At 42.4% G+C, this 123,697-nt stretch overlaps 10 protein-coding genes, 3 non-coding genes and 3 pseudogenes across 15 annotated transcripts; 7 read left to right on the top strand and 9 right to left on the bottom strand.

Moving 5' to 3' along the window:
• Positions 1 to 22,559: 22,559 nt before the first annotated feature.
• Positions 22,560 to 26,702, bottom strand: LOC127783950 (uncharacterized). 2 transcript variants are annotated; one of them, XM_052311104.1, is made up of 11 exons: positions 25,501 to 26,702; positions 24,954 to 25,157; positions 24,044 to 24,151; positions 23,911 to 23,946; positions 23,733 to 23,828; positions 23,562 to 23,654; positions 23,347 to 23,457; positions 23,206 to 23,238; positions 23,063 to 23,113; positions 22,901 to 22,978; positions 22,560 to 22,783 (listed from the first exon to the last, which is right to left on the bottom strand). In XM_052311104.1, the coding sequence occupies exons 1-11, from the start codon at positions 26,503 to 26,505 to the stop codon at positions 22,754 to 22,756; spliced, it is 1,845 nt and encodes a 614-aa protein (XP_052167064.1). In that variant the 5' UTR covers positions 26,506 to 26,702; the 3' UTR covers positions 22,560 to 22,753. The 2 variants fall into 2 exon arrangements, with proteins under 2 accessions (XP_052167064.1, XP_052167065.1); XM_052311105.1 differs by having other exon boundaries at positions 23,347 to 23,454.
• Positions 26,703 to 43,305: 16,603 nt separating this feature from the next.
• LOC127784663 (uncharacterized) lies at positions 43,306 to 46,965 on the top strand. Its single transcript, XM_052312004.1, has 4 exons — positions 43,306 to 43,446; positions 44,714 to 45,335; positions 46,320 to 46,385; positions 46,771 to 46,965. Exons 1-4 carry the CDS (start codon positions 43,306 to 43,308, stop codon positions 46,797 to 46,799), a joined length of 858 nt encoding a protein of 285 aa, XP_052167964.1. The 3' UTR covers positions 46,800 to 46,965.
• An 839-nt stretch (positions 46,966 to 47,804) lies between these two features.
• Positions 47,805 to 51,776, bottom strand: LOC127784752 (uncharacterized). The gene is made up of 2 exons (XM_052312104.1): positions 50,571 to 51,776; positions 47,805 to 49,499 (listed from the first exon to the last, which is right to left on the bottom strand). The coding sequence occupies exon 1, from the start codon at positions 51,690 to 51,692 to the stop codon at positions 50,580 to 50,582; it is 1,113 nt and encodes a 370-aa protein (XP_052168064.1). The 5' UTR covers positions 51,693 to 51,776; the 3' UTR covers positions 47,805 to 49,499; positions 50,571 to 50,579.
• Positions 51,777 to 54,642: 2,866 nt separating this feature from the next.
• Positions 54,643 to 58,009, bottom strand: LOC127785172 (uncharacterized; annotated as a pseudogene).
• A 380-nt stretch (positions 58,010 to 58,389) lies between these two features.
• LOC127784242 (uncharacterized) lies at positions 58,390 to 62,159 on the bottom strand. Its single transcript, XM_052311436.1, has 2 exons — positions 60,886 to 62,159; positions 58,390 to 59,682 (listed from the first exon to the last, which is right to left on the bottom strand). The coding sequence occupies exons 1-2, from the start codon at positions 62,125 to 62,127 to the stop codon at positions 59,668 to 59,670; spliced, it is 1,257 nt and encodes a 418-aa protein (XP_052167396.1). The 5' UTR covers positions 62,128 to 62,159; the 3' UTR covers positions 58,390 to 59,667.
• A 6,911-nt stretch (positions 62,160 to 69,070) lies between these two features.
• On the bottom strand, positions 69,071 to 72,430 carry LOC127784662 (uncharacterized; annotated as a pseudogene).
• Positions 72,431 to 76,721: 4,291 nt separating this feature from the next.
• Positions 76,722 to 79,193, top strand: LOC127784092 (uncharacterized). Of its 2 annotated transcripts, none has more exons than XM_052311282.1 (2): positions 76,722 to 77,922; positions 78,851 to 79,193. In XM_052311282.1, exon 1 carries the CDS (start codon positions 76,788 to 76,790, stop codon positions 77,913 to 77,915), a length of 1,128 nt encoding a protein of 375 aa, XP_052167242.1. In that variant the 5' UTR covers positions 76,722 to 76,787; the 3' UTR covers positions 77,916 to 77,922; positions 78,851 to 79,193. The 2 variants fall into 2 exon arrangements, with proteins under 2 accessions (XP_052167242.1, XP_052167240.1); XM_052311280.1 differs by having other exon boundaries at positions 78,712 to 79,193.
• A 4,595-nt stretch (positions 79,194 to 83,788) lies between these two features.
• LOC127783979 (bidirectional sugar transporter SWEET7b-like) lies at positions 83,789 to 88,812 on the bottom strand. Its single transcript, XM_052311146.1, has one exon. The coding sequence runs from the start codon at positions 87,408 to 87,410 to the stop codon at positions 86,613 to 86,615; it is 798 nt and encodes a 265-aa protein (XP_052167106.1). The 5' UTR covers positions 87,411 to 88,812; the 3' UTR covers positions 83,789 to 86,612.
• A 2,810-nt stretch (positions 88,813 to 91,622) lies between these two features.
• Positions 91,623 to 92,554, bottom strand: LOC127784661 (ATP synthase subunit alpha, chloroplastic-like; annotated as a pseudogene).
• A 2,887-nt stretch (positions 92,555 to 95,441) lies between these two features.
• On the bottom strand, positions 95,442 to 96,239 carry LOC127784660 (bidirectional sugar transporter SWEET7b). Its single transcript, XM_052312003.1, has one exon. The coding sequence runs from the start codon at positions 96,237 to 96,239 to the stop codon at positions 95,442 to 95,444; it is 798 nt and encodes a 265-aa protein (XP_052167963.1).
• Positions 96,240 to 103,370: 7,131 nt separating this feature from the next.
• Positions 103,371 to 105,194, bottom strand: LOC127784206 (uncharacterized). The gene is made up of 3 exons (XM_052311396.1): positions 104,494 to 105,194; positions 104,349 to 104,405; positions 103,371 to 104,271 (listed from the first exon to the last, which is right to left on the bottom strand). Exons 1-3 carry the CDS (start codon positions 105,171 to 105,173, stop codon positions 104,184 to 104,186), a joined length of 825 nt encoding a protein of 274 aa, XP_052167356.1. The 5' UTR covers positions 105,174 to 105,194; the 3' UTR covers positions 103,371 to 104,183.
• A 400-nt stretch (positions 105,195 to 105,594) lies between these two features.
• Positions 105,595 to 108,465, top strand: LOC127785023 (60S ribosomal protein L17). The gene is made up of 7 exons (XM_052312446.1): positions 105,595 to 105,683; positions 105,814 to 105,850; positions 105,940 to 105,980; positions 107,547 to 107,777; positions 107,859 to 107,961; positions 108,042 to 108,109; positions 108,209 to 108,465. Exons 1-7 carry the CDS (start codon positions 105,681 to 105,683, stop codon positions 108,239 to 108,241), a joined length of 516 nt encoding a protein of 171 aa, XP_052168406.1. The 5' UTR covers positions 105,595 to 105,680; the 3' UTR covers positions 108,242 to 108,465.
• LOC127785528 (small nucleolar RNA snoR74) lies at positions 106,329 to 106,458 on the top strand. The gene has a single exon (XR_008019778.1). It is a non-coding gene; the product is annotated as a small nucleolar RNA snoR74 (small nucleolar RNA).
• Positions 106,856 to 106,989, top strand: LOC127785529 (small nucleolar RNA snoR74). Its single transcript, XR_008019779.1, has one exon. It is a non-coding gene; the product is annotated as a small nucleolar RNA snoR74 (small nucleolar RNA).
• LOC127785530 (small nucleolar RNA snoR74) lies at positions 107,274 to 107,399 on the top strand. The gene has a single exon (XR_008019780.1). It is a non-coding gene; the product is annotated as a small nucleolar RNA snoR74 (small nucleolar RNA).
• A 4,423-nt stretch (positions 108,466 to 112,888) lies between the features above and the next one.
• On the top strand, positions 112,889 to 116,364 carry LOC127784899 (serine/threonine-protein kinase D6PK-like). Its single transcript, XM_052312313.1, has 3 exons — positions 112,889 to 113,194; positions 113,399 to 114,346; positions 115,388 to 116,364. Exons 2-3 carry the CDS (start codon positions 113,502 to 113,504, stop codon positions 116,244 to 116,246), a joined length of 1,704 nt encoding a protein of 567 aa, XP_052168273.1. The 5' UTR covers positions 112,889 to 113,194; positions 113,399 to 113,501; the 3' UTR covers positions 116,247 to 116,364.
• The last annotated feature ends 7,333 nt before the right edge of the window (positions 116,365 to 123,697 follow it).

Genomic DNA, 123,697 nt, shown 5'->3' with positions numbered 1-123,697 from the left:
GCTTCTTGCCCAGGGGTCGTGTGCTCTTGCGGGCAGTGCTGAGGGTGCGAGGGCCTCCGATAAAGGTGATGCGGTGGATAGGAGTCTCGTCCTCTGAAGGATCAGTGATGTCCGGCTCTATCTCTGGCTCAGTGTCGGTCCCATCTGTCTCGGAGTCAACCTGGATCGGAGTCTCCAAACTGGAACCCAGCTGCGGTGACGGAGTAGGGATCAGTGGAGTGTGCACAATCTCCGGGGTAGGTGGCTGTGTCACTGTCGGGTCCACCAGGTAAAGTGCTGACTCAGTAGCTAGCATACCAACCTCTCCCAAAAGAGCGTGGAACGCTGGTGGGTACGGCGGAGTAAGGAAGAAGTAGCGGTCACGCCCTACTGTTGAGGAAGTAGAAGCTCCTGTGGTGCTAACTGTAGCTGCTCGAAGCTGCTCCTTAAGCTGGCTGACGTGCTCCTGACTCTCTCTCAGCTGCTCCTCGAGTGTATCCATCATCCCGCGGCGATCATTGTACTGATCAGATTGCTGCTGGAACTGGTCGCCGTGGACCTGGAGCTGTGCCTTCAGTGAGTCTATCTCACTGCGCCAAGCCTGATGCTCCTCCTCTAGCTGAAGCTGCTGCACTGTGAGGTCAGTCACCTCGGTCTCCAACTCTCCCAAACGCCTCTGCTGGTCGTCGATCTCTAACAGAGCCTCCTTGTAGAAGTCGTCTACTGCCTCAGCCCATCGGGACAGTCGAGTCACCATCGGGTTGTAGCAGCAAGGTGTGTCCTGGACTGTGCAGACGGAGTTGCTCTCCTCCCGAAACGGATGGTGAGCAAACTCGGTACTCGCCAACTCATCTCGGTGAATAGAGCTAAGTCGGAGGAAGGCCTCCCGGGCCGCGTCCTGCATCGCGGTCTCCGGTAAGTCGCGACAGTGGCGTGTCAGAAAGCTGTAGTCTGACTCTGAAGGAACTCGTGGATGAACCTCAATCCGGGCCTCCCAAACGGGTCCACACTGTCTCACTCGGTAGATCGGAAATCTGGGGTACCTTAGGCGCCTCATCAACCGATGTAGCTCCATGACGTATCCCTCTGAGCGGAGTACGCCCATCTCCCAGGTAGTGTGCGAATCCTGATCTGCCATCTAATTTTAAAAAAACCCAAAGTCAGCTAAGAGTAAAACTCATTTTGTAAAGAAAATAGTTAAGAGTAAGATGAAAATCGTATAGAGTTTTGTAAGCATAGCGTTTTTATTTTTGAAAGTATTACTAAGTGGGAATTTCTCCCTTGGCCAACTAGAAAAGGGGTGGGGCGCCTTTTGGTCTTTTCCTACAGTCGTATGGCTCTGATACCAGCTCTGTGGACCCCCGTTTTTATAACAGGAATCAATCGTGTAAACAGTACCATTTCCTTGGATCAACTAGTCTGGTACACACGAGTTCATAGCTGAAATACCAAATGCACATACACGAGAGTCTAGTGCGAATTATTACATCATAAGCCCGCAGGCATAGTCTTAGATCATCGGACCGAGCGGTCCGGAATACATTCCAAAAGCAGAAGTAGATAAGGCAGCGGAGTTAAGGCAGCGGCACGCCATTGCCACAGGCAACGACCGTAACTAAGACCTACTGAGCGCCATCGTCTCCATCACCCTCCTGGTAGTAAGCGTAGGGATCCTCCGAAGCTTCATCTCCGGCCTCTGATTAAGTTTGTATATTGCAAGGGTGAGTACCAACCGTACTCAGCAAGCCACCACAGCAACAATGCACATGATAGGGGTATTCAAAGGATGGCTATGGTTCTTTTGCGCAAAGCAAGTTTTGTAATTCTTTTCACAAGTAGGATGTTCATCATTGCATGCAATTTTATTTGTAAACAAAATAATTTTGCAATTGGGATCAACATGTTCAAAGAATAGTGATGACTTGACTTGCTCGTAGTCCTGCGGGTCTTGATCCTTGTTCGGATCCGCAACTTCCTCGGGCTCTAAAATTACGTGCGAAGAACGATTTGAATTCAATTAGAATTCAATAAAATCCAAACAAACTCCAATAAAAGTCGAACGCGAATCGATCTTTCTATATCGACTACAAAGTTTGCGAAACCACGTTATTCCAATTTTAGGGTCATTCAACCTAAGTCATTTTGTGATTTAGAAGTACATTCCTAAAAATTCAACATAATTATTTAGTTCTTAAATAAATCTAAATTCCTACCGCGAATTGATTACTTATAGAGATTACCAAAATAATCTATAATTATATTAAATCTTGCAATTCTATGACTATAATTAATCTATAATTAAATTCTAATTATTTTAAATTTTCTAAACCTCCTCAATTTCTCTCAAATTTTCTATTTATTTTTCCTTTCCTTTTTCTCTCTTCTTTCTTTCTTTTTCTCTCTTTTCTTTCTGTCATGTCCCAAAACGACTCTAAAATACATCCTCTAAATTATGCCTAGAATAATTAAAATCCGTGTGAAAGCCTCCAACAATTAAAATGTGCAATGTTAAAAGTCAAATAAGGCTTACAGGATTTTTGTATATTTCCTAAAAGCCTAAAATGTGTAAATAAATTTTAGTGGAATTTTCAGAGCACAAATAATAATTGTTAAGAAATAAACAAAGTTAAAAAGGTTTTATAAAAAGAAAAACCCTAAAAGTCCCCCTTCCCTCCCTTGGGCCGGCTCAGCCCATCTCTCCTCCCCCCCTCTCTCTCTCCTCTCCCCGCGGCCCACTCGGCCTCTCCCCGCGCGCGTGCCGCTGACGGGCGGGCCCGCCCACCACCCTCGCTGACGGGTGGGGCCCACCCGTCATCCTCGACCTCCCGCCGCTCCCGCCGCCTCGCCCGCGCCCTAGCGCCGCCGCCGCCGCGAATCCCACCGTCCCCGCGTGCAATAAAGTGGGGGGAAATACTCCCCGTGATCCCCTCTCCCTTTCCCCCCATTTTTCCCTCCCTCCCTCCCTTGGATTCATTTGGAAACCCGCCCCTAATCCCGCCGGCGCCATTGATGGAGCCCGAGAACGCCGCGCCGGTTTCCTTCCCCTCCGGTCGCCCTCTCCCCCTTCCAACCCTATTTAAACCCTCCCCACACTTCCTCCGACCGTTTCCGCCTCTCGCCGCCCTTCCTCCTCGCCGGATTCGAGCTCGCGCCGTCGCCCTCTCTCTCCTCCGTCGCCGACGACCTCCGGCCAGCCTTCTCCGCTCGCCGGGACCGTCTCCCGCCCCGGCGTCGCCTCCTCCGGCTTCGCCGCACCGCCGTCGACCCCGTCCACCCCCTCGCCAAGTCCGCCGACCGCCGGAACGCCGTCGACCCCGTCGACCCAAGCCTCGCTGCCGCCTTCGTCCGCTCTGGCCGCCTTTTTCGTCGTCGCCGTCAACCTAGGGTGAGCCGTGGACCGCCGCCTCTTTTCCCCCTTCCCTTCCCCTCTCTCGGCCGCCGCTTCGCCGTGCCTATGGCCGCCGCCGGCGACCATAGGGGCGCGGGCGCCGCCTCCCGCCGGCCGCGCCGAGTGGCTGCCTTCGGGCGTGCCGAGTGGCCGCCGCGTGGGACCCGGCCGTCAGCCGCCCGCGCCCTCGGGTGCGGCTGACGCGTGGGGCCCACGGCGCCGGCCGGTGCGAGCCCGGGTGCGCCCGGTCCACCGTGGACCGTGAGGCTGCCGCGTGGGCCCCACTCCTGTGGACCCGGTCCGCGCGCCCTCTCTCCTCGGCTGACGCAATAAATCCTTTTTAAATTAAAATTTAAATGAAGAAATTCGTAAATATTCATTTAAAGAGCATATAAACTTCAAATGGTCATAACTTGGCCATTTGAACTCGGAATTGGACCGTTCAAGTCTCTAATTTTTCCTTAAGAAGTCAAGAACCCATTTTTGTGCTTTGTTCCTACTTGTTATATGGAGTTTATTAGAGTAAAAGCCGTTTTATTTTCCATTGGTCGTGTAGACGCTGCAGCTTCGGAAGATCCGCTCTTCGTGGAGGTTGAAGCCGACGTTTGGGAAAGCGAGCAAGGCAAGTCACATCATCCTTGAACATATTGAATCCCAGTTTATAAAATTATTTTGATTTAAATTATTGCATTATCGCTTTATTTAAATTCCCGCGTTATCACTGTTTTATTTAGCCATGCCTATTTACCTTTGTTATGACCTTATTATTGTTATTGTTATTATTACCTTGTTCACCCTAGAATAAACAAAACCCCAACTAGTGGACACTCTACTCATGGTACCACTAGTATGATTTTAGGTAGATGCTTCGCTGGTTAATTAGGCAACATTAGGTGGTTTTACAACTCTAGACTTTGGGAATATTCATATCACCTGGACACTATGGAATGGTTGGATTATTGTGGAATTGGATTCACACCTCCCCCTCTATTCAAAACCCTCAAAATGGTTTTAGGCTGGGCTCGGGGTGCATGGTTTTGATAGTAGCACCTCGGCCATATAAGGACCGGTCTTCGGGCCTCTGTTGCAAAGCACTACCGTACTTCCACATGTCTAGTGGGTAAGGCTTAGTTTGTGGCTCAGTCTGGTTATAAACAAAAGTACACGGATGGAGATGGACGAAGTCGGGGGTCGATGGACATCTCTAGGGCAAATGAAGGCTACACGAGCTGCGGCCCGGTAGTCAAGATGTCATGGCACAGGGTCGGTGTCCTGCTGCTAGGGGCTCAGTCCTGCCTACCTATCTCGGGGGTTCCGGCCGTAGGTGGGGTTGGGTCGGTACTCTTGTCTATGGCTAGGATGGGTTGGAAACTATGTCACGTCTTCCGTCCGTATACCGTGGTGGTATGTGGCACGTGGTTACACGTGAGGAAGATGTGTCTTGTGGGTAAAGATGTACACCTCTGATCAGAGTATAACCTATTCGAATAGCCGCGCCCTCGGTTATGGGCAAGCCGAGCAATGTACCCAAGTTAGTGTTTTAATTCTTAAAACCTGCTTAACAACTAAAATGTGGAATGGTTGGCTTGGGTTGGCTTGGGACGAGCTGGGACCCAGGGTCGGGTTGCCAGTTCGGTTTGAATCATCGTAGGCCTTGGGTTAAGGCAGGTTCGTGTGGGTTCACGGCCTTGGTTAATAATGTTGTATAGCTCTAGGATCGTATTTACAAAATAGCTTTGAGCAACTAAGTGTCTTTTAATGCTGTTTACTGCAAACCCTAACCCTTATATTATAACCCCCTTGTACTCCCTTGCATTTATTCTGCACTTGTGGGTGTGTCTTGTTCGGTACGGTGGTTGTACTCAGTCTTGCTCAATTTTTCCCAAACCCAGAAGAGGAGTTCCTGGAAGATGAAGGCTTTGGTGTCTAGCTCGTGCCTGCCATCAAGCGCCTGTGGTCGTCGCCCTAGTCTTCCGCTGTTTCCCGTTTGTCTTTATGTGTGCTGGGCCTTTGCCGCCCATGTAATAAAGTAACAATTTACGCTTCCGCTTGATAAACTCTGGAATGTATCAACTTTTGGTGTACCTTGCCTCCTGGGACAAGGAATAATACACGCATGTAAGGAACGCCCGTTGGGTTATTTCCGGTCGTGACACTTTCTTTCTCTATTTCTCTCCCTCTTTCTTTCTTTTTCTCTCCCTCTTCTTTCTTTTTCTCTTCCTCCCGGCTTCTCCCTTCCTTCTCGGCTCTCTGCCTACCCGGGCGGCAACGGCGACCAACAGGGGTGGGGGCTTACCGATGACGGCGGCGGCGACGGCGGCGCAAGGTGAGGCGACGCACGGCGCGGCACACGGCGCGGCGCGGCGGCACGAAGGCGGCGGCGTGGTGGAGAGAAAAGAGGGGAATGGAGGGGGATTGGTGTGGGGAGGATGGGAGAAGGATGGGGGTTTTTATAGGGCACGAGGGAAGGATGGCCAGCCCTAATGGCGATGGGATGGCGCTGCTCGCGGGGCTCGAGGCGGCAACGGCGACGGGCGAGCGGCGCGGTAGGCGGCAGCGGCGACGCGACGCGCGCAGCGGCACGGGGCTCGAAGCGATGGGACGGGCGGCGCGACATGGGGCTCGGCGCGGCTTGGTACGGGGCTCGGCGCGATGGCGACAGGCGACGCGACGGTGAAGCGGCTCAGCAGCGGGGCGGGGCGCGAGACGGCGAGCGCGTGGCGCGAGGCGACGGGACGGCGGCGCGGCGCGGCAGCGGCGATGGGACAGCGGCGCGGCGCGGCAGCGGCGATGGCGACGGTGCGCGGCGACGCGACGGCGACAGGCGGCGACGGCGACGGCGCGCGGCGGTCTCGGGGCACGAGGCGCGCGCGGCAGGGGAGGGGGCAGGGCTAGGGAACGCACTCGAACACCTGGCGGGCAATGAATAGTGCCTTTTTCTATTTTTTCCTATTTGGTTGTTTTTCCTATTCAAATCTTGTCCCATAAATTCTAATTTTCACACAAATGAGGTTTCCCCAATATTTGTGTTATTCTAATCAGAGGGTTCACCCGAGATTAATATTACCCATATTTTATTTTTATATAATTTACTTGAATTTAATTAGAGTTAATTCTTATTCCATCGCACTTAAATTTAATTGTTACCAATATGGTCGCGATAATATTTTATTTATTTCCAACTTCACCTAATCTTTATTTTAAATTATATTTTAATTATTTATCTTGCCAATTCAATTTTTTGGTTTTATTCCTAATTAGTTATCCTTTATTCGCGATCAACAAACTCCGAAATCAAAATCCAATGAAATAGGCGAATAAAATCGGCATGATGCAATTTATTTAAAAAGTTTTTGAAGGCCCATAATTTTAGAGTTTTGATTTTTGTTGGTCGAATTTTCAGGGTGTTACATAGATGGCTCATCTTGAGTGGAGGTGGATGGCTTGTCTTCCACTTCAATAGGCTTGACATCTCCAATAGACATGTTCTTCATATCTCTCATCAAGCCTTCATCACCTACATCATCCAGATTCTCGTGCCCCTCTTGGGAGCCATTAGTCTCATCAAATTGAACATCGGCGGTTTCTTCCACAATACCTTTGTTCTTGTTGTAGACCCGGTATGCCTTACTATTTGAGGCATAACCTAGAAAAAACCCTTCATCACGCTGACTTTCAAATTTGCTTAGTCTAACACCCTTTCGGTAAATATAACACTTGCAACCAAAAACTTGAAAATAGGCAACATTTGGCTTCCTCCTAACAATTAGCTTATAGGAAGCCTTTTTTAAGAGACGATGCAAATAAAGCCTATTGGTTGCATGGCAAGCGGTGTTTATGGCTTCCGCCCAAAAGGAATCGGAAACACCATATTCATCAAGCATAGTCCTTGCCATCTCAATCAATGTACGATTTTTCCTCTCCACTATACCATTTTGTTGAGGTGAGTAGGTAGCGGAAAGTTCATGTTTAATACCAAGATCATCACAATAGTCCTTGATATTGGTATTTTTAAACTCGGAACCATTGTCATTTCTAATTTTCACAAGAGTGCAATTAAATTCATTTTGGGCCCTTTTTGCAAACTTTTTGAAAAGCTCGGCAACAATAGACTTGTCATGCAAAAAGAACACCCAAGTATAGCGAGAATAATCATCAACAATCACAAGACAATGACTATTACCTCCAATGCTCTTATAGGTTGTTGGGCCAAATAAATCCATATGCAAGAGCTCCAATGGTCTAGATGTGGACATGATACTCTTAGTGGGATGAGAACATGCAACTTGCTTGCCGGCTTGACAAGCACTACAAAGCTTATCTTTCTCAAACTTCACATCTTTCAAGCCCACAACTAGATCACGTTTTGAAAGTTTGCTCAATTGATTCATGCCAACATGAGCTAGCCTCCTATGCCAAAGCCAACCCAATAAAGTTTTTGCAACTAAACAAGTTTTCAAATTTGCTTCACTAGAATTGAAATCAACCAAATAAAGATTTCCATATCTAAAACCTTTGAACACACAAGACTTGTCAAGAAGACTAGAAACAATCACCTCTTGAGGGAAGAAAGCACATGACAAGCCAAGATCACAAATTTGAGCAACCAAAAGCAAATTGAAATTTAGAGATTTAACAAGAGAGACATTGTCAATTGATAAATCATTGGAGATAGCAATTTTACCTAACCCAATTACCTTTCTTTTGCTATTGTCTCCAAATGTCACTTTCTGTTGTTCTTTCCCTCCTACTTTAAATGTGGTGAACATAGCCCTATCACTGGTCATGTGTTGAGTGCATCCACTATCAAGCACCCAATGGCTCCCACCGGTGCGGTAGTTCACCTACAAAAGAAGATCAAGCTCTTTTAGGTACTCAAACTTGTTTGGGTCCTTAGAGGTTAGAGACCTAAGCTTTGGGCACCCAAATGGCATTCTCTTTACCACCAAGTATAGCGGAACCCACATATCTAGAACAATGCTACCATCATGAGCCTTCCTAAGCATATAATGAGAATCAAACATGCATGTCTTAGAAGGCTTACCACCGGGGCAATCACTCACCAAATGTGCAACCTCACGACATTTGGAGCAATACTTACCATTGCTTTTGACAAAACGAGTGGCACGGTGAGAAGGTTTCTTACCCTTCTTTGGAATGAATCCAAGTCCCTCCTTGTTAAGGATGCACCGTTGCTCACTCAAAATCTTGTCAAGAGTGTTCTTACCCTTGAAGCACCTCTCCAAACTGTTGTTGAGCTTGGCCACTTGCTCCTTAAGCTCATTGTTCTCAACAACAAGTAAGGCATCACAAATAGAAACACAAGAGCTACAGCTAGAGCTAGGCATATCCACGAGATCATTACAAGAGGTAGAAATGCTAGATGATGCAACATGAGCAATATGGCAAGTAGCACTATCATCAAGCAAATCACAAGATATGCCAACATCAATGTGAGCTCCATGTTAAGTAGTGGAAAGGAGGTTGTCATGAGCTTCCTTAAGCTTCTCATGAGAAATGGTCAGTCTCTCATGAGAGGTCTTTAACTCCTCATACAAGACCTACAAAGAAGCATGATCCTTCTTTAGAGCCTTGAACTTGACAATCTCCTTCTCACTATAAGCATGGAGCTCCTCAAACATACTCACAAGCTCATCATAGGAAACATCATCACAATCATCATCACTCTCACTATCACTAGGAGATGTTACCTTAGAGGAGCCCTTTGCCATGAGACAAAGTGGAGCGAAGAGTGATGGAGCCTCCTTGATGGCAACAACAGCCATCTTCTTCTTGTAGCTTGCATCATCACCACCTTCTTCCTCGGACCCGGATGAGGCGGAGCTCTCCTCATTTGAGTCCCATTCCCCGATGAAGTCCTCAATCATCTTGCCTTCCTTCTTGAGCTTCTTCATGAGCTTGTAGCCTCCACTCTTCTTCTTGGAAGACTTGTCTCCATCATCATCCTTGGAAGGGCACTTAGAAGCAAAGTGTCCCTTCTCACCACACTCAAAGCACCTCAAGTTGGAGAGAGTCTTGTTGGGTCTTCTATTTCTTTCTCCTATTTGAGTTAGAGCCCCTTCCTCTCTCCTTTCTCCTTACTAAGAGATCATTGAACCTTCTAGCAAGAAGGGCAATCTCTTCCTCCAAGTCCTCATTGGCTTCATTCACCTTGACCTTGCCCTTGTCTTCAACTTCGGCTTGGAGAGCAATGCACTTCTTGGAAGGTGAGGCTTCCTCCATCTCCTTCTTCAACTTGTACATGTCATTGGTGTTGATCTTCCCCAAGAGGCTTGCGGGTGTCATCCTTGACATGTCGGAGTTGATGAGCATAGTGACAAGGATCTCATACTTCTCCGGTAGAGCCCTAAGCATCTTTTGGGCAACCTCAAGATCGGTGTAGTTTCTCCCAAGCCCCTTGAGATCATTCACAATGACATTGAGCCTTCCATACATGTCATTCAAACTCTCATGAGGCAACATAGAGAATGTCTCATATTGGATCTTGAGGAAATGAAGCTTGGCATCCTTGTACTCACTTGTACCCTCATGGATCTCCGCCAACTTGTTCCAAATCTCATATGCGGTCTCAAGGTAGCTCACTCTATCGAACTCCTCTTGGCTCAAGGAGTTGAACAAAGCATTCATGGCTTGAGCATTAAGTTGGAGGTTGCGGTGATCAATCTCTGTCAAGGGTGTGCCGGTGATAGCAAAGCCTACATCCACAATACTCCAAATATGGAAGCTCATAGTTTTGAGGTGAGTAGACATTTTAACTTTCCAAGTGGAGTAGTTTGTGCCATTAAACATGGGAGCCTTCCCTACATGGTTCACCTCGTTCGACATCTTCTCTCTAGGCGGTGAAGCCCAATCAAGAGAGACCAAGCACTGATACCACTTGTAGGATCAAGATGTCGACTAGAGGGGGGTGAATAGGCAATTTAAAAATAAATAACACCTAATCAAAACTAAGCTAAGTTGCTAGGCTCGGTGAGGGACAAGACTAACTAAGCAACTAAGTTATGTTTTGCAATCCTAGGGTGAAAGTGGCTCAAGTATATCACTAGGAAAGTAAATCACACTTCCTAAGTCTAGTTTAGCAATCCTAGGGTTAAATGATCTCTAGTATGTCTCTAGAAATGTAAATTGCACAAATGTAAATGCAACAAGTAAATGAGACAAGGAGACAAGAGATATTTCACCGAGGTTCGCAAACTCGCCTGTTTCCTACTCCCCGTTGAGGCGAGCCCAACTCCACTGCTCAACCATGAAGCCACCGCACACCCCCTTCGTCAAGGGGTGGGCAAGGCGGGAGCCGGCCCACGGAGAGGACTACCCAAGCCTCGATCACTCGGGGTAGTTCTTCCTTCACTTCGAAGGTGGTGAACTCCAAACCACTCACAAACCGGCACCAGACCTCCTTCACAATCTTCTCGGAGAGGTCACCGGGCGACTCCTCCACAAGCCGTCTAGGAGACGGCAACCTCTAAGAGAAACAAGCAATGACCCGGCGTGAAGATGATCAATCAAGTGCCACACTAGCTCTACAATGGAAGCAAATGCACTTGACTCTTGGCTAGAACAACCTCAACACTACAATGGATGAACACTAAGCTCAAATGTGTGTGAGAGAGGTGTAAGGGGTGTATGCAATTGAATTGGGTGCCAAGAGAGTCCCCTTGCTGCTGGTGGGGGAGTATTTATACTCCCACCCACCAAAACTAGCCGTTGGGGGCAAAATCCCCCAACTCAGTGCTCTGCCGGTCTGACCGGAGGTATGTGGCCGGTCAGACCGTGCTACTCTGCAACGGCTAGAAACTAGCCGTTGTAGCCCTGTCAGAGGGCCCCATCGGCCCGGCCGGTCAGACCGACGTTTTGTGGCCGGTTAGACCAGCCTCGGCTTGGTCAGACCGCCATCAGCTCGGTCTGACCGAATACGGCTCCGTCGGCTCTGTATCGGCCACCCCGAGCAGCACCATCCCAGCCTCCAGGGGGCCGGTCTGACCGCGCAAGTGCCGCCGGTCAGATTGGCCTTATGCACCGGTCAGACCGCCCTCTTGGGGCCGGTCAGACCGGCCAGGGCTCACCGGTCAGACCGCCACTATGTAGCCGGTCTGACCGTCCCTTGTTAGGCTGAACCTAGTGAATTGTGTGTGTGTGATGAGTGAGCACAAATCTAAAAGCAATGACCTAATGTGGCAATTAAAATCATCTCTTTGCTAGGTCATTACCCCTCTTAATAGTACGGCGAAGCTAAAAATAAACTAGCAAATTTGATCGACCTACACCTCGATCAATTTTAAAACTAAAGCACTAGTTTTACCATCTTCTTTCCCTTTGCTTTGCGCCGTAAATTTTAATCCATCGATAATCATCCATGCGCACATATGACGTGGACCTAACTCAAAATATATAGCTCAAAAACAACGGTTAGTCCACAAATAGTGCTCGTCATTAATTACCAAAATTAACAACGAGGGCCCAGATGCTTCAATCTCCCCCTTTTTGGTAATTGATGACATACACCACAAATATATATAATTGAACATGAAACACATGGACATTTTGCAATGAATTGAAAATGCTCCCCCTAAACATGTGCATATCAAACACAAATAGCAACTATGCAACATATGCACTCTCATTCACAATTCAACATAACACAAGCACATATGCAAAATTTCAATGTGAACTTCAAGAAATATTCATCCATGAGCATAAGATGGTCACATATATATCAATATCACATACACCATCCATCATCGCACAAGTTCACATCACTTAACCATTCAAACCACATAAGTCACAAATCATCCTAAAAGGGCTCACAAATAAACATAGGCTATTACAAGACCACGAAGGGTCCAAATGACAGAGTTCAACAAAACAATAAAGAACACACAATATAGAGACTAATAGCCCATTCCCATACATAGTATAGCCCAAACCACCTTAACCTATTAGATAGGAGGTGTAACCTCACTACTCTTAGTCCCATCCCACAAAATAAAATGCAAGCCTAGAAATCTTCTCCCCCTTTTGGCATCAAGGACCAAAAAGGCTTCACTCTTGTGGAGGAGAAGGAGGACGAGGAATGGGATAGTAAGATGTAGAGGAAGGGTCACGGCGATGAGAGTAGACATATGCATGAGAGTTTTCCAAAGTTGTCATGCGCCGATCCAAAGAAGAGACTTGAGTTGAAATCCTTCCAACCTCAGACCGAATGCCCCTCACATCCTCATACATCGCTTCGTAAGTTTTTTTTTTATGATGGGAGTCGGACTTTTTTTTTGACAGAAGTCTTTTTCTCACTTTTTTTTCACACCTTTTTTTAGTCATACGGACGACGGAAACAAGTTTTAGTTTTTAAGTAGTAGTAGATAGATAGTAGAGTAGAAGTAGATATTTAATGCTTCATAGATGTATGTAAAGAATAGATGTGATGTTTTGGAAAAAACTTTTTGGGAACCAAACAGGCCCTAAAGATGGCGGAAATCCTGTTTGGCGATCGATCGCCGTGGGGATGGATCAGCGATCAATCCCCTCCCCCCTCCCTCCCTCCCTCCCTCTACCCCTTCACCTGGTTTCCTTTTTTGGCACCGCATTACTTTCTTATTTTAGTAAATTTATACACTTAAAGTTTATACACCTCAAGTTTACACATCTAAAGTTTAGAGACCAAAAGTTTATATATCCGATTCAAATTTGAATTTGAATTCAAATATTTTTTTATATATAGTATTTCTATACATCTAAAGTTTATACACCTAAAGTTTATAGACCTAAAGTTTATAGATCTAAAGTTTATAAGTCAAAAGTTTATATACCCATTTCAAACTTGAATTTGAATTATATCTGAATCAAATTTGAATTTGAATTCAAATATTTTCTATATATAGTGTTTCTATACATCTAAATTTTATACACCTAAAGTATATAGATTCAAACATACCTGATTCAAATTTGAATTTGAATTATATCCGATTCAAATTTGAATTTGAATTCAAATATTGTCTATATATAGTATTTCTATACATCTAAAGTTTATACACCTAAAGTTTATAGACCCAAAGTTTATAAGTCAAAAGTTTATATATCCGATTCAAATTTGAATTTAAATTCAAATTTTTTTTATATATAGTATTTCTATACATAAATTTTTATAACTTTTGTTTTTTTAAAAAAATTGTGTGGTCACACCATGTACTGTAGTAGAAAAAGAAGAAAGGGAGGAGAAAGGGGGAGAAGAGGGCGGATGCAAAAAAGAAAGCGCGTGGAGGCAAGTGGGTCCTTCTCCTGATCGCTGGCCTCATCGGTATCTTCTTCCACTATTGTTTCCCACAGGCGCATCCTTTTTACTACAGACCAGCCGGTTCTCAGATCTTAGTGATTAATTCAAGTAAAAATGATCTTGTACTTATAGCAAACGGAAAAAAAATAAATACATGCAGGGGTGCGATCGAAGGATCGGATTACTGGAAGGCACCAATTCGAAGCGCTAGCAGGTGATGCCGCCCAACGCCAACCACTGCAGCCGCGGGTGCAAACATCTGCGTGCTCGGCACACGCGCCGTCGTCGACCAGCTCCCGCGCCCGGGCACTTCAAACGTTCGGCAGCTTGTTTATACTCGAATTGTTTATACTCGAATTTGGTACCTAGAATTGGAATAGAAAAATTTGCCAAAATTTGGAACTCTGTCGGTTTCCTCCAGAAGGGCTGGTCTGACCGTTATGTATGGGCCGATCAGACCGCCGCCAGAGGGCCGGTCAGACCGGTGGTATGTGGTCGGTCAGACTGGCAGAGCCCGAGCCCGAGTCTATTTTTGTCGGATCTCGGGTTTCCTTGCTCGGGAAGGTATGTTTCGGGTTTCCATTAGTTTCTACTCCGAGTTGAACGTGGAAGAGGTTCTGTAGAGGGCAAGACCAACCCCTATATAAGGGACAAGGCCAGTTCAAAAAAATGTATCACACTACGATCAATCAATAGAATCGCTTTTTCAATATTGCTTTTTACTTTTCAATTAGTTCTACTTTAGTTCGTCCATCTTTGTCGATTTACGTCTGCCTTTGCTGCGAGAGTGCAAAATCCTTTGTAAGTTTGTCCTGAAAATCTTCCGTTTTGCCCACGAGACGGGTACTTATCCATCGTTCTATCTAAATCGGCTCCGCTAGCCAGTTTAATCCATCAAAACCCATCTTAGTCTAGCTTTTGCTGGATTAGAGTGCTTGGCGACTCTACATATCACCGCAAGGCGTTTAGGTGTTGCGATCGTGCTTCTCTACTTGTCAAAAAGTTGCCAACACGATTTTTGGTGACTCCGCTGGGGACGTCTTCATCATGAGCAAGTCGGAGCTTGATCCTACCAATGTTCTTCCAATCTCATTGGAGGATTTGGATGAGGAGCAACATCGGGAGATTGATCAACATCTTTTGACGACGCAAAAGGCGCTTTTGGAGGGGTGCTTCATCAAGACTCGTCAAGGGGTTATTCGCAAGCCAAGCTTTACTCCAAAAATCACCATCAACAAGGTAAGTGGTGATGAGGTATCTCGCCCGCTTCGAAAACTCGTATCTAGTTCTATAGATGAAGGTATTAATGCCACTTTTAATACTCCAAACGTCCCAAAATATAACAACTTTTAGCCTTTATTATTTGTCCCAAAATATAACAACTTATCCACCAACATTCTCTTCTCAACCAATCACAACCCTCCACCATTCACTTTTTCCAACTAAGGCGAGCGGTTTGGTCTTGCACACACCTCAGGTGCAAGAACCTTATGCCTTGAAGGCGTGTTCCATTGGCACAATGCTATAGAGACATGTGATGCATCTCTTTTTGGGAAAATATGCAAGTGCCAACTAGAGTGGAGTAGCAAACACCTAGAAAAGAAGAGGGCATTTACTCTTGCTTGTATGTGTGTAGGTGCCGCGGGAGCGAGATGTTGTCACGGCTAGAAGTGGATGAAGGCTAAACCAAGGCGGCACATGAGCTCAAGAGAGGGGCTAGGTGTAGCCAAGCAGCATGATTGCTATTGGCGAGGTGTATAGCCATATTTTAAAGGCTAGCACATAATGTGCCCTAGATGTAGATGTAGCCCGTCAGCCCTCTTGCTATCTTCCTCTTCTCCCATCTTTTTCTTTTTTTTTCTTCCGTCTCTCTTTTCTTTCTTTTTTATCTTCCTCATGTTTTTTTCTTTTTATTTCAGCAAGGTAAGACTAACACCAACTTCAAACCGAGATGGCCTTGGTTGACGGAACTCGCCATGCAAGCTCGTTGACCTGCCTTCCTCACACTTGGACTTTTGTGTCATGAGACATCAAAAACCAAGTGTGTGAGACTGGGATCTTCATAAACTGTGTTCCAACACCAAGGATCACCAAAATGAACAGTTGATGTAGCTCCCATGTTCTTAGGCATCGTACGTCCCTCGTTCTTAATCTTAACTTGAAATGGTTACTGACCAAGAATACCCGAAGGTGCATACTATCCTAAAAACTAGTTCTAACTTTTATTGGAAAGAAAACTTACCAAGATAATTTGGGGTATCTCCTGGCTATGCTTTGTTTGTGATCTCAAGCTCGACCATGGAGACATCTCGCTGCAAGATTAGTGCCACTAACACATATGAGATTTGTAGTATTTACGATAAACAAAAACATCCACAACCATACTTCTAATTATGATAGAAATGAAGCGGTACTAATCGGATAGGACTCTAGGGATTCCTTAAGCTAGTGAGCATGAGTCCTGAGGAACTTTGAAAGAGAAGCTTTTATGCTCATTTGTGGACTTTCGATCCTCCAGAGTTGATGTCTCAAACTTATCCCTGGCCTGAAAGTTCCCCTTCTCAAAAGAGACATTGATCAAGAACGAGGATGATCCTTGATGATTATCAAGAACAACGTTCTGAAGGTCAGAGAGACAAGGTTTAGGCTCGATAGGAGGTTGTGATGGTGGTTCTATGGAGAGCAATTCAAGGGTCTCGCCAAAATCTTCTTTTTGAATGAACTGATGAGCAACCAGTTCTAGAGGAGGTTCAGGGGACTTGTGAGGCAGGACCGCCATTACTTCCTCTATTGGCGTATTATCAGGGAGGATGCCTGTCAAGGTTTTCTTATAATTGCTATGAGGATCATCTCTAAATTTAGGAGCACAACCCGGAGCTTGAATTTCTTTGGAATTTGGCGATGGCTCTAAGGAGGACTCTTTAGTTAGACCCGAAGATGTTGAAGGCACAGGTTCAGGCTCGGCAAAAGAAGGTTCCCCCCTTCCTGACACAAAAGCCTTTGGACGGGGTTCATCACACTGCCCGACAAAGGAGGTATTTTCCGATATGCGATCGAGAATTTCCTTGCCTTCGGCAAGAGTTTTGTGCATGAATGACCCTCCAGCAGTTATGTCAAGGTGGAATGTAGGCTCCCTGTCTAAACTCACTTGAAAATGCTGCAATAGCACGTAATCAGGTATAGACAGGGTTGGGCCAGACTGAACTAAATTAGTGAATCTAAACCAGGCTACACCAATCGATTCTTTATTCATCTATTGGAAATTTAGAATTTCTACACAAAAAGTAGTAATACGGGTTACAGGGAAAAATGCGAGGCAGAACTTGTCTCGCAATTTATCCCAGTCACCGTTTACACACCCGACGGTAGATGTGTACCATTGTTTCCGCTCTCTGATGAAGAGAGAACAGAAACAATTTCCACCAAACAGTCTCTTGGACCATGCCTCTCGAATCTTAAGGCACGAGCAAAGCTGCTCGAATTCCCGCAGATGATGGTAGGGGTTTTCCTAGCCTAAACCAGAGAAAGATTTCTCTCTAACCATACTAATGAATTCGGGATGAATTTCATAGCCAGGTGTTAAAATAGGCTCCAATGAAGGAGGTGGCTTGTAAAATTCACCCCGCGGAGCAGATAGTTGAAAAATAGATTGTGGCTCCATCGATTGAGAAGGTTTTACTGGAATGCTTATCGGGGATAATAGGGGTAAAGGTAGAAGAAAGAAAAATAAAAAGGATACGAGGATGAATAAGGTTCGGAGATGGACAACAACTGTTTCTCGGCAACGGTGCCAGAAATGCTTGTTGGTATTTCTTACAATCATAGATAAATCTGCAAGCGCACGGAAGATACCGATGTAGCACTTCACCCAAGACTATTCTCAGGTATCGATTTCCACAGGGAACTTGTGTGCTAACTCCGGTTCAGATTCATCCAAGGACACGAAGCTCTAGATAGGGAAAGGATATAGAGGTTTCATTGGTGGAGAACAGTGTCTACGGAAAGCTTAACTTTAATCCTAATGAGGTACTTAGGGAACTGGCCAGCTCGCTGCTCCCAGATATCGCTCTACTCCGCACCCGGACAGGGAGGACTTTAGTGTCTTGAGGGCTGTCACCACCTCTACACCCACCTCACACCTACTATGGAATGTGGAGCAAACACCGGAAATCAACTACCTAGACACCGCGTCTACGCAGTTAATAACTACTCTAGTGTTTATAACTCACTAAAGCAATCACTATATTTTAGTTGATTATGGTGAGCGATGATCATGTACTCTGAATAGGAATTAACCAAGAAAGAATTCTCACCGAGTAAAGCTAAATTACTCAAAATATATTTCAATTATAATCAGAGTAATAAACAGAGCAGAATGAAATAGGAAGAGGATTACCGGTAACTCCGGAATTCCTCCAACTTCTTCTACTCTACTCTCTCACTATTCTAATATACAACAAAGTACACTATAGCCTCTTGTAGTTCAGCTCATGCTTCAAGTGTGTGTGAGATTGAGAGAGGAGAGGGGTATTTATAGTGTAAGCTTGTTTGGGAATGTGGAGATCCTCCATGGAATCCAAAGGGCATCTTCACTCCTCTCATGCCAAGTGTCCTTTCTAATGACAGTTTCTACTGGTTTTAACGCCATAACCGTCATTGGGAGGTCGGTAGTAACTGCCCTACCAAAGTTGGGATGGATTTGACCAATAACAAGAGCTCTTGTTAAGTAGTTATTGGTACTTGAATGACCGATGGAGGATTTTTGTGTGTATCTGAAGGAGTGATGTCCTCATCAAACCTTAATTAAAAACTAGTCTTGATTTTCTAATGATGTGTTACATTCTATACAACATATTCATAGGAAGATTACTGTAAGTAGATGGTAAATAGTGAGAACTTAAGAGGACATGATGACAATTGAATTTATTAGAGGTGAGCTCGTTCCTATGTTCTTCTTTATATGATTTTGAGAATAGATTGCTATCTAATGATTATGTTGTGATTAGGAACAATGGAGAGGACAAGGAGACACTTAGAGAGGGACTTAGAGGCATAGGGTATCATCAAGGACGTCCAAGTCAAGGTGGAGGCCCAAACCAAGTTGACTTCGAGTACGATCTGGAGTCCAGGACCAGTCTGCACTAAAACGGGCGACCAGGTTGCATAAGTGCTCGGATTGGAGCGTTCTTTATATGTATGGAAAGCTAAGAAGATAACTGTTCCAATGGTCCTGATCCCAAGTCCAAATTTTTTCGAGTCAACAGGAATCGACCAAACAAGTTGACGTCCAGAATCTGTTCCAGTGTTGCGTCACCGTATTTGGGCCTTTGGGCCGTGTAACATGTTGGAACCCATTAGAATTGCGTCAAGGGTTGTTTGCACGACCCTAAACTCTATATATTAGTACCTGCTGTCACCTAGGGTTTAGGGTTTTGCTTAGATTATTCTGTCAAGAACAGTTCCGCCGCTAGATCGGGTTGTAAGACCCCAACTTATGAGCTTAATCATTCATCTGCAATTTTGGTTGTATTCTTCCTTGTTCTTGTTTGTGTTCCTCGATTCGCAAACAGGGATTAGCCTTCTCGACGAGGTCATCCGCGTTTCGATAGGGGTGATAACCAGAGGAGACGTGGTGCTGCGATTGCGGGGCTCAAGAGCGTGTTTGTTTAGAAGCCGGGTTGAGTTGTGTGCGACTCTGCCCAAATCAACTGCCTACCAGAACCTTTCGGAAGATCGGGAACCCTTGTCCACATCAAGGTTTCTGTAGGTGCTTCATGACGGAGGCGAATTCTGCCAGGTCTTCCATGTATGATCTGACGCTCACCACCCATGACCACGTGCTCGCTGCCGCTCCATTCATGTGGCGCACATCATGTGCTGCCAATCCGATGCCGCCATGCCGGTGAGGCGCTCAGCCACACACACACCTCCTATTGTTGCGACGACCAAATTAAGTTTCTGGTTCACTCGCATGGGATACAATCTTCTGATGATGCACGGGATAGACGGATGAAAGCAGAATCGCTCAAAGGACGGTGTATCGCACCGCTCGGACTCGGAGTCAGATGCACACGTATAGGATATTCCGAGGGACGACATACCAAGATTTATGGCAAAAACATCTTAAATTTTTATAATAGTTGGGATTGGTAAAGATAAAGATAAAGATAAAGATGTGGCGTATTCTCGTGTAAGAAAGCTGATGCTTTTTCTATATAAGATATCGCATAAAAATAAAACTAATGAGTTTTCTGTAAAAAAATGTAATAATGTTTTAGAGGTTAAAGTACTGCATCGCTATTTCTAGAGTATCAAGTGTCTTTAAAAATAGGCAAATTTTGCTACAGGATACTCGTTATGTGTGGTTTTAGCCCAGGGACACCGCAAAATCGTGGCTTTGGGGAAAAACACTCCATAACCATGGATATTTGCTGATGGATACCACGCCGTCTAACTGAAGCTTGTCCTGCTGACGTGGCGGTCGGGAGCCCGGTTTTTTACTGGGTTGGACCTAAATGCCCCTGCGCCTTATGCAAACCTAAATGCCTCGGTCGGACCTAAATGTCGTGCGAATATGTAGAAAGGCCCTTGAGTTTTCTAGGAACCAACCCGCAGTTCTATGACTGTTTCATGTGTGAGTCATGGCCGAGCTCGTTCTCGAGCTCGCCGGCGGTGAACGGTGGAAGATCTCGGCATGCAACCTAAAGAGAAAATGTAGAGGGGTTCAAGGCAAGGTTATAGGTGTTTATCTTGCAAGCTATGGTGGCCGGAATCAATGACGATGGCGATGGAAGCGGCGGTGGTTCTCGGGGTGGTGTTGCATGTGGTTTTGGAGGCCGTTTCTAAGTGGATGAAGTGCATGCATGTGGTCCTCTAGGCTCCAGGGTGCTCACCAAACTGTCGGGAAGAGATGTCGAAGCTTGGTCATCAGCGACGGCTGGCGGAACATCTCGGTCACTCGGTGGCGGTGCTCTTCTTCGGGAAGACGGCGACAGCGTGTTTTGCTCCAAGAACTGCCATGAATGTATGTCCTTCGTGTTAGAGAGGTTCTAGGGATGGTTCATGCACAAAGAATCGATAAATGGCTCACCAGAGGAGGCGGAATCAACGATGGTGCTAGGCGGCGAGTTCAGATTGGCGCCGAGGAAGAAAGGGGCGTGCTCTCCCTCTACGGTGCACCATTCTTCAGGGTACTTGAGGGGGAATGGAGGGGAGGATGAGGCAAAGATGCTTGCGCGACAGCTTGGCCTAGCTTGGTCCAGATCGACGGCGTCGGTGGCGATGCTGTCACGGCAGCGCCCAGTGCGCGCTCTAGAGCTCTTCTGGGCACGACGGTGTTCCCGTCGATCCACTACATGAAAAAGGGAAAATTAGAGGGAATGGATCGGCATCTTGAGAAGGTAACAGAACATGAGAGGAGAAGAGACGACCATAGCTCATCGACGAATGCAGCCATCATCTTCTTTGTGGCCAGTGATGAAGATGAGGAAGAAAGGAGCAGCTAGAGTTCGTTCTCTCGATGTGGTCGACAGTGGAATGGAAAGTGAGATGGGGCGATTGAGTTGGGACTTAATTGGGAAAAGAAAAGGAGGTGTTTGGCGTTGGACACGCCTCTGGCCACGCGTCGACGCCGTCCAGAGAGCTGTCTCCCTCGGTCTCTCATTCTCTCTCGTGTTCTCTCGTCTAATATGAGGATAAGGCCCAGGGGCATTTAGGTCTGACCAGGTAAAAAACCGGGCTCCCGACCGCCACGTCAGCACGGCAAACTTTAGTTAGACAGCGTGGTGTCCATCTGCAAATATCCAAGGTTATGGAGTGTCTTTTTCCAAATCCACGTTTTTGTGGTGTCTCTGGACTAAAACCACACATAATGAGTGTCATATAGTAAAATTTGCCTTAAAAATACAGAGCCTATTTTCTAGAGTGCATCACCATTTTTAGAGCATCAAGTGCCTTTTTTTAAAGTATTATCTGAAGTGTCAAGCGCATTTAGAAAAATACGTAAGACTAGGACTATTAAGTTACAGTACATGTGTGACATCTCATGTAGATCTTTATAAATCTACGACATATCGGTCCAGTGACGAATTGTAAAAGTGACCGACAGTTAAATATGTCAAATAGGGAGGGACATGCGTGGCCTCCATGTACACCCAAAGCAGCCACGTTCGCTCAGTTCGTTTCTTCGTGGCAAGCCATTAGCAGTTTGTTTATTTTTTAAAAAAAATATATAAAAAAGTTCATTTTGAAAAGATAAGTCGTTTAACCACTTGAAAAACGTGCTAATGAAGAATGAGCAAGATGCTTCCACTAAAATAAGTATTATTTATGTTCCAGAATTAGTATGTATCATATCCAATCAAAATCCATTATATTTCCGTTTAAAAAAATCCATTATATTTTTTGTTACAAAAGATAATTCAGACTTGTGAACCCTCAATGCATTTAGATTTACACTAAGGGGTACAAATTCATCAAAGCGCAGCACGAAGATTTCGAACCTGCAATGTGCGAATCGAGCGCGTGATGCTAGCCAATCAAGCGACACAAGACTTTAGTTTGTTTTTCATGACTTGTATAAGTTACATATACTTAAACTCGAATTATACTTTGAAAGTTTGCCATACGATTTCAGTGTTTTATATGAGGCACATATAATAAGTACATGTAATTAGTCTTAAATTATACTTGAAAGTTTTTCATCAAAAGAACTGTTGAATGTTGTACTTAAAAAAAATCAAAAACCGAGAAAAAGGGTAGCGTTTCAGCTGTTAATAACTGCTGATAACCCATACAGCCATACATGATAAAACTAGCTTCATGAAGCGTAATCTCATGCCAGATAAAACTAGTAATAAATTGCTTCAAAATATTTTGCTGGCAACTTGTAAAACTAATGAATAGCTTCAAAATAATTTGCTGGCAACTTGCATAAAGCAGCAAAATATTGATACTAAACTTGAGCGTAATGTAGCTACACAGAGTTGTGAACCTATATACAATCACAATTGATCCATGTCGACCACAAAGCACAGAACAGAAAGCTTAGAGGATAGCAAAATGTCTCCCATCTTCCAGATCAACTGATGCCGCAGTCAGCAAATCGAATCACTCCGAGGTTGATCCTGAAAAGGAACACATAATATGCAACAGCTTCAGCCTTATCACACAGCACGCTGCAGGTGTTCTGTATATTCACACGATAAAAAACTGAACAATTATCAATGCAATTAAGAGCATACCTCTGTTATCAGCCCAATTTCTTTTGCAATCTTTATCTTCTTTTTGACGTACTGCTCATAGTACTTTGGTTTTACCCTCTGAAAAATAAAAATGTCTCTCATTTCAGCAAACCATATATTTATTAAAACAGGCATGCAGACAATTGTATACTACTGCAATACCAGCTTTTTCAAGGCCTCTAAAATGAATTCCCGAGCTTCATCCTCAGCAACCTAAAAGCAGATCAACCGAATAATGTAAAGAAAACCATATTGCAACAGAACCAGCTCGCATGTCAAACACAACATATTACAGTATTACTTACTTCCTCAGTGAGGTTAGCGGTGCAGGTATAATACTGAAAGGGGTGCAAAAGGATAACAGCATCAGCATTATGCAACATTAAAACTACAATAGAAGATAAAAGCACATATTTGCAAAGCACCTATGAAGAAAAAACAGTTACCTCCTCTTCAATAAAGGAAGAATCCACCTCCAATGCATATTGCATTCTATGCTGGCGCAAGGGATACTTGTTCAGTTTGTATACTTCATCCAAAGCATCTCTAAAATTCTTCTGAATGCCAGCAAACAAAAAAGAAGCATCAGTAAACATATGCTCCATTCATAAGCACATGGAAGCACCACTAATACTTGTGTAAAGACTAGTGGACTACAGACCTTTTGCTTGGTAATACGTTTCCAAATCTCACAATGCATTTCGTCTACCTCCTTGTACCATGTATTATCAAAGTCCACACCTTTTAAATAGTCCTGAAGCAAAGCAATACAATTTTTAGATGGTAGATATATAACCTAAATTTAGATAAACAAACACACGAGGGATCCTACATAGTAGGCAGTGTAAACTAAACCAACAGGTATCTTAGGAAAGCCAGTTGCGATCTTGAATGCTTGGTAAGCTGCTCTCGAGCTTATTCTTCCCCACTGGAGAACAGAAGAGAGATCAGTAATGCTACAATACATATTAACACCATGTTTTTTTTTTTGTGAGGTTATATGTACTTACCAATGGCATCTCAACTTTCATATAAGCATCAAGCCACTGTATCCAGATATGATGTCAGGACAAACTAATTTTAAAACAATGTAGAAACTTTTATATTTGACTAACTTTATTATATTATTCACAGAATACATACCTTAAGTTGCTTTGCTAACTCGTCACAGTAATCAGCATAGTTTTGTTCAATATCATAGCTATGGAAAGCTCCACGGTAATCTTCCCAGTCGTTGTATTCAAAGCAATACTATGTAAAGTAGAGGAGAGGAAACCAATTAAAGTTCACACACTTTTTTTGGAATGGTACACAACAGAAACTATCTTTGAACAGCTTGATGTGAGCTTTATAATGGAAAAACAATTTAACTAAATTTGTTTCAAAGAACAGGAGGAAGAAAAAACAGAAATGGATGCTGGTACTCAACAAATATATCAGAAAAAAAATTGTTCGGCAAAATCAATTAAAGCGATAGGAGGGAATAAAGTCTCGCGAAAATGCAAAGAATGTTTCATTAAGAAAAATAGCATTGGGCACCAGTAAGAGCAGCAGGGCGAGAGAACAATGACCTAGGTTGACAATGGGGACTATACTTGAATCAGTTGAAACGGCCAGTCTTTCACAAACATCGTATGCACTTCAAAGCATATAAAACTGCAAAATGCTCTGTTGAAGGCAATGAAATATCAATACTTAGGACCCATTCGATCTCTTCAAATGAAGGGATATTTTCAACGCATGCGAAACGAGAAAACTCATTAACACATGATTAATTAAGTATTAACTATTATAAAGTTGAAAATGGATTTATTTAATTTTAAAAAAAAACAACTTCTGCATAGAAACTTTTTGTCAAAAACACACCATTTAACAGTTTAGCATGCTAACGGAAAAGGAGGAAGTTGAAGTTTGGAATTGAGAAAAGAAACTGGGCCTTAGTGGAGTAGCAATCTCATCCACAACACATGCACATGTTTTCAAATGACATAAAACCAGATATTCTCTTTACCTGCAGCATATTATACTGTAACTTGAAATGATAAGTACTTACAGGTTCTATAACGGCATTATGTGGAACTAGTCGTTGGTAGTCGTCCAAAGCAGCAATGGTGCAGTAATCAGGGTAGAAGGACCAATCTAAAGTGCCATCACTTTCAAAGCGCAGAAAATATCTCTCCTCCTTAAGAACGTCTGGAGGATAAGACGCCTTCAATATATCATAATCCAGCTGCTCCTTGGGCACTAGTTGTGATAACTACAGTGGCATCAAACACATCCCACGCATGAGATTAAATTAAACATGAATCAGATGAAAGCAGCATATATATACAGATGGTTAGTAAGTAGAACGAATGGCTCATGGACAATGATAATCAGGGTTAACTAGGAGAAGCATGAGTAAGCAACATACACAACTTTATGGCAAGTAACACAATGTATGGCATGGGATTGTTAGTCAAGCTAAGTAGGAGTAGGAACACATATTCAAGGAGATGGCAAGTGACAGCAGAATGCATGAATGACATGGTATATGGTTATTCGTCAAACTAATTAGTAGGAGTGAGAACATAAGCAAGGAGATCGATTGAAGTGAAAACCTTATAGGCTTTGATGCGAAACAAGGCATGGCGCTGACGTAGTTGACGTAACTCTGAAAGATTGAGTTTAACATGAGTATTAACATAAGGTGGATTAAGTGGCAGCTGCTCCATGTAAGCGAGGAACTCATCGCTTGTGATGTCCTCTCCCATGCCCAATTCGCTCAGCTCCTGCATTGCACGGTCGTCGCTTGTGATTTCCTCTCTCATGCCCAATTCGCTCATCTCCTGCATTGCAAGGTCCATTTCTTCTGTCTTGTTTTCTTGGTCATCCATCTGTGCGGGCGAGGAATTAAGAAATGTCTGATTTTGTTTCACATGACAGCCATTGTGTGGCCCCTGGTCGTTCATGTTCTTGTTCTTCTTTATGGCTGTGCGTCTGTGTGTGCGGTGATTGGCAGCAGAATCACCTCCAGCCAAGGGTACTGCCACCTTCTGCTTTGGTGGTGCTATGCCCGTAAGAAATGGCGGCTTCTCTCGCTTTGCCCGTGTGCTGTGATGATCATCCGAGGAGGAAGCGGCACGACTCGACCTGATCAGCTGTTGACTTTTATGCAGGGGCAAATTCGTGTGAGCAGCAGACGTCGTTCTACTTGTGGTGGTAGAAGGAGCTCCAATCTTTTTTTCGCTGATGGTCCAATCAATAGCGAGTTCGTCGCAAATTACCCACTTATTATTACCATGAAACCAAGAAAGATCATCCCAATCCTCAAAACCTTTAACAGGAACGCGAGGACCTCCTGTCCAAAAATCAACTTCATCGGCACAAGGAAGAGAATATTCAGGAGGAGTGCCTGGGGCGGTCCCGACTGGTAGGAGAGGTGGTCGCGAGGGCGTCTTCGGTCGGAGAGGTGGTCGCGGGGGCGTAGGTCTTCCCGCACGGAGACCAGAGTCCCTGGACCTGGAAGGGCCCTCGATCTTCTTCTTCCCCTCAGTCTTCTTCTTCTTCTTCCCGCCGCCGTCCCCTCCTCCACTGGAGGCCACCGGGACCTGCTTCAGCGGCATCGGAGACCCTTCCTCTCCACTTCCGCTTTGCTTGGTTTGGCCGGTGGGAGGGCGAGATCGAGGTCGAAGATTGAGGGTTTGAGATCGAGGTGGAAGATTGAGGGTTTGTGAATTTGGGAAGGGTATGGTGGTGGTTTGTGTGCGGCGAGGGTTTCCTCCTCTGCCGGGATAGAGACTTCACCTATCCAACCCCACCCCCCCCCCCTTCTCTCTCTCTATATATATATATATATGTATATATATATATATATATATATATATATATATATATATATAATAGGCCGCTTGGCAGGCCGGGCTAAGCCCAATTAAGAGTTCTGGACTTCTGGTCGAACACTCTACCCCCGATGAAATAAGTTCACCTTAACTCTCCCGAACATGATTCGTATCTATGAAGGATAATACTGGATATCTCGATCCCTTCAATTGTTAAAACAAGTGTAATTCGATTCTCTCGACGGTTTTAGAGGACGGTTTCACTGATGTGATACTTACGCGGCGATGTTGACCTGATCTTTGTCCCACACGACATTGACATAGAGCTTATGTAGCATTAGAATTAAAAAATATATATGCCGGACTCATCTGTCATTTAAAAAGAAATATGGTAGAACCCACTGACATGTGAGGCCCACATGTCATTCCCTCTCTCCCTTCTTCCTCCTCCCTTCATTTCGCTTATCTCCCTTTCCACATGTAAGAGCATCTCCAACAGAGTGGCTATCCCACTCTTCAAGCTAAAATTTGGTAATTATGGACCAAAAACGAGCTCTAATAGTCTTGCTAAACGGATGGCCAATTCATCTGGCTAGCCAAACTGGCACCCTCAATGGCCAAACTTGACCAATCCAAATTGGCTTGCTAATCGTGGGCCCTACGCGAGATGCTCTCTTCCTCCTCTCTCCTTCCGCACTCTCTTCCTCCCCCAAGACTAATTGCCCCCTTGGGAGGGACCTCTTTGCCAGCCGAAGACGGTGATGGTGGTAGTTTCTCAGCCATAAGAGAATGTATTGCGATTCTGACTTCTAATCAGTCCCACCGGGCGTGCCAAAAGCATGTTGATGTAAAAACACGAGGCCTGGGAAATCTGCTTAACTCCAGTGCAGGTCCAAAAGCTTGCCTTTAGGTGTATTAGCGTGCCAGTTGATTTGATCGTGCAATCAATAAGAAATAAAGACAAAGACACCGCGGATAAATCCATAAACGATGGTCGATCAGCTAGTTGCCGATGACATATCATTTATCTTTAAGCCGATGTCATATGTGGATCGATCGGCAATCATGAATAAGTAAGAAGGAACAAAATCTACTCGATCGGCTGTAGATATTAACAATATATAATCCTTATGTCGATATATACTTAAATCAAGTGATTGGGATAGATCGGTTGCCATGCCGAGACAGTATAAATCACTTAGATCTAAATATATATTAACAACAAGACTATATATGTTCATAGCATAGCCGATCAGATAGATCTAGCATGTATCGGCTAATACTCCGATACTACTCTATATTAAAATATCAAAGCAAGTAGAATATACTAAACAAAAAGCCTAATATACTTAAATGCAACAAGATCTTAACATAAAGGGCAGATTTAACATATCAATCAAGCATATAGGATAAATATAGTTAAATCAGGTAAGATCGGCTGAAACCCCGAAGCTACCCTAATCGGCAACCAAAGGCAGGCTAGAGATTGAGATTCTAATCACGACTCATAAGATTAAACTCAACTGATGCAGTTATAAGTATGAAAAGAAGGACAATATCTAGACAATCAAGCCGTTGGATTTTTCATAGTGGTAGATATCCTATATAATCTAAGTCAACGTTGGTATTTAACCTGATCGGCTGCCTTCTAGTAATAGACGTTAGCCGATTGGAGGTTAGATAGCGATATTGCCAGAGATTATATAAGATATATGATAACTCGACGAATTACATAAACAATATTAGAGTATCATAAAGATGGAAGCACTAATCTCGAGAACGCAAGCTGCCAAACAAGTTTTACCTCTTGTTGAAGATCGAAACCGATACAGCTCAACCCGAAAGCAAGAACTCGTCGAAACAAAACAAAAGTAAAAGGGTGGTGATGCACCGAGATTGAATTGAATGTGTGTTAGATTGATTACATGGGGCTCAAGGTCTATTTATACCTGAGATTACAAAATATGTCCTTGTCGGACACGACTCGCATCCCTAACAAACTCTAAGATACCATAAGTCTTTGCAGCCGACTTTTGCCCAAACATATCTCTAAAGAAATTATATGAAATATCCTAATTAATAGATACAATTGCCTTCTCATGACTCTATCCATGCGTGGCAATCCTCATGAAGCACATTAACTCAACCCGACAACGTATGCCGTGTCACATTGTCGAATTCGACTCAATCGGCTAACCTCATCCGACACGGACTCTGCCGATCTTGGTCGCAGCCGATTCGGACTTTAGCCGATCCTTTCTCTGATTCGGACTTTAGCGATCTCTCCATCTCGAACTCCGCTTCGTTTCCATCTTCATCTCTGATAATTAGATTACCAAATTTGGTCGTTAACACATACGCACACAGTGCATCCATCGTATGCCATATGGAATCTTCACCAACCACGTGTATTGAACTCTAGCCTAAGTATCCCGCATGATATCTGACCGTCACAGACGTCGCCTTATCCCCAAGTCAATTCCCGGTCACCGCAATACTCTCCCGAAGCATCAAGTCACCTACATATGAATCAAACAAAGAAATCATATTCCGAGACCAAGCTATCTCCAACTTGACTCATTAGTAGCAAACAACAGTATTACATATGCATAGTATCCATCTAGAAGGCATAAACATGTAACAATCACGGATATCCAAACAAACAACCCGAAACCGAAACCAACACAGAGTCGGTCGGTCAAACCGCGGGTTGGCCGGTCTGACCGGCAGCACATACCCAGTTTGATTGGACCACATCACGGCAGTTACCTGTAAAATCCAGTCATCTCCAAATATCAAAACCAATAATCTCATATGTCAATTGTTCATCATAGAATAACAATCAAAAACACTTTGATTTTACAACTCTTGTGCTCAAAACGAAGTACTTAGATCCCCTAATAAACCTCCTGGTATATTGGGCAAACGGACATAGCAATTCCATCGGAAATTTGACCACTCCCACATGATCTGGACAGAAAGCTTCAGGCTTCCTCTTGACGACTTCGCTTGTGTCCTGAAACATGCATGTGCACTGATAGACCGGTGCACGACAGTATCAGCTTCTCCTCCATGGTAGATGTGCCATTGCATCTCCGCTTGACATAACGAGAATATTGTATCTCAATACAGGAGCGGTATATCAAATTTCAAACTCGTCTTGGGAACACAAACCTAAATTTGCTGGTAAGAAATTAGGGTAAACCAAGCAAAAACGGGAAACACTCTGAGTGTAAAAACGATGTATTTTAATCTCTACACAGTACCTTCTAGTAGACTTGGCTTTGTGAATATAGCAATTTTAGACGTGAATTTGTATTCCCGTGAATAGAACCAAAACAATGCAAGGCTTGATTCCAGCAAAAACCAACGTGAAATTCAATTCACGTGCACAGTAACGAGGCTGAGTGCATTTGCTGACTTTTCCTTCCTCGATCAACGTGCGCTGGAGTAGTGCTTTTTCTCCAACACGCTACACGGATGCACCAAATCCTGATCGGAGTCGACGGTTGACTCCGCTTCATACCGGCTAATCCGATCTCGGCGACCAGATCGATCTGACGGCAGCGATAGACGGCAACAACATGACGACACGCGCCTGCTACCGCTGATCAGATGTTGCGATGAGCACGCCGGCGGCTAAAACTTGCAAATGGGATCTCCAAATAGATGAACTCGTCAGCAGCCAGGACAGTAGTAGATCGATACTACTAATATAGGAACACAACGGAGTCATAAATTTTACGTGGAAAACCCTTGCAATAAAAAACCTATGGGGACCGACCAGCAATGATTACTATTGAGAAGTTGATTACAAACGTAAGAAAATAACAATGGGAACGCCATCCCTTTCCATACGGCTTACAAGAGTGTGTAGAGTGTGTGTGTATATATATATAGAGAGAGAGAATGAATTCTCAGCTTTTTTATTAATCAATGCGATACAATATATAGATGGGGAAGGGTAGCAACAGTAGGCGCGATGGTTGGGAGCCATCGTGTCTATTGCCAAGGAGCGCCGAGTGGGAAAAAGTGCATATGTCTTCGGTTGCGATCCCATCCTTTTATGGGAAAAAGTGCATATGTCTTCGGTTGCGATCCCATCCCATCCTTTTATATGGATGAGATCACCCGGTAGCAGTTTCTTAACACTCCCCCTTGATCAAATCCACTTTGCTCACTGCTTATTTTTCAGATATCTGTAAAGATAATCTTAGAAATAATTATAATTAGCATATTAAATACATCATGCAAACTCCTCAAAACCCCATTGGAAAAAATAAGGAAAAGAACCGTGATATATTATTAACCATTTTTAGACTTTTATGAGTAAAGCTCATAGTATGGTCAAAAATAGTATAATGTGTGTAGTTATCATTTAGTAAAAATCTTAGTGGGGAAAAGCAAAATGATAAGACATAATATAACGTATGTTGATATTACCTTATTAAAAAACTTTGAATGAGAAAATCTAAAGGGTAAAACTCATATAAAGGAAAATTAGTATAATATGATGAAAATAGGTTATTTCCCAGCGAGAAGTACTCCCCCTGAATCCTGCAATTTTTTAAGTCGTTTCATACCAATTCCTTTGGCACATTTAAAGAATGTAGACTATGGTAGAAATTTTGCGAATAAATCAGCAAGATTATCATATGACTTAGTTTGCAACCTAAATTCTAGCTCCAATTCAAGCTTAAATAATTCCATGCGAAATCTATGTGTTGGTTTTACATGCACGTCCAGGTTTTCAAGTTCTATATATATAAAGGATAGTGCTTATTAATTCGTTGAAGCAAGGTCGGATTTAATTCCATTATTAAAAATATATATAGAGAGGATAGAGCTTATTAAAATATTTTGATTTTTTGTGAGCAATTTTAGTATTTTCTTTTATTTAGGGTAAAATTTTCAACGGGACATTAAAAAATGTGTAATTAGCCGAGGTACATTGCAAGAACACGTATCTGCTGTGGGAGACCGAAAAAACTGGTAATTAGCTGTTGGAGGCCTGTGACATTATTTTATAATATCCAAAGGAGAGAGAAACAATAAGAAAAGTATGACTTTTCGCCTGCCTACCAAGTCCGGCTCGCATACAACTTTGACGCTACAACCGCACCCGCCGCCGGTGAGGTGGCTCTCTAGAGGGGGGGTTCGAGGAGGGCCCATGCGCCTGGGCATGTGGCTTGCTGTTGTTCCCGCACTCGTCACCACTGCAGCACGAGGACTATGCTGGCGTCGATGCTCTGCCACACACCGCGCACTCAGGGTGAGCACAACATGGACCACCTCCTGATTCATGTCGAGCAGGGTGCCACAAAACGCTGGCTATTGTTGTCAGTCTCGTAGCCGTGCCACAGCATGCTGCCATACCCTCAACTGTCCATGTAGTGACTACCACGGCGTCAGAGCTATATGCGAGCCGCGCATGCCAGGAAGGAGCAAAACTATACTTTCGCAATTGTTTCTCTCTCCTTTTCCTTTGGATATAACAAAATAATGCCATGGGTATCCAACAGCTAATTACCTGTTTTTTGCGGTGTCCCATACCAGATATATGTTATTGCCGGGTCTCTTAGCTAATTATACTATTTTTATGTTCTATAGCAAATTTTACCTTTATTGAGTAGATACTTCAATATGGATGGGGTCCATAATGTAATTTTTTTCTTAGCACTTAAATATAGTCAATATGGGCATTAAGTTATTGTTTTCACTTAAAAAAATAATAGCTGGCTAGACTTAATAGGTCAAGATTCGTTTGTGGTCTTTTCTTTGACCATAAAAATAATTTTAATTTTAATTATCATAGAATTAGAAAAAAACAGAGAAAAGTAACGCAGCACACCGCACGGGAACGGGGATGGAGGGAGGGTTGGGATGTTTCTTTTTTTTTAGAAAAAAAATGATTGATCTGACGACTTAAAATAATGTGTTGATGTTTAAGTAAAAAAAACCGATGGTTGGATGTTATATTTTTTTCTCAGATTTATTAGGATTTTTTCTAATTCAAGTGAGATAAGTAGCAGCTTAGCAAAACACCCATAGGGATGGAGAGTAACGGAAGATGGTTTGGGATGTTTTTTTATTAGAAAAAATAGATACAATATCTATGTAAAGTAACGTGTGAGTCGATTTAAGTGGAAACGATAGATGTTTCTCTAATTTAAGAATATCATAGAACAATTTAAAAATATTTATAAGATGTTTAAAGAACTTTAACACCTATTTTTAGATCATTTTCTATAAAGATAATTTTATTTTTAATCGTGATAGGGATAAAAAATAGAAAGGAACTAGGAGCCTACAAATTGATCAGTACGTGTGTGGTGCATGGTACGGGGATGTTGGAGGTTTTGGTTTCTTTTGTAGATCTAACTATATAGAATAATAGGTCTACCTATTTAAATGATAATCGATGGTTAGATTTCTCAATTTTATAAGGGTGCAACGTGACGACTTGAGAATATTTATAGGGTGCCATGTGACGGTTTGGAAGTGTTCGTAGCATGTTTAATAGACTTTTTAGTATATAATAGATAGATGGATGGATGGTAATACGTACATATAGTTTTTTTTGCTATATAGAAAATTATATTTTATATTTTCTTCCGATTATATACTATGTACGTTTTTTTACTTATCACACAGCCATTTTTGTTCTTCCGATTTTTCTTTTTCTTCCAGCGAGCGGACAGAACGTAAGCTTTATTGTTTTTTTTTCCGAATCATACGTACTGTACATACTTATGATTTTTGTTTGCTGATGGTACGTATTTTCCCTTTTATACTGGGAAGGTATATATATACACCTAATTATTCTAAACTAATGGTCCACCAATTTAAATAAAAATCAATTATAGATACAGATATAATCTAATGGTCTAAAATTACAGGTCTACCAATTAAATGAAAATCGACGGTGAGATTAGATAGCGCCACGTGGTGGCGTATGAGTGTTTATAGAGTGCCACGTGGCATCTTGAAAGCATTTTTTTAGGAAGTTTATTAATGGACTTTTAGTATATAAAAACTAGAAAAGTAGCCCACGCAGAAAAGTAGCCCACGCAGATGCGCGTGCACCTTCTTATATAATGTGAGTAAAATTTATATTATGAATATTTATGTGCAGCCGGTTTTTTATTAAAATATTTTTATTATATTCTAAACAAAAATTAAAGTTATTTTGTATGCTTTGAACGCTGGTTATTTTCTTACAGTTACTCTTGCAACATATAAATTCTACAATAAAATTACTTTAGATTCCTAGGTGCAACCCACCTATTGTCTTCCTAGGTGAATACCTGTTATGATCATTAACTTCATAGATCATATGTGTAATTCGGATGCTATGTTCATCTTTCTTATGAATATTTATTTTATCTCCTAAAAAGATCATCTTAAAAGTACCAAGGTCAATTAGTATAGGTACATAGCCCTCATATGAATGTTAAGAGAAATTAATTAAGTTGGTAGAAAGTCGTTAGATGCCTAATGGGATATAAGTAATAGATACCATTAAGTAATAGATGGAGGTTGTTGACGTTTGATGTCGCGATTCTGTATTTGCATAGTATGGGGATCGTTGGTACTAGGATATATGCGAGACTAAGGTAAAAGAGATAGAGACGAGGATTTTTATACAGGTTCGAGCACCTGAATTGTCAGGTAATAACCCTACATCCTGTTGGCCGAAGCCGGTCGTTGCTCTTATTCATCATAATCACACCAATACAATATTTGAGGTAGCCTATCTAACTGTTGTCGACATGGCGGTATGAAGTTCTGACTCGTAGTCGACAACAAGGTAGTCTTCCTCCTCGAATTCGTATCCGGCGAGATCAAAGACAACGCTTTCGTCTCTCCTGACAGTATCCGTAGACACCATTGGGGACTAGCCATGCTTATCTCTGAAGTCGATGTCCGGCGTCTTCTCTTGGCGTATGTAGGCTTGTATGTTGATCTTGTGTCTTGATCTATTGTTCCGTGTCCCCTATCCTCCTAGGGGGCCTTGTATTTTATACCCATAGGTGTCCCCTTATCCAAGTAGAACTAGGGAAACCAATATGGATACAATCCGAGTAGTCCTCATCGTTTTCATGTAAAACTCTATTTATCCTTCCTTATGTGAAACTCCTCCTATATCCGAAGATTGTATCCGTATAAGACATAGAATATGGTGGGTCCTGCCGAGAATTAGTCAACTAGTATTAGTTAAGTAGTATCCATAACCCTGACAGAGGTCCATTTGTGTTTTTTTTTTGGCCCATATAGATAATTTTAATTTTAGTTTTCAAATAGATAAAAACAATAGATAGAAAAGAATGGGGCACACTGTTATCGGGCAGGGAGGGAGGGAGGTTTGGGATTTTTTTTTTCTAAAAGATGAATCCAACAAACTAAAATAATGTGTCCGATGTTTGAGTCGAAGCCAATGGTCAAATGTTTTGTTTTCTTGTCAGAAATTTTAGGATTTTCTCTTATTTATGAGAATGACGTAAGAATGTTTATAAGATGTGTAATAAACTTTTAACACTGCATACCGCAAAGAAGAATGAGGGAGGGAAGGAGGTTTTGGGTGTTCTTTTTTAAAAGAGAGAATCTACTGTATGACACTGATTTTAGTCTGCCACTGATTTTAGTCTAGTTCAACAATCTGCCACAGACTTTGTTCAATTCCATAATATATCATCGTCTTTTGTTTAACTTCTACGATTTACCATCACCGTCAGTTAAGTCTCTGTTAGCACTGTACTGTACAATTTTGTACTAATGACCAAAATACCCTAGAACAAAAATCCTAAAACCCAATCTATTTTCATGCCCGCTTCAGTTGCGGCCACAAGTACACATGCAATGCAGGCTATCCCCACGGTCCACAAGCCCGTGGCGCGCGGCTGTATACATACGTACTTATTACTAGAATTCTAATACCCTTTTCAAATTGCTAAATGGTATATTTTTTTAAAAAAGTTTCTATACGAAAGTTGCCTAAAAAAATTAAATTAATCTATTTTTAAAAAAAAATAGTTAATACTTAATTAATCATGCAATAATGCGTGCTCTGTTTTGCGTGCAAGGGAGGGAGGAGGGGTTCCCAGCCCCTCCCGAACGCAGCCTTAAGTGTACACAGGTATGCGACGACCAATTAAAAGCCTGACAGGTGCTCACACTCATACATGTATGCATGGGAATCATGGACCTTACGTCCTACTCCCGCCGTCCCAAAATATAAGGGATTTTAAATTTTTGCTTATACTGTTTGATCACTCGTCTTACTCAAAAAATTTGTGTAAATATAAAAAACGAAAAGTTGTGTTTAAAGTACTTTGGATAATAAAGTAAGTAAAATAAATAAATAACAATTTCAAATTTTTTTGAATAAGACGAGTGGTTAAATAGTGCAAACAAAAACTCAAAATCCCTTATATTATGTGACTGAGCGAGTAACTTGCTTTGAACCTACACACAGAGATATATATACTGCTAGTAGCTGGCTAGCTCGTTGAATTTCTGAATATATTAGTCAATACATAATATAAAATAAGCATGTGATTAGATTTATTTTTGTAAGTGCAACATGCCGTCAAACAAGTTGCTAAAACAATCATATGTATGCTTAGATAATCATGTATTATCATAGAAGAATATGAACCGTGCAACCTCTGTATAGTATTTGTGAATTACATGTTACAGTATAGTATTTGTGAATTTTTGGCCAAATTCTGAAAGTTTTCGTCTCAGGGGTATTTTTGTCATTAGAACAAAAAATATACGGTACTAACGGAGGCTAACCGGACGGCGATGGTAAATCATAGAAGTTAAAAAAAGATGATGGCATATTATGAAACTAAACAAAGTCAGTGGTAGATTGTGGATCTACGCCAAAGCTAGTGGTACATGATAGATTTTCTCTTTTTAAAAAATAAATCTAATGACCTAAAATAATGTGTCAATCGATTGACAATAATGTGTCCATCGATTTATGCCCAATATTTCCAATGTTTTTTTTTCCAAAATTTCCAATATTTTATAAGAAGATTAATGGATTTTAATGCTGCTCCGAGGTAGAAAGGGAGGGCAGGAAATTTGGGTTTTCCTTATTAAAAAAGCCTAAAATATCAATAGCCGGATGTTTTGTTCTTTTTAAGATTTTCAAGTATTTTCTCTAATTTAATAGCACCACGTAGCAACTTATAAGCGTTCGTAGGATGTTTAGCGTGATAGAGTGAGCAAGTGGAGGTCTATTTGTGTTTTTTAATGTAAAAATAATTTTGATTTTAATTTCTCATGAAAGATAGCTCGTTCGTCCGTATTTTCTGGGGAGGTTCCGATTGTGTGCTTTAAAAAAATTGATCTAACAATTTAGAATTGTCACATCCTGATTTTTTGTTTTAGGATTTATAAATTATTTAATAAATTAATATTAGAATTTATATTAAATGTTCATTAATTTACAAGTGAAGTTAAATGTGGGAAATTAAATTTCCTAAATATAAATTATGGCTGGATTTAATTTTTATTAAATTCTCCATGATTAATTATACTCTCTGGAATTTTCTCGGATTTTTCAGAGCTCAATTACTAGGTTTAATAATACAAAGAACATTTCAGTAATTATTTAAATAATAAATTAATCAATTAATGATCTAATTATAATTATGTTAAATTCTTTGCTTGTTTAAAAATCCTTAAATTATAAATTTTTGTTTAAAAGGAATTATTAGAAATAATCTTAAAAGCCTAAAAGAGAAGACCTAATTTTAATTTGCTAAATCTCAATATAAAAGTGGACTAGATAAAATTTTGTTAAATAGTTCTCTTGTTTCTATAGTTCCCAGATTTTTCTTGGATTTATTTGAGCAAAGGAAGTATTTTTAATAAATAGAATTTCATTTCATGAATAATTTAAATAGAAAAATGTTTTAAAATCTCCCTTTTGGCTTTGGGCCGAAAGTCGGCCCAAGTCTCTCTCTCTCCCTTCCCTTCGGCCTGCGCGTGCTCGGCCCAGTCGGCCCAGTCCACGCCCCTCCTCCCTCTCTCCCTTTCGCTGACAGGTGGGGTCCACCTGTCAGTCGTCTTCAACCTCCGGCCATTCCTACCCGCGCCGCAAGCCGCCGATCCCCTTCCAGATCCGGCCGCCTCCTTCCTTCTCCGGCTGAATCAATTGAGGGGAAATAATCTCCTCGATCTCCTCTTCCTTTTCTATTTTGGAATACCGAGCTAATTCGTTTGGAAATCGTCGGATTCAATGCCAATTTAGTTAGCTTCTCTTTCCAAAACCCTAGACCTTCCATCTCCTTGTTGCTGGCCATGGGCCTCCATCGTCGCCTCCTAGCCCCTATATAGGGATCCCCGCGACCTCCTCTTTTCGCCACCACCTTCGCCCTAGCCCACCGTTGACGGTAGCGCCGCGTCCTCGCTAGCCCGTGCGTCGCCGTCGCCGAAGGAAGTCCGGCCGTGCGCCGCCGCCTCTCCAGTTGCCGCCATCGCTCGGGGTTGCCTTCGTCGGGTTCGCAAGGTCGTCGCCGTCCTCGTCCCGTCCTCCGTTTCTGCCGCAGATCGCCGGAGCGCCGCCGTCACCGCCGACTCGAAGCTCTCCGCCACCTCAACCTCGCTACGTCATCGATCGTCGCAGTCCGTCATCGTCCGAGCCACTGGTGAGTCCGCCGTGCCACGCTCTACCCGCTGGTGCCCTCCGTTTGTGCCACCGCGCCGTCGTTCGCCGGCGAGCATGGTGTGCCGAGTCGCCGCCGGCGATGACATCATCGCTGATGTCATTGCTCATGCCAGCCATAGACTCGTGGTAGACCGGATCGATCTCGGCTGTCCGATTCGATCAATTTTAAGTCAATTAGATCTTGGCCGTTGGTTCCGTGGACTGCTTATGTGAACCCGGTTTACGGTGGCCCGTCCTTGATGACACAATAAATCCCTTTTTTCTTTGCAAAAATAATTCTTTATTGCGTCATAATTCAATTAAAATCCATATAAATGCTTTAATCCGGTTTAATCTTTAGAAATTCATAACTAATTCATTGTAACTCGGTTTATTGTGGTTCAAGTTGCAAAAGTTGTATAAAATAAAGATCTATATATTAAAATTATCCATAAATTGTGTTAAATTTATTTAATCCTTTTTAAATAGGCTTTAGTTAGATTAAATCTTGTAAAATTCATAATTAAATCATATGAAATCGGAATGAGGCCGTTTAAGTCTCTAAATACATCTAAAATCATGATCTATATGTTTGTTTACTTTATATGTACTGTATATTTGGTTTTTATTAGTCTTTTTCCTCGTTTGCGTGTTAGCTTGTCGTTTTCGTCGTTTGGAAGGTTCGCGAGTGCGTCGGAAGTATTCAAGAAGACCCATTATTGCAAGGCAAGTCACACAGATCCCAAACACAATTCCTTTGAGCATGTTGATCCTATATTTAAATTCTCTATTTATTTCAACTGTGCATTTATTTTCGAATGTCACCGGGTGGTGTGAACCTATTCCTTTGTTATAGCCAATTTGCATTGATTACCCTATTTCTTGATTACCTTGGGTTATAATTTGACTAGTTGGACTTATATAATGGTTCAGTTAGATATTAGTATAATTGCTTAGCCATGCTTAGAAACATTAGCACACTATTGGGATAACTAATATTTCACTATTACTTAATGATGTACATGGTAAAGGTAGCTCATGATGGTCAATCGTGATTGGTTAATTAATTAATGTGCCAACTAAAACTTGATAATGGTGGGTTGTGAGCACATGGTTTTAATGGTCGTGCTCATGACAATTAAGGACCGGTTCGCGAGATTCGGTTGTGAAACATTAATCGTGCCAACCACAAGCCAGAGTGGGCAATGGCTGGACACTTTGTATAGCAAGGCTCATTGTGGTGTGCCAGACTAAGAAGTGGCGGAGATAAGCCCACGGGGGTCGTTGGGAGTCCATGCCTTGTTTTATAAGGGGGTGACTACGATTCAGGAAAGGTGCGCTGCTTTGAGTTGAGCTATATGAGGGGTCTTGTCACAACTACACAAATGGTGACATGTTCAGCATGGGCACATGATGATATGGTGATATATTGTGGAGTTGTGTCTTGTGGGTACAGTGGTACACCTCTAGCCAGAGTAAAACTATTCGAATAGCCGTGCCTGCGGTTATGTAACAATGTCTTTCGTGATTAGTCTCACACCTCTCACCATAATAAATGATGCTATAACTGGTAATAATTTGCTTAGCTCCTGGTTTGGAATGGTACATTCCTGATTTGGAGATAGATCTGTACAACCGGGTATGGTTGTTCAGGATGGTTGGGCCTGAGCAGCATAGGTGTGTTGTTCAGTGTTGATTAATATTGATGATTAATTACTCTATTGTTTTATAATTCACAAATGTTTGCTAAATGCTGCTTTTGCAAATGATCCCTATATTATGCCATCCTTTGATATCCTTGTGCACTTGCATATTTGTCTTGCGGAGTATTCCATGTACTCACCTTGCAATAATCAATCAAACCTCAGTTGAAGACAAGTTGCGAAGGAGAAGACGTTTGGCTTATACCACAGTTCATCTGCCTGTGGGAGTGGAGCCGGAGCTTCGCTAGACTGTAATTCCGCTGCTATTTTCTTTTCTTTTATAAGTATGTAACGTTATTATTATCTTTTCTTTTGTAAGTATGTAATGTTATTATTATGATGGATTTATATATTAAATTGTCAGCTTGTGTACCTCGGCTGATTCCTGGACGAGGATTTTATGCACAAATAAGTTCGGAAATTACTAGTGAATTTTTGGGTGTGACAAGAATAAAATAATATATCCGCCGATTTAAATGAAAATCGATGATTGGATTACCACTTGGCAACCTAGAAGCGTTTGTAAGGTGTCACTTGGCAGCTTATGATCATTTGTAATATATGTTTAATAGACTTCTAGTATATAATAGTCTTTTTTTAATTTCTAAGATTTTCTTTAATTTAAGAATGTCATAGAGCAACTTAGAAGCATTTATAAAATATTTATTGGACTTTAACACTGCACAGGGGTGGGGAGAGAGGGAAAGAGGTTTGGGATTTTTTTATTAAAAAATCTAACAACCTAAATGTATCTATCAATTTAAGTAGAAATCGATAGTCGGTTGCTTTGTATTTTTATGATTTTCTAGTACTTTTCCTAGTTTAATTGTACCACGTAGTGACTTAGAAGCGTTCATATAGGATGTTTAACGTCGTGACGGAGGGAGAGTTGTTAGACCTATTAGTTGGTTTGTTTGTGATTTTCTTTTTATGCCTAGAGAAATAATTTTGATTTTAGTTTCTAATGAAATAGAAAATAACGTAGGAAGGATCAGAAGGAAAGTACCTACGTTTGTAACTTCGTATGATGCCAAAACTATTGATCTTGTTTGTTTGTACGTTAGTTCCGGATGTGATTTATTTCTTTTACAAAATAGTTCAAGCCATCCAAAACAATAGGCCCAACTATTTAAATAAAAATAGATGGTTGGATTTATTTTATTTATTAGAATGCCACTTGATGACTTGAGAGCGTGTATAAGATGGCCCAACTATTTAAATAAAAATAGATGGTTGGATTTATTTTATTTATTAGAATGCCACTTGATGACTTGAGAGCGTGTATAAGATACCACTTAGCAGTTTGGGAGTAGTTGGGTATGACTTAGGAATATAAAAGGATAGATGGAGAGCTAGCTAGACCTAGTAGGTCAAAAACCTTTTGTTGGCTTTTTTTCTCTCTAAAAACAATTTTAATTTTAATCATTTTGGAGATAAAACAAAAGGATCGGTGGTGCATATACGTGCTTTGAACGTCTTACATACGTGCGCATCCCACGCAAAGGTGGGACGGAGGGATTTTTTTTAACGGAGCTCTTTATATTTTAAATAATGGATTTAAATAAAATAATATTGATCTGTTTAAGTGAGCAATATTGATCTTAAATTTTTGGTTTATTATAAATTAAATAATATAATTTCCATTTAATTTTTAGTCAATATTTACATCTAGCTATTTAAATACGAAGATGTGAGAAGGGGAGAGACGGAGGGAAGATGTGTGTATAGTGATGGTAAGTACGTGACTTTGGGGTATGTATGTACGGACGTAGGGGGAGGGAGGTGGAGGTAGATGGGATTTGTTTTTCCTTTTTAAGGATTATTAATCTAATGGCTAAAAATAAAAGATAATGATAGGTCCACCAAATTAAATAAAAATTAACGGTTAGATGTTTTGTTTGCCACGTGGCATCACAAGAGTGTTTATAGGATACTATATGGTGGCTTAGGAGCGTTTGTAGGAAGTTTTATGAACTTTTATAATATAATATAATATAATATAATACAATTGATAATAGATAGATAGATAATAGATATGCATGTTTCTCTTCCACACATGCGGTCATGCTGCACAACTAGAATTGGCCAACTCCAATTCCAATCCCAATTCAAAATCCATCTCTACACGTAGAGACAGCCTGACTGGTCTCACTCATAAGTGAGCCCTGGTGATTATAGTCTCAACCAAGTCACGTCATTGTAGAGTAGTCTTAACAAAGTCACCGTTACGGAATAACTTGGCGGTGTCTCTAGCAAATGTGGAGAATGGCTTGGCAACAATGGATAATGAGAAAAACAGTAATCTGGATATCTTTGATGCCTGTTCTATATATGGTACAGAAAAGGAAGATGCATGTCGCTCAAAGTGGATACATTTGTAGTGAAGAAATCACCATGCATTGATTCTTCTGAATGATCTTTCAGACCAAATTGCTCCTGCAATAAATCCAATATCTCACCTATCCTTTTAAGGACTTCATTTCCATCATGAACACACATCTTCCTGATGCTGGTCCATGACGGCAGCTGGCACTTGCGGCGAAATTCCACAGAGCAGCCAATTAAACAGTGCATCCACTTTAAAAGAACCATCCATGTTTCTTGGAGCGATCTTCTGGCTATCGAGAAATAAAACACTACCGTCTTGAACAAGAGAAATTAAATTGAAACTATCCTCATTCTCTTTTGTTTCAACACAACTTCTAGTTATTCCCACAATTCAGGCATTTCTCTGCAGAGAGGTAGAAGAAGCTCCTCCCACGATGGGCAATCTCTCTCAATCTCCCGGCAATGATCGAAATAGGCGTCCCATTTCTTGAGCCTGTGGCGCCTGCCTTTCTTAAACTTGACCTCGTTGCTCACAGGTTCAACAAAGGAGACCTCAGGTTCATCAAGAGATGAAAATGCCATAGGGTCAATAGAGGGGATTTCAAGTCCATCAAGAATCGACAATGCCACACAACCAACATCGGAGACTTCAGATCCATTAACAATCGAAAATGTCTCCCTTATCCTGGTTATTTCTTCTCTTCCTTGGAGGTTGGTCTCATGGTCGTCGATGGCTGCATCAATGGCAGCAATTGCAGGAGCTGGTGAATGTACTCGCTCTCAACGTGTGATTGGAACAAATTACAATCCAAGAATTACCCCTCTCCGACGACTCTGACCCCTGCATCTTCGTTGTTTACTTAGAGAGCAGTCACGAACAGCTTGGCAACAATGGAGAATAAGAGGAATCTGGAGATCTCTGATGCCTGTTCTATATGTGGTACAGAAAAGGAAGACGTCGCTTATGCTTTATGTAGATGTCCCCAAGCCAAGAACCTGTGGAGTACCAAGAATTATACAGGGATGACAATGGTGGGTGTTGTCGGATACTATACAGGAACTTCATGGATATTTTATCAACTCGAGCACGGGTCGGTGGAGGATCATGGGATGTTTTTGATGATCATGTGGTGTATTGGCATGTTCGCAATGAGATCAATCATAATAAACAGCCGCCCCCAATTGAGGTGTCCAAAAGATAACTGGAGAGCTATGTCACTTTGCTGTTAGAAGTGAAACAACATCCCCAAGTCAATCCATCAACAGGGAAGCATGTCATTCAGTACAAAATCCCTTATATTATGGGACGGAGGGAGTATAAAAGAAGGCTCCTTGCCGCTGGGAGAAACCACGGCAGGGGTGGATGAAACTGAATGTGGATGGATCCTTTGACGGTAACTCTGAAAAGGGTGGTATTGGGGTTATCCTCAGAAACAGTTTGGGAGAAGTAATTCAGCTTGCAGGTTTTTGGATTGGTGCAATGGTCCTTTGGAAGAGGAACTTTTAGCATGTAAAGAGAGTTTAAACATGGCCTTACAGCATACTCTCTTGCCACTAATTGTAGAGACGGATTGTCTGGTAGCGAAGAATCTTATATACTCTGCAAAGGAGGTGAGATCAGAAACAGCTTTCATCGTCACGGAGATTGATGAGCTGTTGTCAGGAAACAGGGAAGTCATAATTCAGAAAGTTCAGAGAACTGAAAATACCATCAGCAATACTTTAGCTAATAGAGGTCGGTGCGAAGCTCTCGCGGAGTTTTGGCCGGAAGATAGCTGTACTTACATCTGACATCTTGTATGTGATGACACTTGAGCTGAGTAATGTAAATCCCTTTTCTCCGCAAAAATATAAAATAAAATAAAAGGTCACCGTTACAAAATTAAATCAAATGAAACATTGGTCTCATACTCACATATATAGCTGGACCCACGTTTTTCTCATTTTCTTGAATTTTTTTTTTTTTTTGGCTATCTCGTTGTTTTACACGTCGCTGCTAATCCTTCTTGCTCCTCCCGTGCGCGCGGGCAACCGCCCAAAAGCGGTGAGCCGGTTAATCAAAATTTTGGAGCTGTGGTGGTGTGCATGCGTCGGTTAGGGTGAAGGGGCTGCTCCCGGTGAGATGGCTGGGAATTTTTGTAAAAAAACTCCTCGTGTTTGCACGGAATATCGCATGCGCCCTTGGTCCTGACATCCCGTTGTATTTCTTTCATATAACCCCTCGTCTTTCAGGAAAATACAATGCGAAGAAGAGAAAATTCCGCTTATAGGGGTAGCGCTGTAAACATAAAAACCATAGGGGGTTTTCTGCAAAACGTCCTACACTAACCCCCCAATCCCGAAACCCTTCCCCCATTCTCTCCCTCCCCTCCCACCTCTCCTCTCTCGGCGCGGGTTCCGGCCGGAGCTGCCGCCGGAGGGCGGTGGCGGCGGCGGCTACCGGCGGTGGCAGAGGTGGCTCAAGGCGGTGGCTGCGTGGAGGGTGGAGCCAGCGGCGGGCTTCCCTCCCTCCTCCCAGATCCGATGGACGCGGAGGTGGAAGGCGGAGGCGGCGCGAAGGGTGGACGCCGCGGCGGTGGATCCGCTGGGAGGGGCGAGGGCGGTGGCGTCGGCGGCCCTCCCCTCCGGATCTGGCGAGGCGGCTACGTCCGCGGCTGGATTCGGCACCGCCGCCGTCGGATCTGGCAACCGGAGAAGGCGGCGCGGAGGGTGGAGGCGGCGGCGGCGGCCCTCTCCTCCACCGTCGTCGCCGTGGTGCGACCTCCCCCGTTCCCGACCCCCTATATTGGATAAGGAGGGGAGGAGGGCGAAGGGGAGGGTGAAGGCAGTTTTGGAGGGCGGCTACGCCGGGAATGGGGATTTCGGTGGCGGCGGTGGCCAGATGCGGACCTCCGACGCGCACGGCGGACGGCGGGCGAACGGTGAGTCACCTTCCCGCCTGTCCCTCCCGCCTCTCCCTCTCCCTAGCCTCTTCATCTCCCTCTTCCTCTCCTCCCCTCCCCTCCCACCTCTCCTCTCTTGGTGGAGTGGTGGCGTGGTGCGGGACTGCCGTTGCCGACGAGGCCAGCTCGGAGTGGCGGACCATGGCGCGAGGGAGTGTCCAACACGCAACCCCTCCCATCTGCTGCCTCCGTGCCTCCTCCTCCTGTGCTGACGGCTCCGGTGGAGGCCCTCTTCGATCGCCACCGCGACCATGCCCGGCTACCCCCTTCCGCTTCCCTTTCTCCACCCGTGTCCCTCTCCTCCGAGCAGCGTTACCGGCCGCAGCCCCTCCTCCTGAGCTGGCTGTTGGTGCCATGCCGCGCCGCTCCTCCGATGAGTCGATGATGCCGCGACACTGAGCCTTCGTCGGAGAGCGTCTGATTTGGCCCTTTGTGCCCAGGTATGCTCAGCCCAAGTGTTGTCGTTGACGCCGGATTGCACGTCTCCTTCCTCTGCTTGTTGACTATCAGCAGGTCGGTTTGGCCACTGCAGGTGGAGCCGTGAAGGCAATGGCCGCCGCCAGCCAGTGGACCACCTTCTTGGTCCCCGTACGACCTGCGCGCGTCGATCTACTACCGGGGAACGCCGGATGCAGGCCGTCATGGCTGGATCTATCAGCGCTGGTGTACGATGGCATGAAGTTTTGCAATAGCGTCGTGCTTGGGACAATAGGAGTTGGTGCGATTTTGCGCCTGTTGCCACAACCAACCTCAACCTGGTGAATTTTGATGCTTTGCTTGCTTGCGCAATTCAGCAGATGTCTTTGATGGTGAGTCCCAACAACCCGTGCATCATCGAGGACAAGGATGATTTGGTTGCTGAGGATACAAACCACGCACTTTAGTTCAGTTTTGTACTCCAATTTGATATTTTTTTTGAAACGAAGGGTTTTATTTTTTTATTTTTTTTTACAATGCTTGCAGCTTGCAGGGTACCTCTGCGTGCACTGTGTATTTATCTCGAAGAAGTTATTGTGAAGGAGGTGACATGTAAGATGCTCTAACATTTTTCACTCTTCACTGATCCTAAATCTTCCAATGTTCTAAGTCACTGAAACAAGAACGACATGGCAGAGAGGATAAGAAGGGGTGTCCTTTTCTCTGAAAAGATAAGAATAGGTTAGTGTAAGTAGTTGAAATGGTGGTGCTACCAATTGCATCGCTTTCATGAATCCCTCATTTACCTTTTTTTACCCTATAAATAAGATGGCATATCCATTCTTTAGTGATGCTTTACCAAGAATTAGTTTTCACCAGTTACTGACATTTCAAACTTCTATAAGTACCAAGTGCACTTTTTTGGATTTGCTATCTATTGCACAATGTCTTACCTCATCAGTTAGTGCTAAAGATAATTCTTTGTTTGTTTTTCTAGCTCTCTTCAAGTATGTTCAAGTAGGCTAGCGTGAAGGTTCTCAAGGAGGTGACCAAGACGAGGAAGGTGCCTGTGCTGGAGGTGCCCTTGGCATTGACCAAGATCAAGAAGGCAAATCTTGAGACATCCTCATTCTTTGAGACTCTCAGAGGGACAGAGTTCCCGGTCAGGACATGGATGCGCATCTTTGTGAAGGTTAGAAATAGATGCATGATTGCTTGCAAGAGCAGTTGATTTGGTTTTTCTAAAAGGACTTTTTTTTGCTTGCTTACTTGCTTAGTTCGTTGGGTAAAAATGTCAGGATCAGCTGGAGAAAGGGTAGTGTACAATGTTTTTATGCTGCATGAGCTCCTTAATTAATCGTGTTCTTCATTATTTGTCATGATAGTGAAATAGTGATGATGCTTTAGCAGCCCAGTTGCCATGGGCATTCCTGACATTGAGAACTAACTGTTACAGTGTATTACCGCACCCTGTTTGCTGAACACTGCAAGAACTCCTGAATTCAAACTGTTTGTGATAGTGTGATGGCCATGCGATATTAACCAAAACAAGGAACTGACATACCTAATTTTAAATTGTTGTGTAAGGCTTTATTGTAGTCGGAATAAACAAATGTTTGGAACCGTGGTCTGCTATATATTATGTGTTTATCATTGCCAACTCCTAAACCTGTATTTGAACTAAATGAATTTGTATTATTGTATTGTTTATCACCACAGAAAGAGGATTGAGAATGGTGTGTATTTGTGTCCTTAACCTTTAAGGGGAGACTCATGAAAGAAGAAAAAGATTCTAGACTTTATGGACTTTCTGTCCCCTCAATTTCTGCCATTGTTTGGAGCCATGGGACCATCACCAGTTCAAAGCTATTGACAGTGCTCTTTGTAGTGGTTCCAGACGTTACCATTGTATATATGTATCTATTTACATGTCTAACTTGATGCTTATAGAGATTATATTTGTTGTTTATGTATTTTTTTGTGAGTTATTCCCATATCAAACTAATTTAGTTGCGACTTTGGAGTTGCTGGTATAGTAGAGAATTGAATGGCTCTGCTTTTTGTAAGTGCAAGCAATTGTGTTCTTTGGGTTTTATACTAATTCTCGAACTTGATGATGTTGGGCCGGTCGTTCATGACTCTATATTTGCTAACTCAATAGAACTCTTTTATGTTATATCATATTTATTTCCAAATTTTTGGGTTTGTAATTTCTTTCTCTATGAGCAATTCTGGTACTACATTTACGAATGTAAGAGACATGGTCCTAATTCGTGTATGTCTAGGGAATGGGCATTGGTTGGAAAAAAAGTTACTCCATGGACCTCCTTTTTATTAGGCTCATGTTTAACTTGCCCAGCTGGTAGTTTCCTAAAACTTTCGTTAATAATGTGAATACACCAAACTTGTTGCCCATTTTTATTGTGAATACACCAAACCTGCTTCCTCTCGGGTAGTGGTTGCCATTTTTATTGGGATTTTCTGATTTTTATCACCATGCTGCTGCTCTTGTTTTTTAACAAAAAGAGGTTGCTATGTATGTATGGGTTTTCAGTTCGTAGTGTGTGTTGATTTCTGAGTTATATCTTCCGTACTTTCTGTTTGCTTTGACCTGTTAGGGTTATTTTTTTTCGCGTGAGTTCCTGATTAGATTGGGTGTTTATTTGTACACTGAATTAATTGTTTGTTGCTTACCCGTTCCTGTATATATGTATTGTGGGCTTGTCCATATCAATTACCATATAATGGATAAATGCGCAGACCTTTATACAAGTATTAACAACTCGCTGTAATTTCATTTGATACATGATCTGCATAGTAAACCTATTGGTTATCATTGCCAAACCCATTTACGACTAAATTCTACTTTTCAAACCAATCTCTGCTGTCCTCGCATGTTACCGCCTACTTTCCCAAACTGTACCATTTTTCATCTACCCTTAGATGGAAAAAAATGTACACAGTTCTTAAAAAAGGGGCCCCATATAATAATCTGATGTTAAATTAAATTAATATGCATATAATATGCCATTCCATGTGGTCAAATTAACCTTAATTACGTGTGTAGTTCTAACAACGTAGGTGTTAGCTTGCGCGGCGTGGCGCCGCGCTCATATTTCTAGTATAGATCAACTGACTAACTGATTATGAGAATATAAACAGACCATATTGTGTATATGGCGCAGCGTCATCTATAGGCAACTTGAGAATCTGCATAGTGCTGATACAGTGCAGCTAGGATCAAATGCATGCTCACAATAAACCCAATTAGTCACTCCAAAAGGTAAGCACCCTGAAGTGTTTCTCAAGAAGATTTATCATAGTTTATGGCATCTCACCGTAATATCTTGCAAAATAAAACAAGCTAGGAGAGAGATGATCAGAATCATCGGAGTACAATGGATAACAAGCACTCCCATCATGCATAACATAGTTGTATATCCTCCAGATAGAACCATAGATTGCTATCAAACTATCCTTGTTAAGGACATGAGTAAATTACCGAATATAGTTTGGTGTATTCGGAGTATCACTTGGTCCAGAGTATGTTTTCCTAACTACTAAGTTGAAACCCCACCTAGACACCTAGACATTGTCATCTTGACACACAAAATTAGAGGTTCCTAGCTTCTGAACCATAGCTATCCACAAATTCAAGTATCTGAGCTGACTGTAGACCCCAAAAAAGGAACAAGTGCTGTTACCTCCTACCACCAATCCACCACCCTGAATCATAAGAAATGCACACAACTATTAGCAGTTTTATGAGAATCAAACAATGGAAAAATGTTATGTAAACAGGTAAGGTGTTTGCATGATGTATATAGAATTCACGGTTATATTGGAATAAAAAAGAATTAATGGTTAAATAGCTTGCTACTGCTTCAAAAATTCTAAATTAGATTGTGGATGGAACGTGTGTGGCTCTATGTAAACCTGAAAAAATAAATTTAAAATCCATCATAGATAAATGAGAAGTGGTACTGTAATGCATTCTGAGCAGTACATGCCTGAATGCTTGTCCTTATTTGTATCTTAACATCTAGGATAAATTTGGAATTGAACTTTTCTATATTTGCATAACACTATGTACTGCATCCATAATAAAAAAATGGATTTGTTATTGAAACATTTCAGCATGGTGGGTTCACTAGGGAGTTGCTAGCTTCTCTAGGCATCAAAATTGCACTCTAAGATGTCCATTATTATTTTTCTTTGCAACTTTTGAGTATGGACTTGTAAGCAGAACATTGTTATTTGTGCGTTTAGTCCGATTTTCATTAGGACTAGATACTATGTTAAGTTTAAACTAACAAGAACATCCACAAGTTGATAATGAAAAAAGTTGATAATATGCAACATATATCTAAAAAGAAAAGGAAAGTCTAGTCCTAATGAAATTCAAGTTACAGTATGATAGAGTGTAACAGTTCAAAAGAAATTTGGATGCAGGGAAAATTGATTAGCCACGTGTAGATTTATTTCTAAGCAGTGATTAGATTTGCAATAAGCCAAAACTACCGAGCAAAGTGTCTATCAAGATTCTGATGCGAAATAAAAAATATTGAGGGGTAAACGCACTTAATATTGAGTTAGTCTAATATAATACAGCTAATTTCAGGCAGATGGATTATGGAATCATATTACTACTTGTAAAGAACTTTCAGCTACTCTCTTATACACCACATAATCACACTATGAGGCAAATTCTTAAACCACACATAATCACACCAGAATCACCATAGTAATCAAACTAACATTTGCATTGACAATTGAAAAGAGATAAACCCAAATTACCTGAAAAATTCAGCCATCGGCTGTAGCCGAGAAGTAGGGGAAGATGGGTTGGCCGTACTCCATGCCATCTTCCGTTGCCAAGCACTCCATCTCGCCGGTGTCCAGATGGTACGAGAAGCGCCCAAATCTAGCGGTGGCGATGAACACCTTGCCGGTGCGGCCGGCGTCGATGTCGCTCAGCCAGAGGACCAAGTGCCGGAGCAGGACGTTTCTTGACAGCCATGGAACCGCGTCGAGCACCTCCAGCATGCGCACGCGCCTCTCCATCACCCACCCGTGGTCGCTGCCTTCGCCGCTCCCCAGCACCCAGAGCTCCAGCAGCCCCGGCGGCTCCAGCGAGGCGACGCACAGCCGCCCGCCCGCCCCCGGCATCTCCCCGACGCGGTACCTGTGGTGGGTGGTCGAGTCCCACATCGCAGCCGGCGCCCTCAGGAAGGAGAACGGCAGCGTGGCGGTGTCCAGCGCGAGCGTCCAGGAGTTGTTGCGGATGTGCCAGTACAGGCTCCCCGCGGCGCGCACGGCGAGGCACTCCAGCAAGTCGGGGTCGAACTCGATGGCGACCTCGCGAGATCGCGGCAGCGAGATCCAAAGGCACTCGCCGTCGCGGTACGTGCCGACCCAGGCGCACGGGCAGCCGAGGTTGACGGCGACGCAGACGGCCCCGAACCGCAGCCCCCCGCCGTCGCCGTCGCCGCCGGGGTCCCCCGCCGCCGCGTCGTCGCGGGAGAGGAGCGCGGCGCTGAATATCCCGCCACTGGAGTACTCGTCCACCGGCGGCGGGTGGAACAGCGCGTGGCGGCGGGAGACGGGGTCGCAGACGAGGAAGGCGTCGTGGCGTTCGCGGTGGCGGAGGAGGAGGATGGTGAAGTGGGAGAGGTCGGGGACGAAGTCGAGGGAGAGGCGGCGCGGGGAGGTGGAGGAGGCAGCGAGGGGTTGGAAGGCGGGGACGGTGAGGGTCGTGTGCGGGCGGGGAGGGCAGCCTCTGGGAGGCACCGGCGCGGGGTGGTGGAAGTAGCCGAGGAGGGGGAGAGGAACCGGAGCGGCGGAGTGGGAAGAGAGGAGGCGGCGGAACGTCAGGGCAGCGCGGCGGCCGGTGGCTGTCGCCGTCGCCGTCGCCGCCATCGCCGGAGTCGGTGGAGGAGGCGAGGGGGTGGGGGCGGTGTATGTATCACTTTTTCGCTGCTGCTTTTTGTGCGCGATTGGTTGGGTTTCTCGTCGCAGAGAAAGGCTGCAGAGAGCAGAGCAGTGTACTGTGTACAGAGCGTGGTAGACTTGTGGCAGTAGGAAAATGGAAAGGTGCACACGACTGCTAGAACCCTTTTTACTCCCCCCCCACACTCATTTTCCGCGCGTACGTTTTTTTAAAGTGTGTTTTTTGCAAAAAGGTTCTAAAGTTGTTTAAAAAATCATATTAATCTATTTTCTAAGTTTTATATAGCTAACTAGCATGGTGGCCCACGCAGATTGCGCGGCTAGTATCATTATATTCTCTGCCATATAATAGCATATATGTTTTCTCAACGTATTATTCAAATATATTAAAATAACAACATAATTAAATTTTGTCCTACCTTCACGAAACTACTATGGTATAATATTCATATTGTATTTTATATATGTGTTAGTTATTAATTATTTTTAATATCAAATTTTAGTTATTTGTAAATTATATTCCTATATGGACTCTATAATCATATTTTTAATATTTCTTTTTTTTTAATTTCGAATTTTCGTTATCTGTAAATTATATTTCTATATATACTCTAGGCTCTTCTTCCGATATTATTTATTTTTAATTTTTAATTTTTATTATTTCTAATTGTATTTCTACGTGGACTCTAAACTCATCTTTCAATATTCTTTAATTTTTAATATTCTTTAATTTTTAATTTCGAATTTCAGTTACTTCTAAATTGTATTCTTATATTGACTTTAGACTATTCTTCCATGTTTTTTTAATTTTGATTTTTAGTTATTTATAAATTGTATTTTTTATACAAACTCTAAACTCTACTTTTAATTTTATTATGTTTATTCTGAATTTTAGTTAGTTTTAAATTTTTATATGGACTCTATACTCTACATCGAATATTCCTTATTTTTAATTCTGAATTTCTATTATTTCTTAATTGTATTTCTATATGGACTCTATACTCTACTTCTAATATTCCTTATTTTTAATTCCGAATTTCTGTTGTTTCTCAATTGTATTTCTATATGGACTCTAGTGTCCTCTTCCAATATTCCTTATTTTTTAATTCCGAATTTCAACTTTTTCTAAATTGTATTTCTATATGGACTCTGTTTTTCTTTTTCTCCGATTAATACGAGAATTTTTAGGCCGTGAGAGCGAAGGTGGAGGCTCCTTTTTCTATTCCTTAATTTAATAGATACTTAATTAATCACGTGTTAATCCATCGCTCGGAAAGTTGCTTAATTAATTTGTTTTTTATAGCAAAAGAACACAGCCTTAGACCATATCACATCGGATGTTTAGACATTAATTTGAAGTATTAAACATAGACTACTTACAAAAGCTAATTCGCGTAACAAATTTTTTAAACCTAATTAATCCATAATTAGCACACGTTTACTGTAGCATCACATAGTCTAATCATGGATTAATTAGACTCAATAGATTCATCTCGCGAATTAGTCTAGGGTTATGAAATGAGTTTTGTCAATAGTCTACGTTTAATACTTCTAATTAGTGTCCAAACATCCGATGTGCCAGGGGGTCCATCCAAACAGCCATTAATCCTTCACCTCAACCTTAATATGTCAAAACAGTATCTCAGACATATTTCCTCCGGCTCCGAAACAAATTATGAATCTGAATATAGGATCATCTTATGATCTTTCGAGCATTCCCTCCATGCACAATGATGTCGAATCCACGCTGTTCAAGTGATCTTTTGAATAACGAGTCTTGCGAAAAAAATGCTTGTAACAGAGGGACAGACGACCGTGTCACGAGGACGGATCAGTTCCCGAATTGGGAATACAAACTTAAGGTGTTTGAAATAGAGTACACCTTAGTCATGCAACCGGTTTAATTTAGAATACATGTATGTAGGTGTGTTTAGTTCACGTCAAAATTGTAAGTTTAATTGAATTTGGAACGATGTAATATAAAAGTTGGAAGTTTGTGTATGTAGGAAAGTTTTGATGTGATAGAAAAGTTAAAAGTTTAAAGAAAAAGTTGGGAACTAAACCAAGCCTGTGTATTATCACAAAAGAAAATTTGTTTGTGCTATAACTGCTATCCCGATGTAGATAGAAAATTTCAAGCCTGTCGATGCGCATAGCATTCAAAGTTTAACCGGAGTAATTGAAATACCATATGAAACGCTACAGTGACAAAGCAAATCCATGGAATGACAGCATCATCAATCAATTACTCCCTCCGTTTCACAATGTAAGTCATTCTAGTATTTCCCACATTCATATTGATGCTAATGAATCTAGACATACATTAGCATCAATATGAATGTGGGTCTAGATTCATTAGCATCAATATGAATGTGGGTCTAGATTCATTAGCATCAATATGAATGTAGGAAATGCTAGAATGACTTACATTGTGAAACGGAGGAAGTAACAGAAATGATTGCATCAAATTTAGCTATATGTCAGCTTAGGTTAAGCAACAATATTAGCCAGTACTCTCTCCGTTTCATATTATAAGACTTTTTAGGATTGTTTATATTAGTATATATGTGAATCTAGATGCTAGAAAGTTTTTAAATATGAATCGGAGAGAGTAGAACGCATCTAGTACGTACGTATGCCAGCCCATTAAGTTCCTTAGATAGTTAGATGAGCTTAGTTCTAAATATTAGTCTGATCCACAATCAGGTAGTGGTCAGGAAATATTTAAGTTATTTAGAGGACCCACAGTTCAAAAAAAAAAATCAATGAACACAAGTTACAAAAAAAAAACAACCCCACAAGTGAACACAAGCACAACCCCACAAATAATAAATATTACTCTGTATATATGGTCAAAGTTTTATCCAGCAGACCTGACAACCAGCATTTTGGTGATACAGAGTATTTTATAGGGGTGATACAGAGCTGATAGAATCAAATGCATGCTCACAATAAACCCCAGCTAGCCAGACAAAAAAAAAAAAAGAAAAAGGAGCAGTATTACGCTAAATTTTTACAAACCTTCTCCCGGTCATGAGAGTTCAAAACTTCAAACTGCTCAGAGCCTCAGATTGTCCAGTTAGCAGATGCATGGTTATATCAAGGCCTTGTTTAGTTTCAAACTTTTTCTTCAAACTTCTAACTTTTTCATCACATTAAAACTTTTCTACACACATAAACTTCCAACTTTTCCATCACATCGTTTCAATTTCAACCAAACTTCCAATTTTGGCGTGAACTAAACACACTCCAAGCATTAGTTCTTCCACCGAAGTGTTTCACATGCTATGCGAGCTCAAGTGGGTATACCTCTTAAGATTCATCATACCAACACTAGGACCTACAACGTAGGAGATGTGAGCACGTCAAATATTGCATAGTAACAAACAAGGTAGGAGAGAGAATTGAGAGTAAAATGGATACTAATTTCTGAATTTTATAGCCTCTAGATAGACTCAGAGATTGCAAAAGACCAATGTATAACTAATGTTAATCTATCATTCCGAAAGCTTGAAAAACATATTTGTGATTTACGGAGTTTCAAGCAGCCCAATATGTGTTTCCCTAACTAAGCAGAGACACCACCAAAGCATCGTTACTTCCTAAAGGGCAAAAACTACAGCTTCCTAATAGCTGGATAGTGGAGAACTGTAGCGATTCAAATATGTGAGATGCCAATATGTTCTCAGAACTCCTCCGGAAAGCCAACACCCTGGATCATAAGAAATGCACAGAGAGTTGTGTTAGCAGTTCCCTCTAAACCGAATGATGAACGAAACAGGTGCTTTGTAAAAAAATAAAATACAGAATTGGTCTTCGCAAGGTACAAAATACAATCCCCCGCAAAAAAAAAGGGTACAAAATACAATCAAACTGATTTGCAACCAAAACACTATGCCAAACTATACAGTTAAGCTTAAACAGCACTGATCACATCCACAAGTTGATAGTGTAAATTCATGACATTAACAACATCCCTACAACTCAACCACATGTAGGTCTTGTCTAAAAAACCAAAATGATTATAATATGCAAATTATCTTGGCATTGCTATGTCTCAACATGAGAGGAGAAAAAAAATGAAAAGATCATTCTTACTGAAATTTAAGGTTCCGATCTAGAATGTGACAATTCAAAAGAACTACCAAATAATGTCATCGTTTCTCTATCCTGATGTAGATTTTTTTTCCCAATATGATTAAATTTTGTTGGTTTGCTAGACTAACTGTGCATCAACCTCCAACAAACCTGCGGTGCAATGTATATCCAGATATCTCTTGCAAATCAGAAATGCATGTATAACTTTTTTTTTCTTGTAAAGGAGAAGCATAGATAATACTGAGGTGCAACGCACACTTCTTTTGTGGAAGTTAATTTCAGGCATATAAAATCACACAAATGCCAATAAACAAAGCACCATCTACTCCCTGGATGTGATGCATTGCAGGTTCACTTGCAAGAAAGCTAAGAAAATCCGAAACACCCAGAGAAGTTCAAAGAAGAAATGAACCTATAGAGAGAACAAAATACTGCAGTTATTCCCCTAGTTTATGTGTAATACAGTAACAGTTACATCGAAAGATGCAAACTACTAATCAACAAACATAAGGTGGTGTTGAACTCAAAAGCTAGCATAGAGTGAATCAATGAAAGGAACTAGAATCATGAGACAACAAAAAGAAAAGAAAAGGAAATATGTAGTGAATCATTCGCAATTGCATAGAAGTGCAAAGCAATATGCAACTTTTTTGTGATGATCAAAGATCAGACAGCCCTCCCATATACCCACCATTTGCCATCAATAGCCGTGTGTCATTAGCAAACTAGAATGTTATTACTGGAAATCATATGACCATACATATCCTACAACTAAAAATCCGCTACTTCTAAACACAATATCAGAGTCAAGCCAACAACATTCAACGATCTGATTAAGCAATTGATCAAGCATTGTCGCACAAGCTAACATCGTACTGAATATGAGAAGGGAATGATCGAAATTACCTGAAATTCAGACAGAACCGTCGACCGACGGAGCCGAGAAGTAGGGGAAGATGGGGTGCCCATACTGCATGCCATCGTCCGTCGACAGGCACTCCAGCTTGCCGGTGTCAATGTGGTAGGAGAAGCGCCCATATCCAAAGGAAGCGATGAACACCTTCCCGGTGCGCCCGGCGTCGATGTCACTGAGCCACATGTGGGCATGCCGGATCAGGATGTCTCTTGGCAGCCATGGAACCGCGTCGAGCACCTCCTGCATGCGCACGTGCCTCTCCAGCACCCACCCGTGGTCGCTGCCTTCGCCGCTCCCACGCACCCAGAGCTGAAACCCATCGCGCTCCAGCGACGCGAGGTAGAGCCGCCCGTCCACCGGCGACTCCCCGACGCGGTACTTGTGGTGGGTGGTTGAGTCCCACATCGCCGCCGGCGCCCGCAGGAAGGAGAATTGCAGCGTGGCGGCGTCCAGCGCGAGCGCGCAGGGGTTGTTGCAGATGTGCCAGTAGAGGCTCCCCGCGGCGCGCACGCGGTGGCTCTCCAGCAGTAGGGGTCGAACTCGATGGCGACGTCGCGCGACCGCGGCAGCGCGCGCCAGCGGCAGTCGCCGTCGCGGCACGTGGCGACCCAGGCGCGCGGGGCGTCGACGTCGACGGCGACGCAGACGGCCTCGAAGCGGAGCCCGCCGGCGCCCGCCTCGCGGGAGAGCAGCGCGGCGCTGAAGACGGTGCCGCCGGAGTACCTGCCCATCGTCGGCGGCGGGTGGAAGAGCGCGTGGCGGCGGAAGACGGGGTCGCAGGCGAGGAAGGCGTCGCCGTGGTCGTCGTGGCGGCGGAGGAGGAGGAGGCCGAGGTGGGAGTCGAGGATGGTGAAGCGGGAGAGGTCGGGGACGAAGTCGAGGGAGAGGCGCGGCGAGGATGGCGTGAGGGGTTGGAAGGCGGGGACGTTGGGCGCCATGTTTAGGTCGCCGGGGCTGCCTCTGGGTGGCACCGGCCTCGGGTGGTGGAAGTGGCCGAGGAGGAGGGGGAGGGAGGCGGAAGCGGAGGAGTGGGAGAAGTGGCGGAGCGAGAGGCGCCGCCGGAATGCCAGCGCGGCGCCGCGGGTTGCTACCGTCGTCGCCATCGCCGGTGGAGGCGAGGCGAGGCGAGGAGGGGGTGGGGGATGGAGTTTTTGTCTTTGCTAGTACTACTAGTAGTTTGCTTCTTCTTCTTCTCCTTTTGCGCGCGATCAGAGGAGGCTTTTGGGTTTCACTTTGCAGAGGAAGGCTGCAATAGCACAGAGCATTGGGGGCATTGGAAAATGGCTAGGCGCACACGGGACACGGCTGCAAGAAAATTCGTGGTAGTACAAGTTTAAAAATCTCTTTTGGATCAAAGTGTTTGACATGGGAATTCAAACATGAGAACGGTGTAATTCTGAAGTTGCTTTTTTGTGTCACTAAGTTTCAAATTAATTGCTGATCTAGTTTTGTCGTAAGACAAACATTTTAATATTTAACCATAAATTTATATAAATTCATATACTCTAATAACATAGTATTTACATTTTGATTCACCATAAGTAATACTTTAATAACATATGATTTATATGTTGCTGTACTAATTTTTTAAAAAATACTAATAGTAAAAGTAGACATGCTGTTGAAGACAAACCTTGCAGCATCAGCCCGCCAGCAGCACAGCACAGCTCCCACTCCCACAGAGTTCGCCTGCTGCAGTCCTGTTCTCTTGCAGCATGGAGACGAGTCAAAACAAAAGAACTCCTGCTGCTCCTCAGCTTTTGTGTGGCAGACTACTAGCAGAGCAGGCCGTTCCAACTTCGTTCCCACTTCCATCGATACTAGGAGTACACAAGTTTTGCCCCAAATCATCAACAGCATTTGGGTTCCAAATTTGGGTTAGCAGAACATGTTTAGTTGATACTAGAGTGATAGCTATAGCTTTCAGCCTTTCGAAACCACGAGATACGGCTTGCCACAAAAATGATTGATTACCTAGAATATTAGCCAGAACATACGCAAAGTTAACAATGAATTTAAGCCTCTAACATGTGGAGCTATACGAGTGAAAAGTGTGGCTAACCATGATTGTAACATAAACCAAACAACTGTAGGTTTGAACTTTAAAACCTACAGTTCGGATACTGCTCTACATACAAGGCCTGTTTAGATAAAAAAAATTTGGCCAAGAACATCACATCAAATATTTGACACATGTATGGGGCATTAAATGTTTAAAAAAAACCAATTGCATAGTTTGCATGTAAATTACGAGACAAATCTTTTTAGCCTAATTACACATGATTTGACAATGTGATGCTCCAGTAAATATTTATTAATGACAGATTAGTTAGGCTTAATAAATTCGTCTCACAGTTTACAGACGGAATCTATAATTTATTTTATTATTAGTCTACGTTTAATACTTTAAATGTGCGTCCTTATATTTCAAAAACTTTACACAAAGAACTAAACACACCCTAAGTGGTTTGCGATTTGCCGGATGCAGACCAACAATTAGCGGCGAAACTAAGGCTGGAAAGATCCAATCAAGACCTGTTGTTTAAATGGAAGCTACAGAGTTTACCCCAGCAAATCCAACGTGCTCGACAAACTCGGTACAAATTTAAGCTATTTCCAGTTTCTACCATGGCACGGCAAACAAATATGAAATAAACCAAAGCATGCAGGAGATAATAATATCATATTCAAACCACGGCTCGCCAAAAACCAGCATAATGTGCAATGCCATCCGACTGTCTTAATCTCTTAATCTAGTTGAAGTATGCTTAAATGACAGCATAGAACTACTGGGAATTAGTTAGTCTCATGCAGAATAAGGTCCTCAAAAATTCCTCGCGTGCTCACTGCTCGGTAAGGACTCATGAGTGAATCAGGAATGGCATTGGTGACCCAGAAAAGGAAGGGAGTGAGTTGGCTGGTAACCTTGTCTCAGTAATCATCACCCTAAATCACAAGAATGACAAAATCATCAGTTCCAGAGCCAATGAATCAAATAAACTGGGGATATTGCAATTGCATAACAAGAGATGGATAAATCAAAAGCATGTTGATCATCAGCACAAGTATAATTATTATGCTTACATATGAAGGTGTAACATGAGCCATTTCTTGATAGAAGTTCACAAGAAGGTAAAAAGTTAAGAGTGAAATGGATTGCATCAAGCAAAGCAAATTGCTAAATTCGATATCCCAGAACTCAAAAAAAAATACGTTTTTATAGTGACAGCCTACATTGTTTTCCACAATGAAGATTGAACATTGAACAATAGGTAAAACAACGATGAACCACTATACGAAAGTTTATGACAGCAATAATATCCTATTCTTCTATATTTATTATCTTCAAATTGACCGATTGAAAAAAAATACTAGACAGTGCTAGCAATAACCAATAAGCCTAATTAGTTTCAAAGACATATCTGATTCCTGTAATAATTGGTGCCACAATAATCAGCAAGTAGTAACATTTTAAGACTTGGTAGACCATTCTCTTTGTGACTTAAAAGACCTGCTAAACTAATTTGTTGTATGGGGCTCCACAAATGGGAGTAAAGCTGGAAAGAAAACAAAAAATATAAATATTCTTCATGGCCAACATACAAATATTGTAACCACATGCTTACTAACAGATTGAGTACAACACTCTGACATATTTCACACCTATGAAATACAGAATCACACATATTACTGCATTATGCAAGATCAAAACTATGGAAACAAAAGTACAGGTTGAACAATGCAATGCAATGCAATACAATAATTTATTACATTACATTTTGAATGCTTGATATATTTAAGCTCTCAGGTTATTTGGTATCAAGAGGAATCAGCTAAAGCAGCCCAGTACCAAACAACAAAGCCTATTTAACTGTACAAAACTCAACAATTTTCAAGAAACATAAGTCTAGTTTCAAAGATTGCTTGAGATATCTTACGACTTTCAACACTGTTACAATATTCGATCAATCGCTATAATGACCTTACAAATTTTAATACAGCTCTACATCTACTAAAGCTAATGCGCGTGCAACAGACTATACTGCAGGCAACAAACCACATGAGCAAGCAATCCACTTAAGCATTGATCAAACAATTTGGCATAAACAAAAATGTTAAGAATGGTGAAGGAAAGGTGTTCCAAATTACCTCCAATTCTGGAGCGAGGAAGGCAGGAGCCCAGGCCACGTAGTAGGCGTAGATGGGGTGGCCATACTCCTTTCCATCTTCAGTAGCCAAGCGCTCCAGCTTGCCGGTGTCCATGTGGAAGGAGTAGCGCCCATACCCCTGTGTTTTGATGAACAGCTTCCCGGTGCGCCCTGCGTCGATGTCGCTGAGCCAGATGGAGATGATACGGCTCATCATGTCCCTGGGCAACCCCGGGATGGTGTCGAGCACCCTGCGCATGTTCATCCTCTTCCTCAGAAACCAACCGTTGTCGCTCCCGCTGGCCTCCCCGCGCACCCAGAACTGCATCTCCTGGTCCTCCACGGTCGCCATGCCCAGCCGCCCGTCCTCCGGCGTCTCCCCGATTCGGAACTTCTTGTTGCTGTCCCCCAGCTCGGACGGCGCTAGCAGGTAGGAGAAGCTGAGCGTGGCAGGGTCGAGCTTGAGCAGGCGGCCGGAGTGGCAGATGTGCCAGTAGATGTCCCCCGCGGCGTGCACGCAGCGGCCCTCGAACCAGTAGGGGTCGAACGCGACCGTGACTCCGGTGTCCCGCGGGAGCGCCCTCCAGCTGCACTCGCCGTCGCGGTAGGACGCGACCCAGGCGCGCGGGTGCTTGTCGTCGACGGTGAGGCAGACGGCGTCGAAGCAGAGCCTGCTCGGGTGCGCGCGCGAGAGCACGGCGGCGCCGACGATGTGCCGACGGCCACGCCAGCGGTCGCCCGGCAGCGCGTCGCGCGGGGGCTGCGGGAGCAGCGCGCGGCGGCGGGAGGCAGGGTCGAGGACGAGGATGCGGGGGAGGGTCCCGGACGGGAGCGAGGTCGGGAGGAGGAGCACGAGGCCGAGGTAGACGTCGTAGATGATGAAGCCCTTGGTCCCGCCGAGGTAGTCGAGGGAGAGGCGCGGGGAGGAGGAGGAGGCGTCGACGGGGGAGAAGGCAGCGGGGTGGAGGCGGCCCCTGGACGCCGAGAAGGGCAAGTGCACCGGCGGGGGCGTGTCGGCCGGGTGGAAGAAGTAGCCGAGGAGTGGGGGAGGCGCGCCCGTGACGCAGCGTGCGGCGGCGCGGCGCCAGCGGTGGCAGGCGAGGGCGGCGCGGAGGAGGTCGGCGGGGGCGAGGCGGTGGAGGATGTTGCGGAGGGTGTCGTCGGTGAGGGCGGCGACCGTCGTCGTCGGCGCTTCCTCGGCCGGCGGCGGAGGAAGGAGGGTTTGGAGGGTTTCCGACGCCATTACTGGTGATGGTGGTGGGTGGGTGAGGAGGGGAAGAGTGGACAGCTGGAGCGGAACACGCTTCTCCTCCTTAAAAAAGGAAAATGTACAGTACTCCAGGAGCAGCAGTCATTTTTTGCTAGGATTTTTATTTCTTTTCTTTTGAAAAAGAAAAGGAAAATGGCTAGATGCACAACTAGACAGCGGCCAGGAGAGTCATCACTGTTTGACGACCAAAAAAAATAGTAAGGCCCTCTGAATCGCAGGGTTGAAAAAAAATAGAGGAATAGAAAAAACATATGATTCTAGAATTAAAGTGTAAAACAGAGGATTGGAAAACATAGGAATGATCGTTTGATTGGACCGCAGGAAAAAACATACGAATCGGATGAGAGATAGACTCAAATGAAATTTTCTAAGAGGTTAGTGCCTTTACTAAGTTTCATCCAAAATTCACGTGCAATATGTCATTCCATAGGAATTTCATAGGATTTGGAAAACTTCAATCCTTTGAGGGCCCCTTTGAATCGCAGGATTGAGATAAACAGAGGAATAGTAAAAACGTAAAAACGTAGGATTCCTATGGGATTTTGAAACACAGGAAAATCTTCACACTGTCATTTGATTAGCACACAGGAAAAACAAAGGAACATTAGACACATGAAGAGGAAAACATGAGGTGAGACCTCATGCTTATTTTCCTCCAAAATTGCTCTAGTAAGGTTCATTCCATAGTAATTTCAAAGAAATTTATAGGAAACAATCCTTTGTTTCAAAGGACTCTATAGGATTATTTCCCATATGATAAAATCCTCTAGAATTCCTATGGTTTTTCCTTTGATTCAAAGGGGGCCTGAATCTAAGGACCAAATAGGAAAATTTCCTATAGGATTTGAATCCTATGAAATTCCTATATAGATCCTTTGATTATTCAACTAGGTTTCATAGAATGATCCATAGGTACCAAGAGGGCTAATGGCCTAATGTACACGTGAGCGGTTTAGGAGCAGGGTGAAGGTGAAGGGTTGGAAGGATGGTTTAGGGAGAGGGTTTGTCCTCTAACGTGGGTCGCTAACATATGGACCCACATGTTTGTAAGTTATATGATCTCTTTCCATAGTTTAAGACTTTGAGGTATGATCGAGAAGATGGTGGACAAGGGCGGACAGGGAGATGCCCCAGAGCATTGGGTCGAGGGAGGGCGGTGAACGAGGTTAGCAGTGGGGGGAAAGTTTGCTAACCAATAGATTGGATAGGGTAGAGGTAGGTGGTGTCACAGGGTGCCAAAGGTGGAGGAAGAGGTGAGAATTAAGGGCGAAGACAGCAAACCAGTAAGGAACTAACCTAATACTCCCTCCGTCCCAAAATATAAATATTTTTGGATTTCGGTACAGTCTTTGAAATGCTACTTTGACTAACAATATCTATAAAAATAAAATGTTTTAAATAAAAAGAGTTGCATATTATGATAGTTTGCTTAATGCTAAATTTAATAACATCAATTTTATATGATTGATCTTTTTTTTGGCTATTAATAGTCAAAGTTAAAAATGGTTGACTTGTCACTATACTAAAAATGCTTATATTTTAGAACGGAGGGAGTAGTTGGCAAATAAGATCGCTGTGGGACTCTCAAGTTTACCAACACTGAAGGAGTTGTCGTGCTACTCTCATGCACGAAGGACAGAGGATTAGAAGATAAAAGCAGAGAAATAAGCGATGCATGGGTTGTGCTTATAGGAATTCAGAGGTTGCGGAAGCTAGATGGAGGAACGCCGGATGGCACGGTGATTGCCTGTTGATTTCTTGCCTTGAATCGGCAGATGAGATTGCAGCACTGGCTCTCCTAATACATCGGTAACAACCTATTCTATCTATAGCCGGCGCATGCTTATCTCTATCCATATAGATTACATTCAATAACAGAATATCTAACACTCCCCCTCAATATGATCTTATTAGATTAAGATTGTTCTTAAACATGTCAAACGGTCTTACCGCAAGAGCCTTGGTGAAACCATCAGCTATTTGATCTTTAGTTGAGATGTACTCAATCTCTAGTAGCTTCCTTGCTACCCTTTCTCTAACAAAATGATAATCAACTTCTATATGCTTTGTGCGTGCATGAAACACTAGATTTGATGACATATACTTTGCTCCAATATTATCGCACCAAATCTTGGCTGCTGCAGGGGCTTGTATCTCTCTGACTCTTTTAACAAAGTCTATATCCACATGATATCGGCTATTGTATTAGCTAAGGCCTTGTATTCAGCTTCTGTACTAGAACGAGACACGGTTGCTTGTTTCCTAGCACTCTAGGACACAAGGTTGGATCCCAAAAATACTGCAAAATCCTCCTGTAGGCCGCCTGTCATCTAGACTGTCAGCCCAATCTGCATATGAAAAACCACTCACAAGAAGAGATGAAGATTTGCATATTTTTAGTCCCAATTTAACAGTATGTTTAAGATATCTCAGAATCCTTTTTACAGTAGCCCAATGTTCTGTTGTTGGAGAATGCAGAAACTGACGCACCTTATTCACTGGGAAAGAAATATCAGGTCTTGTCAGTGTTAAATACTGTAAAGCCCCAACAACACTTCTATGTTGTGTGGCATCATTTGGTCCTAATAGACTTCCCTCATTTACTGACAATTTTTCAGAGGTAGATAATGGAGTAGTAACTGGTTTACAACATTCATTCCTACCTTGCGAAGCACATCTGTTGCATACTTTTCTTGACTTAACAGAATGCCATTAGTCATCTTCTTTACCTCAATACCAAGAAAATAGTGGAGCTCACCTAAATCCTTCAGAGCAAACTCCTTTCCAAGATCCTGTAGCAAGGCTGGAATCGCACTAGGCACATAACTGGCTACAATAATGTCATCAACATGAATAAGCAGAAACATTGTAACTCCTCCTTTACTATAGGAGAATAGAGATGTATCTGCCTTTGAGGCTTTGAAACCTAACTCCTGTAGTTTAGTACTTAACCTTGAGTACCATGCTCTAGGAGCCTGTTTCAACCCATACAAAGCCTTATCTAACTTGCAAACATAATTAGGTAAGGAGGATTTCTCATACCCTGGAGGTTGTCTCATATATAGCTCTTCTTATAAGACTCCATGAAGGAAGGCATTTTGTACATCTAGTTGTCTTAGACTCCATCCTCTAGATACAACAATAGATAGGACTGTTTTGATAGTAACAGCTTTAACAACAGGACTAAAAGTGTCCTCATAATCTATGCCATACCTTTGCTTGAAGCCTTTTGCCACCAATCGACCCTTGTATCTATCCAGTGTTCCATCTGCTTTTCTCTTGATCTTGTAGACCCACTTGCAGTCAATTACATTTCTCCCTTTCTGAGGTGGAATTAAGTGCCATGTTTGTTTTCATCAATGCCATATACTCTGCATCCATTGCTTCTTTCCAGTTCTTGTCACCCAATGCTTCATCTGTACTTTGGGGTTCTCCTGTAGTGGTAAAACAACCATATTTAATCGTACCGTCAGTATATACCATTTCCTTCCGGATACCACTGCTCAGCCGAGTGTGAGGACGAGTCAGTGCAGAGGATGTTGGCGGCTCAATCTCCAGTGTGTACGTGTCTCCCCCTGACTGATCGTCAAAGTGATCTGCTGTTAGCATTGTTTCTTCTGATGCTTTGTGCGCATGGGGTCCATCGTTGTCGATGGAGATGGCATCGCCTGATTGGTCTTGATCCGCTGCTTGAGCGGTAGATTGCTAGCACCGTACACCTGTATCGACCAGAGATTGGCTCGGTGAAGAAGCATCTGTGTGCGCGGGAGATGGCGCACGCGGTGCATGCGTGTCGTCTCTTGGATGGTTGCCGCGTGATGGAGTTTGCGCTTGCTGTGCAGTCTGTTGGCGCTGATCCCGAGAATGATGCGGTGACTCCAGCTCATCTGCTGTGTCCACCCGATCAGTTGTACCTGAGGCATCAATTTCTCATGCGTTTTCTTCATCAGATTCATTAGCGACAGTAGAGATATTAGGCATATGCTTATTCTGTATTTCTCCCCCTTGATCATAGCCGTGTGGGAGGAGAGTGGACGGCAGGAGAGCCACTTCATACCGGAGGCGAGCACCGGCATTAGGATGCAATTGAGCAAAGGGAAAAACATTTTCATCAAAGGTAACATCACGAGAGATGTGGACTCTTCCGGTGGAAGGATCAAGGCACTTGAAACCTTTGTATATGGTGCTATAGCCCAAAAAAACGCATTGTTTTGATCTAAACTGAAGTTTGTGAGTATTATAGGGACGAAGGTTTGGCCAATATGCAATCCAAAAGCCCGAAGAGATGTATAGTTTGGTTTTTGCTTAAACAATCGCTCTATAGGCGTGTCAAAGTTTATAACTTTGCTTGGAATGCGGTTTGTAAGGTATGTGGTGGCAAGGAAAGCTTCATCCCAGGATTTTAGAGGTAAGGAAGCATGTGCAAGTAAAGCTAAACCAACCTCTACAATATGGCAATGTTTTCGCTCTGCTGACCCATTTTGTTGATGGGCATAGGGACAAGAAACGTGATGGGATATACCAATCTTGTCAAAGAAGGAGTTGAGTTTTTGATACTCACCACCCCAGTCAATTTGAACAGCTATAATTTTGCGATCAAAGAGTCTCTCAACCAAATTCTGAAATTCATGGAACTTATCAAAAACTTCAGATTTATTCTTAAGAAGATAAATCCAAACAAACTTGCTGTAATCATCAATGAAACTAACATAGTACTTTTTGCCACTAACAAAACTAGGAGCATTGCCCCAAACATCAGAAAAAATAAGTTCCAAAGGATGATGAGACACACTTGATGACTTTGGATATGGTAGTTGATGGCTTTTAGCCTTTTGACATGCATCACAAACAAACAGACTCTTTATTTGACTCAGAGAGACATGGCAAACTATTTGAACTAAGGACGTGAGTGACAACTGGAGTGGATGGATGGCCCAAGCGACTATGCCACCTTGAGAAAGATGGTGCGGCCAAAAAAGCTTGCTTCACCGGTGAGGATGGGGACGGAAGAACCTATAGTCCTTGATGGCGGCTTCCTTTAAGAATTGTGTTCCTTGTGGCTCGATCTTTAACCAAAAAATATTTAGAGTGAACTTCAAGGAAGACAAAATTATCATCAACAAGACGGTGGGCAGATATGAGGTTTTTCTTAGCTTGAGGTACATGAAGAATATTATTGAGATGTAATCTTCGGCTTGGGCTAGAAATAACAGAATGACCAATATGCTTAATACTCATACCTGCGCCATTTGCCACATGAATTTGATCGTTCCCCTTGTATCTCTCTCGAACCGCCAACTTGTCTAGTTCGCCGGTGATGTGATCTGTTGCGCCCGTGTCAAGATACCAGTTGGTATCCACTCCATAGGCAGCATGGGTAGCAGCAGCAACATGCCTTTCATCAGGCACGTAGGAGTCATCAAAACAATGCCAGCATTCAGAGGCAACGTGACCCCTTTTGTAGCAAACTTGGCACACAGGTCTGTTGTCAATGCGCTGCTGATTGCTGCTGCCCCTGCCGCACATATGGTAAAACCATGGATGAAGAAGATCTAGTAGCTTTTATATTGAATGGATTAGATGATGAATATGAACCTGCTATCTCTAGACTGGTGACAAGAGTAGAACCTATTACCGTCGCAGAATTGTACTCTATTTTGTTGAACTATGAGAACAGGCAAAATCTTTGGCACGATGCATCTGCAAATGCCGCCAACCATGGACGAGGAGCGCCGCCAAATCGTGGTGATGCTGGACGTGGGCGTGGCGCTCCTGCTCCCGCCATTGCCGCGACCACGAGGAGCCGGGGCAGGAGCAGGAGCAGGAGCGCCATGTCCGCGTCCAGCATCACCGCAATTTGGCAGAGCTCCTTGTCCACGGTTGGCGGCATTTGCAGATGCATTGTGCCGGAGATTTTGCCTGTTCTCATAGTTCAACAAAATAGAGTACAATTCTGCGACGGTAACAGGTTCTACTCTTGTCACCAGTCAAGAGATAGCAGGTTCATATTCATCATCTAATCCATTCAATGTAAAAGCTACTAGATTTTCTTTATCCATGGTTTTACCACATGCGACCACCTCGTCTCCTAAGTCCTTCATTTTTGCCGAAATACTCGGAGATGGACATGTTACCTTTCTGCGTTGTGCAGAGAGAAAGCTTGATGTTGAGAGAGCGTGCTCGCGTCTGAGACATGAACATGCTCTCTATGGCGTGCCATGCATCACGCGCCGTCTTGGATGTGGCGACCTGGGTGAGGACGTCACACGACAGAGATGAGAAGAGGAAGCCAAGGACCTGTTGGTCCGTGGCAAACCACTCCTGGTACGCTGGATTTGCGACCACCATCACCTTGTCGCCCTTCTCGCCCTTCTTGCGATCGATCTGCGTCGGAGGAGCCACGGTCGTGCCGTCGATATAGCCGTCGAGTCGGACGCCACATATAGTAGTGAGGACCTGCGCACTCCAAAGCGCATGGTTCTGTTTCCCTAGTTTCTCATAGATTTGGAAGCTGAAGAGTGGATTGGAGACGGCAGAGGAAGAGCTGGACATCGTATAGGCCGAGATATGCTCTGATACCATATAGGAATTCAGAGGTTGCGGAAGCTAGATGGAGGAAGCCGGATGGCACGGCGATTGTGTGTTGATTTCTTGCCTTGAATTGGCAGATTAGTTACAATATATATATATATATATAGATGAGATTGTAGCACCGGCTCTCCTAATACATCGGTAACAACATATTCTATCTATAGCCGGCGCATGCTTATCTCTATCCATATAGATTACATCCAATAACAGAATATCTAACAGTGCTGAGTCCAAGTTCAAATGCCTTGAGGCGTTTGCTGTTTGTGTGCGAACACACGTGGATCGGTCCAAACATTTATTAATTCTTCCATGCAGCCAAAAGTGTTTCACAAGCTATGCTAGCTCAAGTGAGTAGCTTTCAATAATTATCGAATCAATACTAGTAGTAGAAATCAGAAGGTCATAATATATGAGATAGAATTAGCAGAGTAAAATGAATAACTAAAATACTCACATCATACATAAAACTGAGTTTTCCAGCCTCTTGATAGACTCATTGATTACTAAAGTCTAGCATAACTAATGTCAACCTATCATTTTGAGGGTTGGAAAAACATATTAGTACTGATTTACTATGGCCTGATCTTTACGGAGTTTTACGCAGTCAATGTGTTTGTGCTGGGACTCCACCAAAGACATTGCTACTTCCTAAATGGAAAGAAAAATGAAAAGAACTACAGCTTCCTAATAGTTGGAGAGAACTAGCGATTCACAGATTCAGAGTATGTGAGCTGAAGATATTGTGCTCAGAACTCGTCTCCTCCCGAAAGCCACCACCCTGAATCATAAGAAATGCACACAAAATTGTGTTAGCTGTTATGTAATTAAATAACTAAAATGCAGAAAATATGCATATATATTTCGGAGGTTGTTATGGAATAAAAATATATTTTCCAATCTCCTCCATTTCGAGCTTATCAATGCAAAAGAAAGATAATCATAACCGATGTGCAACCAGAACACTAAGGGCAACCATAATGTATGAAAAAAGTGACCTTAAGACAATGATTGCACTTGTAAAGTAAACCATATACATTGTGGAAAGTAGCATTAGCTTAGGGTGCACCTTATGCTTAAGGTCTACCACAAGCAAAAAGAAAATATTTTTTTCTCTCTCATTCACTTCATGAACAAGAGATGAAACAATTATTTTTCCATTCTATGTGGGCCCATCTTGTGGCTAAATTCTAACCATAGCATTGTGGGTATGGCTTTAACAATGACTCACTATTCATAGGGTCCACCTTAAGGTTACACTACATCACAAACATTGAGGATGTCCTAAGGCAAACTATACAGTTATTAAGCTTAAACTGCAATAATCACGTTCACATGTTGAAAGTGTAAATATGTATCACTAACAACATCCCTAAAACTCAACCACATCACCACATGTATGTCTTTGTTATCTAAACGACCAATTGATGATTATAATTTGCATCAGCCTCCAAAAAACTTGTAGTGGAATGTTTATACAGATTTCTCTTGCAAATCAGAAGTGGATGCGTAACTATAATTTCAAAATGAACATGGCTACACAACAAATATTGAGGTGCCAAGCATACTTAATATTTGAGTTGTTTGCCCAACACAATATGGCAAAAAAATTTCAGGCATATCAAATCAAATAAATGCTGTTAAAAAAATATCAGCAATTCTCTATATATGACGCGTTGCAGTATGAAGGCTCACTTGCAAGAAAGCTAACAAAATAACATAATACTAACCAATAGAAGTTTTAAAAGGAAATGAAGGGTCTGTTTGATAGAGCTCCAACTCCTAAATTTAGCTTCAGGAGTTAGGTCTAGAGTGGAGTTGTGGAGCTGTCTAAATCCGGCTCCACATCTCTAGTTCATTTTGTGAGAGAGCTCCATCCAGCTCCGCTCCCTCTGTTTTAATAGAGCTTAAACTGTTTGGCTGAGCTCCAATTCCAGGAGAGGTGGAGCTGGAGATAGCAGAATAACTTCAGTGATTCCCCTTGTTCATACGCAACTGACTAACTGTAATACAAGTAACATTATAGCACTTACTTCCTCCGTTTCACAATGTAAGTTATTCTAGCATTTTCCATATTTATATTGATGTTATATGTCTATATTCATTAACATCAATATGAATGTGCGAAATGCTAGAATGACTTACATTGTGAAACGGAGGGAGTATATCAAAAGGTTCAAACTAATCTCCAAATTTACGGTGGAATTAACCTAAAAAGACAGAAACAATCGATGACAGAAACAATAGATGGAAATATGCAGTGAATCATTCAAAACTAACAGAACGCTAAATTTCTGTATGATACCACCAAATAAACTGTATTTTTGGATGATCAGTCAGCACTCACAGATCCTTCCTAGTACTTGCTGCCAACAGCCTCATATCATTGTAAATTATTATGTTACTTGAAATCTTTACTTCGATAAATTATAGTATGACCATACAGATCGTACCAACTACAAGTCCGATATAAACCCAAGTGACAAGACCAGAGTATTCATGCGGAATCAAATCAACAATGTTCTGATTAAGCATTGTTGCAGGAGCAAACATGGCAGTGAAAATGGAAAGGAAGCTATCATCCAAATTACCAGAAATTCATTCAGAGACGCCGCAAATGACAGGTGCCGAGAAGAAGGGGAAGATGGGGTGCCCGTACTCCATGCCGTCCTCCATCGCTAGGCACTCCAGCTTTCCAGTGTCCAGATGGTACGAGAAGCGCCCAAACCCAAAGGAGGCGATGAACACCTTGCCCGTGCGCCCGGCGTCGATGTCGCTGAGCCAAATGTTGGCATGGCGGAGCAGGATGTTTCTTGGCAGCCATGGAACCGCGTCGAGCACCTCCTGCATGCGCACGTGCCGCTCCAGCACCCACCCGTGGTCGCTCCCCTTGCCGCTCCCACGCACCCAGAGCTGAAGCCCTCGTCCTCCAGCGAGCCGACGCACAGCCGCCCCTCCACCGGCATCTCCCCGACACGGTACTTGTGGTGGGCGCTTGGTTCCCACATCACGGCCGGCGCCCGCAGGAAGGAGAACTGCAGCGCGGCGGCGTCCAGAGCGAGCGCGCAGGCGTTGTTGCAGATGTGCCAGTAGAGGCTCCCGGCGGCGCGCACGGCGAGGTACTAAGGCCAGTGGGGGTCGAACTCGATGGCGACGTCCCGAGACCGCGGCAGCGCGCGCCAGCTGCACACGCCGTCGCGGTGCGTGGCGACCCAGGCGCGCGGGCGGTCGTCGTCGACGGCAACGCGGACGGCCTCGAAGCGCAGCCCGCCGTCGCCGGGATCATCCGCCTCGGCCTCGCGGGAGAGGAGTGCGGCGCCGACAATCCGACCGCAGAGGAGCGGCGGCGGGTGGAACCGGGCGTGGCGGCGGGAGACGGGGTCGCAGACGAGGAAGGGGCGGTTGTGGTGGTGGAGGAGGAGGAGGCCGAGGTGGGAGTCGTAGAGCTCGAAGTCGGCGGCGTCGGGGAGGAAGTCGAGGGAGAGGCGCGGCGAGGAGGCGGTGAGGGGGTGGAAGGTGGCGACGACGGTGGGCGCGCCTGGGCAGGGAGGGTCGCCTTTGGTTGGCACCGGACTACCGGAGTGGGGTGGTGGAAGTGGCCGAGGAGGGGAGTGGAAGAGGAGGAGAGAAGGCGGCGCGACAGGCGGCGGCAGGCCACGGCGGCGCAGCGGCTGGCCAGTGTCGCCATCGCCCAGCGGTGGCGAGCGCCGAGCGAGGAGTGGGGTTTTCCGTTCTCTCGTCTGCTTTTGGGTTTTGCAGAGCACAGGAGAGAGAGAGAGAGAGGGAGAGAGAGAGAGTATGCGAAGAGCGGACAGCCGGAGTGCCGGACACACATGTGCAGTACGAGTGACTGACATTTTGGCCCCACTTGCACCGGGCCCACAGGTCGGTGACAAAAGCAGAAACAGGCAAACAGCTACCCAAATTTATGGAATAGTATGAAGTTGTAGTGAACTTTGGTGAAATTTTGGAAACCAATATCAGAATTCAAAACCTGAACTTCTGTCATCTGATTTATTGAATTTCACTCAAAATTAGCCATCCGGTTCATATTATGATCCAAAACAAAATTGTGAACTCCGCCCGATGCATGTTTGGCCAAAGCTGAAAAAGTTGCCAATGGAGTCTCTTAGTGCTAAATATCTACTATTATAAAAATTAAAGATGTTTTTACCGGTATTTTACTACGTCATCCGTGTTAGAATCAGTTTTAATTTTATGTTTCAGTTTTAATCTCTATCTCTATCTCTACTTAAAAAGAACAAGAATTTCCATAGTCGGTAAAAAAGAAAAAAAAAAGTCCGACTAAAAAAAAGATAAAAAAGAGCTTCTGTCGTCAGTAAAAAAAAAAATCGTCCGACTCCAGCCAAAAAAAGAAAAAAAAATCTCTACAGTTAAAAAAAGTCCGTTGGGTTTTTTTTTTCACTGGCGACTTTTTTCTCACGCGAAAGAGGTTTTTTCGTGCGCACGCGCTATTCGGTTTTTTCGTCCGGTTTTTTATGCCGGGTGTTTTTGATTTTTTTTCCCATCAATTTTTTGTCTCCGGTTTTTTATCCTATGCGATTTTGGTTTTTCTTATTCGGTTTTTTAATCCAATCTATTCGCCGCACGTCTACCGAGTTGAACCCTGGCGCCGCCCTGGCGCCGCGCTGGCGCTATATCGATCGTGTGTTTTCACTCCAATTTGATTGTAAAAAAAATCGATTCCCACTCCTCTCCCTCGTCATTTTCTCCATGATTTTCCGGGCTTTATTTTGCCGAATTTAATCTAACGGTTGCCAATGATGACGACGATCTTCCCCGATTGTTTTTATCCCGAGTTTTACGCTCTGATTTTGGGTAAAACGGAAAGAGACAAGTGGATCAAAAACCCTCAACCAATTTTGGGTGATCGAGAAAAATTCGGCTGGATTTGATGGGTCAAAGGAAGCAGGCCAAACGAAGGGAGGTAGCTTACCGGCCTAGAGCTAAAAACGGCTTCACTCGTGGCTAGGTCGAAGCAAGTAGGCCAAATGGAGGGAGGTAGCGGACTGGCCTAGGGCTGAAAAGTAAGGAAGGCTTTCGGGCCAAAACCCAAGAAAGATTTTCAGTAACTTTTTTAATTATAATCTATAGCGATCCCAATATTAGAATTTTCATTAACTTTTTCAATTATAATGTATAACGATCATAATATTTCAAATTATTGTTTAGTTCTTAATATATCATTGGAAAAACGTTTTTACCCGTTGCAACGCACGGGCATTTTTTCTAGTGTAATTTAAGTATATGAGATAATCCAAGAAATACTATTGACAAGCATCCAAATCCAAGAAATACCATCGATAAGTGTGAGCTCCTGGCATTTCTAAGAACTCACACTTGTGGATGGAATTTCTTTAATTTAGACGCTTGTCAATGATATTTCTTGGATTATCTCTAAGACAAAGGAAATTTATGGAGATTTCTGGCTGCTTTGAAACGTAAAATTTTTAAAACAAAAGAAAAAACACAAAAATACATGCTATGTAATACTACATGATTTCAAGATAAAGGAAAGCTAGAGGTAATGATTTTGGATGGTTCATAGGAATTGAAACACAAATTTTGCACTTGTGGAAGTGAGAGAGAGTAGATACATAAAGAGAGAATGTGCGTTCGACTTAGGAAAGGAAAATAAAACATCAAGTGTGAACTCATATTAAATTTCCTACGAAATGTGATATAGGAATTGCAATCCACAGAAAATTTTCAATCATATTCCCTGGACCCAAAAGGTGCTATGGTAATTTTTTTTCCTAAGAATTGCAACCCTCCAAAAATCCTTTTATTTCAATCAAATAAGCCCTAAAAGTCCCACATTCCAAAAACTAAAATTGCAACTAGGGATTATTTGTAACGCAGGACTGAAAAAAATGAATAGGAAATACATGGGATTTTGATCGCAATGCAAGTGCAAAATGAAGGACTACAAAACATTTGATTCGGTTGTGCGAAAACGCAGGAATAAGATAAGAGAAATAGATTCAAAGAAAATTTTCCAATAAATTGAAGCTCTTGTTAACTTCTCTTTAAAATCTTTTATAGAATTGTCCATTCTATAGAAATTTCATAGGTAAGGATATGATTCAATCCTTTATTTCATATGTCTTTATAGGATTTTTTTTCAATAAGATTAAAATTATCTAAATTTCTTATATTTTTCCATAGAAATCAAGGGGGATAAGATTAGAGACGGCTTATCAGCCAAATATAGGACTATCTTCGAAAAAAGAGAAGCTTTGTAATTAGTATGTGATTAATTAAATATTAACTATTAAAAACTAAAAAACTGAATTCACTTGAAATTTTTAAGAAACTTTCATGTAGAAAGTCTTTGTGAAGAATTACGCTGTTTAGCGGTTTAAAAGGCATGCCCGCGATAATCCAATTGCTACGATCTAAAAAGAAAATGGATGTCCACCCTTTTGGACCGGTTAAATTGGTCCATCGGCATGCACCGTGCATCTTTTTTATTTAACACGGGCGATTATATATACACATGCACACATTTGCCGTCTATCATTTATGAGCATATTTAATAACTGAGCCGATAGATTTGAAAACTGATGAAGTCACTATTGGCCTAACCTTTTTGCATTTTTGTCATGGAAGTTCGTGTTCGAATTTGTTTTTCGTTGGAAACACCCACGCCACAAAAAAAAAAGTCTCCCTTTCTACAAAAATTTTCACAATTTAACCCTTTGCAAAAACTATTTTTATAAATAAACCGTCACCAAAACTTATTTCAAAAATAACCCTTTGCGCCGAACTTAGACACCTCAGCGCCAAATAGCGTGGCGTTGAATATGTGTTGGCACGCTGACTTAGTCTCCCATCCGCGGTGGTACAGCATTCAGCGCCAGTTGACATGGCGCTGAGGTGTCTAAGTTCAGCGCCAAGTGATTTGGCGCTGACCAAAAGAGTTATTTTTGAAATAAGTTTTGGCAGCGGTTTATTTGTAAAAAAAGTTTTTGCAAAGGGTCAAATTGTGAAAATTTCAGCTCTTTCTAGGAGCAGAGCTAAAAAAGATGGAAAATTCCAATGAACCGCCTAGAACACCTATGTTCTACTAAATTAGTAGGAAAGGTGGTAGTCCAATATGGTTGTAATGCTCCTGACCTATTATTTATTATTCTAACTCTTTTGCTTATTATTTTTTCTATTATTTTTTCTCTTGAGAGGGAGAAGGATGATTTATCCTCCCCTTTATCAAGTACTCTCCGTTTTGACATGGCTTTCTGTGCTTTTCGTGTCGGTTTTAGTAGCGAAACCTTTTGAGTAATCACAAACAACTCGATGTGAGCTATGTCCCTTGCACTTAAAAAATAATTAATCGTAAATGGGAAGTTCTAACAATAGGATCTAAACAGATATGCTCGCTCACATTTTTATTCTTTTATTTTTTATACAGTGTAACTGTAGTAACAGTTTGTTTCTTGTAGGAAAAATGAGACATTTTCATGCTCAAAGATTCCACGACAACAAACACGAAAATGCTACTGATTGGTCTACCGATCATACAAAATTTGATCGGACCCTCAGACTGACCAGGTACTAGTGCTCACAGTGATATATAACTTGGTGTTTTACTGTTGGTCAACTGGAACATTTGACTTACTATTTCTTTTTTCTTTTTTTTGGCATTGGGTGCTCGATGACTATTTTTTTTTTTTTTTTTTGGCATTGGGTGCTTGATGGGTAGATTCTTGTCAACAAAACAAGAACTGGAATTGCCATGCCCGAATATAAATTCTAGTTCTGCCTCTTGCAGAAATTGAATTGGAACCTCAGTTGGAGTGCTGGACAAACCAAAAGAAATTGACCCGGAATTAACCCTCAAATAGAAAGTGACAAGTCCTGTGTGCACCTAGCTATTTCCCCACTATCTTCCGTCTTCACTGCTCTGCTCTAACTCTGACAAAACCATCCTCTAATCGCGCGCAAAAGGAGAGAATCAAAGCAAAGCAGCAAAAACCAAAGAGAGCAATACTCCAATCCCCACCCTTCCTCCGCCGCCGCCGGCGATGATGGCGATGGTGGCCAGCCGCGGCGCCGCCCTGGCTTGCCGGCGCCTCTCGCGCCGCCTACTCTCCCACTCCTCCTCCGCGTCCGTCCTCCCTCCCCTCCTCGGCCACTTCCACCAACCAATGGTGGTCCCTCCGGTAGGCCTTGCTACCGCGCCACCGGAGATGGAGAAGCTCACCGTCCCCGTCTTCCATCCCCTCACCGCCTCCTCCTCGCCACGCCTCTCCCTCGACTTCGTCCCCGACCTCTCCCACTTCTCGCTCTACGACTCCCACCACGGCCTCCTCCTCCTCCGCCACTACAACTGCGAATACTTCAACCCCCGCCTCTTCCTCGTCTGCGACCCCGTGTCCCGCCGCCACGCGCTCTTCCCGCCGCCGCCGGCGGACGAGTACGCCGGCGGGAGGATCTTCGGCGCCGCGCTCCTCTCGCGCCAGGCGGACGCCGCCGACGGCGGGCTGCGGTTCGAGGCCGTCTGCGTCGCCGTCGACGTCGACCGCCCGCGCGCCTGGGTCGCCACGTACCGCGACGGCGAGTGCCGCTGGCGCGCGCTGCCGCGGTCGCGGGGCGTCGCCATCGAGTTCGACACCCACTGGCTGGAGTACCTCGCCGTGCGCGCCGCGGGGAGCCTGTACTGGCACATCTGCTACAACCCCTGCGCGCTCGCCCTCGACACGGACACGCTGGAGTTCTCCTTCCTGCGCGTGCCGGCCCTGATGTTCGACGGCACGTCGAACACGCACAAGTGCCGCATCGGCGAGATGCCGGAGGACGGGCGGCTCTGCGTCGGCTCGGTGGAGAGGCAGGAGCTGCTGCTGTGCGTGCGGGGGAGCGGCGACGGCAGCGACAACGGGTGGGTGGTGGAGAGGCGCGTGCGCATACGGGAGGTGCTCGACGGTGTGCCATGGATTCCCAAGAACAGCTTCCTCCGCCACTTCAATCTGTGGCTGCGTGACATCGACGCCGGCCGCACCGGGAAGGTGTTCATTGGCACCTTAGGATATGGCATCTTCTCTTACGACCTCAACACCGGCAAGCTGGAGAACCTGGCAACTGAGGATGGAATGCAGTACGGCCACCCCATCTTGCCCTACTTCTCTGCTCCGGTGGATGCTGGCTCTGACTGAACTTCTGGTAATTTGGATTATATCTCCTTTCCATGTTTTCAGATTCAAAAACGTCTAAATTAGCTTGCGCTATAAATGATTGTTGGCATTTCTCTCATGTTTCGACATTGTAGGTAGTTCCAAGTTATGCGAAATTACACTCTCGTTGCTGAACTGATTCTAGTTATTTCCATTGATGAGTGCTTTTTGGCTAGCTTAGATTATTGATTGCACGTGGTTACATGCTAAGCGCTATATTTGTTTTGTGGATTGATGAAACGAGATAGTAGGAGGTGAAAGGACAGCTTTTAAAATACATGGAACTGGTCATCACAAAATTTTGCAATTTAGGCCAAGTTTAGTTTCAAAATTTTTCTTCAAACTTCTAACTTTTCCATCACATCAAAACTTTCCTACACATACAAACTTCTAACTTTTCCGTGACATCGTTCTAATTTCAACCAAACTTTCAATTTTAGCGTGAACTAAACACACCCTTATAGTATGTATAGGACTTTCGCCGGGCCATTTAATATGGTGGACTACAACAGAAGAAATATATTAAAGCTTCATTCTGATTTTTCTGCTTAATTCCGTTTCTAGTTGTTGTCTAAATCTGGTTTCTGTCATTCATAGTATTAAGGCTTCTTTTGAGTTTAACAAAACCACAGTACGGTTTTTTTAATATATAAATAGTTCGATGCCCTGCGTTACAACAGGATCTAGGCTTAATCTGGCTTTTTAGATGTTTTTTTAGGATCAGTTTTTGAATGGTTGATTTTTTTTCTGTATGTGGGTTACGCGCTGCGCATGGCAGGGGTGGGAGGACTCTGATTCGTGGGAATTGCGAGAATAATTGTAGTAACTCAGCATCTATGTAGGTGTTACACATGAATTGCGGGAATAATTGTAGTAACTCAGTTTCATTCTTCAACTTATTAGTGTATTTTCAATAGGTTGGCTTTCTTGCAAGTGAACAGTGCCGCACAGTAACGAACAAGAGCGCAAGCTATTCAACCTATTGTGCACAACACTGTGAGATTAGACTGACGCTTTGTTGAGACATGATTGTTTTAATAAAACATTGTTAATAGAAGTATGTCGTTTGGTAATGCCTAAAATGTGGCATTCTGTGATGGTCACACTTAAACTTTATCTGCAATGCTCTTCTCAGAAAGGCTTATTCATGTACTTTCCATTCCCCATGAGAAATTTGCAAAGATATTCTACTACAAAAAAAAATTGTGATGCTGATACAGAGCAGTGTGTCATTTCAAATCTTCAATCACGATATTTAGGAAATCTACATGATGCTAATCAAGACATGCTACCATGTTATTGAACCTCTACTGTTTAACTGATTGTACATAAGTTTGATTGGCTAGGAAATGGTCTTTCTTTTTTCATCAGGATAAAACTCATGTCCATTGAAACAGCAGAACTAACATAATTGAAACCTCAAATACACCACATAAAAGATGATGGAAGAAGAAAGAGCAACCTAAGAGTTTTCCTGCATAACCACCTACTTCTAGACCTCTAATACTTGGAGACTTGAACCGCATTTGATTATGTGATATTTCTTCTTAGAGCTGCCATCGACCATCGTGGCAAAGGAACTGTGATATTTTCTGCATAACCACCAACTGTTAGTTATGCAAGCAGTCATGAGGATTGTTCTCGCCCTATATGGATAAGCAATTTCTTTTTCCAGTCTGCTAGTCTTTTCTCATTTTCTTTTTACCTTTTTAAAAATAAATCCTACCAGCTCCAACTGGGACTCATATGCACTTATTAAGATTTTCACGTTTCTTTTGTCTTTTTGTTGGGGGGGGGGGGTGACGTGCAACTAGGGGTGAAAACGGTACAGAAACGGACGGAAATCATCTTTATTGTTTTCGTTTTCATATTTTTTTCGGAATCAGAAACCCCAGACACAAAAACGGAATCGAATATTATCGAAACCGAAAACGGAGCGAAAACGAACCGGCGCGAATACGGCAACAAAAATTGATCGGAATAAAGAAACCCCTCAAACTGGTAAATCCAATTCTCAAGTCTCAACGGTCAATAATTCATCATAAAACACAACCATATAAATCCAATTAAGTATCAATAGTATATTATAAAACAATCTATGGAATAAATTAATAATACTGTTGATAAATCCCAATGCATCAAAAAAAGTTCATATGTAATTTTAGATTTGCATAACAAATATTTTTTAAAAAAATAATAACCAAATACCGTGGTATTCACTATTCAGTGCTTAAAAAAAGAATCCAGGGTATATTTTGTGATTTATGGAAATTCCGAGAAAAATTCCGAAAAAATTTCCGGAAAGTTTCCGAACGATTCCGAGTTCCAACGGAAACTACCCTTAACAATTTCGATTCCATTTCTGAGAAAATATTTCTAAATTCGTTTCCGTTTTCGAAAAATTCCGAAAAAATTCCGACCGATAGATTCCGTTTTTGAAAATAGGTTCGGAATCCAGAAAGTTTCCGTACCGTTTTCACCCCTACGTGCAACTTTCTTTCCTTTGTAACTTTCTTTCTTCTTGATGAAATGACGTGCAACTATGTTGCGTGTTCGAGAAAAAAAATCACATATCTAGCGCCCTCGTCATGATCAAGGGAAATGATAGTACCATCTGCATATAATAGTAAAGCTATGTTCTCGTTCAGATTTGGACCTAATTAAGCCACTTAGCAGCTGCATATTTATAATATGTTAACCCCTTTTCTACCAGATGGAACTAATTAAACCCGTAATTAAACCCGTGAATAGCCTATAGTATTGAGCGGAGTGGACTAATTTTGGCTTGGGAATGAACCACCATATTGAACAGAAAAGGAGAGAGTGGTCCCCTTGTCTGAGCCCTTTATTACTACTTCATCCGTTTCACAATATAAATTATTATAGCATTTCCCACATTCATATTGATTTTAATGAATCTAGACATATATATCTATCTATATTCATTAATATCAATATGAATGTGGGAAATGCTAGAATGACTTATATTATGAAACAGAGGGAGTATTATGGTTCTATGCAAATGTTAAGCTTAACTGGAAAGGAAGCCCGCGCATATGCGCGGGCATCTTATTTATTGTTTGTAGAAATAATGTTAAGATAATTAAGTCATATCTCAACATATACATATAAGAAATTGTAGATTTTGCCTCATAATAACAAAAGTCCATGTTGTGAAATAGTCCGTAGACTTTAATATAAATGATAAGAATATCTCTTAGATTCAAACAAAAATCACTTTTATCCAAATTAGATGTAAACTCTCCTATTATCACCATTTCTTATTATCATTATTCTTATAAAAGATAGATATGTTTTTAATAAATGGAAATAAGCCTAATACATCGATCGCTAATACATAAAACGTTCATTTCAACTATGTACCTAAATGTTTGTGTCAGCACTTATTTCTAAATCTACGAATAAATATTCAAAGACTTTAATTAGTTATTAGGACTGCAAAATCAAAGGTGTTTTGATTATTATTCTGTGATGAACAATTAGCATTGGAGATTATTGGTTTTGATATTTGGAATTTATTTGCGAAGTGGTTTTGGAGATGATTGAAATTTTACAGGTGATCTACAGATACTGTTGTCTGTTGGGTCCGGTCAGACCGGGCACGGGTTGCCGGTCAGACCAGCGTGTATTGCTCGGTCAGACCGGCGCAGCCCGCGGTCTGACCGGCCAACTCTGTGTCAATTTCGGTTTCGGGTTGTTTGTTTGGATATCCGTGATTGTTTCATGCTTATGGCTTCTAGATGGATACTATGCGTATGTAATACTGTTATTTGCTAACAATGAGTCAAGTTGGGGATAGCTTGGTCTCGGAATATGGTTTCTTTGTTTGTTCTATGTGTAGGTGACTCGAGATGCCGAGAGAGTATTTGCGATGATGGACCGGGAGTCGGCTTGGGGATAAGATGACGTCCGTGGTGGTAAGAGATCATGCGGGATACTAAGGCTAGAGTTCAATGCACATGGAAGGTCAAGGTTCCATATGGCATACGATGGAGGTATTGTGTGCGTTTGGGATGCGGAGTCGAATTTAGAAGGAGTCTAAATTTGGTGGAATTGGTTATGTAAAGTTTGTTTCTTGTTCTACAGGGTTTCCTAGGGTGATTAGGACTTCTAGTATGAGTTTGATTCGTGGCTTTAGGCTGCCTACATTGGGTATAAATAGAGAGGGAGCGTGAGGCTTCCCAGTATCGCTTTTGAGAGCAATAGAGTTGATAGTTGAGTTTGGGTTTCGAGTTTAGTCGAAATTTTTGTAAGGAGTGCTATTGGTGCACTTTGTAAATATAGAGAGAATCAATAAAGTCGTCATCCACTTTAAGAGTTCTTTGATTTGTGTTTCACCGGGTTTCGGCGGTCTAACCGGCAGCGCACCGGCGGTCAGACCGGCGGGTGACTTGCGGTCAAACCGGCAGCGGCGACAGGGAGCAGCAGGCGATCTCGGCGGTTTGACTAGAGTTCGATCTCGGTCAGACCGACGTTCATCAGGCGGTCAGACCGGCGCATACACTTCGGTCAGACCGCGATCCGTTGAATTTGAGGGTAACTTTTATTTACGCTAAAAGTTTTGGTTTTTGGGCATACCAACCATTCACCCCCCTCTGGTTGGCTTAGTTCAGTGTTTTGATCCTACAAGGACAACACCGCTAAAAAAATAGACATGAATGCCCCCTCTAATGGGTGGGACTATCAAGATTTTATTTATCTAGTTGCCTTCAAGCATGGGCCGACATAGTTGTGCGTCTCACAGATGAGAAGCACGATTTTAATTAATCCTAGTTCACTATTGGCACTCTCAAAGACGATTGCATCAGTAAGTAGGAAGTTGAGCACTATTATTAATGGTGAACTCCACTAGGCTTGCCTCAACTCAACCATATGTATGCCCCCTTGCTATACTTGTGGTAGCGTAGCAAGCTCTGTTATCCATGCTCGGTGCCCCCCATGGAAACAAAGAGAAGATGGATGTGATGAAAATAGTTATTTGCTTCTTCCCATACAATAAAAATATAGTTTCTTTATGTTTTGTTTAGACACAATTTTGTTTATGGTGTTAATCAAAACTGCTCATTTTTTTACGGTACAAATACAACGTAATCTTTAGAAATGAGTGAAGTTGATCACTAAAAATATATATAGCTAAACAAACATGTGATGGTGACAAGCTTTAGAGTATTATATAATTGTTTTTATTTTGACAAAGATCTATATTTTAGTATCTGATTTGTTTTCATCACCTATTGCCCATAATTGCATGATTATGAGACACCTTTGCTAATACTAAAAATGTATTAATTTCCCAACATCATTTATAATAACTAATTTGTTGGAGTACACTTATAGTTATGTCAGAGGGGTGTATGGCATACATTCATCAATTATCACTTATGACCGTTATATTATAATTTCTCAATTAAAAGTAAATATATCATGAATAGTGTCATACACATGTTATAGGATTGTTCATTTGTTACCAAACCTATTTGGCAAAGAAAAAAAAACGTAAATAATCATAATTCTTGTGATGATTTAAGGGTCGTATTATAGCAAGACCATTGCCCGGGCATACCAATCAAATAGTTATGAAAACCCCAAAAAATTAGATATAATTAAAAAAACATAATGTTGTTTCATTTTTCATACGTGTAGATTTCGGTTAGTGTTATATAATTGTCAAGTGATATTTGACCATAAAATATATGTGAAATTATTTCAAAGATTACCATGACATTAATTATTATGTGCCGCCTAAATTATTTCAAAAGTTATTATGATATTATTTATTATATATCAGCTCCATGTGTTGTAATGTATCTAGTAGTATAATATAACCATGATAAGTTATCAACCTTTGAATACACCAGAATATAAAGTGACTATAAAATTTAAAAATAGTATAAAAATGGGTGTTTAAACACATTTAGTTTTTTTATATTGATATAGTTTAACTTGCATATTTATTGTTGGAGTAATAAATTTTATTTTATAGTAGAGAAAATCCTATTTTGAAAACCGTCTATATTTTTTTGACGCAACTTATATTTGTATTTTTTTTTGGGCTTCATAGCTTTATTATCGTATGCACATATGTTTCTTTGCTTTTTGTTTCAATCGAGCATCCGGTAAACGGTTTCTCTTGTGTGTATATACACAGGAGATTAAGAGGAAGCGGGTTAATCTAATAATATAAAATAGGATAAATTGGAACCATGCCATTATACTTTTGCAAAGTTTAAGATATGCTATCGGTATCTCAATGACATGTAGGACCCATATGAGTCAATGACATGTGGGTCAGGATGGCATATCTCAAATTTTACAAAATTATAATGGCATGGTTCTAATTTTCCCTATAAAATAACGGGTCCATCATTTTGAATGAAAATTGACAATGACATTATAGTGCCACGTGGCATTCTAAGGGCCTATTTGGGGGACTTTTAGCTGCTGCAGCGTCTCCCAAAATCAGAAGCTCCCCCAAATAGATAACTTTTGGTTCAGATTCTGATAAGCTGTAGTTACAGTATCCAGAAAATGAATTAGAAGCCCGAAGCTGGAAAAACCAACTTTTACAAATTCTCAGAAGCTGACTACCAACCGGCTGTTTCTCAGAATGTTAAGCTCCTCCAAACAAGCCTAAGAGTGCTTGCAGAAACGCCGCATGACCATATTTGCAGAGTAATAAATTTTATTTTTATAGTATAGAAAATCCTATTTTAAAAAGACCCTCTATTTTTTCCCACTGTAGTACATATATTTTTTAGGTCTTATAGCTTTTCTTTTTACTCGTGCATCCGTAAGTGTTTTTTTATGGTAATAGTATCTAAAGGTTTATTTTGTTTAATAGGCTTTTTTTTATCGTAGTGCGTTCTCTGGTATATATTTTTTGGGCTTTATAGCTTTATTGTCGTATCTATGTACGTGTATTTGTATTTTTTTTTTCAATCAAACATCGGGGTAAACAGTTTCTCTGGTATACACAGTAAAGAGGAAGCGGAAGGGGGCTAATCTAATAATTTAAAATAATAGGTCCATTATTTTAAATAAAAGTTGATAGCAAAATTGTAGAGTGCCATGTATGTGGCGCTCTAAAAGTACTTGTAAAAAGCCACATAATTTTGTTTTTATGGTATAGAAAATCCAATTTTAGAAACCGTCTATTTATTTTTTTCTACCGACATAGATATATATTTTTTTAAGGTCTTGGAGCTTTTCTTTTTACTCGTGCATACATAAGTATTTTTTTTCATGTGAACAATATCTATTTTAATAGTTATTTATCGTACATATACATGTACTTCATTTTAAATGAACAGTACTGTACGTACGATCACGATGCCATCGACCATCGTACGTATGCGTATAGGTATAGGTTAGGTTTAGTTTTTTCTATCGTACGTATGTACGTAAGTATGTTTTTCCAGTATAAATGATTTCACTCATATCCACATAATATTAGATCTAATCTAATGGACTAAATTAACAGGTTCATCAATTTAAATAAAAATCAATGGTGAGATTATAAACTGCCACGTGGCTACCTTCAAGCGTACGTGGAAGCGCTATATGGCGGCTTAGAAATATTTATAGGAAGATTAATAGTACTTTAGTAGAAGCGCTATATGGCGGCTTAGAAATATTTATAGGAAGATTAATAATACTTTAATATATAATAGATAGATGAGACGAAAGTAAACGGCAGTGGTAGAGAGTACCGGTGAAAATGTTTCAATGGTATTAATGTGCACCCCTCGATGGTACAAAACTAAACTTGAAAACTTTTCATGATATGAAATGAATTTTTCCGAAATATAAAGGAGAGGGAGGATTACAGGAAGGAAGAAACGTATGTACGTACTTCCCTGAGGTTTGGGCTGATGGGACAGAAGGGACGGAGGTGGGTTATGGTATTTTTTTTTCAAAGATAAATTTAAAAAATAAAAGTTATGGGTCCACCGATTTATTAGAATGTCTCTTTAAGGAGTGTTTATAGGATTATCACGTGATGGGTTAGGAGTGTTTATGGGAAGTTTAATGATCTTTTAGTATATATAATAATAGATATTATAGAGTATAAAACTAAAAATAGTTTGAAAATAATTGTCTATAAGCAACGATGGCGAAGAAAGTTTCTGGAGAAATCGTACTTTTGAAGCACATACCACACACATTCCTTAAGGTTGCGTTTCTTGTTACTGTTAATAAGGTAATGGCAGAGGTGATTATTGATATAATCTTGCAATCTTAGGTCCCACGGATTTAGAGTTTTCTTTTCTTAAGAATTGCCTTTCTCTGTGTTTCTCTACTGAGATTTTGCACAATGGCATGAACTAGACGGTACGGACTTGGTTGCTGGTGCTGATCAAATATTGATCATAGGGTGCTGTACACCGGGACATGTTTGGCTGCTGGTCCTTTTTCATAGTTATTAACAACCCTGAAGAGGATGATAGACAACATTTTTTTAAAAAAAATTCATTAGGAAATTGTGGAATCCATTTGACAAATCAAAATAATATAATATATATAATAACAACGTAACAAAGAAAAAAAAACACAAATTATATTGGTTACTGAAAAAGTACTATGACTTGAATGTAAAAGTTGATAACACCTAACTAGCTTAGAGTTAGAGACTCAGTTATATTCGATCACTAAGCTAGCTTATGGCTCAATCGTGATATTGATGGTGACATGGCTGGCAGTGCTGCCATTGATGTCGTCGTCCTTGCTGACAGGGGCGACGATGCTGGTGCCCTTGGCGATGGGGGCGACGGTTGGCAGCTCGAGGTCCTTATCTTGCTTCTTGGGTGTGGTCTGGTAGTAGATGGCATAGAGGATGAGTTGCATGAGAGCAAAAAGCACACCAAAACCATTGGGTATGGTGATGAAGATGTCGAAGCGGATGAGCGCGTATGACGTCCAGCAGAGGCCGTTGAGGAAGCTCACCACCGACAATAGCAATGGCATGTACTCCACGCTCTTAGTCTTCACAACCTGACTCATGATGGTGAGTGGTGAGGAGTACATGATGGTGCCAAAGATGACGCAGAGGATGCCGACGATCAAGGAGCGTCTCTGATGGGTGTGCGCGCCTAAAAGCACGCCGAGCGCCACCGCCGCCATGAAGAGAGCCTCCGTAGCGAGCACCACTCCCATCTTCTTCTTGTTCTTCTTGTCGGAGAAGAGGAAGAAGATGGTGAGGTAGACGGCCTCGATAACGAGACCAATGCCGTTGATGGTGACGACGAGGATGCTGTTGGGGTGGACGATGGGGAGACCATAGAAAACCCAGAGCATACAGTTGAGCAGCGTGGCTAGGTACGGGTCCGCTTTGAAGTCCTGCACGTCCTTATTCTTGATGATCCGCCAGAAGGTGGGCACCGGCGAGAGGAAGAGGCCAAAGGAGATGACGTTGCCGACGATGCCCACCACGTTGTGAATCAAGTCCAGGGACACCATCTTGCCGGCTGGTGGCGGCGGACGTCGATCGCCTTCCTGTTTGCTTGGTTCGCGCGCTGAAAATATTTTAGGCTGAAATTGCTCTAGGTAAACAAAAATAAAAAAAAATGAAAATCCGGCCTTCCTTCAAGATTTTAGCCTGCGGGCTGGATCGTAGACGTAGCGGTTGGTGTTGGTTTGGTAGCTCGTTGAAGCGGCGGAGGGCTGGATTTATACTCTCAGGAATCTGTATAGAGTCGGTATCAGAGTCTACTAGGATTAGGTTCCGTGTCGGCCACCATTTAATTCCCGAGTCCGAGTAGGCCCATGGCCAAACGGACAGACCAGGGCCCGCTGGGCTGACTATGCGTGGGATGGAGGGAATTCATGTTTCGTTCTGGTTTGTGTACGCCATTCGTTCCGGTAAACAATTAACTTGTGATTCGAGAAGGGTTAATTTGATCCATGCCACTGAAATATCTTAACTAATTAAAAGATTAGTATTTTTTGGTTCGTCACATTATTTTTTTGTCCGTGCGTCCGATCCACCGATGGCCTTCGTCACCGCAAACCTCACGCGCGTGGAAGCCTTTCCTTTCATCCGATTCCTATTTCCAATACTACGGTTGGGACTTGGGAATCACCACCAGTCCACCGCTACCCATGCCGCATCCGCCTCCCGCCACCGGCCACCGCCATGCGGCCACGCCACCTCGGTTTCGTCGTCGTCGGCACCTTCTTCCTCCCTTTCCCTCTCGGCATCTCCCAGCGTAGCGAAAAAAAATCCTCCGATTATTGCCCCAAATGCAAATTAATTCCCATCCCCAAATCACAACTCACAGCATACGATCCACAAATCCCAAAATCAAAGTATGTTCATCCAAATCAAAAATCCAAGATACAATTCACAAATCCCCATATCAAAGTCTGTTCATCCAAATCAAAAATCCCCAAATTGCCAAATCACCGCGCATGCGCCTGCAACTCATCCACTTACCCCACCTTATCAGCTCCGCGCCGAGACAGCCGCGCCCTCGGCCGCATGCTCACGGCAGCTCCCCCGCCACCTCCCGCCCCCTCTCCCCCACCTCCTCCAGCCGCGGCCGCAGCGGCCTCTCCGCCCCACCGTGGAGCCGACGGGTGCCGTCACCGGCCCTGGCGCCGGCAGCGAGGCACCTCCTCGCCTCTCCCGGCCACGGTGGCCGCCTCGAGAGGAGGAGGAGGGGCATGCAGACAGAGAGGAGGAGAGCGAGAAGGAGGACGGATGTAGGGGGAGGAAAGGGAGGGGGAGGGATCGACGGGAGGGGATGGAGACCTGATCGACAAGAGAAGGAAGGTGCGAGAGAGAGCGAGCGCGCGGTGGGGAGTGGATAAGGTAATGCGACCGCGATGGGGCGATGGCATGGATCGTTATTTTCCTTTAATTTCTCCGTTTGACACCTGCCTACCTACGTGGTATATACCCTCCTATCTCAGAAAAAAAAAAGGGCTTGTTCACTTTGATGAAAAAAAAAACTTACCAAATTTTGGTATTGACAAAATTTTGTTATAGTCGTCAAAATTTTGGCAGGATTTCTTATATAGTTACCAAATTTTGACAGCAAACTGAATGTAGCAACTTTTTTATCAACTTTACCAAAATTTGGTAAGGTTAAAAATGGTATCGAAGTGAACAGGCCCAAAAACATACCCGGGATGAAACACCAAAAACTAAAATAATACATACATACGTAAATATATATCTCCGTAGCTGCATATCTACCATTAAAAAATACATAAGGTTTCTTGGGATTTCTTTTCATCCGTATCAATTTTTTTTCGTCCGTCCGACCGCCCTTCCGACCGCCCGTGAGATCGTATCTCGGGTACACAGATGGTTGAACTAGATATCAAATTCGATCCGATTCATTTGAGCCCAGAAACGAGAAAAACTGGATCACAAAATCATAAATCCACTAAATTATAAAATCACAAATCCAACAACAATAAATCAAAATCATCCCATAAAATTAAATCATAAAAACTAAATCACCAAGGTCACTGCTTATTGCAGGCCAAGTACGCCGTCGTCCTGAGTCTGTGGTGGCTTGATGGGCGCATCGTTGTGCGCCGCAAGGAGGGTGCTGCTGCCGTAAAGAGGCTGCCACCACTGTGTCTAGAAGAGGGTGATGCCCCTGAGAGGGCGCCACCCCGCCGGGGAAGGGCACCGCTGGCCGGAGAAGGGCGTCGTGTGAGGTTGCCGGGAGAAGGATGTCGTCGCCTAGGGCGAAGGCACTGTACGAAGGGCACCGTGGGCCATGGCTCACGGGGGGGGAGTGAGGGCAATGGGCTCCGGCGGCGGCGGCGGCGGCGGCTGGCGCAGGTTATGGTGGCGGTAGGCACGGGCTCTGGTGGCAGCGAGGATCCGTCGGCGACAGCGACGGGAGGGGTGGATCCGGCCTCCACGCGTGCGGTGCGCCGACGGTGACGACGGGAGGGGCAGATCCAGACTCCACGTATCCCGCCACCTCTCCACCTCCCACGCATGCGGAGCCGCCTGCGGCGGCGACGAACCTTTGTGATTAAAAAAATCGTTCAATTAAACTTTATCCAACACGACATTAGCCGGTATAACGCACGGGTATTTTGCTAGTAGCAAATAAAAAAATATACCACTACTATTCGCGTTATCGGCTAGGTGCCACTGGAAATTTCTAAAATTGGATCCATGCCACTCCCGTCACTTTCCATCCTCCTCGCTCACGTCGCCGTCCTAGTACTAGGCGCGTTAGCGGCGAGGATCCCGCCGACGAGGGCCGCCGCAGCCGCTGCTCCTCCCGATCCCCGTCTCCTCCTCCAGCTCCGGCGCCTCCGACGAGGGCCGCCGCCGTCGCTGCTCCTCCTTCTCCTCCTCTAGCTCCGGTGCCGCCGATCCCGCCGACGAGGGCCGCCGCCGCCGCCGCTCCTCCCGATCCCCGTCTCCTCCTCCAGCTCCGGCGATGCCGACCCTGCCGACGAGGGCCGCCGCAGCCGCTGCTCCTCCAGATCCCCGTCTCCTCCAGCTCTGGCGCCTCTGACCCCGCCAATGAAGGCCGCCACTCCTCCCGACGAGAGCATCCCACACGTGCTCTACTGGATCCAGCCGGTGACCATGCTCGCCCGCCGTGTACTACCACTACCTCCACGGGTTCGAGGAGCTTGTGACGGAGCACGCCGGCGAGCCGGAGTTCACGGTGGCCATGCCGGGCCTCCCGCCGATGGCGATCCGCGACCTCCCTAGCTTCTTCACCGACCTCGACGACACCAGGCTCTCCGCCGCATTCCACGGCGTCCAGACGACGATCGAACAGCTGGACATCGATCGCCAGAGCGGCAGCAGCAGCGGCATCGCCGGAGCGAAGAAGCCTTGGTGCTCGTCAACACCGTCGAGGAACTAGAGCTCGACGTCCTCGCCTCCTCCTTCCCATTGGCCCGGCCGCCACCTCGCTCGACGGTAGCGCAGCCGCCAAAGTGTCGCACGACCTGTACAAAGCACGACGAGAAGGGCTACATGAAGTGGCTCGACGCAAAGATTGTGGGGGAGGGGGGATTTGTTCTTCTTTCTGATTTGGTTTTTGTGGTTTCTTGATCGTTGGGGGTAATGGTGCACCGGGTCGGCCAGTTCTTGGAGGTTGTCGAGGTGGTGGCAGTGGTGTTGGGGGTGGCGGTGCGGCCAGCCTTGGGCCCGTGGCACTATTCACGGACGGGAAAGCGCTGCTGTCGCTGCTGTCGGCGGCGGCGCCGCCGTCGTGGGACCATAGATGGGAACGGAGACGGCTCGAGAGATTAGACGGAAAAAGTGACGGGAGTAGCATGGTTCTAATTTTAGAAAATTTCAGTGGCATATAACCGATGTGACGAATACTAGTGATATTTTTTTAATTTGGCAAAGTTGTAGTGGCATGGATCCAATTAATCCTAACGAAAATGGTATTTTGCGCATGCGTTGTGGGAGAATGCTCCCCAGATCGACCCCAGTCCAGCCCTGCACGAGGTCTTTTTGGCTGTCACCATTCTTGTAGTGCTTATTGTTGCTATTATTTGAATGTGATTTTAATAATAAGTTGTGCAAAAGATGTTGAAACCATTGGAAGTTCAAATTTTTCTATTGAAAGTTATCAGCAATTCCTGTTGAAAAATATGCAAAAAAAAAAAAAAGAGGTTAAGGACTTCGCAAGCTTTTGCATTTTCGTGGAAAGAATCAGTCATACTTCCTTACCCTAAAAGAGAATTTAATTTAACTGCTCTTTCCAAAAAGCGTGAATGCAAATAAAAACATCCCTTGGGAAAGCTTCGTGGCCAGGGGGCCTTCTTAATAGAAGGGACATTTGGTGATAAGCTTGTGCCTGTTTGGAGAGAGATCATCATAAATTATTAAAGTATGCTATTCACGGTACATAAAATACTTAGCCAGGGCTGCTCCCGTATATGAGCGAGGTATTGTAATATAGCAGGGGAATCCACCATTTTAGCTACTATAATAGTGTATTCCATGGCCCCCTCTTCATGGAAAGTAGTTACTACTTAAGCTATGGAGGATTCTCTTTGACCGATAGCTACATAAACACATATTACATCTTTGCCCTTTTTGATTGAGAATTGTATCTATAGCTACTGCTGTTTTGTCGGTTTGTCTGTCCCCAATAATTAACTCTCGCTGACTGCGCCCAATAGGAATCATCAAATCGACAGCAATAAGCCCCATTTGAAGGGGTTCATATACAGAACGCCTGGAAATTATACCCGGAGCAGGAGATTCAATTAGGCGAGATTTTTAAGCTACAATTTCGCATCTCCCATCAATAGGTTTAGACAGAGCATTTATAACACGACCCAAGTAAGCCTCGCTCACGGGTATCTGAGCAATTCTTCATGTTGCTTTTATAAAACTGTCCTCTTGTATCATCAACCCATTGCCCATTAGTACAATCCCAACATTTTTGGATTCCAAATTCAGAAATACCCCTAGTCCCTTCTGCAAATTCAACTAATTCGCCTGACATTATTTCACTAAGACCTATAATACGAGCAATCCCATCCCCCACTTGAACTATACGACTGATATTCTCAATCCCTACTTTTCTATTATATTGTTCAATACGTTCGCGTAGAATTTTATGAATTACGTCGACTCGAAGGGTTGCCATTACTGTTTCTTTACTATTTTTTTCGGAAGCAAGGGGGAAAATAATGCCTAAATTCTAAAGGAAAGAAGAAGTTCAAGGCCTAATTAATTTAACTCTTCCATTCCATGGCCCCGAGAATGCTAATATTAGCACGAATCGTACGGAAATGTAACTCGGTATTCAAACAACTATTCAAAGTTCTTAGAGCTCCTTGTACATCTTGTTGGAAAACCCGTTGTCGGACTGATTCATCGCCCTTTGTTTTTCAAAATAAAGGGTTTCGTTTTTAGACTTTTCTAATTGTTCCAAAATAATAGAAGTGGCATTAATCAAATTTGCCTTTTCTCGTTCTATCTCAGAGTATCCATTCATTTGATACTTATTCGCTTCTAGTTCGACTTTCTGTAATCAAATTCGAGCTTTTTCGTGCTGCTCAATGGTTCCTCTACGCAATTCTTCCGAATTTCGAAAAGTACTCAAGATCATATGTTTTCGATTATCTAATAAATCTTTTAATGAAAGTAGATTACCTTGCTATTAAGTTTACAACTTTTATAATCTCTTCCCGAACCAAACATGAATCTTTCGATTCATTTGGCTCTCACGCTCTCTTTTTTTCTTTTTTTGCTATGGCTACTTCCATATTTTTTTAAGGGAAAATTTGAACCATGCCACATAAATTTTGTAAAATTTGTGATATGCCACCCTAACCCACATGTCATTAATTCATGTGGGTTCTACATATTATTGAGATACGGGTGGCATATCTCAAATTTTGCAAAATTAGGGTGGCATGGTTCCACAAACCCTTTTTTTTTTAATGTAATGAGCCTATCCTCTACCCTCTCTTTTCTGTTTATGTTTCAATATACCGAAACCCATATAAGACTAGATAAATATTAAGAGGACTCTTCCGCCTAGATAAAAATCTGTCATGGGTAGTAAAGTTGTTTTTTTATTTGTATTTGCCCTTTAGTTAAAATTTTCAATTTCATTAAGAAAAACTAAATAGAAAAATGGAAAATTAAAATGGATAGAATTCCTACTTTTTTTTCTTCAAATCCAAAAACTCTCTCGTCGATTCGGCATTGGATTAAAAAAGGGCAGGGTGCCCCTTCTCGTAGCGCGTTTCCTTTTCACCGACCAGAGTGCTGGCTCAAGATTAAACCGATTGATCTGAGCTAAGCACACAACATTTTTGTAATCTTTATTTGAAACAACACACAACATTGCAACATAAGGTAAAAAAAAAAAAGAGATACTCTTCTTTTGCCCATTTATGATTATTGCTAGCTTGTAACAAAATACTACGACAATTAAGCCAACAAAAATTAAAACAATCATACATCAGTCAAAAGAAAACTCGTAGCAAAGGCACACGTGAAAGCACCTTCGCGTTAATTCACTCGTCGGCACCGTCCGTCTCCACGCACACACACCGGAAGTGCCCGGCCGGCTGGCCGGCGGCAGAGCAGACGCAGCGGCGCCGCCTGGTGTCCGCGCACCCATCGTCCTCGCCGTTCATGACGGTGACGACCACCTTCTTCTCCGTCTCCGGCTCCTTCTCGGCGCGCTCCTCACGCTTCGGCGGCGGCGGGCGTGTCGCCGCCGCCGTGGATCGCACGCCGGCTCGTCCTTGGACGACGGCGGCATCTACTTCTTCTGCTGGTGAGTTGCCACTGGTTTCATGCTTGTGATGAAACGTCCAATTGGTATTTGCTAGTTGCAATGAAGCTAGGCGTGGGTGTGGCTGAATATCTTTATGTTTACTTATTATAAAAATTTAAGATGCTTTTGTCAAGAATTTTCGTACGTCGTCAAAATTTGTCTTCGATTTCTTTTCGGCTTGGGCTTGACTTGTCCGTGCCACGTAGAATCCGGACGCGCCATGGAGATCGAAGGCGGATTCTGCGTGGTCTCACGTTTTTTAGTACGCTCTGTTCTGTCCACGCCTCGTGTGTCGCATGGCTCAGCGGACCGCGCCTTTCCAGATGATCACCGATCGATAATGTTTGCATCGTCTTGCATGCGATGGAATAGCATTGCGTCTCTGATCATGCCGCATTGCTGCTGACTGCCAAGAATTGATTTGTCAGATGAGAGTTTCATGTATGCATGCGTGCAGCATGCATTAAAGTTATAGCCATTAGTATGGAACTAGAGTTTATGCAAATGAGTCACACATCCCAAATCAAATTAAAGAAGAAATATTTCGGTCATTACTCCCAAATCTATATTTTCCACTTCCTCGGAGCTAAATTTTATGTATTTACATTAAGTATCCATCTATCTATATCTAATTAAAAAATTCATAAGACTTCAGGTGAAATTTTCGTCTGCTATCCAACTCTGATCATCTCGTGTCATCCCATATTGTGCCGTCAATTGTTACACTACACCCAATTGAAATATCTACTATTATAAAAAATTAAATATATTTTTGCCAGTATTTTGGCACATCATCTGTACTTGAGTCGGTTTTTAAGTTTGTTCGCTTTTGGAAATACAGATCCGTGTATGAGTCGGATTTTAAGTTCATCTGCTTTTGAAAATACAGAAGAAGTCGTACAAGAAATTTCTTTAAAAAAACTTGCATGCTAACTTGAGATGGAAGTCGGGCTCGTAATTGCAGCTCATGATTTTCTAAAAAAATATATACAAGTGAACTCCCGCAATGAATTTCATCCTAGCTAAACCGTATAACAATAATAAGATTAAAATAACATTACCCGTTGCAACGCACGGGTATTTTTTCTAGTAATGTATATAATTGCAATTTCACAATGAGATAAAAGAAACAGAAATTACATTGGTTACTAAACAGTACTATTACTTGAATGTAGAAGTTGGTAACACCTAACTAGCTTAGAGTGTTAGACACTCAGTTATGTTCGATCACTAAGCTAGCTTATGGCTCAATTGTGATATTGATGGTGACATGGCTGGCATTGCTGCCATCGACGTCATCGTCTTTGCTGACAGGGGTGACGATGCTGGTGTCCTTAGCGACAGGGGCGACGGTTGGCAGCTCAAGGTTCTTATCCTGCTTCTTGGGTGTGGTTCGGTAGTAGATGGCATAGAGGATGAGTTGCATGAGAGCAAAGAGCACGCCAAGACCATTGGGTATGGTGATGAAGATGTCGAAGTGGATGAGCGTGTATGACGTCCAGCAGAGGCCGTTGAGGAAGCTCACCACCGACAACAGCAATGGCATGTACTCCACGCTCTTAGTCTTCATAACCTGACTCATGATGGTGAGTGGTGAGGAGTACATGATGGTGCCAAAGATGACGCAGAGGATGCCGACGATCAAGGAGCGTCTCTGATGGGTGTGCGCGCCCAAAAGCACGCCGAGCGCCACCGCCGCCATGAAGAGAGCCTCCGTAGCGAGCACCACTCCCATCTTCTTCTTGTTCTTCTTGTCGGAGAAGAGGAAGAAGATGGTGAGGTAGACGGCCTCGATGACGAGGCCAATGCCGTTGATGGTGACAACGAGGATGCTGTTGGGGTGGACAATGGGAGGACCATAGAAAACCCAGAGCGTGCAGTTGAGCAGCGTGGCCAGGTACGGGTCTGCCTTGAAGTCTTGCACGTTCTTATTCTTGATGATCCGCCAGAAGGTGGGCACCGGCGAGAGGAAGAGGCCAAAGGAGATGACGTTGCCGACGATGCCCACCACGTTGCGGATCAAGTCCGGGGACACCATCTCACCGGCTGGTGGCGGCGGATGTCAATCGCCTTGCTGTTTGCTTGGTTCGCACGCTGAAAATATTTCAGGCTGAAATTGTTCGCTGGATCGTAGACGTAGCGGTTGGTGTTGGTTTGGTAGCTCGTTGAAGCGGTAGAGGGCTGGATTTATACTCTCCGGAATCTGGATAGAGTCGTTATCGGAGTTTACTAGGACTAGGAAAGCTCGTTCCGTGTCGGCCACCATTCTGAGTCCGAGCAGCGTACGGGCGTACGGCCCATGGCCTGATTTGATGGCTAGGGCTGTCAAAAAAGCTCGAGGCTCGCGAGCTGCTCAAGCTCGGCTCGTCCTAGGCTCGATTCGAGCTCGGCTCGAGCTCCAGACGAGCTGAGCCCGAGCCTCTCCCTAAGCTCGCGAGCTTTGTCGAGCCGAGCTCGAGCTTCTAACGAGCCTAGTAATATATCATTTTTATTGTTATTTAATAAATTAGGAGATTAAATATGTTATTTGTATGTCTTATATTGACATAATATATTTATTTTATTCTTTTTTCCTTTTCTACTAATATGATAAACTAGAAATTAATTATTTTTTTAAAGATTATCTTTGAAATATATATATTTTTTACTTAAAAAACAAGCTCGGTAGTCGAGCTCGAGCCTGTCGGAAAACTCGAACATTTTATAGGCTCGGCTCGAGCTTGTATCGAGCTCGAGCCTAGGCTGACGAGCTCGCTCGAGCTCGGCTCGTTGACAGCCCTACTGATGGCCGAACGGACAGATCACCAGGAGCCCGCTGGGCTGACTGATTATGCGTGGGATGGAGTTTATGTTTCGTTCTTGTTTGTGTACGCCATTTGTTTCGGTAAACAATCTGTGATTTAACGGAAATGCTATTTTGCGCGCGCGTTGAGGGAAAATACTCCCCAGTCCAGCCCTGCACGATGCCTTTTTGGCTGTCACCATTCTTGTAGTGTTTATTATTACTGTTATTTGAAGTAGAAGGTAGGCCGCGCGAATGCGCGGGCATCCTTTTATTTTAGTTTGAAAATTTTTTCAATGTATAAATTCAAGTTCAAATTGAAAGTAAGATATTTTTCCCTTTTTTAATTGAGCGTTCATCGGCGCTCTCTTTTCCTAAGAAATTTGCAGAAACTTTGATTCCTAATGAATGTATTTTAGTTGTAATGCTCCCTCTGATTGTTCTAATTGGTTCAGTTGCATGCAGTTTATAAAAACGGAGGAAATAGACATATCTTACGTCATATGTGTAACATTAGGCTATACTCATCGCAACATAGCACGCTCGGTGCCCTCCAAGGAAAAAAAAGAGAGAATGTACGTGATGAAAGTATTTTTCCAATAAAAAAAAGTTTTTTTAAGTTTTCTATAGACTATAGATGGCCATGTGGGCGCTTGGCACGGCACGGCCCAGGCCCGGCCATGCCTGGGACGAGGCTTGTCGGGCCGGCACGGCCCAACCGACGCACCGGGCCGTGCCGTGCCAGCCCACGTGCCGCACTCACGGCCCAACACGCCTCGGGCCGTGACGGGCCGGCCCGAAGGCACAATGGGCCATGGTGCGTTTCCTTAGAATAAGTCTAATTTTCCTCCCTCCTATTGGGCTGTGACATATATATGTATATATAGCTACAAAATGTCTATTTTACCTCCCTCTTTTTTGGGATGTGGTATATAAATAGCTAAATAAGTCTATTTAAGGTCCCTATTCTTTGGACAGTTACATTTATATGTCTATTTTTAGTCCCTATACTTTGTGTGCCGGGCCTGGCCTGCCGGCCCAATCGCGTCGGGCCAGCCCGACCATGCCAGGCCAGCCCAGCGTACCGGCAGGGAGGCCCAGGCACGGCCCGGCAGTCGGGCCGGGCTGGCACGGGCCTAACCCAAGTCAGGCCGGACCAAAAAGTCGTGCCATGGGCTGGGCCTTTGGGCCTCGGGCCTTATGGCCATCTATACTATAGACACAATCATTTATGGTGTTAATCAGTACTTCTTAATTTTTTTATGGTATAGATACAATAATCTTTTTGAAATAGGTGAGTTTGATCATTTAAAAAATTATAGCTAAACGGACATGCGATCATGACAATCTTCGGAGTACTATATCATTGTTTATATTTTGATAAAAATCTATAGATTAGCGCCTACTTTGTTTTTTTATTAAACTGTAATTTCCTCTCTACATACGTGCTCTTCTAGAAGCATATACAATTGTTTTCGTTCATGTATTGTTTATAATTGCATGAGACATCTTTACTAATCCTAAGAATATATTTATTTTTCCCAAAATTATTTAAAGTAACTAATTCATTGGAGTGCATTTATAATCACTTCAGTGGGGTGTATGGCATACATCATCAATTACGTTCGTCGTATTAGAATTTCTAAACTATAAGGAAATATATGATACATAGTTTAATGCATAGATTGTTGATTTGTTGCCAAATCTATTTGGCAAAGAAAAAACATATATGACCATAATTCACATGATGGATTAAGGGATTGTATTATAGCAAGATCATTGCCTGGAAATTTCACCCAAATAGTTCTGAAAAATTATAAAAAAATTGAGAATCTTAATCTCACACAAATTAAAAATAAATCAGATCTAATTGAAAAACCACTTTCGCTCTCCCTGCATGTAGATTTGAATTAGTGTTATATATTTATCAAGCGATATTTTGATCCTTTTTATCATGTGAAATTATTTAAAAAGTTATCGTGACATTAATTATTACTTCCTACATTTCATATTATAAGATTTTCTAGCATTGTCCACATTCATATATGTGTTAATGAATCTAGACATATATGTGTGCCTAGATTCATTAATATCTATATGAATATGGGCAATGCTAGAAAATCTTATAACCTGAAACGGAGGTAGTATATGTTGGCTAAATTATTTAAAAATAATTATAACATTAAGTATTATATGTCGGCACCATGTATTTAGCAATACAATATAACTATTATATGTGATCAATATTTTATTTAATTAAAGGAATACAACAGATTATAAGTTAGATATATATTTCATAAATAATTTAATAGATGAACATTTAAAGACAACTGATTCGATACTTTATATTAATCTAGTTTAAATCGTTCATACACGTGGATATATGTGGAGTAATAAATTTTATTTTATAATATAGAAAATCCTACTTTGAAACTGTCGTGCTATCATCATACAACGTAAGTATGTTTCTTTCTGCTGTATAGTTGTGCGTACTAATGTTGGTTTGGTTTTTTTTTTAAGTGAACAGTACATAAGGGTATATCCGATTGTAATGTAAGTCAAATTTTCTTGTGAATAAGAAGCTAGCAGTGATTTTTTAAATACATAATGGGCTTACCAGGACAATAAGATGAAGCAGGGATTTTTTAAATAGATCTAATATAATGGTCTAAAATAACGGACCTACCAGTTTGAGTGAAAATCGACGGTTAGATTATAAAGCACCACGTGATGGTTTAGAAGCGTTTGTAGGAGCGCCACGTAGCAACTTAGGAGCGTTTATAGGGAGTTTAATAGACTTTTAGTATATAATAGAGTGTTATATATTTGTCAAGCGATATTTGACACCAAGTTGATCCTTTTTATCATGTGAAATTATTTTAAAAAATATCATGACATTAATTATTACAAGTTGGCTAAATTATTTAAAAATAATTATGACACTAAATATTATATGTCGGCACTATGTATTTAGCACTATAATATAACTATTATATGTGATCAATATTTTATTTAATTAAAGGAATACAACATATTATAAGTTAGATATATATTTCATAAATAATTTAAAAGATGAACATTTAAAGACAGTTGATTTGATACATTATATTAATCTAGCTTAAACCGTGCATACACGTGAATATATGTGGAGTAATAAATTTTATTTTATATATAGAAAATCCTACTTTAAAACCGTCGTTCTATCAGCATACAGCGTAGTATGTTTTTTCTACTTTATAGCTGTGCGTACTAATGTTTGTTTGGTTTTTTTAAGTGAACAGTACATAAGGGTATATCAGATTGTAATGTACGTCATTTTTTCTCGTGAATAAGCAGTGATTTTTTTAAATAGATAACGGGCCTACCGGGACATTAAAATGAAGAAGGGATTTATTAAATAGATCTAATCTAATGGTCTAAAATAACGGGCTTACCAATTTAAGTGAAAATCGACGGTTAGATTAGAAAGCGCCACGTGGCGGTTTAGGAGCGTTTGTAAGAGCGTCACGTGGTGGCTTAGGAGCGTTTATAGGAAGTTTGATGGACTTTTAATATATAATAATAGATAGATACTAGATAGATCTCAACAGTACCTTGGTTCTGAGTATTCTTAAAACACTGTGGAGTAGTTTTAGTGTGCACCTTGATCTTCTTTTTTTCATTACCGGCAAAAGTTCAAGAAGGGAAAATGAATGGAAGAATTCTTCTTGTTCCATATTTCCATCGTGACTGGAGTAGAATTTTGTTTGCAAACTGATCGCGATTATTTCTTTCTTGGAAACTGTTCTGACAGTGTATGTATTTCTTCTTATTCAGGACGCTGTCTTTTTGGGAGGAGGTATCTTTTTGGCTGATGTTATCTCTGGTACTTTAGTTTAATTCAGCGCACTGTAACCTCTAAGTATGCTTCCATTTGAGTGCAAGAATGTAAAGGTGGAATCTTTTAAGTTAGGTAAACAAACCTCGGTTAGAACGAAAATCAGTAGACAGTAGGATGTGATGTAATGTGCTTCACAAGGATAGCATTCTGGAAACAGTAGTCTGACAAATTGACATTATGCTGCTATTATCAACCTTGCTCTGCAACTGTAATTGCCAGAAGATGCTATAGAACTTAATTGATGGGAGAACAGATTATCCCTTTATAATCTAATATCTCTCTGTCCTATAAGCCAGAGATGTAAACCATTTCTATTATTTAAAAAATATCTCTCTGTCCTACCCTGTTTATTTGTGTGCTACATGATGGTTGGCTGGTTGCATTGTCTTTTTGTATGGTGAATCTTGAGCAGTAGTAACAGGCATCCTTCGTGAAGAAATACAGGTGGAGGAGCAAAAGCTTGAGGGTCATGTGCTTCCGGAACAGTGCTCAGTACTTCAATGTTCAGGTTGAATCCTGAATACCTGTAGCAGGTTTCTGAAAGTGCAGCTGGATGCAGCATGCTCTTAATTTGAACATGCTAACTGGGTTAGTTTGTCTTCTGAGCATGCCATTTACCCTAGTTCTCATGTTAGCCACAGCCTGCAGATTGACATACGGCCTGACACGGCTGAAGCAGGGGGCGACAACCAACACGGATTCTGCTGTAGCAAGTTCGACAAATGAGATGGGTGTAGGCCAGGTTGCATGAATTAGGTCTTTACTCATTAGGGCTGGGAGCCTGGGAGCAGGATTGTAGGAATAAGGTTTACAAATGAAATCAACTTTTCCCATCTCTTCTCTTCCTCCCAAGAACTTTTTTTTCTTTTAGCTAGATTATACCACCAAATTGTTATCGGTTTCAATTTACCTCATTGAAGTAAATCAAATCAGTAACTTTTTTAACGTAATGGAAACATTACTTCTGGGCTCTATACCAACTAAGAATGCACTCTATGTGGTTAATGGTATTTGAATTTGTGAGTGGAGTTATGCATCTTCAACTTCACCACCACACCAAAGGGTGTTGTACTCTCTTACTCTGCACCTTTCAAAATACATGCCCATATCTTCTCTTTGCAAAATTTTCAGCTTTTCTGTAGTTAAATGATTTAACCAATAAAATGTGGTTGTATCATACAAAGAAATTAATGGTGTAAAATGAATTTGGACGTATTCTAGTCATGCTACTTACATAATCGAGCTTATGAGGTATTTGAGCTTAAGAAAGATTATGAGTTGGGACATAGGCTATGGTCAAAAGTGACAAGTAATCTGAACATCAAGTATGTGATTTCAACTCTTGGCAATTGACAATTGACAACTACTTCTATACAACATGTAAAGCTATATTGTCCATCTGTATTACTATTAGTTGGCAGATCAAGTTGCTGGGAGCCCGTTGTTCGTTGATGATTAAGGTTGTGATCGCACGGTCATCTAGCATAAAAGGACGGTTGAACACATATGACTTTATTCAGGTTCAGGTCTTCCAGAAGATAATAGGTCTACTCACTAACTAGAGATATTATCTTGATGGGATTGCTTGGGTACCCCTGTTCGCTCAAGACCCTGTTTAGATGGGACTAAAACTTTTAAGTCCCTATCACATCGGATGCTTGGACACTAATTATAAATATTAAACGTAGAATATTAATAAAACACATCCATAATCTTGGACTAATTCGCGAGATGAATCTATTGAGCCTAATTAATCCATGATTAGTCTATGTGATGCTACATTAAATATTCTCTAATTATGAATTAATTAGGCTTAAAAAATTTGTCTCACAAATTAGTTTTCATTTATGTAATTAGTTTTTATAAGTAGTCTATATTTAATACTATAAATTAGTGTCTAAATATATAGACTAAAGTTAATTCCTTCCATCCAAACACCACCCAAGGTGGCTAAGCTCTACACTCCTATAGCTTCTCTGTGTTGTAATGAACCAAACCTATGGTGTAGACCAGACTGGTCCTCATAATCGCTCAAGGTGGCTAACCCTTGCAATCTTATATATCGCCAGGTCTACCTAACCACCATAGAGGCACTGAGCTACTGTCACGCTGCTTGTCCTGGTCATTCTTCTTTGCCATGTTGGCATGTTGCACGGTACCACCTTGAGCCTCCATTTTGATGGAAAGGGGAGCTCGAGAGATATATTATTTTCCGTGAGGAATTTAGTTTTATTTATGTATATGAAATTTAAAATTAGTTATTAGCAAGATGCAGTTACACGGACTTTTTCTTTTAACCTATCATTATACAATTAGAAAACAAACCAATATATTTATCAATCATAAGATTAATATTTTAATATTTAATATAATATCATATGACTAAAATTTTAATATTTTATCGATAATAATTGCCCGTGTAAAGCATGAGTTGATGGCATAAACAACTATTCAAAATAAATAGTATTTATATATAGTAGTGGGTGGCAATAACCAGGAGGGGAAATTTGAACGCCATAGTTTTCTCTCATCTACACATTTTTCAATAAAATGAAAAAAATACAGTAACATAAATTGGCAATCCCTTAAAAAAGATTTACAGAAATTACCTCACATTGTTTTTGAAAAGAAAGAAGGAAAAAGTACACCAGAGGTCCCTCAACTTGTCATCGAGTTATAAAATCGTTCTCCATCCACAACACCAGATATATTACGTCTCTCAACTTACAAAACCGTTCAATTTACGTCCTCAGGTGGTTTTGAACGGACCCACGCTGACCCCACACGTCAGCCTCTGCTCTCCCTCTCCCCTTTCCATCTCTCTTCCTCTCTCTCCTCCCCTCTTCATCTCTCTTCCTCTCTTCCACGAGCGGTGGCGGCGGAGAGCAGCTGGGCACAGCAGGTCGATGCGGCGGGCGGCAGCGGGGAAAGAGCTTGGCGCGGGCGACGCGTTCACTGCCGGGCGGGCACCGGGTCTTGAACCGCGCCAGGGGTTCCTCGTCGACGCCAAAGCCGACGCCGCAATCCTCCTCCATCCTCCAACAAGAAGTCGTCATCGTCGTTGTGGCGCTTGGTCTCCTGGAGCGCGCAGGCGTACTCGACGTCGGCGGTGGAGAGGTGGTGGCAGAGGGGGGAGCGGGCAGGGTGGAGCAAGAGGGCACGGCGGCGGCTCGTCGACCTCCACGGCGTTGCGCCCACGCTTGTCGCCTTCGCCGATATCAACGCCCCTGACGCGCGCGGTGGCCGGCAGGAGGAGGCAACATCGCATAGGATATATGATGGGGAAGTTGACATATCAGAAGTTCAGAACAGCAACACTATCAATATAGCAACAACTTCAATATGGCTCTCATGAGTAATTGCCAGGGAGCACTCGAGGGTTGGTTTGCCAGTGTTGCAGTAAATTTCCTGTCAAAAAATCAAACTTCTCACAAAACATTTCACTTAATTCAGTACAGAACGGTATGATCAAGAACAGCTCAAACCTCGTCATAGGACGGTGTCCAGCTTGGCTCTTATTGGGATCCACAGCAGCAGGTTTACTGAAGCATATCAAGAAATTCAGACCCATTAGAGAAACTCTAAAAGCAGAATAAAATTCAAAGTTGAACAAAGGCTCGGTGAAATTACTCTAGCAAACCCCTCTTGCTCATAGCCATGTGCTGGTGAGGTGCTCCTATGGCTATGATGTTGTTGATGTCCCGCGGAGCCCTCCTGTTGGTGTTTGCAATCTCGGGCGCATGCTTGGCGCCCTCCATTGAAACACCTTCACCCAAACTACATGTTAGAGCAGCAACTAAGGCTACACAGAACAAGCCTGAATTCCAGATGCAGATAAAGTTGGTCCTCCTCTCGCCGCAGGCTGCGGCCTCCCGTGGAGTAGACCGCCGCTGAGCCGTCGTGTGTGCGCACCTCCGCCGCCGACCTCGTCCGCGCCCCCGCCACCTCTCCCTCTGCTTCCTCCCCCACGACGGTTGGCTGGGTGGCGACGGGGCCGCCGTAGCGTTTTTTGGACTGCCACAACAGCCGCGTCCTACTCGCAGGAGCTCGTCGTCACCGACACGTTGGCCCGCATCCTGGGCCGCCGCCGCTCCTCTCCCATGGGCCACCGTGCGGCGCTGCCTCCTCTCCCGCCGGCCGCCGTTGTCTACGGGACGCCGATTGAGCGGGGGCGTCGGCGCGTTGCTGAGGCCGGCCATCTCCGCGCCCTCCCCGCCACTGTCGCCGTGCTCCTCGCCATGGCTGTCATCGTCTTCTTCACCGCCCTCAACATCCACTCCAACCTCCCTCGCCGCCGCCGCCCGCCGCATCGACCTGCTGAGCCCAGCTGCTCTCCGCCGCCACTGCTCGAAGAGGGGAGGAGAGAGGAAAAGAGATGGAGAGGGGAGAGGGAGCAGAGGCTGACGTACGGGTCCGCGTGGGTCCCACGCCGCTGACTCAGCCCCACATCAGATAAAACCAGGGTTCAAAACCATCTGAAGACGTAAATTGAACGGTTTTGTAAGTTGAGGGACGTAATATATCTGGTTTTGCTGTTGAAGGACGATTTTGTAACTCGATGACAAGTTGAGGGACCCTCCATGTACTTTTTCCCAGAAAGAATGTACAGCAGCGGTTTGGGCTGAGGGAGTCGTTGCCATCTTGGGCCGCGCGCAAACAGCCCATACCTTGGCCCATTAGGGTTTTGCTCCCTAGGTTTCGTCTCCCTCTTATATAAATGCTTCTCCTGCGCCCTCGTTTTCCTCTTCCATCGTTCGCTCGCTCCGCCGCCGCCGCCTCCTCGTCCTCCTCGGCGCCTCTCCGCCGCCGCCTCAGCCATGGTGAGCCTCCCTCTCCCTCTCTCATCTCGCCGCGACATCTCTCTCTCTCCGTCACCTTCTCACCGATGCTTCTCTGCGGTATGGCTCTCTTCTGACTCGCGATTCCGTTGTTATTCTTGGTGGTTCGCAGGTGAAGTACTCGAGGGAGGCGAACAACCCCACCAAGTGTAAGCCTCCCTTTCCCCGTCTCCTATGGTGAACCTTGTGGATCTGAGGGTTTTCGCTGACCTGTGGGTTTCTCTGTGATTCGCTGCAGCCTCCAAGGCCATGGGCCGGGACTTGCGTGTGCACTTCAAGGTGAGCTTCCCGAGTTCCAAGAATGCATTTCGAGAGATCTCGCCACTGTTTTTTATTGGTTGATTCATAGTAATGCATTTCTGTTTTTTATTGCTTGTTTCGTTGTGATACTTGAGCTGAACCCTATGTTTTAGAAGATACGCAGCCATTTAGTTAGATGTGTTTTATCATGTTCAGCTTTATTTCCACGGTAGTTCTTGCTTGTAGGTAGCACTATGTTATGAATTATTATGTTTCTCTGAAGTTCGATGTATTATGCAGTTTGGTTACAATTAGAAGATTCGGATATCCAAAATTTAGCTGATTGGTAGTTTTGAAGTTTAACATTAGAGGACTCGTTGCCTAAAGAAAAAAGCAGGATGCTGTTCTCTCTATAAGCAGTATCTTCGTAACCTTTAGGAACATCATGTTCATCGTTATTGGGTGAACCGGTGGACACAGCTCAATGTTGACTGGTTCAGTAAATGATGGCACATTTTTACTATGCTTTTATTTTGCTTACAAAATGGCATACACTGGCAAACTTTTTTAATGAAATTGTAGGCATGGCACACTTGTTTGGAAATTTAGTTAGTACTTTGTTTAAGTTAAAGCTGTTATGTTTAGCAGACATCAAAATTTTGTGTCCATGTTTTATTGAACATTTCATTAACAGAAATTGCAAGTGTCTGCCACACGTACTGTTTTGTTAGGTGATATTCACCTAATAAAAAAAGCAGGATGTTCTCTATGTAAGCATTGTCATTGTTATTGGGGGAACCTGTGGACTTAAACTTGACGTCTATTATTGGTTCAGTAAACGGTGGCTTATTTATGTTCAACGTTCAATTATCTGGTAATTTATACTTTGTTTTCTTTGTCTAATATGAACCTAAAGAAAAGCAGGATGTTGTTCTCTATATAAGCATTGTCCTCGTAAACTTTAGGAATATCAGAGTGAGTCATTGTTCTTGGGTGAATCAATTGACACAGCTTGATGTTAATTGGTTCAGTAAATGATGACACAATTGTAATACCATGTACATTTTGATTCCTCTCTTTCTGTTGTAGTCTGTTTCAACGTTGTAAGTAAATTACTATGGCATAATACGCACATAATTTTCTTGTGTTGTGACTTTCGATCTTGTAATGTAACTGGTTCAGTTTTGCATTCAACCCATAATATTCTATTGTAATGTTGCACAGTTTTTCTTTACTACCCTAAATAAAAAAGCAGGACGCTGTGCTCTCTATAAGCAGTGTCCTCGTAAATTTTGGGAACATGTTTCATCGTTTTTCTTTACTACCCTAAATAAAAAAGCAGGATGCTGTGTTCTCTATAAGCAGTGTCCTCGTAAATTTTAGGAACATGTTTCATCGTTATTGGGTGAACCGTTGGGCTATTCAATGTCCATTGGTTCAGTAAATGATGGCACATTTTTGTCAATACTCCAGTTAACAGCTGTTGTTGAAATGTGTTTTTATGTGGTTTGTAGTTATCCCTTGTATGTTAATGCTATAGCATTTCTTAGCTGCTGCATTTGTTATTCTTTTGTTGTCTAATGTTCTTTTTTCATACAATTGCAGAACACCCGTGAGACAGCTTTTGCTATCAGGAAGTTGCCTCTGGGCAAGGCCAAGAGGTACCTTGAGGATGTGATTGCCCACAAGCAAGCTATCCCCTTCCGTAGGTACTGCGGTGGTGTTGGCCGCACTGCTCAAGCTAAGTCACGCCATTCAAACGGTCAGGGACGCTGGCCTGCCAAGTCTGCTAGATTCATTCTGGATCTTCTTAAGAATGCAGAGAGCAATGCTGAGGTTTGCAATGTAGATTGTGAGATTTCATAGCTTGTCATTAACTGTTTTGTGATGCTTACTTTCTTCATTGCTTCACCATAGGTGAAAGGTCTGGATGTTGATACTCTGTATGTGTCCCACATTCAAGTTAACCAGGCCCAGAAGCAGAGGCGCCGTACCTACCGTGCTCATGGACGCATCAACCGTAAGTTTGTCAATACCTTTTTGTATGCTCTTTGTAGAGTTTGGTGATGCTTTGTCTCATGAGCAAATGATACTTTGCAGCTTACATGTCCTCCCCGTGCCACATTGAGCTTATCCTGTCAGAGAAGGAAGAACCAGTGAAGAAAGAGGTATTTGCATCTGTACCTTGAGAAGTCCATTGTATAAGCTATCTGCTGGTTGATGTTTCTTGTGATTACCATCTGATTGTGAATGGTTGTGTTGTGCAGCCCGAGTCTCAGATCGCAGCCAGGAAGGCCTAGAGAAGGAAGCTTTGCCCCCCTTCTGCCTGTTTGTTAGATCAGATTATTATATAGCCTGTGGCTTTTGGCTGAGTGAAAATTTTGGCTGGTTGTCCGCTTGTTTGGCCTATCGGAAATTCGGAATACTACTAGCTCATACTTTGTCGAAATCGTTATCTCTGTGTACTGAATCTGTTACTATGTTCGCAAAACGCAAATCTTGGAGGTGTTTGGATTTTCTTTAACCTGATTTGGTCGTGAACTGATGGTTTTTCTTGTCGTAAGTATGCTGTTGCGCCTGGTGTTGAACAACTAATCTCTGTTTTTGAAATGGTTTTCGGAAAACAGCATTATGGCTCGATGCAGGATTACAGTCACTTTGTTAATTGCAACTGAATACGCTTAGTCCTCGGCCTATTTCTTGCCTTGTTGTATTCCGTATTTTGGTTTGTAACTTGGGCTCAAACGGTTTTAACGAAGTATGAATCTCGCAACGCATGCATCTTGTAACTGGCAGTCATTAAAAACGTTTTCGGCCTTAAAGATGCCAATTTAGAATTTGTGCTTCTTTTATTTGCTTCATTTAGAATTTTTGCTTTCGAAACAGAAGATGTTTTATATGGTGAACTTTCGAATGTTGCTGACTTAGCTTGGTTCATTACAACAATATTTTTTAGATGAGTGAACTACAATTTGGGTTTTTGTTCTGAGGGCTGCTACAGCCCGGCATTCCGTCAAAACGGGATATCACGACTTCATATTCTGACTTCCTCCCACACTACGTAAATGCACGAGTCGCGAGCTAGATCGCGTCGGGTGCGCATCATGCCACTATACGAGCAACACATCGAGGACGTCGAGTCTGCTATGCCGCTGCGCGCATGCGCCGTGAACATTTGTTCCCTGTCTCTCTTGCTGGTGCTGGCGGCGCGCTTGGTGCTAGCAGTTCCATGGGCGCTGCCGCTGTCCAGCGTAGTCTCGACGGACGACGGGAAATCTATACGCATCCATCATCTCTAAAGCTTTACATGTGCTATTGTTCTTCTCTACTAGTGGGTGTGCTGCTAAGTGCATGCATGCATGTGACGTGAGTAGCTAACCTTGCTGAGTGCAACACTAAATGAGAATCTAATCCTTGCTAGTATATATATCCATGGACACTTTATGATATGGTTGTGTCTATATATATATATATATGCTAATAGCTGATATCGACATATACCAGATCTGGTATCTATATATATTGGCACTGATAATTACGTACCAGGTATCGGATATCACACATGATACCTAGAGATATCAGGTCTAATCATTGTTAGTACCAGGTACCATACATAATACCTATTGTTAGTACCAGGTACCATACATAATACCTATCAATCAAGTCAGATACCTATCGATATCGGGCCTAATCAATGTTAGTATCAGGTACCATACATGATACCTATCAATCAAGTTTGATACATGTCAGTATCAGACCTGATCATTGTTGGTACTAGGTACTAAACATGATACCTTTGCCTGATACTTATCAGTATCAAATCTAATATGTATAAGACATGATACCTACCAATGATACCTACCAATCTTAATACTTATCGGTATCGGGTCTGATACTATCGGTAATAAGCCTGATTATTGTTGATACATGATACATGACCTGATACTATTGGGATCGGACCTGATACGTATTGGTACCGAGTACCATATTGATCTGATACCTACTGATACCGGGTCTCATCAATCCTTATTAATATCAGGTACTACCAAATCTGATATTTATGGGTCAGGGACACGGATCAAGTCTAACATATCACCCTTCACTAGTTTATATGCCATCCACCTGCAACCACGATGGAACTTGTCAAAATCCTAATTATTAATACAATGCAGCTGCAAGCCATTTCCATTTTATTGGGACTTGGGATGCATCCAGATCTGAGTAGAAACAACTAGCTGAGGTTTGATACGCAGCTATTCTACTGACACATTCTGGATAAAAATCCGTAGTTCCCCTAAACCAAATGGATCATCAATGAAAACATTTACTTTCCCAAAACTAAACAAAATGAAGCGAACACTAGATCAATCAAAACCACCTCTTGCATAAAAAAAAGTTCCCTAATCCAAAGACGTAGCAACACACCGCATGAATCAACCTCCTCGCGGAGCAGCCACTAGCTGACAGCTGCTGCGCACGGCCTCTGCAAGAAGCTGGATCACGAGCCGTATGAGAGAAGAAAGAGGAGGTAAGAGAAAGGAGGGACCGAGGGAGAGCTGCCAGGCCACCACGCGAGGAGGAGAGAGCTGATCCCGTACGACGGAATCCCGTTGTATAGTTTTTTCTGTTTTGTTGTTACCCAAGTTGCATATTTGACCAGACATTTGAATTGGGTCTCGCGTTAAAACATTGCACACTGAAGTACTCTAGTGAATTAGTGGCCCGCACGTAAGTGACAAATACAGTTCCCCTATCGTTGATGAGCCAACTCCATATCCACGGAGTGTTCCTCTCAAAAGTGTAACAAGTCGCAAGTCCAAGGGCATACCTGGATTTCGGTGCTGGACTGCAGCACGCTGCCCCGCCCAGTCGGTCGGAGGTTTCTTACGACCGTCTCAGAAACTAAAATTTTCACTCTATCACATCGAATTGAATGTTTGGACACATGCATAAAGTATTATATGTAAAAAAATCAATTACACATATTGCGTGTAAATTATAAGATAAATCTTTTAAGCCTAATTGCGCCATGATTTGACAATGTTGTGCGCGTGTAAATTATAAGACGAATCTTTTAAGCCTAATTACACCATGATTTGACAATGTTGTGCTACAGTAAACATTTGTTAATGATGGATTAATTAGGCTTAATAAATTCATCTCACAGTTTCATGGCATAATCTGTAATTTGTTTTGTTATTAAACTACGTTTAATACTTCAAATGTTCGTATATCCGATGTGACAACCAAACCTAAAAATTTTCCCCAACTAAACAAGGCCTTATAAAACACCTCATGAGTGCCTCCCGAAGGGTGTCTTGCCAATTCGGCATCTAAAACCGGTCCCAACCATACGAAAGTGGTTTTTCTTAAGTAGTAATTACATCTTATTTTTCTGTTATAGATTTAAACCTAAATAATAAATATAAAATATATCTCATTAAAATATGAAACATAATAAAAGAACTAGTATCTCTTAAAGGAAAACGTTCAGTTTACATCCCTTAACTATTTGAAGAGTTTCATTCATGCCAATCAAACTCAAAAGCGGGTATAATATGTGTAACAACCCGTCCTTAATGGGCGAGTCCACTAACCCGTTCTTAATGGGTGAGTCCACTTACCTTAAAAGGGTTAACCCGGAAGTGACATAGTTAGAGGGATAAACCCTTACAAGTTGGTTCCACCTTTGCTAATTTAGCGATATTCTCAAAGGACCCGACGTCTCCATAGGTCCCACATAGCTAAACATGCGTATACAGCTCTCATGAGACACACATGCAATATTCTAATTGGGTTAGGATGTCATACAACATCCTCAAAGGACCCGACGTCTCTATCGGTCCCACATAACCAAATATCTAGGAACATGCCTCGTCTTAGGGCACGTCTGTACATCCAATGCATGTAAATCCAATGCAGCGTCATATGCCATGCCATGTGTCTCACACATAGCTCACATACGCCATATGCCCACATATACTGACCCATGGAAAACAGGCTTAGGCAATTGCGCGTGCAATAAGGGGCACGTGAAAAAGTGCGGTTCCAATTAATTCGTGCGCGTCTCGGATATAAGAGGGACACTTGCGTCTCGGATATAAGAGGGACACTTAAAAAAAGGAAATGATTTAACAGAAACATAAATTAAAACCAATTCAAACACGGATAACGTACCAAAATTCTAATGGAAATATCTTCAATTTTTATAAATAGTAGAGATGTATGAAATTGCATGAATGTTGTGCATTCTGGGCTGGTAAGTGGTAATAAGTGGTTTCCGAATGAGTATTTCGGGGTGTTTGGTTAGTTTGCTGACTTTGTCACATCACACACCACTTTAGTCAAAAGTTATGTCAGTTTCTTTGGGACGTAGAAAAAAGAAAATTCAAGAATTATCAATAATATCATTGATAAGTACCTAATTTTAAAAAATACCATCGACAAGTCTGAATTCTATGAAATATCATTATACAAACGACTTTGTCCTAGAAATGCCATCACCATTAATGTTCCGTCCATCCTATCTCATTAAATGTGCCGTTAATCCTATATAATTTTTTTAACTGAATCCTATAGAATTTAAAGGAGGGCTGCTAACAAAACCCTAACGTCAATGATATTTCTGGGACAAAGTCACTAGTATGATAATATTTCATGAAACTTGCACTTATCGATAATATTTTTGAAATTGGACGTTTGTCAATAGTATTTTTTAGATTTTTCACTTATGAAAACCTATAATAAAAAAACTGAGCTAACATAAAACCGTTGATGGATTGGCCCCTGTTCCAACGCATGGTACTACTCACTAAAAGATGAGTAATTTTGGGCCGAAAAACCAGCACGGCCCATATTTTGTTTCTCTCTTCAGTCTTCAACAACAACAAATAAATAAATAAAATTCGGTCCACTAAAACTGCAGGAAAACTAAATAAAAAAACAACAGAAAAAAAAGAAAACGACGGCGTCTTCACTCCTCTCCAGTCTGCGCCACCACGTCCGCATCCATCCGCCACTGCCGCACCTCCATCCGCGCGCCGCCCCTCCTCCCTCCCGGGACGGTCTCTACCCTCGCCGCCGCCGCCGCCGCCGCCCCCTCCCCACCCCAGCCCCGCCGCCCGGGAGGAGCCACCTCCCACCCGTGACGAGACGGCTTCAACCCCTCGCCCGCCGCTTCTTCCCCCGGGAAGGGCGGTGCCCGCGTCGCCGGCGGCGAGCTTCTCCGACTCCGGCGAATGATTCGTCAGAACGTGAGTAGCCTCCTCCTCCTCTTCCTCCTGATACTGCTACTGCCTATGCTCCCGCCAGATTTCCTTTTGTGGAATAGGGGAGCCTCTCGATCTCAGATCCATTCGGCGTGGGCAATTCTTGATTCTTGATTTGATCGGGTGTTCATGGATCAATCTTTCTCGCTTCCCCCCCGCAGCCTAATTTCTCTGCAATCTTTCTGATAGGTTCCGGTTCCTGATTGATTGATTGATTGATTGATGGATTGATTGGCCGGGATATGCTGATATCATTGAGAGGAATTGTTGACTGATTGATTCCTACCTGGTGATGGCTTCCAAGGCTGTTCCTGATGTAGTCACCGACAAGAAATGCGATAAAACCATGGCGGCATCCTCTGAAATGTCGCAATCCCAAGAAGTTATTTCGAGAGGGGGTAAACTTGGGACTGCTTCATCCAGAGAGACTCTGCTGGGGGATGTAGCCACGTCCAGTGGGGTGAAAGAACAAGATAAGGATAGCTGTTCTGTTGATGAATCGGTGAAGCTGGATGGCAATGAAGATGCTGAGAAAAGCTCGTTGCGCGGCAGCGTTAAGGATAGCTCGGCTTCTGCCAAAGGCAGCGACAGGGCAAGCAGCCTGACAAAGGTGAGTGGCAGCACGAAGGTGAGCGACCATGCTGCTGACATTGTTGGGAGCGGCAAGAGCAGTGTTTATCGAGCCAGTGCTGGCAGTGATGTGAGTGATGAGAGCACCTGCAGCAGTATGTGCAGCAGCGCGAGCAAACCTCACAAGTCGAATGATTCAAGGTGGGAAGCGATACAGATGGTCCGAACCAAAGAAGGTTCGCTGGGGTTAGGCCATTTCAGGCTACTTAAGAGGCTTGGTTGTGGTGACATTGGCAGTGTTTATTTGTCGGAGCTTAGTGGAACAAAGTGCTACTTCGCTATGAAGATTATGGACAAGGCGTCTCTAGCGGGCCGCAAAAAGCTACTGAGAGCCCAGACTGAAAGGGAGATATTGCAGTGCCTGGACCATCCTTTTCTGCCAACATTGTACACTCATTTTGAGACTGATAAGTTCTCATGCCTAGTAATGGAGTTTTGCCCTGGAGGAGACCTGCACACCCTAAGGCAAAAGCAACCGGGGAAGTTTTTTCCGGAACAAGCTGCCAAGTAAGTGTCTAATCACATTCACAATCAACCAACCCTTTGATAAATCATTGAGATGGGATTTAGTAAAGCATCTTAAATCTATAAGATTATAAGTACTTGTGATCATCTCAATCAATTGGCCTTATACTTTTTATCTTCTCATATTAACCAATAGGTGTCTAATCAGCTTCCTTTTCATGCACTTGTGCCTGCAATTTAATTATCACAGTTTGCCCTTGATTTATATATTATCAGATTGAAATGCTGAACAATTGGCAAAAGATACTCAAATGTATGCTTTTTGGTTGGCGCGGACTGTAGGATCCTCCTGGATTTTATTACTTGTTTGGAATCTTTTATAGTAACACTTGTTAAGATCTGATAAGCACTTTTATGTTTGCGGCTCAGGCCAGCTTCTTTTTGGTGGTGCTAAAGAACCATTGAACATCTGGTTTGATGAAAAATTAAGCTCTGTAAGATGTGTCATTGGAATTAGAAGGACAAATCCACCATGCTCTTAATTTCTGAGAACCATGCATCTGCATACCATTCAATTCAAATATGGCTATTAATAATTCCTTTTTTTTTCATAGACATGTATCATTTTGCCTCCTCATGCCATGCTTTCTGACTCATCCTTCTTAGGAACTGTGTATTGAACCTACATGAAAATTAAAAAAAAAAAATAAACTACTACATCTTTTTCTTGCATTTCCCCCTTGGTACATATGGTTGTTTAAGTTTTATGGTTTTTATTAATGTGTTGCTTCAGTTCTTTTTGTTATTGTCTGCTAATGGAAAAAGAGATTGATGGATGTGAAAGACATTTATTTTCTACATCTTACATGTGGTTGTCCTGACAATTTTGTAGTTTTTGATGTTCTAGTATATTGAAGAGTTATGATCTCTTCATCATGTCCTGACATGTTTATATTGTTTTTGTTTTGCTGTTGTTACTTGGGGTGTCTGCCCTGGTTTTCTGGTATCATGGAGTGATAGTACTAAACCTTCCTCAAGTCTAAGAGAGTCATGTTGATGTTTAGTTGATTAATTCTTTTGCAGGTTTTATGTGGCTGAGGTGCTTCTTGCTCTAGAATACCTGCATATGCTTGGCATCATATATCGGGACCTTAAGCCAGAAAATGTTCTTGTGAGAGAAGATGGCCACATCATGCTGTCTGATTTTGATTTGTCCCTAAGATGTGCTGTGAGCCCTACCCTTCTGAAATCCTCAAACCCTGGGGTAGATCCAAACCAAAAGGGTAATCCATCTTATTGTGTACAACCAGTGTGCATCGAGCCAGCTTGTATCCAACCCTCTTGTGTTACAACGACCACGTGCTTCGCTCCACGCTTTTTCTCCTCCAAATCCAAAAAGGAGAAGAAGGCAAAAACAGACATTGCAAGTCAGGTCAGACCACTTCCTGAGCTTGTTGCAGAACCTACAGATGCAAGATCGATGTCATTTGTTGGCACCCATGAGTACTTGGCACCTGAGATTATAAAGGGTGAGGGGCATGGAAGTGCTGTCGACTGGTGGACTTTTGGCATATTCTTGTATGAACTTCTTTTTGGCAAGACACCTTTCAAAGGTTCAGGGAATAGAGCAACATTGTTCAATGTTGTCGGACAGTCCCTAAGGTTCCCAGAATCACCTGTTGTGAGTTTTGCTGCAAAGGACCTTATTCGGGGTTTGCTTATTAAGGAACCACAACATCGTTTGGCTTATAAGCGTGGAGCGACAGAAATAAAGCAACATCCCTTTTTTGAAGGTGTTAACTGGGCCTTGATAAGGTGTGCGACTCCTCCAGATATTCCCAAGCCAGTTGAGATCCCTAGGTCAGTAGCCTCAACAAGTCAAAAGGCTACAACAACTGCTGAGAAAGGTTCAGACAATTATCTTGAATTCGATTTCTTTTAGTGGAGTCTTATAAAATCATTTATGTGCAAGTTGTAAAGTTCTTTTCTTTTTCCTAGACCTTTTCTGGATTCTTATAACTTGATATTCAGTTGGCCTATGCTCCCATTTCTGTTCTTAAGTTCCTTTTGCATTTCGTGGACCTCCATCAATCGCATTAGATTAGATGGGAGACCTTTCTGTTTAGAACCTGTAATCCTCCTTTTTTTTTTCACTGAGCATTAGGTTTCCTTGAATAACAAATAAATAATTTCTTTTCAATCTGCGATTGCGGTTTTACGAACTGTATGCTGTGATGGAAGTTTATCACAGCTTGTAGTGGTAAATAGCAGGATTTGTTGCATACATATGCCCTTGAAAGCCATGAATTCGTCGGTTTATTTTTATCGCAACTTCTGTGGCAGTAGCAGGCAAGGAACCCATGTTGCCATGGTGTCTTGAACTAAAGGTTCTGAATACTCTCTATTTTTTCTCATTTGGTAATCACAATGCAAAACGGTAGGGTGTTGAATAATCATCGTAGTGTATATTATCAAGAGGAGCAGCAGCTCCATCCTGGTGATTCTTCACTTAATTTGGATCTGACATTGTGGGTTATCTGGTAGACGTTTATCAATCACAAGTCTAGAAGTTTATAGAAGTTACAAAGAAAGGAAAACATTTGTGGAGGGTACATTATACCACCTCCATTCTTGAATAATTGATATTTGCACTGTTCAATTTCAAACTTTGACCACTTTTATTTCTAGCAACTAGCAAAGGAAATATAAATTTGAAAACTATGGGTGTAGCTTCACATTTAGGGGTGGACAAAAGGCTCGTGGCTCGTAGCTTGGCTTGATTGGATAACTGGTAGTTTTAATGAGTCTAGCTAAGCTAGGCGTTTAGCTTGTGAATTTAACAAGCTAGCTCGCGAGCTATCCGGATCATCTACAATACTGCAGAGAAGTACTGTTCATGTAGGAACAATGGACTTATGCAATGAACAGTGACACTTCACTGTAGTTACAAGATTGAAAACACTATCGCGCACTGCTGAGTACTGTAGCAAGCGCACGATCTGATTCTTGCTAGTGCCTTTGCATTAATATCTCTAATGTAGAGGATATGAATTCCTAACGTACTAGCTCGCGAGCTGAGCTGAGCTGAGCTGGCTCATTAAGATAGTGAGCTCAAATGAGCTGAGTTGGCTCGTTATCCACAGCTATTCACATTATAACCACACATCTTTATTTCATCATAATCTAATCATTTTAAACATTCGTGATTAAATTGAGAAGTCAATAGTCAACGGTGAGAATGGAGGGAGTATATTTATGCAAATCCGCCACTGGAACGGCATAAGGAACGTATGCACTATGGTTTAGAAATTTTTCATTGCTGTTCGACAAATTATCTTATAATGAAACGATCTCTCCCTTTTGGATTATTCTTTCCATGGACCTTTTCCACCTATACGTTATGGAAACCCAAAACGCCTCCTATGGTGGTGGTAGTTCATCCTCTTTTGCAACTAGAAACCCAAACTGAACCTCACCAATGTTTGAGCTAAGGGTAAAAAAAATTGCAAGTTTGAGCTGAAAGTTCCACTAGCACAGCAGCTGTATCATAGAAGGTAAAAGGCAGCAAAACTGTATATATACTATATTCTATATAAAGGTTTGTGCAACTGAAGAAAACAAAATATAGAGGAATGTGGGATGTTCTTAGTATGGTAGTTCAAGAATAATCTGGTTTATAGCTACTTCTGATTTTAAACCTTCAGTAAAACCTCTGATTTCGAAGATTTATCTAATATAGCTCGCCCTAGCTTGAAGATCAAAATCACCACGTGGTGGCCAAAATCACATTTGGTACCATAATTAATAATTGAGTATGATAAAAATTGGCTTGGAATTTTTGGTCTAATGATACTTTGTTAAAACATGAGCGGTATAATACTGAACTGAATTTTTTTTATCAAATATAATGCTAATTTGGTTTTACATTATAATGCTCGTGCATTATAACGGGTCCTAGAAAAAGATTGATGAATGATTTTACAGGGTCCAGATTTTTTTTATCCGGATTTTTTATAGGTGGTGTTTTAGGAATGTTTTGTTTTGTTTTTTTTTTTTACGTGGGGGAAGGTCTCATGGTTGGGGAAGAGGGCAACTCCATTTTAACAGTAGCAAGAGATATGTCTCACATTTTCTTCTCTCAAACTCTTAGTTGTTGATCCACTTTCAGGTTATGCAGTAGCTTTTTATGGGCTAGCCAATGTTACCACATGGATAGATGTTGTGTTGGGAAGATTCAGCACATGGGCTGCATTATTGGAGTTGGATTAACAATAATTAGTTGAGGGCAACAGATGTAGGCCAACAAACTTATCTTGTTGATCTGCATATCATTAGGACAGACATTGCTTTCATTTGTATAATATATACATTACAACGAGAAATTATGAAATTTATGGTAAATATTTATTGAATTTATGGTGCTATTGCGACTTCGGCCCATGAGACCATGAGCAGGATGTTAGGCATTTTGTTGTTTAGATATTTTTTTCAGAAAAATTAGGCTCTTACCACTAAGTTTGCACAGATTACGGACCAGTAACATAAGGCCGTGAATACATTTGATGATAGAGAAAAAAAAACTGAAAATCATTAAACTTTGTATTGACAGTAGTATAACTAGTTTCATGTTAATTTTGATCCTCGTGCATTGCATTTCTCCTCAGAGCTACCACCAAATCCAACAGCAGGCCCAGCCAAACAACAAAATTTAGCCCAATACACATTGGATTTCTCGAGAAATTATCAGCAACATAATTGATTCCATACACTAGGCATGTCACACTACTTATTATAATTGTTAAGGTCACCAACTATTGTTTAATAGTTCAATTTACTGTTTGTTCATCTCACAAGCTTTTAGACTCATCGCCATTTGCATGCATCTAATGGCACAATAATGTTTGGAATGAACACACTACCAAAGTGGTTGCTGATATGACACATCTAACATGTCTAGAAGGCGACATATCATGGCGAACTGGATCTAGAGGTATCTTGCATCTGCTGATGAAAGTGAAACTAATTAAAGATCTATAGCTACGTCGTTGGCCGGTAATAGAAAAGGACACCCTTCAGAGAAGAACTAAACTAGGTTTGTTTTGTTGCAAATTAAAAAATTATAACCAATTGACACTCATGTATTATGGCTATACTTAATACAGTTAAGAGTACTATAGGTCAAGAGGTGCCTAATATTTGTGCATTAACTACTTTTGAGTGTCTTGACCAACTACACCAAAAAAGCATTAGTGTAAAGAAAACAGAGAAAAAGTAAATGGTCCATAAGAGCGTAGCAGCAGCAATCCGAAACTAAATCCAATCCAATGAAAATCTTGCACTGAACATGACAGGACAACTAAGTTTGGTGGCAAGCATTGCCTGAGATGATGGCATTTCGAGTTGGGGTTTGCAATTCGGTAAATTTCCAACATTGCACTTGAAAAAAAATACGGTCTTTACTGATAGACAAAAAAAATATGAATTTATTCGAGGATACTCTAAAAATATGGTAATTTACCACAGAAAACCGGACGTATTGAAATACACTATCCACCCAATTAATGAGATAGAAACTACGTAAAATATCAGTTTTAACCTTATCTTCTTCTCCCTTCTCTTGATCTTCCTCGGGCATTGAGTTTGCCACACCGCACCATACGCCTGTGTGCCCCTGCTGCGCATGAGCACAGGCCACGCATGCATGTCCTACTATGAGGTTCATCACCATGTAGTCCTCACCGCTACGCCGCCGCTCCTTGCGTCCATGTTACGCGTGAGTTTGCAGGATTCACATGCGGGGCCTGCTGCGAGGTCGCTGCTCTACCGTGTCATCCTCACTATGCACCACCCCACCGCAAGATCGCCATCCTCACCACGAGCGTGCTCACCGCTGCATCGTGCTGGGCGAGGTCACCACTGCTGCATCCTGCAGTCACGTTGCTGCTCCTTATGTGCGCACCCCTGCTGCGCTTAGGTCGCAAGCCACTCACACGCGCCCCACCGCACGATCGCCTCTGCCATGCCGCCCCATTGCGCAATCCTCACCGCTGCACCTCTAGCCGTCCCCGTTGCAAGGTCACCGCCACCACTCTATGCAGTCAACATCACCACATCACATAGTCGTTCCGTCACTCCTCGCTTCGTGCACCCTCGATGTACGTGAAAGGAATGGGTGGAGGAAGAACACAGGGGCAATAAAGTCATTCTAGTTAAAAATTCTCCCTCCACTTTTAATAAAAATAATATTTGTAATGACTTTTAAGGTGTAATCGGACAAATTCACGCGTTTAGTGTCTACTGGCAAATATCACAGTTTTAAGTGTCTTGTAGCAAATTTTAAATTTTTCTTTGTAATTTTTGCAGGCAAACTGATTAACGATAACTACAGTCCTAACACATTATCTCAGCCAGGGAGATCGAGTTAATTAATTAAAGATTTCGTAATTAATTCACACTATCACATCACCCTAAAAATACTAAATATTGGAAGGGAATGCCATGCTTCCACAACTAATTAAAATAACGATAATAAAAAAACCATGTAAGAGAATGTAGAAACTGAATATCCACTGAAATATTTCCCAATTATAATCTTCTTAAAATGAACATTAAACATTAATCAGGAATAAAGTGCTTATAATCTTAGCGAGCAGATTATATTCGTGAGTGCATTATTGGATACACACACGCCGACCTGTTTATATTCTCCCAGCAGAATGAACCCTTTCCGACGTTAATTCACTTCAGTGCAGGAATGGTTTCTATCCCAGTTTGACAAAGTTAATTAGATAATTTACCCTGCTCACTTTTGCTGTTCACACATGAGGAAATGGCGCCGGACAGCAGAACTAAAGATATGATCAGATTGTCATATTTTGCTATTGGGCATTAACAATTATTTTTTTGGTTTTCTGCTATCTTTTCCTAAAGGTAATTTTCAGATCACATAAAAGACTTGTATACGCCGACCAATATAGACCAGCATAAGTCCATAAATTAATCGTAACAGAGATTATCTCTGTTTAATGAAGCATGCATCCACGGGTATTTCTACAACCACCGGATTTTGAACCATTACCATATAATAAAGAAATTTCTCCATTTATCTTTTGGCTTTGATGAAGGCTTAGCTCCTTTCAAGTTAATTATTGAAACAAATTATTTGCTCCACGTTTTGAAAAATACATTTTCTTAAAAACTTTTCATCTACTGTATTATTTAGACACTTGTATATGCTATTTGTTAAAAGGAATTGTGTGTTTCATAGTTGCTACTGATAATTGACAACACACAGGTCTCAAGTAAAAAAAAAGAGAAGTTTTTTTTCCTCTTGGCTCGTTTCAGCTATGGCTAAAATGAAACTATGTTTCAACTAAAATGAAACATACTACGATAAAAAACTTAAAATCAAATTCAAAATCATGTTTCAAAATTTAAATTTTAATTGTAGCTATATAGCTGATAGCAAACAAGTAGACGATGAGAGTCTTCATAAATCATAGTTAGGGGTTTAATCATACAGTGGCCACATGTGCAGTGTGACACATGTAGGGAAGAAACTTAAAGAAGTAAAGATGCAACTTTAGTGGAGGATATATAATTAATTTTCCCTTTCGGTAACATTATTCTATGGCTCTAATATAATATGATTTTCGTTTCCATTTCTTTGTTCTGAAAATATAAAAACATCCTAGCTCTACTTTTCTCCTTCTCTAGAATCGGATCTACTTTACATACTCTAAATTCCCTTTTGTTCTTTTAAATGCCCTTTTTCTTTAGTATATTGAATCTATTCTGTTAGGAGCACCCACCAGCGTGTTAGATCGATCTGAGCCACACAGATCAGATAACAGAACACCCCATATATATAACTAAGGACATTTAAAATAAAGGGAATTAAACTATCGAGATCACAATTTAGTGATAACATGCTCTTATTATTCTGGAGTTTTAAACATGAGCACATAGGGTATCCACATTAATCCACCCTAACGTAACTATATATATTTTCACTTTAGATAATGGAATAGTGCTTTACACCAACGGAAGCTAGTGTAACTAAATGAACTAAACATTTGCACTTTCTAACTAAAATTGTATATTTAATTAATTTAGTTGGACTATGAGTGTGTCAACGGGTGCCTTATATATGAGAATTGATTCTAAACTCTCAAAGAGATGCTTCCTTGTTTCTTACATGTTATTAAAATAGTTATAAAAAATTAAAATATTTAACAAAATAGATTAGTACGTGATAAATCACTTCGTAAACGTAGCATTTCAAATTTAAATTTGTACAAGTTAAAAAATTATATGATTGCAAATATACGCATATTAGTTGGAACTTAATTTGTTATTTTTGTTACAACTTGTAGAAGTTGAATTTAAACTACATATTATAGAGTGATATATCACATATTAATATATCTTGTTAAATTATTTTTATATCTATTTAGATAACTTCTCAGAAACAAGAGGACATCTACTCATTTTTCTATATATACATAATTCCAAGAAAATATTTCTAATCGTTAGATATTGATAGTTAGCAACTTGTATTTTTTGGTCAGGCTGGAAAATTCGGAGCCCTAAAATTGATTATCGAAAGCACCTCCAACAAATAAACTAAGTAATAATTATACCTCGAAAAAATTTGGATTACTTATATATTTAGGAACAATATATAATAGTTTGTGAAAAAGAGAACAATTATTTTCTTTCATAATACTCTCTCTATATATATACATATAGATGAAATCCACAACACCTATATGGTGAAGCACTTATATCCATGTATAAAACTTGTGTTTTACAGCACAACCGGAAGCAGGCCATGCCTGGTGTGAGGTCTGCCTGTGAGACATAAGGCCTCTGTTTGAGATGATAGAGATTGTGCCAGATTTTCTGTGGTGCCTAAAAATCAAGAGCGCTACGAGATGCATATATCTCTTTATTAGGCACATCGTGTGGTGTTTCTAAATACAATAATAATCACAAATTGGCTAGAGGAACTGTGACACAAGGGTGGGTTGTCTTAGGGCTTTTACAGTGCACCTAAGTATCGTTCGACCTGAACCTATCACGCCATAGATTTCACGTCATATCCACCGGAAGCGTTACCCCTGAAGAACAAATAAGATACTCATTCTTTGGGCTAATCGAGGTTGTTCGACCATGGGAGGAGAAGGGCATGGCCATGATGTGGTCCCACAAAAGGTAGTTTTAGATTAAATGGAACCAATCTGAGGTCACATGGCACTGTGGAGGTTGTTTACTTTGAGTGTTTTGATCTAGCTAGCAAATGAGGTTCAACAAGTATGTGTCCTGCATTGCTACTCTCTTTAGAGCTCCGGTAACCTAGGTGAAACCTCATGTCTATCTTCATAGGTTGGA

This window comes from Oryza glaberrima, chromosome 9, assembly GCF_000147395.1.
Source record: "Oryza glaberrima chromosome 9, OglaRS2, whole genome shotgun sequence".
In the NCBI taxonomy this organism is placed as follows: Eukaryota; Viridiplantae; Streptophyta; class Magnoliopsida; order Poales; family Poaceae; genus Oryza; species Oryza glaberrima.
This window is presented reverse-complemented; position numbering and strand designations above follow the sequence as displayed.

Excerpts from the sequence above, each read along its gene's own strand:
- LOC127784092 (XM_052311282.1), top strand. The coding sequence starts at position 76,788 with ATGATGGCGATGGTGGCCAGCCGCGGCGCCGCCCTGGCTTGCCGGCGC.
- LOC127784660 (XM_052312003.1), bottom strand. The coding sequence starts at position 96,239 with ATGGTGTCCCCGGACTTGATCCGCAACGTGGTGGGCATCGTCGGCAAC.
- LOC127784242 (XM_052311436.1), bottom strand. The coding sequence starts at position 62,127 with ATGGCGTCGGAAACCCTCCAAACCCTCCTTCCTCCGCCGCCGGCCGAG.
- LOC127784206 (XM_052311396.1), bottom strand. The coding sequence starts at position 105,173 with ATGCGGCGGGCGGCGGCGGCGAGGGAGGTTGGAGTGGATGTTGAGGGC. Across the intron at positions 104,406-104,493 it reads AGCAAGAGGGGTTTGCTAGA|TAAACCTGCTGCTGTGGATC; the intron begins GTAATTTCACCG and ends GATATGCTTCAG. Across the intron at positions 104,272-104,348 it reads GGACACCGTCCTATGACGAG|GAAATTTACTGCAACACTGG; the intron begins GTTTGAGCTGTT and ends ATTTTTTGACAG.
- LOC127785023 (XM_052312446.1), top strand. Across the intron at positions 105,851-105,939 it reads GGCGAACAACCCCACCAAGT|CCTCCAAGGCCATGGGCCGG; the intron begins GTAAGCCTCCCT and ends GATTCGCTGCAG. Across the intron at positions 107,778-107,858 it reads ATGCAGAGAGCAATGCTGAG|GTGAAAGGTCTGGATGTTGA; the intron begins GTTTGCAATGTA and ends GCTTCACCATAG.
- LOC127783950 (XM_052311104.1), bottom strand. The coding sequence starts at position 26,505 with ATGCCGCTGAAGCAGGTCCCGGTGGCCTCCAGTGGAGGAGGGGACGGC. Across the intron at positions 23,829-23,910 it reads TGAAAGTTGAGATGCCATTG|TGGGGAAGAATAAGCTCGAG; the intron begins GTAAGTACATAT and ends TCTGTTCTCCAG. Across the intron at positions 22,784-22,900 it reads AAATTGGGCTGATAACAGAG|GATCAACCTCGGAGTGATTC; the intron begins GTATGCTCTTAA and ends GTTCCTTTTCAG.
- LOC127783979 (XM_052311146.1), bottom strand. The coding sequence starts at position 87,410 with ATGGTGTCCCTGGACTTGATTCACAACGTGGTGGGCATCGTCGGCAAC.
- LOC127784752 (XM_052312104.1), bottom strand. The coding sequence starts at position 51,692 with ATGGCGGCGACGGCGACGGCGACAGCCACCGGCCGCCGCGCTGCCCTG.
- LOC127784899 (XM_052312313.1), top strand. The coding sequence starts at position 113,502 with ATGGCTTCCAAGGCTGTTCCTGATGTAGTCACCGACAAGAAATGCGAT. Across the intron at positions 114,347-115,387 it reads TTTCCGGAACAAGCTGCCAA|GTTTTATGTGGCTGAGGTGC; the intron begins GTAAGTGTCTAA and ends ATTCTTTTGCAG.
- LOC127784663 (XM_052312004.1), top strand. The coding sequence starts at position 43,306 with ATGGAGAATAAGAGGAATCTGGAGATCTCTGATGCCTGTTCTATATGT. Across the intron at positions 45,336-46,319 it reads CGGCGGACGGCGGGCGAACG|CTTGCAGGGTACCTCTGCGT; the intron begins GTGAGTCACCTT and ends CAATGCTTGCAG. Across the intron at positions 46,386-46,770 it reads TATTGTGAAGGAGGTGACAT|CTCTCTTCAAGTATGTTCAA; the intron begins GTAAGATGCTCT and ends TTGTTTTTCTAG.